This window comes from Diadema antillarum, unplaced genomic scaffold, assembly GCF_040938485.1.
Source record: "Diadema antillarum isolate AM-2024a unplaced genomic scaffold, OU_Dant_1.0 seq00000081_RagTag, whole genome shotgun sequence".
Lineage (NCBI taxonomy): Eukaryota > Metazoa > Echinodermata > Echinoidea > Diadematoida > Diadematidae > Diadema > Diadema antillarum.
In genome coordinates, this window is record NW_027271174.1 from 2,150,543 (window position 1) to 2,294,585 (window position 144,043).

Below are 144,043 nucleotides of genomic sequence, written 5' to 3' on the forward strand. Positions count from 1 at the left end.
AATTGCAGAAAATTATCTGTTAACAAACAAAAAATAAATAAATATGCACATAGCAATCTGCTTTTTGGCCATCCTTATCCATTTTGCCTCAAGTTGGACTTATAGGCCAGAAATATTATTCTTTTCAAATACTTTAGCATGAACCATTGCAGTATTAGAAAGTCAGATATGAAAGAGATGTTTATTTCACTACATTTCCATTTATATTCCTTGAATAGGGTGAACATTTTTATTATGTTTCTGGTTTAAAAAATGGAGACAATCCGAATAACACCACCAGCAAAATGCATTTAGATGCAAACTTTTGGTTACTAATCAAATTAAAAGTCACAATATCACAGGAATGGTATAAGTAGAATACTGCATTTCAAAGACTAGATTTTGTGTGTTGCTTTTGTTTCTGTTGTCTGTGAGAACATCATTTGAAGGATGAGTAATGTCCATCTTATCTGGTAGTGATAAATATACCCGTGTCTTAAATTCTTACCTATGCCTTCAATGTGCATTATTTCTCAAAGCTGTCCTCGGGGAATAATGTCATATACACTAAGGCACAGCTAAGATATTTATCATGAAGGAGACAACACTTTTATTAACACCACTTTACCTTATTCTATCTTTGTGCGTTCCCACAATGCATTGCAAGCACATGACTACATCCTGTGAGCACATGTACCTCTCACATGCAAATGCACTGAATACACTGCACAGTCTCTTTCACACACTCAATCTACAACATGTAGTTATACACACAGAGGCAACTGCACAGATATGTAAGCTTCACAATGCAGGAAATTTCATTTTCCTCGCACAACTTTTATTTTACAAAACACTTGGTACATTCCCAAAGTCCATGATTCAGACTTGAAATCTACACGTATTTACATATTTACAAACCAATGATTCCAAAATGAATTATACAATACCACCCCAAAATCTTGTTTAAAAAAAAAAAAAGGTAGAATAATACACGTCCAGAATTCATTGGGAGAGACATAAAATAAAGAACTGATATGATCCTGTCATATACTGTATTCTGTATTAATTTACCTGAGCAGGGGAGATATACATGCCCATTCTAAAGCCCCCTAAACTGTGGTTGATTGACAAAGTTGATTTAAATACTGGGTCAAAATGAAGTTAAGATCTTCTTTGATTTCTTCCACTGTAACCAGTAACCAGTGACATGAATGAGAAAGATTTCTAAATTGGTCCCTCAATTACCTATTATATTCTGGGAACTTGGTACACTTTGGAATAAACAATTTTCAATAATCTTACAAAGAAGCCAGTGTGTATGTGTGTGTGAGTGAGGGGGGGGGGGACTGTCTCATTCTTGCTTCCAATTTCATGTTCTAACAATACATATTCAATGCATCTTGGGTATGCTCATATTATCCTTAGAATCAACAAGGATTTTCTCTCTAGAGGTCTAAAAAAAATCCACTTATCTTTAACAACAACATGAGACTAGTGGGTGAGGAATGAAAAAAAGATTATATGCTGATACTCTCTAATATTCAAGGTTCTTTTCCCTGAAAACCCAATATTAGAATCAGTTCTCTGTACATTGAAAAAACAGTGAACTCTAGCAGAATGTAATGCACTTGTTTGATTTTCAATAGCTTAAAGCCTGTTTTTCCTCATACAAGCATTCAAAGTACATAACTTCATATCAATGAATGCCACATAAATACCACTCATATTTATACAACTCAAAGTAAAACATTCTTTATTTAAAGAGCTGTGTTTGTTGCCAGACATGTTAAATGCAGCATGTGTTGGCAAAAACGCAGACATGTACCAAGAGACTTCAAGTATGTACTGCCCATATTGGCGAAGACTGTTTTAAGTAAATACAGTTGCATGTTTCTATAACACAAGAATCCTGGAGGTGAATTCAAAATGTTGAGACAACATAGTAAAAATAGCTCTACATTCAACAAAACCCTGCTAATTCTGTCTTTGGAAGGGAATGAAACACTTTCAGGTTGACTAAGTTGTCAAGAGAAGTCTGCAAATTCATCAAATTGAAAATAGATTGAAACCGTAAATGATCTTTCACACTTTTCAGCAATATTACTCAATGCAAGCTGACTGTGTATTTTTCTCTTTTTATCCCGTTTGAGGACGAGTCCCGAGTATACTTGGGCAAGTATCTATGGAAAATGCATGTTGTAGCAAACTCTGCCTATCCACAACGGGTTACGCATCACATATTAGTTTCTGGTGAAATATTGTTTACAAATATCACTTTAAAAAGTTTGGTGAAAATCATGGGGTTTTAAAGAAGAAGCTGAAAATGTAAAACATTTACACATGCACAATGATCGATGTACTTGGACGCCGGATGACGAGTTAAAAAGGGAAAACAATGAAATGAGGCCATTTCCCCAGTAGCAGAGTTTTAAAGGTGGTGTTTAAGGTGGCTCATGAACTGATTTAAACTCATGAACACAATTGAGGTGTAACCAAAAAAAAAAATCTTTTTTCTTGTTGAGTGGTAGGGATCAAAACATTGGAGTAGATCTGCAGACCGAAGTCTACCACATCCAAAAGATCATCCATACATTTAGAACTTATTTGTTATAGTCATCTTCTGGGCTTATACCATGGTTCCTCTTCAAACCATCATCAACACCACAACTCTAGTGTCCTACCAGGGCAGAGGCATCAAAATCAATGTCAACCATAGTTTACCATGATCACATCAGCATGAGACCCAAAGTCAGATGGGTTTTGGTCCAGGAATCCCTCCTTTCATAACTGATGGACTTGCTTAGGGATTCTCCTCATATGTCTTTTGGTATTGTGTCTGACACAGAAATGACAAGTAATATATAGTTTGTATTTGTGATAAAGATTCACTGCATCTACAAGCAATTTAGAAGGTCCGTCTATCTTTATCAAATGTTGCAAAAATATGTTTTTGAACATATTTCTTTCACTACTATATCCTGCCCTTCTGTCGATCCATCTGTAGTCAGACTCTCGGTTGTTTCTTCTTTCTCTATTCCTTCTTCTCATTCTCTCACTCACACTCTCTCTCCATCTCTCTCTGCCGAGTCACTGCAAGAAGGTCCTTAGAAGGCCAGTTTCTTGATGAGGAGGTACACTTGTTGGTTGAGCTCCACCCCGTGGAGGTTGTTGGCGTCGCCCTGCAACCGCATCAGCAGGCCTCCGTAGGAGATGTAGGCCGACCTGGAGACGGGTAGAGAGAGAGAGAAGAAAGGGAGAGGGTCAGTTAGCTGTGGGTTTGCATAATTATTTCTTTTATGCATCTCAGAACAGAAGCTAATACTGTAAAACTGTAAAACCAGAAATTTTCAGCTGCATGAAACTTCTGTGAATTTCACAAGGAGCCAAGTTCCGCGAAAGTAAAATGCACATAAAAGTGTTTGTCTACAAAATGCACTGAATTGCAGTTGCAATTCGCCGAAGTTTCATGCCAGAAATGTTTCTGGTTTTACAGTAACTCTACTAAAGACAAGTATCTAGGATGAGAGACAAAGTATGATAATTGGTAATCTGCTTGTAGAAAACATAAAATGATAGATTACAAATGAACTGTAAACCACCTCATATGTACATATTGCGTTCTACTTGCTATGCTTTCTATGTTTTTTGTTGTTGTTTTTACTCTGTTGTAAAAGAACAAAAGGATATGAATGAGTGAACAGAGTCAACGTATCCAAGCTCTACTCCCTTTGATAGGAACAGAACCAGAACTGAGGAGAAGATTTGATTTCAGGGGTCACTAGCAAGGTCCAACAAATTCCCAGAAATTCCCTGCCACCTTTCAACCCTGGCTCTTCTCAGAACTATGAAAAAGTTTCTTGTTTTCCCCAAACCCACCCTCTCACTTTTCCCCCTTGCGACACCCCTGGGACCACAGAGGGCACTTGACTTTGGGGCCTTGGCGGGCTGGGAGAAACCAGGTTACCCAGGGCAACTGGCATAACATTACCGGTACATTAACCCTTTGTGTGGGAGTCCCATACAATAATGACAGGATGTGTAAACCTTGACCTTCATAGGTATAACACTGTCTCAAGCATTGAAAACAAGGAGGGAAAACAGAAGCTTAGTTAGTGATTGTTCTGATATGACAGGTTGCTCCAATCCCCATGGCAACAAAACACATATGAATATCACATGGAAACAAAGGCTGCCATGACTTCAAAGTTTTCCACGAACAAACATAAAAGAGGCAATAACCATGACAATGAAATCCTCAGCAATTGATGGCCAGTTAAAGAATGCAGCAGGCAACTCCCAGTCAAGTGCATGATGTACAGAGACACACACCACCTGCCATTCCAACCACAAGCACAGTGGCACCATTACTGCAGTAATAACACCATGAAGATGTCCCATTGCCTTCCCAACTATCATCACAATATCCCTTAACCCATTGAGCACGGGCTGATTTTGCTAGTACAACATGCACTTCCCGTAGACAATTACCGAAGTATACTCGGGGACTCGTCTCCAACGGGTTAAGGTCATGTATGATAGACATCTTATAATTATGCCTCTCAAAAACAACCACATTATATACCACGTTTACTGCAATTTTGATAAAAAGGGATGTCTACAACCATACATAACTGTTTTTAAACTCGGCCAAACTCGATCTAACCAAAAAATGTTAGTTGTAAATCCTATTGTCAAATACAAAAATGGGATGCACTGCATACAAAAAAAGTCACATATTATAACATGCATAGCATTATTCATAAAGAAGAATGAATCATTGGACATCAACGTCTTTGTAGCCCTCCATACATGGTTATAATCTTTGCGTCATTCACTCCAGAATGAACTAGTCTATAGAATTGCATACAAAATGTTCATCAGAATGATGAACATTGAATCATGAATTTATTCCTCTTTGATGATTCTGCCTTTCAGAGACGCCCAAAATTCTGTATGTACAATATGTCGCAAACAAAATTTCAGCCGCACTATAATGAAAGTGAATAATATATAAGGTGGCACGATTTAATAACCTGGGAAGCGGGGAAGAAGAAGAAGAGGGAGGAAAAAAAAGGATAGCGTCTATTCCTTCTTAGCTGATGACTAATATGTGGGATCACCTCCGCCACGTTATTTCTGTTTGTAATCTCGTGACCCCCTTCTGGCTGCCCTCATAATGGCCATACGGGCGCGAGTCGGCATTCATCACCAGTTCAGGTCATGTGACTTCAGAAATGAGCAAGCTCTCTTACACTCCCCCCCCCCCCCCTTCTCTCTCTTACTCGAATGATCCCCAATGGCATCGGGAGGCTAGGGGGAAGACTCCGCGAGCCAAATGGTCAGCAAAAGCACCAAGTTCAGTCGCTAGTATGATCTTTGCTGGCTGCAAGACTCTATCATACACTACAGGCAATGCTTTTACTTTTTGGAACAAAACATCATTTCCAAAGGTGCCCTCATGTTTGGAACTTTATTTCAGCATTCTCTTTTTGTCATTGCCTTCACCCAGAGACAACCTTTACCATACACATTCAACAGCCGTGATATAGAAAATCAAACCTATTGAGCCAAGAGGTGTTTTATATGAACTGTAATCCCCAAATGACCCGAATTTGGCAAAGAGGGATTTAATGACATCTTCATTTTTCAGGTAAAATTGTCGGTAAGTGCAATATGTCCATCTCTGCTGTTCTTATAACTAAAGAGCTAAGACCACATTGCACACCTTATCTTCATTAGTCAGTTAGTAACCATCGATAATAGAGAAATACATGTGACCGTAGTAAACTTTACACAAAAAGAAGAAAAAAAAGATAAGAAAATGAAGGAGAAGTCAAACAATGAGAGAAAAAAAGAGAAGGTTAATAATAAGGATAAAAGAGAGCCAGGGTCACAAGCATTTGTAATGTGCATGCTAAATTTAGGGGCATCATGTTTATTAGCATCTTAATTTGTTTAAATGTTAAAAATGCAGCTGCATTTATGAATGCCACTCCCCAGTACTTCCACTGCTGTTAATTTTAGTCACGCAGAACAATTTCTGTGCATGGTGCATATCGTTAATATCATGCGATTATTCATTGCTGCTCTTGACTATTGTTCTGTGGCTAACTGGCCCGCCCCTCTGGAGCAAAATCATCCTTTATCTGTTTGATGTACAAAAAAATTCTTTTTATATGTTGATAAATGTTGCAACTTACATAATTATACATAACTCACTGTCTTGTCACGTACAATGAAAGATAGAGGCGTGAAATTAATCGGAAATGATGACTAAGAAATGTTCTTGCTCCCTCGATCCTCGCAGACTTTCGATTCAGCGAGTCAACATACATTATAGGCGTTACTCATCGAAAGCACACAGAAAGCCTCTCCCACCGATGAACGACTTATTTTGCCGTAAATAAAATACGCTCTCTTCTTTCTCCGTCTCTGTCCTTTTAAGGCCCCTTCCTTTACTCTCACTCATGTCTGCGATAAAATTATTCCCTTGTCCACTCCTCTCTCTTTCCCTGAATCCACCCATCCATCCATCCGTTCCTTTCTTCTGGATTATGGTCAGTGTCCACCTCAACAAAAAACTAATTTCCTATTGATTCTTCCATATGCTTTCATCATCACTCTTTCTTTCTATCTGTCCTTCTCCTTCCTCTTCCTGCTCCTCCATCTTTTCTTCCTCATTCACCATCCTTCCTTCACATAATTTTCTTCACGCCTTTTTCCCTCATGCCTGTCAAGGCTTTGCATATATATATATTTTTCGTTCTGTCTATCTTTTCCCATGTTCTTCCACTTAATTCTCTCTCCTAATCCCTTCTTCTATCCTTCCTCTTCCTCTGTCTCTCTATCTGTCTCTCCATTAAGCTGTTCCTGACCCTTTGCATTCTTGTCTGACCCCAACTTAGTGTCTCCCTTTTCTTTTCCTACATAATCTTCTGTCACATACATTTAGCCCGCAATTTTAACATTGCTTCTCATTATAAATTACAATTGAGGTCACACATGGAATGGCCAGTGCTGATACCAAAATCACGAGTTCTGTGTGTGTGTGTGTGTGTGTGTGTGTGTGTGTGTGTGTGTGAGTATTATGTGCTACAAGAATTTACCCTCTCCATTCACTTGGAGTCTTGTGGTAATTTTTGTAAGCCATCATGAAAGAGGCACAATCCGAGGTCTTATCTCCTCCAATAAGTTGTCCTCACACACACACTGTCATTGTATTTCTGGTAATAGTCCACTTTTTTTCCCCCACAATGTACGTGCAGAAGGCATATGTAAGATTTCATAATTCAAAGAAAATAGGTTCCAGCAAACTACCGATGTGTTGGACTATGAACAAAGTCTTTATTCATTTCTTTGAACTTTTTATCTCATCTGCGAGTATTATGTGCAAACGAGTTACAATATGCTAAACAAATAACACAATGATAATGTAAAAATTTTGCCATTTGCTCCTTTTCATGAAATGGTTGCCATTTTAAATCACTGTGCTGTTAAATCTCAGTTTGAGATCCCCCATGACAGTTTGCATACGAATATTGCAGCTTTTAACAAACCCGTCATCCAAATCACTATCACTAGACCTTTCTCCCATCCCACCGTGCACCATCCCATCCCCACGACATCTCGTCTCCCCGACTCCCTCCCCGCAGACCCAGTGATTCATCTCCAGTCAATCTCCTTGGAGCGGCTCATCACCCCTCATCCCATTCTCCATGGTTGCCTAGCGCCCCGGATGATGTCATTCCTCAGTCATACCGCCAAATATATCGATGATGTCACGACTGGTCATCCGACCATTCATTACTCAAACGCCTCTCTAATGCGGCCTCGATTCTTCTCAGGCCAGCATTACTCTCATCGCTCCTTTAATAGGCCTATAGATGCCTATTTTTCACTAATTTCCTATCCTTTTTGTCTCAAATTATCAACTATACGTGAATGTTTATGCGTGTATTATTAATCAATCTACTCGCTAATCTCTGTAGAGGTCATTGCCTCCTGTCAATTTGTGTGTGTGTGTGTGTGTGTGTTCATCTACAGATGCCTGTGAATTTCTTGGTCAGTTTGATTCATAGTGCTTTTTTTCTATCCTAACCTTTTTTCTCCCTTACTCTCACATACACACACACACACACACACACACACACACTCACTCTCTCTCTCTCTCTTTCTAAGTACATTGTATTACGTACACACACATACACATATACATACACATATTTATGTACATGAAATATTCTTTATCTACATACATTTCCCCCCTTAACTATCTACCTACCTGCTTACCTAACCATGCATCTTTCTTCCTATCTATCTATCTACCTCAATATCTATCTGTCTATCTATCTATCTTTCTATCTGTCTGTCTGTCTATCTATCTATCTATCGTTCTATCGTTCTACCTCTACATGTGTCTATCACCATGATACCCTCTCCAATAGAAGAGATACAGGGATGAATCAGGCGCCAGTGGTAGAGACTATCTGGCAATCCCAGCTATCTAGATCACACTATTAACCCTGCGAGAAGAGAGTGACAGTAATTAGCCATGAAACCAAGAACATGGTGATATTTTCCCCACTTCATTTACCAACTAATCAGTATCATCTGGGTGATAATTTCATTTCAAAATTTGCACTATTTTAACGAGGGGTTGGAGAGAAAATAGACAACTGGTTGGATGTCAATGCACCTCAGTGATACATCATAGTGGTGAACTTGTTTCATGAATGTTATCATCCTGAACGCATTTCTCTCTGTGACAGACAATTGTGTTATGTTCTGGGTTTTTTTGTTTTTTTTCAATATTCAAAAAGACAGGGTGCTGGACATGAGACTAGTATACATACTAATTTCATGACTAAGCTATGTCCACTACAAGAGAAATCAATGTGTTTCAGAAGTCTCCTATTTCTCTTTGAGTGCCCACTCTTTTCTATATTTGAACTGTCTTAAAACATATTTATGTAAAACTAAGTGCCAAAGAATATGTGGACGTGCTGAATACTTATGAAATGTATCATCATGGAGAGGAATTTATTAGTTTTTGTTCAAACCCTTTAATATTTCATACAATTAGGGATACTGAAGAACAAGGAAAATGTGCCCCAATACCTGGGCTAATCATTACATACTGATGCCTTTATCAGACAAAACATTGGTAGAGAGGGCTAACAGATTTGATCAGGGGGCAATCAAACTTTGGATGCCTTTGCGGGATGCAGACTGCTACCATGTATGTACCCATGGTTACCAAGAAGACAATACACAGCCTGTCTCAGACATTGCTCTGACCACAAATCAAGGAAAATTCTAGAAGGAGAGGAGGAGGAGGAGGAGGGGAGGACTTTTCTGATATTTAAAGAAGATGATGAGGGTGATGATGCAGGGGCCCCTGATGTCTTCATCATACCAAACAGATACCGCACAGCATCACCGAATCCGGCCTTCCTCATCATCTTTGCGGTTATGGTGTCCTAAATCGCTCACTGCTGACTCACTGGCCACACAGAGCACCGGGCAGAGGGGGGCAGACCCGGCCAGTACCAAGCTATTGACGGGGCATGTAGAAGGGGGCTAAGATTGTACCATGAAGCAATAGGGGAGGGAGATGAAACTTGTGAACTGCCCTTTATAAAAAAGGAAAGAATGTTCCTTCACTGGAGGTCGCAACATACATTGTACACATACACACATGCACAATTCTTTCCATAGTATACTCCAGAACACAATAAACTTTATCCAATATGACAAAATTACTGCATCTAGGCTAAACTAATTTTCTTTTCAATGAAGTCACTTAAAGTGAGGTCTATTCATAATTTGTTTTTTTGAATATACATTGTATTTCTGAAGGACTATTCTACAGTGAGATGAAAGCCAACCATATACTGTCCAAGAAATGTGGTTTATGATATGAAATACAGGAATGGCTACACATGGCTTGCTTCCTCTTTGTAATCATATATAGCATATCATGTAATAATCTAAGCAAATATTCCATTACCAAGACATTGCAATATTTGCAGCCTTACTTCCCTCATTACATCTCGCACATGCAAACCTACTCAAACTCATTTTTTTCCCCCCAGAACAAGTCTGAGCATGCCTTATCAATCATAACTTGGCACCTCATTCTTTCAAGGGTGCTATTAATTCAACACTTTATTGTATCACCTCTAAAGTTCAAACAAGACAAAAACTTTGCGGATCTGAAGACCCAAACAAGATAGTGATGTAGAAGATGTTAATGAGGACCCTATGACAATGCCCTGATATACAGTCGGTTCCTTTAAAGGCCTCAATAAAAACACAGAAAGAGACTGGAAAAAAATATACTCAAGCACAAAAAGACCAAAGACTGGACAGAATGTCGAAAAATACAGCAAAGGAGAGACAAAGATGTAATGGGGATGATGGTCATAGATCCACCATATATTCAGATATTGACTGATACGTGACTATTGACTGATACATGAATATTGACTGACAGGCGACAAGAAGGCATGTGTCTGGTATGCAGGCCTATCCCACATGATTAGATAATCTAGTATCATGGCAGAATGGCTTATGAACTGTTCTCCAGCCGCAAACAATATCATCCTTGGGACTCCTCCGTCTCAAGACTACCGGTCTCGTTGTCTTTGTGGGTCCTCCAGTGGTGATTTAAAACTTCTTCCTGGGGCCCTGCAGCAAGCTGGTTGGTGATTGGTCAGTGGAACAACCAGCTAACTACACTGCCGAAGGAAGACAGCCAATCAGCAATCAGCTTACAGACTGAAGACATGCCACAGGCAGGTTGGGAAGAGTCGTCATTTCTTTTAGCTCAAACTCCACGAGAGGACATCAACTAGGCCTATATGGTGAGATTCAGACATGACAATGTACTGGCCACTTCCCCCTAGCTGCACAAAAACTGGTAGAGGTTATTCCCTGAAAAGCGTCACTGTCAAATGTGACATGCTGTTATCACCTGTACAAATCCTAACTGCGCTTCTTCCAACAAAAAAAGAAACAGAAAAAAAAACCCAAAAACAAAATGAAGAGTCACAAACATGACAATTCCTTTATTTTTAAGATGATGTGAAAAATGTTTGGTCTAAAACCATCACAAAAATTTTGGGTTTGCTAGAACATCCATTGCAGAACAATTCTAGTCACAAGTTCCCATTCTAACATTCTCCCTACTTTCTTAAAGCCCTCCCCCCCCCCCCCACCATCAAAATCTACCCGAGCTTTGTACACAGCAATCACAGTGATCATCCGGCGCTTCTCAGCCAGACCGTAGAATGCAGCCGAAAGCCGGAGAGCTGAGGGTTTTTATAGCTGCAGGACACGTGGCCGATTACTCATTCCTTATATACTGAGGAGGAGCAGGGATTTGCCCAGACTCGCCGCAGCGAGCTGGCCTGCGTGTGTGTACATGCCCCTCTCGGTCACATACCCTTGTGTTACTCCTGAATGCAGAACAAAGTCCACAAAGGGCTTCTAAATCATTTCCATCTCCCTCCCCCCCCCCTTCTAAAAGATATCTTTTGGCCTGGGTAAATCCTTTATTTGCTTCGCATAAAAGTGCATTCATTCCCTCATTCAATACATCTCCACTTGCCAAGCTATTCTTCATTCACGAAAAGTGTGCTCTAATCAGAGAGGCATCCGATCAGAACAATGCCCTCACTGTTTTGTTTTTTGGACCCGAGCCACACGTACAGTATCACTGGTGCAGGAAGCCACAATGTTGCATGTCACGAATGTATCAAGAATGTTGCATGCCATGAATATATAAAGAATGTTGCATGGCAGGGCAAACAATTGATCTCTCTGCCTGCCCCACCATCAAATGAGAGGAGATGATTGACACATGATTGATCAGTACATTCCACTCATTTCCCAGTTTAACCAACTCACTGCAGTGAACATTGTTTCTTAGGACTGTTTACATTGATATTGGAAGGATCTTTATAAAGTATACTAGCTAATAAAATTGCAAACTACAAGTGATGATATATGGAAAGTGTGAGCAAAATAGAAATAAGTGATGAAAAAACAATGAATTAATTTTCATAAATGTCTATAGCATAATTGCCCACATCCAAAGATACAGTGGCATACTTTAAAGAATTTTAGACTATCTTGTTCCAGTTTATCCTCATCTTTTGATTTAGTTGCCCTCCCCCCCTCCCTGTAATCCTAATACACTACTATGGAAGGCATCACCCTCAAAGACAAAGAGGACAAAAACAATAAAAAACAAACAAACAAGGAAACAAAGGAACAACAGATACCAACCATGGCGTGAATGAATGAAAAGCAAGGGATGGAAGGAAGACTATCAACCTCATAAAGAAGGGCATGCTGGTTTATGTTATTTATTTCTGTTAGCACAATGGTATAAGAAGGGGAAGTCAGATTGTAGGTATTACATTAAGGTGATGACAAAGACAAAATTTACATGCAGCTTGAGTACTCTACAGCACTTCTTCCGCTATCCCAATTTACACTGCAATTTGCTAGTATGCATCACTTTTTTTTCCTGCTGAGAGCTTATCTTAATGCCACAGAAAAATCTTGATAAAAATCTTTGATACAACTTAATAACTTATGTGAAATTATTCTATTTCCTGCACCGAAATGAACGGTCATCTTATTCTTTCTCAAAAACAAATTTGATAACAATGCATACTGTCTAATTCAATTTACTCATCACCATATGAAAATACATATCTTGCCAAAATTCAACCTGATTATTTCTTGCAATTTTTTGAAGAGACCAGCCCAAACTGTCCTCCTTTTTTTATAGCATTTGCTGTGGAACATCCAACCAAAGAGCCCCCTATTGTTTTAAATTAGACTATTCTCTCTCCGGTTGCCATTGTCTAAGACTATAAATCACCATGTGTAATAGCCCCTTTGTACACTGACGCTGCAGCATGAAAATATATTATTGATGAAAGCTGTGAGAGAAAAAAGGCAGAGTGGACTTACCCCGCCCTCACCAAAGGACAAAGGGTCATTATTTATTGGCACAGTCGGAATATATATTGCTGATATCATTCAGGCTAATGGGAAAGAGTGTTATCAGCTATTCACAGCCAGCATGGGTGAGTTGGGGGCCCTTATCAATATTACAGAGGGCGGGGTGATATCATGCTATGTCATGGGGGGGGGGGGGGGGAGAGAGATGAAGACTATATTTCTCTCTCTCTCTCTCACTGCAAACAATGTATGGCTTGAAAAGAAGCCAAAGTTCTGAGCAATTTTAGAGTCTTTTGTAAAACAGTCTTCATGAGCATACTTAAAAGTTTGTGTGTCCCATTTACAGCCCTGAAAATGAAAAGATTCCTTTCATAAGCTGGTATATTATACAGGTAGGTAATTTAGACCTTTCCACTGAACAACAAAACTGAAAATGTGTTTAAATGTGATGTGAGAGGGAATAAATACCATGGATTTCCAGTGAATTTATTTAGACCCTGAAAAAATTCCAACCATTCTTTTCTGTATATAAGGGGACACATTCTAAATTGACATGATTTTATTAATTTGTTTGATTGTGTCCCCCCCCCCCCCAACTCTGGGGTGTATTACCATAATCATACTTTCTCTCTACATCTCTCTCTTTCTCTTCAACTTGTTACAAACATTCAGGTGAGCAAAAATCAAAGATGAATATTTTCCAGATAATATGAAAAGAATCACCATGATATTCTAACCGCTTGTAAGTACACACAGAAGGTGAGGTTAAAGAGGGGTTATAGGGATGAGGTAGTTAAGAGTTAGAGAGCAACACACTTGTAAGCAAACCAATCAGGAAGACCCCAACAGACAATGCTAAGCAGGGCTTTTACATTTAAAGAAAAAAATTTCACTGTATCTGCTACAAGTTTTAAAGCATGAGCCTGGAACACAGACTACTAAATTGAGAAAAACGGAACAGGAAATGAAGAAGTATGCCACTAATTATGTAGCAAAGGCAGACTGATACAGGAAGTTTGATCCCTTATGTCCAGAAATCAACCTTGTGCTAGAGATAAATCAATTCAGGGGGTCTTTATAATACAGATGTTTGTGAATCCAAAGGTGTGCTAGGCTTGGTTCAAGGCTGCTATCTTTTCATGCATACAAAAATATGTGCCAATCCCATCCTTTTTCACAGAGCAAATAATTCAATTCTTCTTCTATACTGTTTTATCAGACAACCATAGTTAAGTTTTCTGGATGCTTGGAATACCTTTCAAAAACCAATGTTTATGACGATCGAATGCACTATAAAATGGTTCACTAACAGATAATGAGAAAAAAAAATAACGACAATGTACATTTGTAGTCGATTTACAGAGAAGTCGGCTTAAATGCATCAATGGCTTCAAAACAATTGGAAATTTGTTTTTTATCAGTGTGTCATTTTGCAAATAAAAAGAGATTACTTTAAACCTTCATCATCTCACTCTCTGTGACAAAGTGAAAAAAATGCATTATTGCCATGGACGATCTATGGATGATCTAGGTTGCAACGGACAACCTTACATGTACTTAATGGTAAGAAAATGCTTTAAGGCCCACTTGTAACAAGACAAACACACAGAACGGGGTGAGCAAAATTTCATTTGAACCGGACGACGATGACACAGGCGAGACCTGTTGTAATGTCGTTCTTGACGGCAGCTCTGAAATCACCGATAAAAACCAGCAGATGTATTCACAGTCTCTGACGGCTCACGTGAGAATAGCACATGCTGGTCTTTTCGGTGAACAGAAAACTGGGCAGAGATAGGACGAAAGATGGCGGGAGCTGGCGACACAAAAGCAGGAATTCTTTCTAGAATTAGTCATGGACTTGTCTTCGTCAGTGAAAATGCTGACAACAGACACACACAAAAAAGAATGTTTTGACTGTAAAAAAAAGAGAAAATATAAACAAATACACTGACAGCAACAATAGAGCTATCACACATACTATCTCTTGCAAAGAAGCAGCTGGATAGGATGCTATTATTCACACACCCACACACACAGAGTAGCATAGAGTTGACAGTGTTAATGCCCTAGTGCAGGCCTGTGAGCTTGAAAGAGAAAATACTGACGCACGTACATGTATGTTGCAGGCATACTACCATTTTCACCTCTGTGAATATAAAAGATGGGCTATTCAAGATAAAATGAGCACCATGGATAGTTCCTTTCCATTGGGTTCTGAACAGATGTATGAATTAGACAGAAATATTTGTGCAATGCGGAACAAAGAGGTTGATTCTGTCCACACCGACAAACGAAGATGAAAAATGACAAAGAGGACTTGTACCAAGGCTATTCAGCCAATACGAAGCTCTCTGAAAATGTGAGCCTTTGACTAAAGACAATCCTCCCCGTGGGAATGCACTTTGAACACACCAAGAAAAGGTCTGAGGTGGCTGATAACAAAGCTAGTCAGGTGCAAATGGTCTGGGGGAACCCCCTGATTTTCAAGGGGCGTGGCTTGATGATGTCATACATTGGAATGCTGGCGCTGCCTGAGTAGCAGAAGGTGATGGCCCTAGTCTCATCTCTGCAGACCCCTTATACTGTTTCTAAGCATGACACCCAGAATGATCAAAAAATGGCTCCAGATGATACAAGGCAGATGAATTTTGTTTGAATTCACTACGTGAACTTTGATTGCCGGTTTGCAACTTGCAGATGTGTCACAGAAATTATAAATATCACTATGGAAAGCTAAGAACTGGGTCTGCGAATAATGCCTCCGAGCAAGGGTGTGTTCAGAATAACAGCCATAGGGTCATAGTGTTACCCATTCAGAAGCAGAGTAAGAGAAAGAGAAAGAGAGACAAAGAATAAGGAAGAAGAATGAGGATGGGAAGTAAGAGAAAAAGGCATATTATATGTACCCTTGCACTCTATTTTCATGGAAATCTGTGAGGCACTGTGAGAAATTGAAGCAAAAATGCTGAAGTAAAAACAGACAAAAACACCCAACAAAATATAAAAGGGTTATCATATTCACCTAACAGACTATACTACAATGTACTTCTCTACAACAAAATAATACTGCTTGGATCCTATCATGCAATATCATGAGGTAGGGTTTACGAGATACATGTTGTATATTGTGGATGAAAACAAATACCTGGTACCATTTTCACCCTGCGGTACCAAAAGCAAACTACCCTTCACACTTATAGAGCTTTTTGACAATAAGAACACACAGAACCCACTACATCTCAAGAAACTAAGGCCTGGTGATGCAAGATCAACATTTCGATTTCTGGACTTGGAAAGCCAGCTACCATTTCCTCTTTTGTCAAACTGTTTTAGGACTTATCAAATGCATTCTGAAGTCTTGAAAGAGACTACATATCAAGTGGGATGGCGAGACTTTGTACGCAATTTGGAAGAATCCAAAGTCCACACCAGCTTCTGTAAGTCAATGACAAGATCACTAAGATATGACATGGCAATCTTGAAGAATTTAAAGTCCAGTTTCCAGCATAATGGAAGTTGAGGCACTGACTTACACATAAAAAGCGAAAAAAAAAAAGAAAAGAAAAGAAAAGAAAGTTGTCTCCAGGTCACTCTGAGCATATAATCATTCTGATTCCCATATTTTCTAGGTTGTTTAGATCACCTAATTAAAACAAAACTTTTTGCTATTATTTTCATACAGAAAAACAGCATATTACTTTAGACAGTCATTGTTACAAGTTCTCAAGTCTGATACAGACTGTATTATTTCCCCATTGAACTGTGTCTAGGTTTTTATCAGACATGTATATTTGGGATGAGATATGGCAATAACAGCATTGCAGCTTTAGGCTACTAGTACCCTCAAAATTTCTTAGCACTGTCTTTTAACATCAGATGCGTCTGCACGGGTAGACTAACACTAGATCTTTAGATGTCGCAATTTTCAACGTTCACAGGGAACAACCCCCTGCTTGGGAGCTCTGCCTGGAATCACTGAGCAAAAAAAGGTGGGCGTAAGGTGATAAAGAGGAAACCGTCTAGCCGACCAAAAGACCAGATGCTCTCGCTAACTACTACAGGCATGAGGAAGACAATTGTGAGAAAGTGGAGGGCAGGCTGACAACATTACCTCACATTTCACTTATTCCGATTTCGGAAAAAAAAAAAAAGGGTCTAATTTGAAGGAATCATCCCAACTTCCTTTACCACGCAGGAGTCCATGTCAAACTCCGGATCAAAAACAGAGTACAAGAGGCTGAGGATCAAGTTCAGCAACCTGCCCGGACATGATAAGTCTGTTATCATTTTTATGCCAACAAAGAAATGGACAAGAGGACAGTTAGATAGGAGGTGTTGGTTGGGCGGGGAGAGAGCCCTTGAAACAGGGAGGATACACATGGCTAGAAACAGTAGACAAAGTCATACCGTCCAACCTCTCTTATGCGGACAATTCGAACCGGCACTCATCCAGATTATAAGGGATGAGGCCGGATATGGGAGACTCACATGGTAGCTACATGTAACCTATTGCAGGTAGCGTACACTGCGGTGCTTTAGGGGTAGTGAATGTCTGAATGCATGTATTTAGACAAAAGTTTGATGTGAATGTATGTCAGTTATGTTGGGAATAATATGTAGGCCTATTTCATGTGAGTTTGTGCAGGAATTTATCTGAGTTTGAAATATCCTTTTTTCCCATAATTGTTAGATTAAAAAGAAAATATATAAAATTGCAGTGAGATCGCATCAAGATAAAAGAGAGATCCGAATAAAGGGAGGCCGGATAAGAGAGGTCTGACTGTATAGCATGAGAATGATCACATCTAATAGAGTAAAAAGCATATGATGTTTTCTTTTTTTCTTTTTGGTAGTGAAGGGAGAAGAAAAGAGGAACAGGCCAGCTGTAGGTTGGCCACACTCCGCAGATACAGCCAGGTTTACACTCGCAAGGCTAACCATACTCGTGAATGGATAAAAACATTGTTTACATGGACAGAGGTGAACGAACAAAGCAAGATGGAGTGCAAGAAAGACCACAAATGAACAACAACTGTTCAACAATGCACACGAAAACCCATCCAGTTTCACACACCTCTTCCGAGAAGGAGAAGCATCCCGCTGATGACTTCCTCTTACATACACGACTATTTTGTGCTTTCCGACTGGCGGAGATGTGCTGTATGTTTGCATCATGACTGGATGGGCAGGTGCTCAAACACATGGCTGAAACCAAACAGGTGCCATCGCCACGACAACACAGATGTGTACAAGGGGGTACAAGTGTCCTACCAATACCAATATCATTCAAAAAAAGGGGGGGGGGGGTTGGGATGGATCTTGGTTTCAATATTTCATCGAGAGGGTAACTCCATACCCAACCACTAAATTTCAGCTGTTCCCTTTTTGTTTGATCAGGCGATAGCATCAGGGAAGTCTCAAGCTCATGATGCAACTTCGGAGTTGCCTTACTCAGCTCCACAGCACGCATTCCATTTGCTCGAAATTACTGGCATAAGGTTCTTTGTCTATACGTACAGCCGAAATGACTTCAAAACCAAAGTTAGGATCAAGACTGAAACAGAGACTTACATGTTCCTCCATACAGTTTCACAGAAATGTATGACAAAATGCACGCCACAAAATGTTGATTTGCACACCATATCTATAAATTCCTTTTCGCAGCTGCACAAACCCATCTGTTGATACTGAAACCATCTTATCCTGTGTTTCAGTTTCTTTTCCCCCTGTTTCATCTTTCCTTTGGACCTCTGTGGGTCTATAGAAGTCTTGTTTTGTCTCACTTCATTAATTTTCTCTTTATCAAATTCAGAGATAAACCCAAATCTTTGCAGTATTACATGTACATATTCAAAAGACTTAACCAGCAACCTGTACTTGCATGTAATCTATTAGTATACATGACATCTTGAATGTCATTCAAGGAAACCCCGTTATAACGAGCTCCCTTACAATGAGGTGCCACTTTCAACAAGGTGAACTTGGTGATCTCAATTTCTCATAACTGCTGTTTGCTTCTTCAGAATATTTACAAGGTACCTGTTTCAGACAAGGTAAAATCGGCAGTCATGGCGATCAGTAGCAATTCCAGTTTCCAAAACTATGTTTAGCTGACCTCTCTCTCTTTCTTTTTAAGTACATTTAAAATAAGGTACTTGTTATAACGAGGTAACATTAGCAGACCTGGCAACCTCATTACAGTGAGGTTTCCCTGTACTAGTGTGTATGGAGTATCATCAACCAGACCTCCTAACCTTTCTTTTCAACTGAAAATAGGGATGATTTGGCTCAAATAGGAAAGAAAGAGCAGTTCCCATAAGGAGTGAGTAGTGAAATTATCAGGAAAAATAAAGAAACTCCTATTGAAACAAGAGCTGGGAATGGTCACAAATTCAGATTCTTTCCTCCAAATTCAGAATGGTTGGGAGGTCTGATCATCTCACTTGATACTGCCCATGTCTTACGGAGAGAAGTGAGGGGCGATAGAAGGCAGGGATAGAGGAGTATGGAGAGACTGAGGGAGTGAACTGGAAGATAGACATCGTCATGACCTGGAGTGACTTGAAAGATGAATCACTCAATCAAGGTGTATTCTGAGAGCAGTGGAAGGCTTGCCGTCATACCGGCACTTCAAAATCAGAGACGTCACAGCCGTGAAGTTAACGTCCTTTGCCATCCTTCATAAATACTGCAGAAATATGTGCGTAGACCCTTGAGAGCCTCATACCATATATCCTTAACCCGAGCCCTGCCAGATTCGATATTCACCATAAGCTTTGCATATGATCCATCAAGTTCTAGGAAGCACTAAGTTAATGAAAGACTGTTGCTCAGAATATGGTAGGAAACTTGGTGCCTTTATTATATTAAGATTCAGAGAGCTCTACCATAGGAGTAAACTCTTTTATGTTGCAACTCAAGTGAGAATGAACAAATCTTACAATTTAGTGGCTGCTTCCGTGAGGCTTTCATCTCCCTCGATGCGGTAGACCTTGCCATACATCACATACTCGAAGCTGTCGGCCCGGCTCGGCTGGCCATCGTCCAGGGCCACAAAGTCGGTTTCGTCTGGGAAGCCATCCTCGCGCAGCGTGGTGGCGAGTACGAGGCGGAATTTGTCACCTAGACGGATGCATGAACAGGGGAAGGAAACAACGATTTGATTTAGAGTCATTTCATTGGTGAGGTACTGACATTTGTAGTTGATCCATGAAAATCACCACAGGTTGTAGTGAAATATCAAGTCTGTAGAGCTTTTACCAGAATAAAGATAACAAAGACATGCTCAAAAGAATTACAAATCATAAGTGAGCCCTCTTACATTGTTGATAATCGCTTCCATGTACCCAAACTCTTTACTTGGCTACCTTGTGGATTAATAATTGATCTTGTCTCTCATACTCATTGTTCTGAAGAATTCTGTATAAGCCAAGTTATTTCCATTTTCTATTCTGTTAACTGGCTCCTGCTTTACTGCTTTGGAAATCCTTATTTAGTCCCACGCCTTACTTCTGAAGTTAGAGAGAGCACATGAAAAGTATGTGATTTTTTTTTTTTTTTAAATCACACAATTACATGAGTAACATCTACTTATCAGTATGTGATCCCTGTCAGTACCACAAACTTTGTACCTGGCATAGTAGATTTCAAAAGTATTTTAATGTAGTAAATGGGCACACATACTAAATTCAATATGGAATCATTCACACATGGACAACACACACTCACACATAAAGACATTTTACACACAATTACAATTTTTACAAAGTTCATTCACATTGCACCAACAATCTCAGTGAGCGAGGTTGATATGTTACCTTGCTAAAGGGGGGGGGGGGGGTTAAGAGGAGATGGTAATTGACAGAAATGCTATGATACACATGGATGATTCTTTGAAACCTGACATAATAGACCTGTCATTACACACATTGCTGGCATTCCATGGAATGTGCCCACCTTTTGTTACAACTGGGTGTACACCTACCCCAGGAAGAAAACCTCAAAAGATAAAAAGAAATATTGATTTCTTTTTTATCATTTCTCATTTTTTGTAATGGGTGGGAATAGCTAGACTTGTTATACTACAGTTTATCAATATCTTTTTTTTTAAATCTTATGCATTGCTGCAAATATTCTAACATCAAAATCATGAAGATCTAACAAAGCAATCAGAAAGATGCCATACTCGTGTATCACATTGTACATGTGTGTACAATGCAATTCAAGCGACTAGAATAATACCCGAACAAGGGAGGATTTTATTTTCTTTTGTCAAGACACGGTGCCGGTGGGAAATTTCAGTTTTTAGGGAGCCTGCTGAAGATTCAGGGAAATATAGCGGCTCTGATTTTGTATGGAGCATCTTTTCCATTAAATCTGTCTCTGCCGATAGAAACCTTGTCCACGGCTTGCCTGGCAAAGCAATGGTCAAAGCATGTATTCCTGGATCCCCTACATGGAAGTCACGTTTGAATACCTTGTTGGTAGTTGTAATACAGACTCTAACCACAAATAAAAAGCACATTCACAACATTTGGCAAAAAAGTCTTTGCCTGAAGACAACAACTATACCAAAGAAATGCAATTGAGACAAACAAGTTTAATGAGGGTGAGAGGATATTCACTTCCTTTTAATATTTCTTTTTTTTTTTAAATCATAAACTCCACCATACTGTTCAACACAGCACACCCACATTTGTTTATATGCACTGGCAGTCACAGAAAATATCTGAGACTGAAAATATTCTTTCTACTGGATCAATGTCTGAAAGAACAGCATTTTCTGACATCATTCTTTTTCCCATCAGACACTAGCTATTTCAAAGCAGGTCTGCAGCTCTCATAGGTCTGGACTTTGGTTAGCTGGCTGCAAAGAAGACTGAACCTTAATTACTTTTCATTTTGTTTCATGACTTCCTTTCCATCCCAGATTCAGCATCTAACCAGCAATATTACTCAGCATGATCGGGACACTAAGGGTGCGGACATGGAGGTGGGTCCCCGAAAGTCTGTCCGAATCAGATAAAAAGCTGGTATGATGGTACCATGTTAATAATGTTCACACCCCCCCCCCCCACAAAAAAACAAACAAAAGAAAACAAAAGAAAACAAAATCTAACTAAAAATGTTACACCAGCCGAACTTAACTGTCGGCTTTGTTGAAGATTGTGACATAGTAGGAACCAAACTTGGTGTTCACAAAACAGGCAGTAATAATACCAACAGCCAGCATGGCGAAATTTGACTGGTAGCGTACAAACTCTTGTTGCCAATAAGACAAAGAGAGTTATATGGCGAGAGGCCCATTCACGGGTAAAGGAACATAAACTGCGAGGATTATCAAGCGTTCTGCTGGTACCCTCTGTATCACTGCATGGGGTCTCCATGAAATGAACCATCTTTTATTTCTTTATGCCTGTGTTAAAGCCATTATACATTCTGCACTTTAATTGCTGGCAGGAAATTTGTACAGCCTAGTAAAAGAGAAGGCTTTCATGAATAATTCTTAAAAACATCTCATATATATTCACGAGAAATGTTTGATTAAAAAAAGAAAGAAAAAAATGTGAGTTTCACGGAATAAAACAACAGTAGTTGGGTGGGGGGGGGGGTGGGAGGGAATTCTTCCATCAAAATTAAAGTGGGAAAAGTATAATCTAATACAACCCTTATGTGAAAATATTATAGCTTCTAAACCAGTCTTGTTTGCGGTAGTACTGAGCAATACAATTTGCCATCAAAGAGAACAGACTCAAGCCAACAGCCTAAATTAAAAGAAAAAGAACTGAATTAAAAAAGAAAAAAAAATATCTTCTCCTGTAGAATGAGCATAAAATACAAACTCCACTCTGGTTATTACCTGTGCATAATACAATAAGTATTTATTACTGCTCTGCACATGAAGGAATTCACAAGCCTTTCTGGTAAACCATAAACCAAGGAGCAAGAACTTTAAACCACATACCCAAATTCACAAGTGTCCTATAAATTTAACATTCATTTGTATTACTTGCCCAATAGTGAGTTTCAGTTGCCGTGGGTGAGCCAGGCATATTAAAGTGATGTGTTCCTCATTGAAAGTTGTACAGAAATGCTCACATTATTGCCAATATTATTATTTTTTTTCAAGCTGAATGTACCAGTAGTCAAAATTACATACTGGAAATAGATCAATGTGTGCACAGAAGAACTGGATACGTAATCTGCAGGCCCATTCACACACAAGATTATCTTTTTTTCAAATTGCGTTGCAAAAATCAAGTTTTTATCAAACTGTTTCATATTGGGTGTGAGTGAACAAGCCTGATGGCAAACTGGGCAATGGAGTGCTCATTTTGCCCTGGGATGCTATCAATATGACTGTATTACTGTATGATAAATTATACATTATGATTAGGATGTTCAGGAAAAAAGCGGGAAACACAATGGAGCAAGTTACCAAGATTCTATTCTTGCTAACCACACATTTAGGCCCTACATCAAATATGGGGGAGCATGCAGAGTATCTTTACAGAGAAGATTCAAAATTAGCTCAATTTTGATGGTTGAACACCCCTACAAACAAACAAACTACACTCATATTTGGCAATGGTATCCATCATATCAAACTGGTATAAAGGAGATAAGGTTTGGTAAGAGAACAAACGTCATTAGCAACGGCCAGCGAGTTCAAAGTTCAAAAGTTTCGATATCTCTGAAAAGCAGCAAAGCTCAGTGTGAAGCATGAAAATGATTTCTTGTCGTAGGTGACTCACTGATTTTCCTTTTTTTTTAAATCCCCAAATTAATTCTTTCCCAAGTCCAAAACACAATTCAATATCAGTCCTTCGGGCTGTGAACTACTGCATAATAAAAACTAACCATTTTCATGACTATATTATCATGATATACTGAATTAGGACTATCAGCTAATTGGATATAAAGTGACAACTTTGATTCTAACCTAGGGCACTGTTGCGTCAATCTGTTTTACATGGTCTCATGTTATCTTGAAAAGAGGTAAGGCAGCACGAAACAAGGAGACATTACTCTCACAGACAAACATAGAGTATACATACGAAGACATATAGGCCTGGTATTTTAAGCTGGCATGTTGCCACCAATCTAACACTTTTTTTCTGTATAGACAGCAGTGTAGTGTTCATGTAGTCTCACCCTACCCTCATTTAATATGCCTGCCTGTAAACGACAGAAGGGCACATAAAGCTTGCTGACTCATTGTCGGCATGATTAAAATGCAGCATTCTTCAGTGACAAAAGGTCACAGTTTCTTTCAAATCCCACTCAAACTGAATATCCCAATTTTCTAGTGAACCTTGGAGTGACAAGTAATGGTGGAATGATTTTGGAAGATGCAAGGTGAGAAACAAAAAGGCGTACTCCCACTCGTGCTCGCCTACTTAAAACATCCAGAGGATTACAGTGGGCAAGTTCTCATAACTCAAGAACCACACTCGCACTTACATTTGTATTACCGATTAAATTTGTTGGCAATTACATGTAATGGTGACAAATTTTCTACCCTCACTATTAGGCATAGGTGCACGTGTGTGCACTTTTACATCAATGTCACCTACAAGAGCACTAAATGCACCTAAGATTGTTAGGTTGCATTTCTGTAGATTCGACATTAACGCCAAAGATTTTTCAGTTTGACTTCAGCGTTTAAATTGTTGCAGCTGACCAATTCTAAGAGAACACTGTTCTGGAGCTTACCACTGTGTAAAGAAGAAGAAAAAATATTGAATGTATCACCTTCAGCATGTACAATAAAAGCATGGTGCTAACACAAAAGAACTGGTCACCATTGTCATCTATGGCAAAAAATGATCACCCCTACCAACAAGGAGTTTCAAAAATCTGGCAAATCCCTTCACGGACTAAAGACACAAGCTAAAGAAAAGAGGGATGACAAATCCACACCCCTGGTGTGGTTAGGGGGAGCAGGGCAGTATGGTGGCAGAAAGGGGTCGAGGAGGGATTAGATGAGGTAGCTAAGCCTGGGTCTAGGAGGGGGACTCTTGAGGCTTCAAGGGGTAGAAAACATCAGTTTGGAGATGGGACAGAATTTTACAACATTCAAATTTCAAGAGCTAATCATGGAGGGGTGGTAAGGTCTTGAATCTGGCTGAAACTGCAAGAGACCTGCTACAGCCCTACATACATTGTCCCATGGCATGGCCACAGGTCGGTTCTTTTATAATACAGCTATCAATATGGCAGGCAGGCAACGGCAGGCAACGGCAGGCAGGGGAGAGAGAAGGAAAGAGAGAGAGAGAAAGGGTAAGAGAGTATTGAGCAAATATTGCGCAACTTTACCTCACACTCGATGGTTCCAGCGTGGCACAGAAGAGAAGACTGTGCCATTTTGACTGGGCATCACCTCAGAAGACACTGAAATATTCAGGTACCTACACCAGACGCTTAGGGCCCTCAGTTCAAGTCCCAGGAAGGGCAGGCATTATCTCTGTTTGTGCCCACAGACCACCTCCCATCTCAGTATGGTTGAATGCATGCCCATTAATTAAGATAACGAATCCAGTCTGATGAAAATTCCTGTGATATGCTTCAGTTACACCTGCCATGGCCGATGGGTTTGAACAATTCTTCTCCAAACAACCTCCCGAGGTTTCCACAATTTTGATGACTGCTACTAATGGCAAGATTCTCTCGTTTACGCACAAGTCCAAATGCACACAATAGCCACAGCACAACACGTCCGGACAGGCTGACTCACCCCAGTGCACTAGATGGAATAAACACAGTGTACCAATCACTGTGTTTAAATAGCATCTGATTTCACATGGCCACTTCTGACTCACGGAACGCCTATCACATGACCTGTGACTCACCAATCAAGCAGCAGCCAGTAACTTTTGGGGCATGAATATGCATGCAAGACTCTCGCTGGCAAAGGTGGCATAGCAGACACACTGTTCAATATTCATGAGTTTGCCCCGAGAGGGGCGGGGCTAATCCGCCTGGTACTGACTCAGCAAACCAATGGGAGCTCTGTGAGCATGAGGAAGTGGTTTGCCTGGAAACTCAGTCCCACCAATCTGTGCTGGTGCTGCCAAATGCAGCAGTCATGTATATTCATTGCAGACACTACCAAACCACTAACCCCTGGGGGTGGGGGTGGGGTTGAGGAGGAGGGGGGGGGGGAGGGAAAACATTTTCCTGGTTTTCGAGAGATCGAAGAAGGAAGAACCGGGGCACTACTTCCTGAAGAGGATACAAACTTGCTTCCACTAGGCCAGGCTATGGTGAAAATGACAGACAGGCAGCAAACGACACATCTAATCACGGGCTAACACCTTGCCTTCCTTCTAACACATCTGTTGTCATTTAACAAGGTCACTGCTAATTCTGACAATGATTATGAACTGTTGCTGCACACATTATAAGCTTCAAGGCTCCCTAAACACACACCCTCTAAGACTTCCCTAAGCAAGTTCAATTGCATGAAGTCAGGTTCCAATCGATTTTTTTTCCCCTTGTGTGGTAGAGGAGTAGGCCTATTTCCTTTTAAAAGTACTAATTACCACTGGGAGCAGTGATTTATAAAATGTTTGAGTCATCACATTTGATGCATATGTATAGGTCAGTTATATCACAAAGCATCCTATCATATCTATAAAAAAAAATAAAACCACAATAAAGCATAAAACATAAAGGAGATATCACTATATTTCTCAATAAACCATAACTGTAGATGGTTTGTTCTAGAAACAATTTTATTACAACTACTGTTCACATTTTGTATAAATCCCGCTTCACTTATTCATCACAAAGGGAAGCATGTTTAACCTGGTGAAGTATTTCTGCCTAACAATAACGGGACATCCAACTGGACCCATGGAAGACCAGCTATTGCAGCTGAATATGGGCCATAAGGCACTGTAATCTAGCACTCATTACAGTTTGTAGGTCTTTAATCCACTCAGTGGTTGAGTTCTACAGCATGTAGATTGTAATTTTACATCAGGTCAATAATCATGCCAAGAAATTAATATTATTCCATGACCAAGACCAAGTACAACTAGCACAAAGCAGTGTAATTGCCCCTGAAATCTAATGCAAATGTACCACCTACAGATTGGCTTCAGAAAATTGTGCTTTAGTTTTGAAAACCATGAATTGAAAAACACAACAAAAATAAAACAAAAATTGATGCCTTTACAATTTTAAGTTCTATAAGCAAACAAGACGTGTAAGCTAACACAATCTAAATAAGAAACTGGCCACAGCCCGAGAATTTGCAGACACATTTTTGTATCAAATGAATATCAATCAATGAGGGTCCCATAAACCAATATCTGTATAAGTATTTTTCTTTCAGCATAAAACATGATTTTCATGACTTTTTTTGCTACTCCATTCAGTATTGCATATAATGCAAGAATCAAGAATTAAAGAAATTGTGCATTCAGCATTTTAGCATATATACACTTACATCTTTCCCTCTGTCTGTCTGTGTATGCAAGTCTGTCTGTCTGTCTGTCTATCTCCTTCTCTCTCACTCACTTAGTATGTGATCACATATCACAAAACCTACAAAAGTTGCATGAGTTGCTACAGCCAAGTATGCCTGAAAGTAGCATTTTTAGTCAACTAAGCTGAATTGGGATTTTTCATGTGTTTGGGCAGATCTACACTACTTCTATCTTAATTTGCAGACTGAAGGTATTAAGTTCAGTGTTTTCAATATTCTTTTTAAAGACCGCATTGCCATCAACACATTCCTTCAACTTGTTACTTACTATCTAATATGTTAGGGGTAGTATCATTCATATGCCTCTTGAAAGAGGTTAGTCAGACACTCTTTCACTATGCTATTATGCGTTGAATGCCTTTATATATATTTCCTTATATTACTGTACTACTGTGACAGCACAGATTATTCTAGATGGCAGTAATGGAACTTTGCAAATTCATAATGGTTAAACAGATTGTCCCATTTTCCTCACATTTTAACTGATGTACTCTACTAATATTTCTGCATTCACTGCATGCATGCGTACAACTGAGGTAAATTCATTTAGAACTAAAAATCTTGTCGAGCAATTGTTCAATGCTTTGAACCTGCCAATCCATAACACAGCATCACTGCTGAAAATTAGTCTCTTTCTCACTTTTGAATTGTCAAATTTTGATATCTCTCTTGCATCAAAATTTCATGGTTGAGCCCCACCTTTGCACAATCGGCAATCATGCAACATGTGCATATCTGCAGAGTCATTGAGGCATGGAATATGTGGCTGAACAATGCTAACATTATGGTTCACTTGTAGCAAAGGGCAATCATTTCCATCTTTAGCTACACCTTACCCTGTTGAGGACGAGCCCCGAGTATACTCGGGCAAGGGTCTATGGGTGATCTAGCAAAATCAGCCTGTCCTCAACGGGTGAATAAATGCTTTTCTCAGTAATGACGGTACAGTAAGATCAGCTGGGGAAACTGTGGGTGCATTCATTTAAAAAATTTTCTGAGGCAGGATCGCAAATCTGAATGCTTTAGAGGCATTTTTAGGCAATAGATAAATGCAGCAGTGTTTTCAAACGTATTTATAAATGCCAATTTGAAATACCATTCCAAGGGCATTCAGAAATTTGTTTGAGACCATGATTGCCTTTCTGCCAGTAGATACACGCAATGCCATTTTGAAACACGTTTAGATCTCCGAGCTGCCATGGTCAACAGTGCCAGTATACTCAGTACGTACATGCCATCAGTCGTACAACAAAAGCATGTGCACTAGTTGACCTCTACTTCCCGGGTCAAACGGCAGAAAGCACCTCCACAGTGACGACGCTTAGATCGCGCAGAGATGTTAAAAGAAGGCAGCACCCAGAGAATTGCCATTCAAAATGCATTTTGAAACATGATTATCTCTCTGGAGCTAGATATATATGCAGCCTATGCCTTATTTCATCGCATCCTTAATGATAAAAACATACAATGGAAGTAAAACCCCAAATTCCTACTGAACAGGAAATCAGGGCGTCAGTCAATGATTGTTTTTGTTGTTTCTTTCTTTCCTCACTTCACTTCCACATCTCTCTCAACCAGGAAAGACTTTATTCCAAGAAGCATCAGAGGGAAATAATTGCCACCAACAAAGCACAGCTATCTTTTTTTTTTTGAAGATAAAAGAAACAATTGTAAGGCAGATACAGAAACAAATATACTATGACAGAAACAACAACAAACACTCACTCTTTACCAAATCTGATGCAATTCCAAGAAGAGGCAATGAAAAAAAAAGAAAAATCTCAGACAAAAATGCAACATTTGCCACCAACAGAGCATAGCTATTTTTTCCCCTTTTTTGAAAAGTTAAAATAAGAAAATATAAAGACAAAAACAGAAACAAATATACGACAGAAACAACAACAAAACATTCACTCTTTACCAAATCTAATGCAATTCAAAGAAAAGGCAATGAGGAAAACCCCAGACAAAAATACATTTGGCATTAAATGATACACTCAACAAATGATCGAAATATCTGAAATATGTACAACTTTGTACAGTGTAGTAATGGAATCTGATGTGTTGTACTTGTACAACTGCAAACTTGTTGGAAGCTAAATTCAACCCACATGTTTGGAATGAGGACTCTGCTGGCCCAAAAACTGTATTTTCCTCAAAATATACTTTTACTGTACACTCATACCACATTATTGAAGATCTGATACATAATGTTATAAACCAAACTTGTGTACTCTGTAGACTTTGAACTTTCAGAACTTGATCTCAATCTTTGACCTTTGACACTTTCAAATCGCAGTACCCTAACATCACACTCCTCTAATGTCACAATATGCATACTTTTGCAGCACTTGCACATTCAGTCCGTTACAAACAAAACTCATTATTTTAGTATCACTGATCATTTCTATCAATCACTTTGTGGTATAACTATACCATTTTTCCTGAAAAATGGCATGTACATTGGATAATACTCATGAATGTCTAGATGGTGTTGCATAAAATATGCCATAACACAAATAGCGATGATCATTTTCGAGCAACGGAACGTGATTTTGCATTCAGCGAAAGATGAGAATGCTCTATTTTCGCCATATTGAAAAGAGTATCTCATCTTTCACTGTCTGTGAAATCTTGTTCCATCACACTCAAAACTCAGTTTTACGACTTGTGAGCAAGTCAATGGGAAACTCTTATTTTTTTTAGGTGAAACCATCTTTTCCTTTTATAACTTACATCCGTATGAAACAGTGAGTAGTATCACTATTTAAAGAAAGCACAGGTGCTCTGAAAATTTAAAAAGCTTTCTCATATTTCTGCCTAAGTTTTAATTTTTCCACTAAGTTGTTTGTATCAAATTTCCTGTTCTGTCTAATTCTACTCTATCTATTGAAGTCAACTTCAACTTTTTTGACTTAGTTGTTCATATCAAATTTCCTGTTCTGTTTAAATAAATTACTGCTCTTTTTACTGAAGTCAACTTCAACTTTTAATTTTTCCACTCAGTTGTTCATATCACAATTTCTGTTCTGTTTAATTACTGCTCTTTTTATTGAAGCCAACTTCAACTTGGGGTTTGGAGCTTTTCCTTAATTAAAAGAGAAAAGTCCTTTCTCATCAAGATTGCAGGTGTCTATTCCTTTAGTCTGGGCACCGGGGAAACTTGTACCAAGGCTGCACACTAGCACTGGTGCGAGGGTCCAGGACAAGTACAAAACACTGTCAGACCAGCAACTTTTTCAGGAATGGACCAGTAAAAAATGGAAAAACTGGGTACCTACTGGTCCAACAGACAGGTCGGACCAGTAGAAAAATGGGTTAGTGTGCAGCCCTGTTTGTACAATACATTGCAAAACCAGAAAAAATTGCAGCACGAAGCTTTTGCAACTTGGAACTGACCACCTATTAGTATTTAGCAGCATGTGAACTTTCGCATATCGCCATTGACATTCAATGCATTGCGTAGACAGAAACTTTTGCATGCATCCCTTTTATCTTTGTGTGTGTGTGTGTGAATCGTGGCTCAATGAGAAATTCGCATAAGTTTCATGCTGACAAACATTTTTGGTTCTACGAAAGTTGCCAGTCACACTTTGTGACTGGTGATTGGTGACTACTGTATTAAACTACTCAGATTCAGTGTTGACAGAGCCAGAGTAATGACAGAGAGAGACAAGAAGGGAAGAAGAAAGAAGGACAGATAGATAGATTGACAGACATTGACAACAAGAAAGATAGATAGATAGATAGATAGATAGATAGATAGATAGATAGATAGATAGGTAGATAAAGATAGATAGACAGATAGATAGACGGATGGATAGATAGAGATAGATAGATAGAGATAGATAGCTATAGAGATAGATAGCTATAGAGATAGATAGACAGATAGATACAGATAGATAGATAGAGATAGATAGACAGGTAGATACTATGTAGATAGAGGTAGATAGAGATAAATAGATAGACAAATTAGAGACAGAGAGAAGGAAAGACAGAAAGAGAAAAACAGAGAGAGAGAGAGAGAAAAGAGGAAGAGGGGGAGGGAAAGATGATACATGGAAGAGAATAATGGAACAGATGAAATCAAAGGTGAACTCTAGACAAGCGGAGACAAAGTACAACAAAAGCAGTCCTGGCTGAGCTACACATGTATCAGTATACCTCAAAGCTTCTTGCTATCAACATTTGCAAATGAAAAAAAAAAGAACAGCTTTAGTGCTTCAACATAGTTCCAATGTGTGAGACAAAGATAAAACTAATGAACATGAAAGTTTTAATCAGTACAAGCAATGTTGTCAAATATGCAAAATGTGAATAATGGTTTTATTAAAAGCCATTTATAGAATAAACCATCACCATGACAGTATATTGAGAAAATTGTCATACATGTATCTCCACATATTTGTGGCTTTATTTCAAAATTCTTGAACGGAGGGTGTTTTGTGACACAACTAAACATATACAATGTATCAAATGTGATAATTTGAACATTCTTTTTTTTTCAATCACTGCTCTTAATTTTCAATAGTGTCTTTAAAAGGTCCCACAGAATTGTATAATGTGTAAAAGGAGAGCATAGAGCAGTTACTGAGAGTACAAGGAGAGAGAGAGGGAGAGGAGAAAGAGAGAACTGAACCATGTCAGGTATTAATGATGCGATAAATCACTTGAAAGTAGGCTGACACTAATTAAACTCATCATCTATGAGGGCTACACTTCTATCATACTCTTCAGAGCAATTTTTATTCATCCCTGCCAAACTTTTACTTTCACAACCCCCACTCAATGAATGCTGAATAATGGAGCAGAATGGTACACTGATATCACCGCAGACACAACTTGACAACGGTAGACAATGGCAGCACGCAACGATTTAATAGCGAAAATTTGATCACCTCGCTGCTCAAGGCTTGGATGTCGCAACACAGTTCCCATTCCCAGCCAAGCGATAAGAGGTTGACAAGGACCGATCACCTCTTTTCCCAGAAATCTTGTCACCCCATCACCATTAGTTGCATTCACACAGACAAAATAGCGGGATAATGATCACGATCCAAATACTGAGATTTTTTTGCACCCATTCAAGAGGACAGAAATATATCCCACCAGTTGCCAATTGAGATAGTTTGACGACCAAACAGCACATGCCCCAAATCAACCGAAATGGTGTACTCCCCCCCCCCCCCAAAAAAAGAAACTTTGTGGAATTCTCTTTATATTTTGTTATATCATTAATACATGACACATACAGCAGTTGAACTTATAATTCTGGCTCTTTTGTTTGAGTTTGAGAAGAAGAACTTATACACTTTGCAATGTAGGCAGAAATCCCAGCATCCTACATAATCCAAATCCAACTAGAAGTACAAAAAAAAATTGTATCACTGAAGGTGATTAATACCCCCGCTCCTGTAGCCCAGATTCCGATGAAAAAGAATTGAACCTGGGTTTGATAAAAGGTTATGTGTGTGTGTGTGTGTGTTTGTCTGTCTGTCTGTCTGTCTGTCTGCCTGTCTGTCTGTCTGGTGAGTTTGACTGCTTCACAATTGTGGAAGTAGTTCACTCCACAAGATTTTCAAGAAAATATGTCGTTACCATCACAACGACTTGTTGGGTACAAGCACAAAGTGTGTCTTGCATTTATAACTACACGTATAGATCATTATACATACCAAATTTGAAATAAATTGCTCAAATACTACATGGAAGTAGTTCACTCTACAAGGTTTTGGGAAAATTGTGGTTACCATGGCAATGCTTTCTGCGACAAACACACACACAAAAAAAAACATGTCTTGCACATCTATATACACCTCAATGTCATCATGTAACCAAGTTTTATCAAAATTGCTTCAAAACTGTAGAAGGAGTTTGCGATGCAATATATTTGCAATGGACCACCCTACCACCCGACCGACCACACGCTGATTCCTATTGATATTAAAATTTGAAGATTTCCTGTGAACAGAGTATTAACAACATCTTTGGTAGAATATCCCATTAGAAGTAGAATCCAAGAACAACAAAAGAAGTGATATTTTGAGCCATGACAAACTCAAACAGTGTTTTGGAAGCGCATTAAGTCATTCATTCCACCTCACTCAGGTGCTGACATAGTTGAAGGGCACCATATAGCCCAATAATCATAACAGTAACTTAGAATTTAACAATCAGTGAAGATAGCCAGTGGTATGCAGTTTCTGTACACATCCAGGTATGATTATAAATGCAACAATAATTGATTAGCTACGGCAAAAGTCACATTGTAATTATACCATGGTATTAAAAGCTGAAGCAGGTAAGCCTAAAAATTCCCTTTTTAACATAAATAAATAGATAAACATACAAACTAATAAATAAACCAATAAAATAAATAAACAATAAATAGATAAATGAATGAATAAATAAGTGAATACATACATACATACATACATACATACATACATTAATAAATAAATAAACAAATAAACAAATAAATGAATAAATAGATAAATAAATAACTAAATACATCCTGCACATACACATTTTATTTTGTGGTTAACAATTGGGCATGGGTTCTACATCCCAAAACTGCTATAAGTTAGTGAATATAAAGATATTAGTGAATATACAACTAACATACTAATGTACTGCTTTCTCATGTATTGCATAAGTCCACATGACAGACTGCAACATATCACAGCTCACAGCTGCAGCATGGTCTAAACATATGAATGCATGCTGTTATAGGAAACAATATATTTGTCTCTTCTTGGAGTGTACATGTAACAGACAGACATCAAGATATTTTCTAAAATGAGTAGCAATTTGGGAAAACAAGCTGATCAGATCTCAAATTTGTTTCAGACAATATTCACCTCACAGATTTCACTGTAGAGAGAGTGTAATATTTGAAAATTTACTCACATTTTCAGCTTCCAGGCCACTAAGTTTGGCAGAAATACAAACGTTGGTTCATCGTTTCCAGTGGTATGCGCACACACTCTTGGAAAATCAGCTGGGGACTTGGAGTCTACCACTTCTTCACTGCTCAGGAGGGGCCACAAAAATTCCCGCTAATCACTACACAAAATCCTGGCAATATCTGCCTCAAACCTATCGCTGAATATGTTAAAACATACCCACCTTTTCAATTTAGAACGATAGTTTACATCAAAAAATCAATTGCACCATCAAAATAAGTAAGCTTAGCTTTAATTATTCCACCTCTTGTGTTTCTCTCGCCCCTTGATGAATTTTGCACCCCCACTGACATAATGGTGCTTGCCCTAATGCCGCTGCCATGTGGTTGGTGGCAAGTCCAGACAAGTTTGTGGTAGAGGCAAGACTTTGCACCCTTCTGTCAAACAAAAGGCACAGAATAGTCTACAAAAGCAGACCCTGTTCAGAACCTGATTCATCACCACAATGCTTGATCTTGTTGATCTCGGCACCGTTTTGTGCAAGAATGAAAAAATATCAGAAATATAATGGAAACTCGCCATACTTTCTGCACTGCAGATTGTCATGTGGTAGTTCAAAATATTCTCTGGATGCTTTGCACTTGTTACCTCCTGAATAATGTCTACAGATTATCACTTTCTTTTTATTGGGGTGGGGGTAGAAACTGATAGATATTCAGCTTACATCCACAAAACTATGCTTTGAATTAATCAATGTCTTCATAATAGCCATAATGAAAAAAAAGTCATGGGCGTACACGCAATGCTGCAAACATACATGTATGTGTAATCAAACTAATGGCCTCCTGATCATAGGACAGGCATCTTTTCATTAATTTGAATAAATATGCAGTACTCAGTGGCTGTTGGGCAGAGGCTTGGTGGTCTAGTGGATCTATAAGACGCCTGTCCGGTGATCAGGAGGTTGTTGGTTCAAATCCAGCCTGAGTATAATATATGCCCATGATTTTCTTATTATCATGACTACTACTAAAACACTTGACTAATTCAGTATTTATATATGTCCCGAAATTTTCAGTCTCACTTTTGATGTACCAAGAATGATTTGAAGTTTCAGATGATCACAAGTCATGCAATAAAACTGTTTGTATTGTATATGCTTGTAGCTAGAGAAACAAGAGTTTTGTATTCAAGAATAAACCCTAACAACTTCGCAAAACTCAACTTTCAGCAATGTCCAGACATTTTTGTATGTTTTGGAATGTGACAAGCAACAGTACAATTTTTGAGTTGTTTTCTCTCCTTTCTTTTTTTTTTCTTTTTTTTTTTGGGGGGGGGGGCATGTTAGATGCACATACAACTATATACTGATTTGATTGCACAAGAGTTACTTGTAAACTATGACATCTATGCAATATAACTTCTACACTGAAAAGAAACAAAAAGGACTGAAACCACTCTTTGAACAATACAATCTAGGCCTATACCTTGAAGGACAAATCTGACACAGGGGGATTAAATGAAATCATCTGCAATAGGTAATAAAGAAATCTTTGGAGAAATTCTATCTGAGGGCCAAAGTCTTTGATTTGCAACAGAGCAGCTCAATTTAATACCACAATAATGTCAGCCTGAGTGGATTCTGGAAGTCACAATAGTGGTTACAAAAATGAAGAAAGAACAGAAAAAAGAAGGGAAAGAAAAGAATAAAATGAATAGCAATCATATGAGAAAAGTATTAGAAGAGGATGAAAAGAAAAAAAAAGAAGGTAAGTGAGAAAGAAGAAGGTAAGATGGAAAACAAAAAATGATTAGAGGTAAGAAGAAAATATTGAAAAGGAAGAATGATGAAATATAATGGATAAGAAATAAAGAAAGATATGATAAAAGTGATAAAGGAAAATAAAATCACACAAAAGAAGGAAAAGATGATGGAACAAAGAGAAACAGAAGACAGAGAAAGAAGGAATGAGCGGAGCGGAAGGAAAGTTTCTAACTTTTACTGTCTGATTGACAAGACTACTCCAGTGGTATGCACATTGTACCTTCTGGCTTTAGAGACCTTTTCACAAGATAGAAAGGCTCTCCTTCAGAAATCGGACTTGCACAAAAAGCCTGGCACCAAAATGGGAAAGTTGGCATGAATGATGCAAACAAATAGATCCAAGTGAAGTGGGACTTGAGCACTTCCTGTCGATATAAAGAACAGTGATATCAAGGAAAATCTGAACTTGTTGGGGCTTGCAAGATAGTCTGCATAGATGTAGTGAAAATTAGTCTTTAGGTTTGTCCCCCCCCCCCCCCATTCATTATACAGTATTTCTGCATATTATATTTCAAAATACTATTAGAGATGGCATAAACAGCCCAAACTTAAAAAAAAAATCAAACAAAACAGAAAAAACATGTATAACACTGTATCATGTTTTTAAAAAAATATCATTTTCAGATATGTCCGCTAAATACTATGTTTGCTCAAATCAAATCATTTCTACTTACATGTAACTGTATATGAGGGACTGAGCATAATGTAGTAGGCCTTACATGGACAGCTTACGACAAACGTAAAACTGCAAACTAATCTATCTTAGTGTAAGAGTATAGATCTACAGAATTGCCACTAACAGGTTTATGTAAACCCCACATCTATAAGAAATAACATAGACTATTTTCACTGGCAAAATATGATATTAAAGACAATGCCAAATAAATAAACACTCTGTGTTTTCACTCTCCATTTACACTAGTAAAAAGACCAGAAAACTTTCCACCTACAAGTATAAACAAGATATCTGCATGCCCTGCTCTTTCTGCTGGAGTTTTCAACAAAGGTACAGGATGCAAACAACGACAACAAGATGCACTTTGTACTTGATATGATAAGTTACATAACTGAACAATGGGATTCTCACCTGTGAAAATGAACAAGCATTTACACTGGCATAAATTGAGAAAACAACCCCCCCCCCTAAAAATAATACAACAACAACAACAAAACAAAACAAAACAAAACAGGGGAAGTCTCATAGAATATTCAATAAAAAAAAAGAATATGACTGCACTCCATGAGGATTGTAAGTTGAGGGCTTTTCCACCCAGTTTTCAGGGTATAGTTGCCTAGCAACTGCTGATATCTGGATTTTGAGGAAAACTTGGTTTTGACCGGTTGATGTAAAAATGCTTTTATAGCCCTAATCATACACATCTGGGGGGCATTTCATGAAGCATTTTGGTCGGATATTTTTCTGACAAACTGTTACAAGCTATTGAAATCCTTGCATCTGATTGACTGAGAGCAATTTTGTGCGACAACTTCGTTGGACAAAATGCTTCATGAAATGCCCCCCTGAACAAAACAAAAGAAAGCTGTTAAAACCTCAATTTTTGAAATGTAATGTCAAAATTAATAAATCTCAAGTGTGGACACACACACACACACACACACACACACACACACACACACACACACACACACACAAATTACTACAAGTATCTGGATCGGCATCATGACCATACCATATCTTCTTTTATTTATTTTATTTATTTATTTATTTTTTTTTTTTTTTTTTTGGGGGGGGGTAACAATTTGCAGCAGTCGATCTGTTGAGCCAACTGGGCCTGGTGCATTCAACGTCGGCACAAACTCTTGAGTTCTCGTTGCAGTGTGAATTATGGAAAAGGTTAGACATCATAGGTTTTTTAATGTCATATTTCCAAAGGAGCATGGAAGGTTCTAATGTAAGAAATGAAGCTCACCCCGGTGATTATTTGATGACTCACACAGCAAGGTTTGCTTACACGACAATTTGTGATAACACACAGGCAACGGCTTCCTGACAAGACCTTCATTGACTTATTTACGGACTGAACTTAATTTGGTTGAAAACATTTTGACTCATTCTCATCCTGTCACCACAATGATAACAACAACAACAAAAAAGCTCCCATGCCAAAGGCCAGCGTACCATTTTCTTTCATATGACTCAACATAACCTTTAATACGAAAGTCTCACAAAGCTGGATGGATATGTATTAGACATGGGTTTATCATGGTCCAACCCTAGTCTTCTTTCAAGGCACTCATGCCGTTATTTGCACCGAGAACTGCAAGTGAAGCAAATGTGAATATTATTATTCATGGGCTGGGAAGACTGCATTTTAACCCGTTAAGGACAGGTTGATTTTGCTACAAAAAGCATTTCCCATAGATGCCTGCCCAAATATTTTTGGGACTCGTCTTCAACGGGTTAATTAAAGGTGCATGGTCCCGGTGTTTTAGTCAAATGCGTACACGGGCGCACGGCACAAGTATCCTATAGAGACCTATGCTATCGACTCCTCTTTGGCGCTTATGCTGTGGCCCACTTCCCCGAGTCCGAAGAAGACCGATTCACTGTAGTCAGTGGTCCGTTCACAGTTCGGCTCATGATTCGGCTGAGGGGGATGACAACTCTAGCAAACTTCTTTTGTGATGCCATAATAAGAAGCACATATGCTCGCACCCTGGCATTACTGTTGACTGCGCGATGCGCAGAGAAGACAACTAAGGCAACGTTACTTAGCAACACCTACGCACTTTACTCTTGATGACAGCTCAACTTCGGTAATGTTCGTATCAATGCTTACGGTGATCGGCAGTATCATCAACAGCACCCTCTACACTACTGGGATTACGCACCTTTAAGACCCGGTAGCATGGGAGATTAATGGATGGCCCGATTCATTCGCTGCTTCCTGACATACATTGGAAAAACATGAATAGCACCGGTCAGCGAATATGTGCATCGAAGTATCTTACCAATTACGGTCACCTCCGGTCAAGGTTCTTTGGATGTTTGCATACAAATGTACTTAAATGCAGATGTCAGTGATAAAGCTGTACACAATTTGTTATGGGATTCTTGAATACTAGCAGCACCCGTGGAAATCCACGGGTCTGAGGGGTTTTATTTTTTTTTTCTCATAATACGATTTTTGCACATTTTTATTGAAGAAATAAAAAGAAAAGTCTTCTCATTCTTTCGTTAATTGTGCTGTCTTCTAAATGACCACTCTTCCCAGAAATTTTATAATACATTTTTGTAGTATATGCCAGGCGATCCGGTCCATTGGTAGGGATCATTCCCGCCACTACTTGCTTTTATTATAGAACTTGAGTTTCGAGGGGTTATTTGCACCCGTTGAAGTCCAACAGTTGTCTTGTTGCCCCTCACCCCTCCCCCCCCCCTCACGCACACACACATTTCCACCTCCGCAGGGCAAAAAACAAAAACATTCAGGGAAAAAATTACCAAAAACGCAAATGAGATTCCCCGAAAGTTCTGCCCACAGGTTGTTCCCGTTGAAACGGGAAGATATTACACTGACTTTGATTACCCTCTGCTCTTGCATCCACGCGGGCACCCGCGGGAATCCACGGCTGGTCTCAAGGCCTCGGTTTGTTTTGTTTTTTTGTTTTTTTCATGTTTCTTTTCCCCACGTTATGAGAGAAAAATAAGATATTTTCGTCTTCATAATTTTGCTCCCTCCTTGTTGTTTTTAATCACCAAAACTTGGCTTGATATGTCATATCAATATAGAACTACATCTGCTTCAGATTGTACATTATCATAATTAATATTAGGCCTACAATTATTGCTCCTATTATTGTTATTATTATATCATTATTATCATTATCCTTATCATTATTATTATTATTATTATTATTATTATTATTATTATCATCATTGTTATTATTTGGGGAGGGGGAGATCATAGTCATCAGGTTTAATAGGCACCCGTGGGAGTAGGTTCTCACGACCTCGTATTTTTTTTTCTTTAATATTTTTCCCATGTTATGGAAGAAAGAAGAATATATACATCACTGCATTCGTCTTCATTTGCTCCCTCTTTTTTTGTCACCAAAACTTGGTTTGATAGACCATAGAACCACACATTCTATTTCCACTTGCAATTTTAAAAATAGGCGGTCGGCAAAGCGAGGTTTTCCTCTACGTCCGCTCATCTTATGAATATGTATGATTACAGCAGCTCTGCAGTAAACGAATGGACACAGCTGCGCGTGTAATCTGATATGTAAGGGTACGATCGGCAAATATATTTAGCCGCATCCTAAACAGTCTGCGTACAATGACACCGGACTTGAGAGCAAACGGCGAGCAAACTAAATGACGTACCTGAGCTGCATATAGTATTCTGCAGTTGTGCAAAATACAATTACATAACCAACGTTCGTTGTTTTCATTTGGGGACGCCAATAATGGCGAACTGTACGTAAATGCCCTTGTAGTCCATGTCACGCACACACAGATTCGTGAAACCATCGTCAATACATTCAGTACACGTAACAGGCGGAGGCAAAGGTACATCACAGAACTATATACACACAGTGTAGAGTGTGTATAGAGTTCTGCGAGGTACATTGTGTGTGTGCGTGTGCGTCCGCCGGAAGATGTCAGAGATTTCGCTGCACCATCATCTTTAGTATCCCCCAGTGTCTCTGCAAGCTAAAAGATGGAAGATCGAGAAAGCAGGAGGCCAGCGCAGGTTCCGTGAATATTGAAACGCTCGGCTCTTTCGTCACGCACAAAAATGCATTATGCATGTAGCTAATTAATTTTTCTTTTTCGTCCTCGACGTCGACACGGAGGCGGAGAGGGGACGAAACCCACGCCATTCGATGTAGGATACTCTCCTGCGGCCGACGGCACCGGTCGCAACTGCCCGGAGCCGACGGCTCGGGAGGAGATAGAGAAACCAGCAACGCCGAAATAAAACAGGAAATACATAAGGCCGCGACAACAACAACAACTTCGAGTATTATAGTATAGGATATCCAAGCCTGGCCAGCCTTCCCAGTCTATAGTGTCCCCACATTACCAGGTCTTTAACCTGCGCAATACTGACTGATACATCGCAGGCAATTTTACCTGAGATTTCTCAAATTCTGGTGTCTTTAATGTTATGTCTTTGAACACACAGGTGAATATCACTTTCAGACCTAGTCAGGAGTTGAAGCATTAATATTATTGAGGTACTAGCAAGTTCTGAAGAGATCCCCACAGCGCTTTATGAATTGGAGCTTTCATATCCTTTACAATGCTTTGGCCAGAATGACGCTAATCAAAACATAAATCCCTCATAAGATTTGGCTTTTACTGAATGTTATCAGTTAAGCTGTGCCTAGAAATGTCGATACAAATTTACATATTAATGATGTCAATTGGTATCATTGCCACAGTCGTCATTGTTAGTGTGGGGATCGGGGGCCCCGGTGTCTCTGATTAATAGGACTCGTCAATGGCCCGCATCCCTCATCGCCATGGTGATGGGCTGCCGGAGAAATGGCTCTTGATTATCATCCCCTCCTGTCAATGCGCTTTTGCGGCGCTCTCCGTCTATGATGACACTTGTGTGAATCATCCTTAGTCACGTTGCTGCCATCTTCAGCTCTACTCCTGGACTGTGTGTTTGATGGCTGACAATGGAGGCAGGACAAATACAAATTTTGTTGACAATCCAATGCGCCACATGACGGCAACGCTGCCGACAAGCGACACAAATCTTTTCCTCATCTTTGCAACAATGACAAGAAAGATATACGAAAAGATAGACAGTCATAGATGCTATCTGCACACTGAGAATGCTCTCTCAAAAGAGGGGGGGGGGGGGTGGTTACAGACTTATCAGGGAATTTATGATTATCATGTGGGAAAGGGCATGGATGGAGATGCATCACAATTACTTAGATGAAACAAGAAAGCTGAGGTGACAAGGGAATACATAATATGATTTGAGACCGAATGAGAGACAAGCATGCAATATTTGCTAGACAAGTCAAACCAAGAGGGGGGGGGGATTCAGATGGACATCAATTCAGATGAAATAAGAATGAATCATTGTTTAAAAAACAAAAAACATAAAAACAAACAAAAAACGTCAGTGAGGACTTGGGTTTTTCTAGACAGATGATAATGATTCTTATCATTACTATCATTATCATTATCATTATCATCACAATTGTCATCACCATCATCATAACTGTTTAAGTCTGAATTACAATGTAGTTATCTTATTATTCCTGTTATGGATTGAAAGCAGATCTATTATAAAATCAAAATGGTAGAAAATTGTAGCAAATAATAACTATGATATGAAATGGATGTGTGTGCTACTGACACAACTACATTCATCATCCTTGGCACACTGTCATCATCCATGGGCGTGCGTTGCCATGATAACCCACTGTGTCAGTTGTTAAGAAATCCTGATTAATCAAAATATGTTAATACCGGCAACAAGCTGATTCTGATCATCATCCTTGTTGATACTATTATCTTCTGTCTCCCTCTTCCTCCTCCTCATTATCATCATCATCAAGGCCATTATTATCATTAGCAGTCTTTTTTTTTCCAAACCAGCCATTACTGAAATGTGTACCATACACTGGTTATTGCCCCCATCATCATCATCATCCTTCTCTTCATCATCATCAACATCATCATTTTCACCATCTTCATCTCAATCTTGTGAACATCATGATGTGCACAACTGCCATCTAAACAATCACACCAGTGAGGTAAGACTTTCAACCATTAACTATCATCGTCATTGTCATCATCACCATCATCATCATCACATCATCATCATCCACATCATCATCATCCACATCATCATCATCCACATCATCATCATCCACATTATCATTATCGTCATCATCATCATCATCATCACATCATCATCATCCACATCATCCACATCATCATCATCGTCATCATCATCATCATCATCGTCGTCGTCACCATCATTATCATCGTCATCTTCATCATCGTCACCATCATAATCACCATCATCATCATCTTTACCATTTTCATCCATTGCTAAGGTAGCACAACCGGCTTATAACGGGAGTCTCCTTCATCAAACAGGCATGCATAAAGTGCAAGGGAGAGCAAATGGATGACACATTGCGTGGGAGGTACACAGACTCTGGAGGAGGAGGAGGAGGGGGAGGATGACGATCCAGCAAACAGCTTTGGAATATACACACAGCATCATCTGCACTCGAAACCATGACTTCCAGGTAAAAATTTAACACTGGAGTAAAAGAGGGACGGGTTGACCCAAGGAGATGTAGTTCGTCCTCCCACTTCAATGCCATCGAGCAAATAAGGAGAATACATAGAGGAAAATAAGGAGAGACAGAGAGAGATGGATAGAGAGAGAGGTAGAGACGGAGAGTGAGGAAAGAAGAATATGTATGCTAAAGATGAAAAATGGAGAAAAATGAGGAGTGAGAGGGGTGACAATAAGGCCAAGATGGGAGCCACAAGGGGGATAAACGGATGGCGATGATGAAAGTAGGGCTCCATTGCTTGGTAGAAACTGGAGCATGAGAAATTGGGGAAATGGGGTGCAACAGAAACGGGCACACGCCAGAGATGTGGGAGGGAAGAGATGAAGAGGGAGGGGGAGAGATGGAGGGAGATGGAGGGAGATGGAGACGGGGTTGGAAGAAGAGGGGGAGAGAGGGGGATGAGGAAGGGAGAGGACCGTCTATGACACCAAAGAGGATGGGGTCAATATTCAAGGAAAGATGGTGGGAAAGTCAATATATATGTTTTTTGCACAACGTCTGGTCAACATACATTCCGGAGAGAGAGAGAGAGGCAATTATAAGGATCATTGATTGTGAGGAGGCAAAAGAATTATCTTTATCATGCTTTTCTAAGAGTGGCTTTTGGAAGGAATACAGAGTCTATAAGCTGCTTTATTTGAAGACAGCATTACACAAACATTTGATATGCTGTAGCAACATTGATAAAGTACTCATGCCAAGTTTTGCTTGGTGACCTGAAACGGAGGAAACATGTGTTTGGTTTTGTTTGTTTTTTTCAGTCAGGATTGTACATGGTTAATGACAGCCTCATATGGGTGATATCCTACAAATCATCTACTCAGGACGGGAGCAGGAAGGATGGAGGAAACTAGAGAAGTGGTACCAATAGGGGAGAAATACATATGGGATGGAGATGGAGAAGGGATGGGATGGGATGAGATTGGGATAGGGAATGGGTGGGATGGAGGTTAGATGGGGTAGGGATGAGATCGGGATGTATAAGGTGGGGATGGGATAGGGGCAGGGAGGTTTAGGTATGATATGGGGTGGGGAAGGGATAGAATGGGAAAAGGGTAGGGATGTGATGAGGAAAGGGATGGCATAGAACAGGGATGGGGTGGGGATGTGATGGGGTGGGGTGTAGAACGGGTGGACGGAGTGGAATGGGAGTGGGGTAGGGATTGAGGTGGGGTAGGCTAGGGAAGGGATAAGATCGGGATAGGGTGGGGATGGGATACATGTAGGGTAGGGATTGGGAGATATGGTGAAGGGATGGAATGGGAGTAGAATAGGGATGGGTAGAGATGGGAGTGGGGTGGAGATAGATTAGGGATGGGGTAGGTTGGGGATGTGCTTGGGATGGGTGGGGAGGGGATATAATGGGATAGATTGGGGATAGGGTAGGGATAGGAGGGAAAGGGTGGGGATGGGTTTGGAAAGGGAGTGGCAATGATGTACTTCTTTGGAAGGATAGGACAGGGACGAGGTAAGGGCAAGGTTAAGGTGGAGCAGGGATAGGATGGCAATGGGATAGGATGAGGATGGGGCAGGGCTATGGAAGGGATAGGCTGGGGCAGGATAGGGGCTGATGGGGATGTGGTACTAATATGACAGTAGAGACAGGATAGAGGAAAGATAGGAATGGGATTAGGATAGGGTATTTGGAGAAGGATGGGGTATGGATGGGGTAGGGATAGATTAAGAATGAGGGGTAGTTAAGATATGTCGGGGAGAATACTGGAATTGATTTTGGAGCAAGCTGGTGATACGGCTAGGATGATGGTCAAATGTGGGAGACAGGAAGTGGGTGGAGGTGCTGTTCAATTTCCCATGAAGCCCAGAGCGTGAGAACTCGAGGCACTCCAGAAGCACTAGAAATTTGGTATAAGGCCAGTGACTCATATCATACCAAAAACAACAACAAAAATCAAGATACAGAAAAGGAGGAGATGTTCTGCTACTTGAGTTCAAAGAGACACAGAGATATCAAGTAATGAAGAATAGAAGTGACCATCTCAGGAAATTATTTGTAAGTACATGAAAGGGATAAGGAATGAGAGTGAACGTGACAGACATACACACTATGTTATTAAATACATACATGCATTGTACATGTTGTACATGCAGACATACAGAAGTATAAAAAGGTAACGGGGCATACAGACAGACAGACACACACACACACACACACACACACACACACACACACGCACACACACAAATCTAAGTACTGTGACACAGAACAAGAATGTGATGCCAACCAGAAAGTTAAAGTGATGAGGTAACCAATATGGATAGAACACTCGCTCAGATCTTTTTCATTTGTTTTATCCTTCCAGTCAATATAATTCAGTATAACATCCCCCCCCCCAACACACACACTAGCAGTTTGACATGGTGACAATACACTACAAGTCTCAAAACACACAAATCAAAATTGAAGAAATGTCATTTAGTTGACTTACCCAAATCCACTGGATAAATCTGTGTGTTGACGTCTAGAATGAGGTCCATCTTGAAACTTTCACTTTCACAATGCAGCCTCGACACTAGGTAGGAAAAGAAAATTGCACTCTGGTCATTCCATGAGTACCTTGTACCTTTTACACAATTATTTCTCGATAGAGAGACCAAACATAAATTCTCATTTTTGTTTGTGTTTTCTTGCTTTCCATTCAAAGAAAGCACGCATTTTCCCAATACCAGATTCACTTTTTAAAACATAACATACAATTGTGTATATCTAACGGAAACAGTACCTTGAGAGATAGGCTTTTTCACCCTTGTTGCCATGGTTAAGTTTTTCAACTGGATTTTTAAACAAGGATAGTTTAATGTGTTCATTCTATGAACAGTCTGTGAACATAATAAAACTCAAACAAAGATATCAATGACACCATGCAAACACATCATGCACACAACCAGTAACAGAGACCTTAACCCATTGAGGGTGAGCTGCTTTTGCTTTAACACACGTTTCCCATTGACACCTGCCCGAGTATACTCACGACTAGTCTTCAGTGGGTTAAACATCACTGAAATGCTGTTCAAAGGAGGAGTTATCCAAAGAACAGATCATGAAGAAGGACAGTGAAGATACATCAAAAGTGGATTAGTCAACATGAGAGTAAAATCAGGCCTAACCCCAACCCTAACCCTAACCCTAACCCTAATGCTAACCCACAGCACATCATACAGGCAGTGGGTTTTCTGTGGTATAGTGGATAATTAGGCCACGGATTTTAAGCAGAATGTCCTGGATACAAGACCTCGGCCCCGTTGCAAGAAAGTTGCAATCAATTGCAAATAATTGCTAATTTTGAAACAACCATTCTGATTGGCTCAGGGTCTGCCCTATTAAGAAGACATGCATGCAACAATGATTTTGATTGGCCAGTGACAATCAGTTGCAAGTTGCGTTTAAACGCAAAGTTTCTAGCAACGGGGCCCTGTACTATTTGTTCATCATTGGGCAGGATGTTTTAGCAACAATAGGTGTGTTCCGATGACAGGAGTGAGATATGGATCACTATTTTGTCCTTGCCTTACCACTAACACATTTTCCACCAGGGTCAAGAGGGACAGGTATGGCTATAACATCATAATGTCTACAAAATATACAACACAGGACTTACATGAAACCAAAGCCCAAATAAAAATATGGACTGAGTGAAAGCAGCAATATTAGTAGAATACATCAGTGGAAGTTTGAGGAAAATCGGACAATCAATTCAAAAGTTATGCAATGCTTGGAGTCTTGGTGCTGTCATTGCTGGCTTAGGAGACTTCTACACTTCATGACATCATTATGGACAAGAGCATTTATAAAGAAAATATACAGAAATATTCAACATATTTTCTCTTTCTACCATAATGAATGAGCACTTAACTCTATACCTCTCTCAGAAAGCATCAATGGGGAATATTACCTTTAACATGTATATTCCAGTAAGAAGTTGATGGAATGTGTACTTTTCATAAAAAATCAAATTTTGTGGAATTGTCTTTATAAATATTTCCTCTATATTGTTGTCCATAATGTTGTCATGAAGTGTAGTAGTCTCCTTATCCAGAAATGACAGCATATCATTGCTTGTCTATAATTTCCTAAAACTTTCACTGATGTGTTTTGCTAATACTGCTGCTTTCACTCAATCCATTAGGTCTTGGATTCCTTTGAACTTAGAATCTCCCATTTGAGAGTCAAGAAATAATACCATAATGTTTCTCTCTAAATAACATAAATAGAAGACATCTATGTATTCTGAACATTTTGTATTCTGCATGTGTGAAGAGTATTTGAACATTTTGAACCATGTGAGGGCGCCCTACATGGTGAGGACATCTGTGTCAAAATGCCTAGATAGACTGCCCTATTCTGTGACCAACTTGAGGTCTGTTATTACCATCGCACAGTCATAGCTGTTGAAATGATGATAATCATCAATATCAAAGCACACAAAGGAAGAAGACTTTAACCAAGAGATTTATATTAAAGGAAATCCAAACCCAGAGAGAAATGTGGATTGAGTGAAAGCAGCAACATTAGTAGAACTCATTAGTGAAAGTTTGAGGAAAATCGGACAATCCATCTAAAAGTTATGAATTTTTAAAGTTTTGATGTTGGAACCGCTGGATGAGGAGATTACTTAAGTTTATGACATAATGTGTGGACAACAATTATAAAGAAAATATAAAGAAAATTCAACATGCTTTCACTTTCCTAGCATAATGAAAGAGCACTTGACTATTAAACTGCTTTCAGAAAGCAGGGGGAATAACTACTACCCTTAACATACATGTATGTCAGTATCAAATTGATGGAATATATAATTTTCAGGAAAAATGAAATTTTGCGGAATTCCCTATTTTCTTTATATTGTTGTCCACAATGACGTCATAACCTCTAGTAGTCTCCTCATCCTGCGGTTCCTCCACACAAACTTTAAAAATTCATAACTTTTGCATTTACTGTCCAATTTTCCTCAAACTTTCATTAATGTGTTCTACTAATGTTGCTGCTTTCACTCAATCCACATTTCTCTTTGGGTTTGGGTTCCCTTTAAATAAACAGACTGGGAGGATGCTCACTCATCTGACTTGAGATGAGGATGCTATTAATTAAAGTAATCATTCAGTTTACTGTAAAAGTGGTTTCTTTCGCGTACAGATACTTTCGCGGTTTCCATCGGTGCCGACTTTTTCGCATGTGTTTAAATTCGCGGTCGGCAAAATCTGTGAATTCATACAGTCGGCAAAAACTGTTTTATTTTGCACATGAAAACCCCAACTATAATCCAATTATTCTTTTATCTATTAAATAGAAATTGAAATTAAATGCAGGCTTACCTGAAATCCTGTCTCGCGAGTAGCATGCTTGTACCTACATTGCGCGGTATGGCTGTGTGTGTGTTGACCATCAATACACTCAATGCGCAGAATCTTTGTGTGTGTATGTGCGCAATGGCGATTTTGTAACAAGCGGCGAGTTCAAAACATTTCCTTGCGTGGTTAATTTCGCGCGACTTTTCAAAACATTTTCGCGTGATGTTAATTCGTGGTTCAATCTCAAAGCGCGAAAAGCGCGAAAATAAAACCACTGCGAAAGAAACCACTTTTACAGTAACCCGTTGAGGACAGACTCATTTTGCTATGACAAGCTTTTCCCATAGACACTTGCCCGACTATACTGGGGACTCGTCCTCAACAGGTTAAACATCACTTTCACCAAACACACGGCCCTACGATTTTTGTGCAGGGCAATGGGATATTTGTGAAGTGATGAAATGTAATTACCAAGAAAACCATCAAAAACATATATGCACAGTAAAATTCTTAAACTCTCTTATTTTACACACAACTTCATTGAAACATCATACCATTCTTTTTGCCTGCTTAATGATTTATTCAACTTCAAAGTCAACTTCATTTTGGAGTGGAATTTTCCACTTTACCCTATTAACGTAATATCAGCATTAAAGATTTTAAAGTTTCAAGAGGCTCGTGTAGGCTTTGTAAATCTATCTATGAAAATACTTGAAAAAAAATAACTCTTCCTGCACACATTTTCCTCATGAATTATATTTTGAAAAAGCAATCATTTGGAATCTAATTCCTCAAAGACAAACACTTTAAAGTGATATCAATCTTCACATTAAAAAAAAAAAAAAACTTTGTGCAACTCAATCTCATAATTATGTCTTCATGTCCTAACAACTTGGATAGTTTTCGCGCTATGATTTTCAAGGAAATGTTTTGATACACCATCTCAGTTACACTCACTAAGCAAGACCAAGTACTTTCGGTCTATAAGCAGACAAAGCATTTTAGACCAGAACAAAATCTAGTGGAAATTCCCCTTTAGCATTTTTACTTTCACTAGCATAAAGGGTGGCCTGAAGTGCTAATGGGTGATTTGACATGCAAATTTCCTTTTTATCTGCATTAGTGGAGATATTTTCATCTTAAAGCTGTAGCCAAGTGTCGGCAACACCAACAACAGCAACAGCAAAATAAAAAAAAAGAATATTTCAGAAAACTGGCCGATATTTGATTTTAAAGGAGAATATACCAAATCCCACATCAATTATGCTTCATAATAATGTGTGCTACATAAATTTGAAGATGATGATAGGCCCAAGAATTATTTGCATGGGTATGAATGATTGTGGCTGAAATCACTATACTGTAAAACACGATATTTTCGTGGCATGAAATTTTAACAAATTGTATCTGATGGCCTTTTTTGCGGCATGAAATTTTGCGAGTTGCCTCTAGCTTTCAATGCGTATATAGTGTAGACAAGAACTTTCACATGCATTTGAATTTCGCGAATCTTGGCTCTCGTGAAATTCGCAAAATTAGAATGCACGCGAACATTCCTCACTTTACAGTATCTGATGGCTTAAATCCTGGTTTTCAAGCATTCTTCTTGTCTAACTTTTATACATGTATGCATACAATGTTATAGTCACAGTTTGCATGATGGTGGCCCAAAGTTTACAACGTAAGGTTTTTGTTTCTTATGGTCTCCTAAAAAATGTACAACAGCTTCCAAGGTGCCACTTCCAATGGGCACAATCTTTTTTGAGTATGAAAACCTGACCATTCTTTCTTAATTTGTAATAAGCACATCAGAGCTCCAAGGCCATTGCTACAAGGTAACTTCAACTATTTGATATGAGGGATGTAATGATTTTAATTTCTTTCATTTCAATTCTTTGCATAATAGAAAAACTGCTAAAGATCTAAAAGCAAGGTAGAGAGAGACTTTAAAGATATCATTACCATCTCATCTCAACTCTTGTGTGTGCTTTGAGTGGTGATTGGCACTGAAAACCCCATAGCATTGTACACACTGTACAAAAGGGCTTTTTACACTTGTAAATTTTTGCTTAGCCCCGGACCAACGGTGGGGTTAAAGGGGGGGGGGGGGGGGGGGGCCTTGGCCCCACCGTTGGTACGGGACTATCCTTAGCCCACTTTCTGTTTACACTCGTTTTTGCCAAAGTGGGCTAGCCCCACCGATAGTACAGTACTATCTGGCCCTGCAAAATAGCAGGGGTTAGCACCGCAATTGCGGTGCCAAGCAAGTGAGTGTAAACAGAACGAAAAAATAATCCTGGGCTAAGCGACGGAGACGAAGTCCGACCCTCACTGACCAATCAGAAACGAGGTAATCAAGTGCTGCCGGTGCGTGCGTGTACGTGTACATGCACAGCGTAATTATGAATATTCATGTGGTTTGGAAAGTCCGGGGCTAAAAAATACGAGTGTAAAAATGTAAGTTTTCTCCTTAGCCCCGGACAAGAGATAGTACGGGACTAATTGGCGAGTGTAAAAAGCTGAAAAAATTGGTACGGGACTAACGACAGTCCTGGGTCAGAGAAAGTCCGGGGTTAAGAAACACAAGTGTAAAAAGCCCTAAAGTCCCTGGCACAGAAATGGTTCAGCTTGCATTCATGAGATTGCCTTGTGTCTTGTTCTCTGCTTTTCTTCTTCTTCTTTTTCTCTAGGACAATGTGCCTCATCCAATCATGAAGATTGTTGCGGACATCACCCGGTTTTTGTGTGTTTGATCACTTTAACCACTCAACTACGACAGTCCCCTTTTTGCTGTTTTGTCACAAAAAATGAAACTTTTGTGTGCCACTTAATTCACAATTTTATGGAGCTGCTTATTCAGTTTTACCAAGGAGGTTTGAGAAATGGAGTTCCAACTGAATGTAAACATTCAAACTGCTGTCAGTTTTCTTTTGACGTACAAAAGAATTCCACAGGTGCATTTGTGACTTTGATGATTGGGGTTCGATGCCGCCGTCTTTCCGAGCAAAGAGATGATTCATATGGAACGCGAACATAATGTTGCCTATATTTTATTTGTTTTTGTATTAAAGGAAATTAAATTTCAGCTAATGATAAGGCATATGAAAAAGAAAGTAACTCCTGTCCAGGAATATGTCAAAAAGTGTAAATCTGAGCCGTACGTTGTGAAAATATTTGAACCGCACCCTTACTGAAAAGTCAATTTTATCATCTTTCTGATCACTTCCGACAAATGAAACTGATATGGTACAATCTTCAAGTGTATAGTTCTCTATTCATTTATATGTTAGATTAGTGTAAAAACATGTTTAGTTGGGTAATTTTTATTTTTATTTCATCAATTTTTGTGGAATTTTTATTCCCACATCCCTGTGTCCGTACCTTTATGTACCGCTCATGTTTCATAAGAAGGGACAGCGAAAAGTAATTACCATCAAAAAGACATATCTTCCAATGAAAGCGACGAGTCATGATGCAATGCCACATGAATCAATTGTCTTCCTATCTGTGGGTAGCTTGAGTTTAGCACATACTTCAATTATTTCTTAGTGGCGGCATCAAACATGGGATCAAAGGGAATAACATTATTGTTACTCCATGCATCTCATGAACCTCCTTGGTTTTACCCTATCCAAGTAAACTTAACTGGAATAGACCGGATTTCATCTTTCATAACTAAAAATGGTATCCTAAGGCTGTAACTGTGTCACCGCTTGTCGATTGATCTTCTTCAGTTTTGAGTATGAAATATCACCAACTCCACATTTTCTAAAGATGGACATTTTCTGCACGGCTTTCTTAAAACACATCTCCATGGAAAAGGAAGTTATTTCTGGGTCAGTTCCAGACAAATTTGATAATATTGTGTGCAAGATGAGAGAACAGCATGATACAAGCCGTGCCAATGAGATGGTTCAAGAAAGCTTGGACTGCATAACCCTAAAGTCAGCCAAAACACTGACTTTCACACTGGCTATAACGTTTCTATCATTCCTCCTAATTTACTGAAACTTTCACGAGTGACCTTGTGGAGAAATGTTGACATTCAAAACATCCTTTTCTTTGAGGAAAAATCTCTTTAAAAATCATTCCAGCAAAAACAATTCACTGCATTCCTCTAATCCAAAAGGAAACAAGCCATTTGCTTTGCAAAGATGCAGGGTACTACAGTATCTTCAAATGGTAGATTCATGTTTTGATCTGATCATTTAACATTTTTTTTGGGGGGGGGGGGGGAGTGGGGCATGAACCTTGAAAGACATGTGTATTACACATCTTTCTATGTGTAGATTTAAGAATTAAAACATCGTTACGATACAGTGACTGTAGAAATAATTTTCCAAGTTTCAGCAACCAGGAGGGAACTGGAGGAAACCATGCGAGAATCTCATACTTGTGTTTCCGAAACACCCTCCCAAACTCATTCACAGCTGCGTTGTCCATTTCCTACCCCAGCAGAATGCAGACGAGTGTGGCTCACGGCTTATAGTGGTTTTAAAAGTGTTCATGGGCATGTTGGCTGCCATGAACATGATATGGATCCGTGGCTTGTAATGATGGTGCTCTGCAATAGAGGGCCAACATATCTCTGCTGGCATTGTTACAAATGTGAGACTTAGCAGGTTAAATGCTAGTGCAGAGCTTTACCTGTGTACGCGAGAAAGACAGGCAAAGGGGAATTAATAACGAGTATCAACTTTTAAAATTTGGTCACCCTTGTATATGTCTGCTTATTTGAGTATGAAGGTAACTACTTCTCATCAGCATGGAACAAGAAGGGTGTAATAATGCTGTGTGGAATCCATGAAGTTTTATGACTTTCTGCTTCTTGTGTAATTTTCTGTTCGGTTGAATACTGCACTAAAGCCCTGCTCACCAAAGATTCAAGTAAAGCATTGGATGGACTGGGAACCCTGATATTTCTAATTCAGTGTGGTCCATTAGAGGTTAAAGCATGTTGCTGCAACATCCTCAAATTCTTGTGCACCATCCTCCAAAGCCAGCAACATGTATGCTACACAACATGCTCAAGAACTTGCAACCTGCTCAAAATAAAATGTGGCATGTTAAAAACAGGCGCACAACTTGTGAAACATCAAATTAACTACTTGGTAATTAGAAAATTTGTGCGCAAAACATGAGATCAAACATCAAACATACGAAGCACAAGAGAAATAAGCCGCGAAATATTGTGCACACATTGTGCTCGTGACGCCTGCTCCACGCACATACAATTTCCGCAATATTTTCACATTCAGAGCTTGCAACATGCTCAAATTTCAAGTTGTGGACCACCCTGTAACTGATCATGAAATTACACCGCAAAAGGGCGATATCCAAGTGAGAGAGAGACAGAGAGAGGGAACAGATGCAGAAGTAGTATGGCAGTTTATCGAAAGACCAGCCAGGCTTTGAAATGCTCATTTTACAGATCATCCTAGCACCTAGAAAACACCAGAAATATGAACATGACACAAATCATGGCTTCTTTGTGTCGCCACGGATATGATTTCAGTCATCTCTTAATAGACACGTACTCGAGCACGCCTGCCCCTTTAAACTCCTTTACGGCTCGAGAGGAAACCGACGCTACAATGTCCTCGCCGCATGTGACCCTACTCTTGGTTCTAAACCCATTCACCACTTCCTGGTTTCATTTTTGCAGATAAATGACTCCACGTACGCCTTGAAGCGTCGCTGGCTTAGATTTTGCAGGTGCTGTACGCAGGCCACATGGTTTTGACATACTTTTTTTTTTGCAAACATTGCATATTACATGAAGAAAATATCAATCTAACAGAAATAGATGTGTTTGTAATACTACATACAGTGTAGTTATTTTTCATTACGGTCTCTCTAATGATAGAATAGCGGCATTACTAGTTGATGACATTACAACCAGATCAGAGCACACGATGGTACACTCACGATACAATAAATCAAAACCAAGTTGTTGAATGATAGGACAATGAAAATCTGAATTTATCGCTTTCATATATTTTCACTGCTAGAAGCAGTACAGCTGTACCACTTGTTTATTGCGGACAATGCATGCAAAATACAGAAATGGCTGGCTTGTTCAGGTTTAAATCTTTATGAACTACTGCATGTATGTTCACATTGGGGCAAAGTTTCAGATCTGCAGCATCAAGGAAAACACGGAACACACATCATCTATCACATTTAACTAATGTAGTGCTCAGAGAAGCTTGTAGTACATAACATAACATTGATTGATGGATGCATATTGGATCATGTTCAACTGTTCATGTGCTATTGTGTAAACTCTATATGCCAATTCATTCTGAGACAGCAATGTAGTCATGCTTTGGGAAAACGTTCTCTTTTTCAAATCTATGCAAGTTTTATAGATTTTTGATACCTGGACATGATGTAATGAGCAAAGATGTAGAGAACAAAAAAATACCACGCTTTGCTTTGATATGAATTGTATGACAAGTACTTGTACTTGTACTTCAGATACAGCATCTATGGCAATCATGGCCTGTCACATTTGCCCATCCCATCCCCCCACGTTGTCTCACACGCATCCCATTTTGTCCACGATGGCCTGCAATGTGATTGCTGCGGCCGGCGGGAAACACGGTGTAAACGTAGCCGAAATGAAGCACTCGAGAACCTCCTGGGCACGAGGTGAATCCTGTTCTAACAATGGGGAGCTAATTGTACAGGAAATCATTAATTTCTGTGTCAAGACAATTAATGCTGATGTCAGTCCTTGGGAGGTAATTAATTTACAGAGACTGCCAAATGCCAGCAAAACTTGTCAACTTTCTTTTTTCTTTTCTGGGGCACGGGTATTGTGAGGGAAGATGAGGGATGGGCTCGGGAAAAATTTGTTTGATACTTTCCTTAAAGAGGAAATCCACCTCCAAATCATGACATGAAATCATGACATGAAATCATTAACTTGCTCATTTGAATATTCACAAGAACTGGTCAAGAAATATTTTCTGAAATAATTTGAAATTTCAAAATGTCATATCTTCCTTATTTCTTTTTCACTTTCTGTAATTTCCATATCATTTCGTAGAGAATATTTTTCTCTTTCTTTTGAAGTTCATTTATTTTTTGGGTGGACTTCTTCTTTAAGACAGCAGGGAGTTTTCTCCTTTAAAGGACAAGTTCACCTTCATATACTGTACATGTGGATCGCATGAATGCAGCAATTTTAGTAGAACACATCAGTGAAAGTTTGGGGAAAATCCCACAATCTGTTCAACCATCTTAACCATTTGTTCTCATCCAGCCATGACTGAGCAGAAACTTCAAAAATTCATAAGTTTTGAACGGATTGTCTGATTTTCCTCAAACTCTCATTGAATTGTTCTACTGATATTACTGCATCCACTCAATCCACATGTCTATGAAGGTGAACTTGTCCTTTAAAGACCTAGCCAGCATAGGAATACCATGCAGCGGGAAGGTTGAATGCCCGACAAAAATATTTTCCAGAATTCCTGTCAAAAATTGTGCAGAGCTTTTAATCACTCTTCTCTATACTAGGTACACACAAAGCCGCAGAATCTTGACTAGAGTCGAATGTTACCAACGAGCTTACACTTCGATGCACACATTCGGCGAATCTACCCATGCAGGCCTGCACTAGTCGTAGTTTTCTATTGTACTGTACCTTGGTGGGTATAGCGAAAGAAGATGAATTTAATCACGGGCCAACCTCAGCTCCCTGTGTACGCTACTGGGTCTTTAACAAAAACTATTAGCAGTGTAATTTGCTTCTCCTACTGACCGAACTTCATTGATTTACTAGCCACTACCAGTCTATTTCATTCACCTCCTTTAAAAACTTTCAAAACTAGTTGGTTGTTGATGTCTTACTTTACTTGAATTCATCCAGCATCGTATTGCTCAGGCACTACTGTAGTGTAGAATTACTGGCATAATTTATGAACATGAGCTGTACCATTGGCGAGACAAGATATTCTCACGTACACAGTAAAAATATGCTAATACCATGCCCCATATCTTGTATGAAATTATACACAGTTATAGCACAACCACACAAGCAAGTCATGTTCATTTTTTTTTTAAGTGTTAACACTGAGTAGTCTTCAAAACTATACCTCATTTCCGATTGTGATTGCAGAGTTATTATCACGAGATCTGCGAGAGTTCACAAATCACTTTGTTTCCGTATGAATTCTTTGTTTTTCTTCTTCTTCCTTTCTTTACAGATCCTTTATTGTATTTATTATCTTAAAAAGTTTGATATCTTATCTCTTGAAACTTACATTGATCATTTATGGCTCTTATGAGCTTAGAATGCTAACATTTTTTTCTCTCTCTCTTTGTGATCTCTTGACTGTCTCTCTGTCCATTTCTGAACATCATTTTGCTATGAAACTTTGGAGATACTGTACACAGTACATGTATTTAATGTAATGATCTACAAATGTGCGCAATATAAAAAAATTGCCCTGGTGCGTATATTGCGGGCTTCAAAATTTCACAATGCTCCAAATGAACTAGAAATAATTCTGTATATATTGTTTCACACCATTTTGTGCACTTCACAATTTTGTGCACGCACACGTCTGCATTTGGGTCATTTGCACCCATACAAATTGTATGCATGTCTGTTGGACAAAGATGACAGTTTTGCATGGAATTATTTCCAAATATCACTGACACTATGTTAACTGAATTTCAAAGTCTATTCCACTTGATATGACATCATTCAGGCTCATCAACGCTAAAGTTCTGTGCGTGCATCAATGGCGATACATAGTGCACATCTCAAATCCATAATACTTTATAGCTCGTCCGGATGGACAATGACTCCCATATTTTGTTACATAATCTGAAAGCTGATGAGTTGTGGATATCATTTCACGGGTCCTTGAGGCTGGAAAAATAATATAAAGTTCTGTACAAAATGACAACAATGCAATTTTTAAAAGATACCATCATCAAATTTCAATTCATTGGAACATATCTCTGGTATTCTTTGCCATTTTTTACCCAGATCATAGTGTGTTGCACTTTATGAAATTTTCTTTTTGAATTGAATTTGTTTTATGGTGTTTCAATTTGAATACATCATTATCAAGGAAAACATCGATTGAAATCAACCATGCAAAATTTGACCATTTTATGTGTTATGTCTATGGCAATCATTTCTTTTAAAGACCTAATAAAATGCTTGCAAAATGTTTTAATATGCAAAAGAAATGTAAAATATATGTCATGATTATCAATGTAAATATGTTGTCAGTGTCGTTCCGGTTTTTATCGCTTCTAGAAACTCCCCCAAATATCACATTTTTGGAGGACCCCGTTGCAGCTTTTGCGAAAAAGATAGTCACGTGACCAACACCCCTGAACCGATTGATGACGTATAAGCACGGAGTTGTGCTCAGTTAGCAGACGCCGCTCAGCACAAGCACTCAGATTACTAGCTTGGTACACGCGCGTACACGATAGCTAGCCCGGCCAGGCCCGGGCCCCGCGGGATGTGCGCTCCCGGTCGACCCACTGACTGTCGACATGTACGCATTACCACGTACATTATCACTAAGTTAGCTTGCACAGATACCTGGTACCTCGAGCATAATGTCTCCCCCTATATGGGTAAACTTCGACATTGATGATGATGATGAAGACTGCAGCTCTGACGATAGCGGAGAAGAAGAGGAAGCACATGAAGTTGAAGGGGAAGATGGGGAGGGAGAGGCAGCCGATGAACCAGAACGTTATCGTGGGGCTGCACCTTACCGATATGAACCAGCTGCATCTCCCCCGCTGCCAGTGCAAGAGCGAATGAACATGGCACCAAGCCCGAGAATAGACCTCACGGAAACGATCGCCTGGGAAATACAGAGTGGTATGTCTGGTATGCCCCCATATAGTTTAACGTTAGAAAGGATATACTGTATTCTACATGATTGACATTGTAAGTTGTAACTGTTTGTCTATTAAGTAGATTAGAAGAACAGGCCCAGCTCGCTCACAAAGTGAGCGGCTATTCCGGCCGCAGCAAGCAAGCGGGAGCGTCCCGGCCGTGGCCTGGCCCGTGGGCCGGCGCTTACAAGTTAAACTACCAGTAGTAGTCTAGTAGTAGATCTAGTAGCAGTCTACTAGTAGTTATAGTAGTCTACTAGTAGTAGTAGTCTACTAGTAGTAGTAGTCTACTAGTACTACTACTAGTAGTAGTACTATTACCACTACGGCACTAGGTCTAGTAGACTAGTAAGTAGTAATAGCAGAATCTTTGGTAGTAGTACAGAGGCTACACTCTAACGCCTAACGGTTAGGGGGATATGTTGTTGCAGGGTGGGTCGTGGCTCAAAAAAAAAAAAAAAAAAAAAAACCTAACCAGTTTCCCATAGTCAGTTTCTGCAACATTTGTTATCAGTAATTTAGATGCGCCATTTTCTAAGAAAAACGATACCAAGAATTATCGTCAATTTTGGTCGAGTAGTTTCTGTTTTATGCTAAAAATCATACTGTGGAAGGAAGCCCAAACGCCGTGCTTATCTACCGATGAATGCCACGGTGGGGCTGGATTCACGAGTAGGTCTAGGCCTATAAAGCAGGCGAGTCGCCGTAGTACTAGTATTAGTACAGACACGCAGTGGTGGTGGGGCTATCGTGAAATAGGCCCCACCGCAGTGCGCGTGCACCGTACCCGTGCGTTTATAGCAAGCAAGGGTAGGTCCTCCTAGGGTTTAGGGTTAGGTAGGGTTGTATTTATGGTTAAATTGGCCGTTAAATTAGTCGAGGGCCATATTATGAAGTCATTTTCGCCGCATTCACGAGTATTCACTGTGGAAGGCAGCCCCACCGCCGTGCTTACCTACCGAGATGAACGCCACACGGTGGGGCTGAAACAGGCGAGTCGCCGTAGTATTACTATTAGTACAGACACGCAGTGGTGAGGCCTATTTCACGAGTTTGCCGAAAATAATGGATATCCAAGCGTACCACAGTTGTAATCTGTATTATTGGCAGTATTAAATCCGATACAGTTCATTAAATATTCTTTTGTCTAAAGGCTTAGCCAATGGCAATAGTGCAGCGCAGCACCTGCTATGCGCTCGCTAGCTCGCTCCCCCGCCAGCGCTAGCCAGTGCAGCCTTGCCAGCTCGCTGGCTACGGCTAGACTGGTCGTGAACGACTCCGTTCTTAGACGTCATCACAATTTAGAAGTGATAGTGCGCCGCATGCGGCGAAAGTATAGCAAGTTTTCCAAAACCGAGGAAATTGCATCCATTATGTTAACAAATATAGAACAAAATTCAGAACAGTAAAAAAACCCGCACAACCATAGAATTACTTAGAATTTAACATTTAATATTATTACATCATTGAGAAAAAAATGCCTAAACCATTTTATTAGGTCTTAAATCAAAATGCTAATGAGTAAGACTGTGTTAATTGAGCAGTAGCTCACTTATCCTTGAATGACATTCTCTGAGATTTGAATATGCTATGCTCTAGCACCTACACTTGTATGGCTATCATATGTACACCCTGTTGTTCTGAATACTAATTTGGTTGAAATCAACACTTATGGTTTGATTCAGGGAGATTTTGTGCAATACGCATTTGTGTATTAGAGCAGAGTACCAGTAGCTTGACGTACGCAAAGTAGCATCTTTGCATCTTGGTGCGATTATTTTTTTTCTTCCAAATGTGTTCTATGATGAACATCTCAAAAAATACATCGACAATCTCCCCAAATAACTAATTGAATGGATCACCTAATTTATCAGTCTTGGAAATTTTCTAAGTCCAGATTTTCTTTTCTTGCATGAACAACGGTGAACAAAATAGAATTTGCAACGCGATCCCAAAACTGAATAATTCTTGCGTGTGAATAAGCCTAACGAATTCACACCACTCGTATTGTTGTCGTCACGGTAACTGCTGGCACACTGCCAACTGAGCTCACTGGCTAGATCATCCTCACATTACAATGCAACACATGACACAATAACCTAAACCACGTGCAAATTAAGTCTTCAATTACAGTCTGCAACACATTAAGTGCAAGTAGTCATTACTCTTCTAGAGACTATAAACATATATCTTTTTTTTTTGTTCGTTGATTCATCTATTTGTCTTCTCAAATCCACACTAGCTTCTACTGCCAAGTTTCGTATGCTCACAGTGTGCAGTTTGAAGACTTAGATTTATGTAAAATACAAATATGAACAAAAATCAAAGCATGTTTAATATAGAGTACACAATTTATGCCTTTTTATCCATAAATATGTTTTATTAAATTTAAAAAAAAGTCAACATGTATAAACCACAAAGTTTCTTATATTCCATGCCTGTAATGCTCATAGTGTATATTTTGAAGTATGGTTTTATGTAAAGTATGAATATGAACAATATGTGTAGCATGTTTGATATGTATACAATTTACATGTATGCCTTGCATTTTTGTCTTATATGATACTGAGTCTGTGAATCAAGTATACTTCAACATTTGGCTACAAGACACGAGAATTTAATCTAATGAAAGGCTAATACCACTTCCTGCATTGCATCTTAAAACTCTCTCGACAGGAACAAAGAGTTAAGTGAGTCTGACTATCAAGACTAAGCCACTCCGCCCTATCTCCAGCAAACATCTGCTGGTAGGTTGAAGACTGGAATGGTTTAGACTGGGGTCATAAAAGCTGACCACACATCCTGGTCTTCACTCCAGCCAGCTACCAGGCCAGTCGTGGTTCCTCTTCCTACTGACCTTGCAGTGCCCTCCGCGGTCTCTATCGCCTCTCTTCTCTGTTGTCGTTGGTTTCTGTGCTCAAACTATGCTGCAATGTTTCATATTAAATTACACAAAACTTTTGCCACTAATGTCCCATCCACACACAATGATTATTATAGGTTTTCTGGATCACCATGCAAATATTGGCTTTATTCAGTGCAATTCACACATAATGGCAACACAACTCCCTTGGCTGGATTTAACTAATTAACATTTAAACTCAATATAAAAGTAAGTCTAGGGAACGTGAAATTTTCATCCTGGAAAATTATGTGGGGTACCGTACTTGTTAACCATCTTCATATAGTTCTAAGATGTCAAGAATTATTGTACAGTTATCACCTGAGAAGGGTAGTACATGAATTTTTTAAAGAAAACACACTGTCCAATTTTCACCAAACTTTTATTGTGTGTTTGAACATCTTTCTGCACTTACTCTTTCCATATCCTTGTACGGGTAAACTTCCACTTTTAGTAAAGCTATCACAACAAGAGACCCGCGGGTCTAGCGCTCACCTGAGTATCGCAAGTTCACCTTTCACGCAGTCACTAATCTAAATTATTCACAGCTCTACCAAAATTTGACAAGGCATTCTCAAGTGGAAGATGAAAATGTACAATAAGGGCCCAATTTTTTCAAGATTCCTTAATTTGGGGGAATTGGGGCCCCCTGGGGCCCTCTGGGTGGGGCATGGTGCCCAGTTTGATAAATTGAGATCCTGACCACCTAGGGATGCTACCTGCCAAGTTTGACAAAAATCCATCATGAGGTTTTCAGGAAGAAGATGAAAATGTACAACAATTCAGGCCTCCATTTGGACCCTTCCAACCACCCCCCCCCCCCCCCAACCCCCAAGAGGGGCACCCCTGGATCTCCTATGAACAAACTTGAAACTACAGTCATTACTGTACTCACTCATAGTATTATCTCAGCTCTATAACTTCTGAGTCTAGAGAAGATTTTTAAAGATTCCTTCATTTGGGGGGTTTGGGCCCCCTGGGGGCCCCCTGGGCGGGGCATGGTGCCCATTTTAACAAATTGAGATACTAAACCCCCTAGGGATGCTACCTGCCAAGTTTGGTGAAAATGGGTCATGGGGTTCTCAAGAAGAAGATAAAAATGTACAATTTAGGCCCCATTAGGACCCCTCCTCACCCCCATCCCCCCCCCCCCCCTGGGTCCAAAGGGGGGCACCCCTGATTCTGCCATGAACAAACTTGAAACTACAGTCATCAATGTGCTAACTCATAGTATTAACCTAGCTCTATCACTTCTGGTTCTAGAGAAGAAGATTTTTGCAGATTCCTTAATTTTGGGGGGTTTGGGCCCCCTGGGGGCCCCCTGGGTGGGTCATGGTGCCCATTTTAACAAATGGAGTTCCTAACCCCCTAGGGATGCTACCTGCCAAGTTTGGTGAAAATGGGTCATGGAGTTCTCAAGAAGAAGATGAAAATGTACAATTTAGGCCCCATTAGAACCCTTCCCCACCCCCCTCCCCTGGGTCCCAAGGGGGGCACCCCTGATTCTACCATGAACAAACTTGAAACTACAGTCATCAATGTACTAACTCATATTATTAACTTAGCTCTATCACTTCTGGTTCTAGAGAAGAAGATTTTTACAGATTCCTTAATTTTGGGGGGTTTGGGCCCCCCCTGGGGGCCCCCTGGGTGGGGCATGGTGCCCATTTTAACAAATTGAGTTCCTAACCCCCTAGGGATGCTACCTGCCAAGTTTGATGAAAATCGGTCTTGGGGTTTTCAAGAAGAAGATGAAAATGTAAAAAGTTTACGCACGACGCACGACGCACGACGCACGACGGACGACGGACGACGGACGACGCACGACGGACGCCGGACGAAGGGCGATCGCAATAGCTCACTTGAGCCTTTGGCTCAGGTGAGCTAAAAACTACATGGATCTAGTTATTTGATTCCCAATGAGATGTATCATGTCTTTGCATAGAATGCCTCGCTATGATCTAGGGATTAAATGCTTTGATATATGTTCAAGCAAAGCAAACGTGGTACCATTGTTCTTAAAAAACAAACACACAAACAAAAACCTAATACAATGTTTGCCAAGTGGTGGGGCTAACTTGACTTTATCTTTTCACGCTAGAACATCAGAATCCTTTTCTCTCTCCCTTTCTCTCGACAAATTTAAACAAAAAAGAATATGGAGGTAAGTGTCCTACGAATAATATGCTGTGTATGTATAAGGTTGTGTTCGTAAAAACAAACCATAAATTTCCCCACGCAGGAAGGACAAAAGCTATTTGTGAAGAGAAAAATAAGGCAGAGAGAGGCACGAGGGAGGCCCAGCACCCAAAGTGCTCTTCCAACTCCAACCTACGCACCACAGCCGGATCACTCTCACCCTGGTTACGGAAGCCGCTTGCCGTTATCTCATCGTGCAGTGCTGGTCCTCGGTTACACCGAAGACCAAGACCCCATTTCCCCTCAAAAAAACCTGCCAGAGCTCTGGCAGCTTACTTAAAGCTGCAATTGTGCTTTCAAACTTTGTTATTACCTCCGCCAAGGGAGGAGGTTATGTTTTCATCAGCGTTAGTTTGTTTGTTGGTTCGTTTGTTTGTCTGTGTGCAAAATGACTCAAAAAGTTGTGAACGGATTTGGATGAAACTTACACAAAAGGTTGAGAATGACACAAGGAACAGATGATTAAATTTTGGTAGTGATCCGGGAATTTGTATGGATTTTATGAAGGATTTTCAATATTTTGGCAGGTAGGATCGATGAACTGAGGAGTTCACATTGTGCATTTTTCGAGGGTTTACATGTATATTTATGTCGATGTAGGGCAATTTGTCAATCTGTTGCAATAAAAACACCTCGACAGAAGAATTTCATGAATCTTAATAATTACGCAGTACTCGCTGTATGCTATAAGGATCAGAACCAACACTTGCTGTCGGGCGAAAACTCAGTGGTCTAGTGGAGATGACGCCTGTCCGGAGATCAGGAGGTCGTAGGTTCGAATCCTGCTCGAGTACGTACGCCCATGATATTTTTATCATGACTACTACTAAAACACTGATCAATTCAGTGCTTATTTACGTCGATGTAAGGCAATTGTCAATCAGTTGCAGCAACAGGCTGTGTTTATATCTTTCTCACTTGTGAAACACAATTCTATACCCACTATCAAAACGCATTTGCAAGGGCGGAGGCCTTTTGGATCACATTTCCCTAGTTGTCGCGCTTATCAACTCTATCGTCAGTCAAATGGGAGACCTTGTCACTGTGCAGCTCTATCGTGCAGTTTGAACCAAAGAAAACCTTCTCCGGGTAGGCTTCCATGAAGGGGGTGTGTCCACTGACTACCCCGCTCGCTAAACTAGTGCCGCCTATTTTTCTAGATTGTGCACATCTAGGTATAGGAAATCGTGTTTAAAAGTAAACAAGCCATGGCTACAATCACTGATGTCCACTACATAGAGATGAGTGGTTACAACCCATGCACATAATCAGCACAGGCCCAAATTCACGAAGGTGGTTTAAACTTATACCCCTTTCTCGCTGAAGAAAATCTTCCCCGGGGGCACCTGGGGGCACCCGGGGAACCCCGCAGTGTGAAAGGTCACTCGGTTGAAACCCAGGGGAAGCCTAGGTGAAACACCGATGAAATTTTGGGCAATTTTTACCCGAGAAGCGTCCTGGGTAAACTCCGATAGTTCAACGGGAAATCACCCGGTGGTTCACCGAGAGCGCCCAGCGTGAAAGGTTGTCTCGGTGAAACACCGGGGAAAATATGCATATTATGTCAAAGGTCATGTTTTGTTTCTGGTCATGCACACGTTTTCAGCGAGCTAGCGCGCACTCGACCTCCCAAATCCACACGTACAGGGTACTAGTAATTCGTGTTTGTAAACATACACTCGACACTACATACTGTATGTCGTTTCGTGTGCAATGTGGCGTTCACAGTGCGACGGCATTGTTTTGCATCGTGCTGTGCATTGTATTGTTTAATTAGCACGCCGTGTATACATACACAAAGCTGATATAGGTTTACAGTGTACTTGATCGATTTGATGCGTCCTCCCTCTTCGTCTTCCTCTAGTGTCTAGCTCTTAACTCTTCCAGTAAAGTCTGATACAGTCCGCCTCTTGCTTGATTTTTTCGTATTTTGTGCTTTTCTCGTCAAGTGCTGGGTTTACAGTGTGCAGGAGAAATCCGTTGACGTTTTGTGCTGTTGAAATTTGAGGGAATTTTGCAAATGGCTGGAGTGTGGACCAAAGACGAAGAGAGAGTACGTATAGCGAGGCAGCAGTGAACGAAGAACTGAGCGGGACGTCGGCTGACGCTGCCGCGTACGAGTCCCTCCTCCGAAAACTTGCTGAACATGGGATCGAAAAAACCAAATCGCAGATGCACAACAAACTCAAGTACATAAGATCACCCACGTTGCGAGCAGAAAACCCGTCTAGGGGAAAGTTTCACCGAGAGCAGTGTGAAACGACGGCACTGAAACTTTCACCGAGAGGTTCCCCGGTGAATTCACCGGGGAACCTCTCGGTGGTTCACCGAGACGGGCAGCGGGAAAGGGGTATTAGACCTTGGTCTAAAATAAGCATGAAATAGATGTACCTTTGACATGCGCGTATCAATGCACGTTTGCTATTGGACGTCTAGCTGTTGGTTATACAATCTGTCAATTGTATTTACGCAGAAGAAATTTGCATAAACCATGGTTTAAACCACAGTTTCAACCATGGTTTCAATTGTACCACCTTCGTGAATTTGAGCCGTACCGGTAGTGTGTCAATCATTCTCTGTCTGCAATGCTGTGCATGCGTGTTGAGTGTATCAAAGGAATGTTACCGTGGATGCATTCTAATAGAAGGGTTGTCGTGGTAACGTCGCAGTAACTACCCTTGCTGGCTAGAGTAGAATTCAGCAAAAGTTACCACGACAACATCCAAACAACATTTTGCAGGGACAGTTTTAACAGGCAGTGTAGAAAGAGAATACAGGGACGCTACCCACACATTGTTGCGGTAACTCTAATTTGAAAGGCTCCAGATGTTAAAACAGGGCTTGAGAGTTGCTTGGGGTTTGAGCATAGTTTCACTCTAATATCATCTAATCATTTCCAATCATTAAACCTGAAGGGATATTAAACAACTCAACAGGCACCCAAGTTCTCAATAATTGTCAATCACTCAGATTCTTACAACCACAATTGCACACCTATTAAAACTTGTACCAACGGGTAAATATATCATCTAAAGATAATACATGATAGAAACATAATTGTTGCACATCAAACCATTAAAAACATACTAAATGGAGTTTTCTAGGGTATCAATAGATGTCATTCCAATTCTTGAAGTACACATTGAAACCAGTCACGTACAGTCATAAAACACTGCTTTCTGTGAAGTTCACTAGCGCATCAAACGTACAGGACAGAGAATATTGTCGAAAAGGAGCTTAAAGGGGAAGGCTAGTAACTGATCAGTGGGAATCAGTGGAAATGCTGGGAGATGATTGTTCCAATTCTTATGGGATTCATTCTAGAGTTCATTGTATATCTATTGTTGTGTGAAAATGATTTGCTTCAGAATGGTCTCATATTCAAGTAATGTGCCGTTTAATGCTTCCAGGTTAGCGTCCCTGGTCAGTGACGGAGCATTAATCTGCACATTACTTGAATATGAGACCGTTCTGAAGCAAATCACTTTCACACAACAATAGATATACAATGAACTCTTGAATGAATCCCATAAGGATTGGAACAATCATCTCCCAGCATTTCCACTGATTCCCACTGATCAGTTACTAGCCTTCCCCTTTAAACAATTGGTTTTATTAAATGCAGTGTATACTTAATCAAAACCTTCCTACATGAAATATTAAAGGACAAGTTCACCTTCATAGACATGTGGATTGAGTGAATGCAGCAATATTAATAGAACACATTAGCAAGAGTTTGAGGAAAATCGGACAATCTGTTTAAAAGTTATGAATTTTTGAGTTACTATGTACACAATAATTATTGTACTTAGTCACTGCTGGATGAGAAGACTACTACAGCTTGTGATTTCACAGGCATAGAACGATGTAAAGAAAACATACAGAAAATTCAAGATATTTCCACTTTTCTTATATAATAAAAGAACAGTTGACTTCCCTCTTTCAGAAAGCAAGGGGAAATATTACCCTATACGTCAGTGATGAGTCAAAGAAATGTGCACTTTTTTCAAAAAGTAAAATTTTGTGAAATTTTCTTTATATTTTCCTTGTATTGTTGTGCACATGTGACATCATACACTGTAGTAGTCTTCTCATCAAGAAGTGACTGTGCAGATACTTTCAAAATTCATAAGTTTTGAACAGAGAGTCCGATTTTCCCCAAACTTTCACTGATGTGGTCTACTATTTATTGCTGCATTCACTCAATCCTTATAAATGTATATGAAGGTGGACTTGTCCTTTGAAGGAGATATGAAGGTTTCTCATGAGGGGAGCTACAATGTTGCACAAAAAATGTGACTGTTGGCTTGGGCAACCAAAAACTGACCCTGAGGCAAATAAACTACTGCACTTATTGCCCCTTTTATAGTGACCATGCATCACAATGTTTTATATTTCCATAAATTTCTATATATGCATAAAATAATGCTTGTTTGTTTTCATTTTGCATTGTTTTAGGAAAAAAAAAAATGTTGGATACTTGAATTAATCATTTATCTGGGATTGTAGAATTTACCCATCACAGAATTTTAGTTCATTGTTGACAAGCCAGAACACCGCAAAAATCAGAATCAGTGTAACACCATTCACCATTTTTTCTACCTTCCATCTACCAGCACAAATGCTGCATACATTTCAGAGAAGGATAGGAGTTCAGGTACAAGATACATGTACAATGGTGGCATTAAACACCCAGAAAACAGATGTTCTGGCATCAGACATTACACAGATGACCCGCCCAGCTCAAAACCAACAAAGGGTCGCAGATTTGAGATTATCTGCAATGGACTTATTTATGTCATTTGGGTTGACCTGACAGACTCAAATTTTTTTTTCAAGTTTGTCTTACCTGGGAGAGTAATCTTTTCTATACCTCCTATCAAAATTTGGCAGTTTAAAACAAAATCTAAAATGAGACATGCACAGTATTTTCTGGGCCATATATTTTTTTTCCAACATGTGCTGCTTTCGCTCGGAAACAGAACATATACTTTTATTGATACTTCTGCACAGCACACCTGAGTTAGTCTAATCTTTTTTTTTTCACCCCTTTCTATGAAACCGCACCTCCTACCTCTCCCTCATATTGATCACTTAATTTTTAATGGGTTAGGATGGTCCAACTCGAACTAGTAATAATTTGAATGTACCGGGTATCATTTCAAAGTTTTAAGAACTTACACTTTTATACTATAGTAGAAAAGAGAAAATTCATTTTGGCCTACTTTTTTTGTGAGCTTTTTGGCTGGGCAGTCACATATATATTTTCGGAAACTCCGCCATTAATTCTATGACCAAGTAGGTAATAAAATTCAAATACTTCCTCATAACGTACATTAACCATATCATCAAAGCATACATTGTACGTCCATACAAAACAGAAGCTCACGTGAGACACTGTCTGCCCCCCAAAAAGTCTCTACACAACAGGTATAAATAATCATCAGTAGGGCACAGGACCCTTAAATGAAAAATACATCAGAAAAGCAATCCACACTATCTTAAGGCCTGGTCACACAGCCCAAAGTCGCATAAATGCATGAAATTTGGTTGTGCGTGCTTGTCCGGCGAGAATTTTTGCTGATTTACGCGATGAAAATCACCGATGAATTGCGCAAGAACTACAGAAAGATCACGCAAAAATCACTAACAAACCATGCACTTTCAGCGCACAGGCACGCAAAGGCCCCAAACAGGGCAAATAAGTGGTTGTGCGTGACAAAAGGTCCATGGAAAACCACACATACAGCTGTAGTCTGCGCATTATCACTAATGAACTGTGTATGAATCGCGCATGATTCGCGCATGAACGCTATAGCGGCAGCATTTTTGCGAATGATCACTGATATTCCACGCATATTTCACGCATTGTCCACGTAAGAACTACGCAAACTACGCAAAAAAAAAATATGTAAAACAGCGCAGTACTGCGTAAACTCTTACGCGAAGCCGAATTTTGGGCTGCTCAAAACCTGGAATCGCGTAAGCACTGATCCAGCGAACATCAGCAGACAACTACAAAGGTTCCACGACAGACAAACTGATGAAATGCACAAATTGCGCATGTATCGCATAAGGCTCGAATTTCATGCCTGATTCATGCGTTTACGCGACTTTTGGGCTGGGTGACCAGGCCTTTAGAAAAAACTTTCTCTCTGAAATTTGTCCTCACATGTCCCGCGATGTTCCTTACCATGTGATCCTGGTATGCAAGTTGTATTAAATTTTTGTTGAATGTCTGTGTGTGTGTGTGTGTGTGTGTGTGTGTGTGTGTGTGTGTGTGTGTGTGTGTGTATGTGTGCTGAAATCTCTAAGTGGAACACTTCAGTTAATTGTCCATCTTCAGTAAAATCTCTTACCAAAGAAATTTTATAAGCATGGATGACAAAACAACTGTGCGTGTCAGTTTTCAAAGACAAACTTCCTTCTAGCCCCAGAAGTGAAATGAACTTTCCTTCCTTGATAGAATTGGGTGTTATGTGAAAGAACGTGCTGAACTCCCAAGGCCAAACTCATTAGTTACGTTCAGACGGGAGCCCTTAACCTCGAAGTTAGGAAACTTCGAGGTTAGAGCTTGTAGTTAGGGACCGTGAAGACGCACTCGTAGTTAGCAAACCTCGAGGTTTGCTCGATGTTTCGAGCCACGAGAAATCTTATGGTTAGCGCTCTAACCACGAGCCGCGGGGGGTCCCCACTCGTAGTTAAGCACCGTGTGGACACAAAAAACAACGAACTCGAAGTTAAGAGTGACCTCGCCGTAAACTCCAGCCCCCACAATTTCCCTCTGCTTCCGGGTCAACCTCCCAAACGTACACCACAAATGCACTACACGTGAAAAACCTATGACGCACGACACAACAACATCATCTTTTCTTCCCATGCACTTGATCTCTGAAACTGAACACGTCGAACTCGCTACTGTATTCTATATTCTTCTCCGACGCTAAAAAAAAATTTTCGACGAATATCTTCATAAAGGCATAAAGTCATCAGTGCAGTGCTATCTCTGCATACCATGACAGAGAAAAAGAGTACCTGTAAGCGAGTCCGACAGGGTTGGACTAAAGAATAAATAGACGCCTTGTTAGCAGTGTGGGTGGAGGTCAACGGGCTGGCAAGGCATCTTCCGGTTTTGTGGTTTTAACATCGAGGGGGACCCACTCGTAGTTACGGGGGGGGGGGGGGGGGGGGGGGGGGGGGGGGCAGAAGCTTAACCTTGAGGTTTCGTAACCTCGAGGTTAAGATTCGTCGTGTGGACACACGTCGTAGTTAGGGGGCAAGAGCTAAACCTCGAGGTTTCCTAACCTCGAGGTTAGGGCCTGCGGTCTGAACGTAACTATTGTGATGCACAGGATAATTACACAAACTTTGAATTACATGTACCCATTCTAAGATGAATTTTATCAATGCTAGTCAATTGTGTCCAGGGGGCTTATCAAGAGAAGCTCAAGTACCACAGACCACAATCATTCATTCACGCAAATTGCTTCTAAGAACAACTTACTTACAACATAGAAACGAGTAGGCACTCACTTTTTACCATGGCCAATACTTCTATGAATACAAGTGAATGTGTTGTGGATTCTCCACTGTACAGACAATGAAGAGAACAAGGCATGTTGCACATTAACAAAGACACTTGCTCTGTATAGTTAGTTCAATTTTATATTGTACTGACTTCAGCGCATTTGCTTTAACAGCAACTTGCGCTAAAATTTTTTATTTATCATGCACATATTTTTGTAAACATTTTTTCATACATTGTCATTTTTCACTGGCAGTGAAAAATGCAGTAAATGAGATGGCATAAGCACCATTCTGAGTCTCATGACACATATTTCAACTAAGGAAATTGTTGTTACCATGACAATATAACTTCAAAAGGTAACAGCTTATTGGTTCTTGCCTGGCCCTTGTTGTAGTAATGTGAACAACTTGCACTTCATAGAATAAGGTGTTGAATAAGCTCTGTGGTACTAAAGCAAACACTACAAAATTTCAGTCACTGGTACGTGTACATTACTGTAAAACATAATAAATTCGCGGCACGAAATTTTCGCGAATTGGAGCCGACGGCCTTTTTCGTTGCATGAAATTTTCGCGAATTGCCACTGGCGTTCAATGCATATAGTGTAGACAAGAAATTTCACATGCATTTCAATGTTGCGAGCGCCAAGATTCGCGAAATTAAAATGCATGCGAACATTCCTCATTTTACAGCATGCCAAATCTTTTCAATAGGTAAATTCGCATTTATAGGGTAAAAGACCATGGTATATCGTGAAGCAATTCAAAGTGTGAATTCATGCAATACACCACAATATACAATGTGTACATCACAAAATGCCAGCACTTGGTAAAATTCAGGGTCGTAATTCGAACTGGAACAAAACATGCATGCGAGATTTGAGTGTAAATTACCATCAATCATACAGTGGTGTATTTGTCACATGACCTTAAACACATCCCATTTCCTCTTTGTGGCTGATAAGGGCATGCGAAGTGCTTGCCAGAAATGTATCTAACCCTGCATCACAAAACCAATAAAAAAGGTCACATGCACTGACTTTGTGTTACAACTGAAGAAAGGTTCGAAATGGGCCAACCCAGCTAAATTTGGTTTTCATATTTTCTGAAAGAACAAGTCTTCTTCCACATTATACTTAAGTTTGGGATCATAAGACGAACAGGAAATTGTGTTATAGCAGGTTTTCTTTACACATTTTTCATAGAGTAGTGCGATCTAGGTGTTTCTCATAGAGTCCTATTTTCATTTCTTAAAAACCCTGTCCATACTCTTCACTTTCAACTCCAATAACTTTGGAAAGAATGATGCTACTGCTTTGAAAGTTGGTTAATTGGCATTGATCATCTAGATAGAATGTGTTAATAAAGCATGCCCAATATCAGCTTAATCTGACAATCCCTTCATTGTTGTTGCTCCACTTGTTAACATCCTGTTCTTTTGTTCTATTCATCGCTCAGCTCTCACAGCTCAATGGTAAAGATTAAGCACTTGAATAGACACTGTACTTCAGAGCCTCTTTTCTCAGTTCACACTTTCCACAGTTTGTGCTTTCTGTCAAATACACGTATTAGGATAGGTTAGGAGAGTCCATTTGAAGTGAGTAATACATCATTTTAAAGCTTAAAGTCTGCTCTTTAAGACTCTGCTCTTAACTAAAAATCCATATCTGGCAACTATTTGTTGGTTTTGTGATGCAGGGTCACATATGATTTCATGAGTGAAAACAGTTACCAAAAGAAATACCACAGTATAATCTATAACAATGATATTTTGACATATCAGATTGGTGCCAAACAAATACCATTCAATATCATAATTCAAATGGGAATGCAACTAGTTATTGAGAATGAAGAGGAAAAACTTGACGAAAAATGACACAGGTGGTATGACTTTATGATGCATTTCGAACCACAAGCAGCAATTTGACTTTAAGCAAACACAAGATGTACCACTGGTAGCAGAGAAACAGGAAATTTACGGGGAAAAAACGAACTGCTGTATCATGCTATTACAGATTGGCCTAGCTCTATCCCATTCTTGTTTTTACAGCTGTACAGGGAAACACACTTCCCACACTGGTTACCTGCGGGTCATGTGATATCATACAATACCCCTGGCTACATAATAATCAGGGCTATTACACACCATACAACATGTCATCGTTTTGTAGCTCTTTGCATTTTTAACAGGGTGAGGTCATCCTAAATTACTAATAATGCATGAAAAATACGGCAAGTGATAGTTGCTTTCATCTAAATTGATTTTCAGTGTGGCTCAAGCCCATTCTCTCCTGCCACTCACGGCCACCACTGTAAGCGAGAAAAGTAACTTTGAGTTATGAATATTGATCTGCAATGTACACATTTGTACAGCCCCTTTTAACTTGACACTGATACATCATCAGTTTTGAGATTACAATTTCTTTTAGAAGTACAGTAAAGGCTTTAAATTAATTTGCAAATTCCAGAATAGAATAAAATCCATATTGTGCAAATGTTTAGACACATATCACTGAAAATATGTCATAAATCTATTGATAATTCTGGACATTTTTGGTTTTAATTTTTGGTATCATATAACAAGAATTATGCACTAAATGGCCTTACAAATCCCATACCACTCTGCTTCTTAAATTCAACATTTTAAGATTTAATAAGTGAACTGCCACAGATAGGCTTTGTGTTAGCTATTGTAGTCTAACAATCCAGAACACTGCATCAAACTGGATGAGGTATTTTGCAGTGGAAATTTTGCACAAAATACAAGATATTTACATTGTTATTGAAATCACACTGTGGCTGTCGCAACAGGAGCCCTTGTTAGCTAGGTCTGGGTTACAGGGCTCTGTGTGAGAACTGTTATTTTGTTGCTGAAAATGACATTCACATCTTATAAACCAAACCTTCTTGGTCACAGGGGACTGAAATAAGCCCAGGGTTCAAAATGAAAATAAAAGGATGTTCAGGGACTACAGTCAGCCGTCACTGTTGAACTGTACTAAACACCCACTACAGGGGTCGCACTTAACTTTTTTTTTAACTAGCCAGGCGGAGTACTTAGAATCAATTTTTACACTGAAGCAATATTTTGGCTAGCCAGACTAGTAACTTCAGAATTTTATGATTTTTAGCTAGTCCGACGTGATTTCGGGTGGCCAATGGCCAGCGGACCATCGTTAATTTCGAACCCTGCACTAGTATGGGAATTCAAACATGGCCCACTTCATTCGCTGCTCACCCAAGTGCATTTGAAAACCACATACACCACTGGTCAGCGAAAACATGCATCGAAGCGTACGCTCATCAGTAAGACTATAGAGTCTACTGACTACAGTCGAGATTTTTCAGTTGTGTGTGGACTTACAGAGAGAGCAGTGATAGAGTTGTATACAATTTGTTACGGGGATTCTTAAACTGAACCAGACCAGCCTTCCAGCTCCATGAATCACCACAGTACCACAGAGACTCCAACTCTCCCGTTTTCGACGGGAGATCTCCCGCCGAAAACCCATTTTTGCAAACTCTCCCGTTCTCCCGCTTGAGATTTAATTTCTCCTGCCCTGGCTCTTTGTCTTCCGTTGGAAAGGATTTCTTACTTATTTCTATTGACCGATTCTGTGACGCGCTATGTGTATTTTTGGCATGGGCACAGCCATAGTGGGTGTATCAGCCGACCCCCCCTCCGCACTCCCCCACCCCTCTCCCTACATTAGCACGCGCGCAGAATGAAAAACTGCTTTAGCCAATAGGCGTATCGTACTGAGTGCGCGAATGCTTGCTTAGTGCGCGAACCTTTGTTACAAGTGCGTGATAAACATGTTGCACGGGGTGGGGGAGAGCAGGGGGGGTCGGCTGATACACCCACTATGGCTGCGCCCTGTGCCGTAAAATGTCTGCTGCCCTCAACGAACCCGAATCGGTCAATAGTATGTTGAAAAATAAGCCTTACATAGCACCAGAGAGTGTCTAAAACCCTAGGAACTTGGCGCTTCGCACACATCAACTTTGAGTCTCCCGTTTGCTAGGGGTTTCCGGCGGGAGAATCTCCAGATCAGAAGGTGCTTTGGGTTGGAGTCTCTGGTACCAGGTCTTTCAAAGATGAGTAGTGTCACCATGTGCCAATTCATTACAAATGACATCTCCAGGGCCCTATTTCATAAAAAAAAGTTGATATGATAGCAACTCTTGGTGAAATGGCAATTGCCATATGGTAATGACAAGAATCCACCTTCCTGATTGGCTGTTGCTATGAGAAGTTGCCATTCCAGCAAGAGTTGCCATCCTAACATCTTTTATGAAATGGGGCCGAGATAAACTTGGAAGAAAGTGTGGAGGATGGGCCGCAACAAAAGACACCTGTCTTTAAGGAATGTTTCCACGGTGACAAGAGATAAAAAGTGGCTTTCAGAAATCTTCATTTCCATATTTCTCTTTGACATTCTGTATCAGCCTTCAGTGAGATAGCGGGTTTGAAAATGCTTCAGCATAATATGGGAATCCTCCTTTGGTATTAAAGCGAAATTATCATAACAAGTACTGGTATAAATATCTTCAAAATACCAATCCACATACTCATATCAAGCTCAGACTTAAACTTCGCTGATGTGTTCTACTAATATTGCTGCACTCAATCTGCATGTATAATTGGGTTCAACTGTCCTTTAAGCCACAGTGAAAATTGGTGTGGTATTGTACCAATTGGTTTGAAGTGGTAAAAAGGATATGAGCAAAATGGGGGTCACTGTATATATGCAGGAGGTGTGTTCATAAGTGACAGAGTAATCCAACCTTTTAACTAAATTGCCTCATTTCTCATTTGTCTGCAGAATTAGGAACTCATTGAACCAATATTGTACGTCCTATCTTCTTATTTTTAAAACGAAAGCGATGGCCAAGATAGGACCATTGCCTTCCAAAGCCAACAGTGACTCAACCATCTTTTCCAGTGACTAACTTCCGCATTGCCCTAGACGCACAATCAATCGACCAGTCTCTAAACTTGGGCTATCACTTTTTCTTTTCTATTCTTTCATCTCTTACAACACCATTACTCTCTCTTTCTGTTGACCATTGTTCAATCACGATAAACCTATCATATTTCAAAGATATGAAAGAGTCGAACAGAAACATTCTCCCGCCTTCCAGGCATTAATATACGATCTAATTTCACTTTCTATTCATTCCCTGTCACTTTTATTTCTATCCTAAACTCTCTCAACTCCTTTTCTCTTGTCTACACAGCCATGGACGCTGACAAGAAAAAAAAATAGATGAATTCGTAATGCTGGTACTGATTCCGCATGTACATATTAAGTGGGCGCTGGTCCTACACGCAAACAGTGGGAAGTACCCGGTCTGTTTATCTCGGTTTCATTTTTCAGGCAAAAGCAGAGAGCGCTCCGCTTCCTGGTTTTGAGAGGGTTGACCGAGAGGAGACCAAAGTGCTGGCAAGGCTTGACTGGCTGAGAGCTTTTCCCGCCCTTTTCTAGTCCAGCTCGTCACGGTTACACAAGCTCAGCGATTGTATGCTAAACTACTAAAACTACTACGCCTGTAAAATGTGAGTGAAATGTGCAATATCGTTCACCAAAATCATCATGAACATGATTCAAGTTCAGCAGTTACACAGAATTTATGATTACCCCTCAACATTTTTTTCCTTTCTTTCAATGGCCAAATGGTTTTTTAATTAAGATTTCTTCCATATAATCTGTCATTGTCATTTCCAATTTTTCCAAGAGAGCAAGCAATTTTCAAGCTAACAAGCAATGTGAGACTCATTCAAATTCAATTCAATTTGCCTGTTATCACACACCCTCAAATCTTCAGGTTGATTCCACGAAAACTTTACTCAGATTTATGCTCCTTCTTTCTGTCAGTAGTAATAAATATTGCAAAGCAGCACATTTTCTCTATGCTCATTTTGCATCTTTCATCTTTAATACTGTTTTACTCACACTTACACACTCATGTAAATGAATCACATTTCACAGTGTAGGTTTAACATCCACCCTTAATGTGAATGCCTCACTTCGGGAACAATGAATTTCCGACTGGTATCTCAAAAATTTCAAAGACCAATTTTATGGTTCCTACTGTACATGCTATTAGTGGGACTATTCACCTTGCAGTAGTGTTTTCTGCCTGTGCTTGGAACCAGAAATTAAGTCTAGAAAGACTGCCTGTACATTTTAATGTAACCAATAATATAATTACCAGAAGTCAGACACATTTTTTATCAAAAAAAGATTTTAAAGAACACCTGTAATCTACATTTAGCCTTCAGTCATGTTACAAGACTGTTGCAGAGCACGTTACAAATGCATTACCAAGAAAACTCGGTACAGCTATGATGAGCAAAGGCCACATGATACCATATTAGGACATCAATCTGCATAAAGTTACATTCATCTGGGACGGTTGAATAAAGGTCACATGTATTGTACGGTGGAGCTGGAGGCATGTGCGACTTCAAAATCATGCAAATAGTGTGCGCATGTGGTGGTGGACGGCAGCGAATCGAGCTTCGATAAAACCACCATGAGCGCAGTGATAAAGAGGCATCATATCAGAGCACACTCTTTCCTGTTCTCTCTTGGTCTTCCTGTGCAAGAAACCACCCCACTTCCTTCTCCTATTTTTTTTTCTCTCTCTTTTAGATCCAGGAAGCAAGCGAACACCAGTCAGGAAGACTACTCCCCTAGATTTTCCTCCCACCAACCACCAGAGGGCAGCAAACACATCCTCACTGTATTGGAGGCACTCATTTTTTTTTCCCACTCATCTCCCCCACCTTCTCGGATGATGTGCTTCAGATTTTCTTTCTCAAAAATCCAGCAAACTACATGAAATGCTGGTGCATATCATGCTCACAGTACACTGTACTTGTTTATATACATCATTACTAAATTTTGTCCATACTTTAAAAGTTTTCATATCAATTTAATCAGGCCGCTGCTCAGAAGTCCCAGTAGAAAAGAATTTGTCAGTCATTGTAGTTTTTTATTTGTAGTTTTTTTTTTAAATCAAACCACCATTAAATACCCACTAGAAAGATACCCAGGGTTCATGATCACACTGTGTACAAATCTGATTCTTAGTGGCCTCTGACATCATACAATGACGCATTATTGCAAAAATTCTAGCCAGAATCCATGCAATCACTTTATATGTAAAGTTGAAACACGAGCTCAATGTACCGGTAAAAAAGCTAATCTCCAGAGCTACATTGTACTACAGGTTTGTACCCTGGCCACACCTTGATACCTCATTCTGGCAGCCATAGTTCTAATCTTGATTTACCATAGTATAAGCTGTTATTTTCACATAATACAGATATTTTTGCAAATGAGGAGGTGGCAGACATTTTCATGAGATATTGTTTTTGTGAATTATTGTAAATTATGTGCTATTACCCTAGTGGGTGGCGACATTTTCGGGTGTTGTTGAATTCATGTTGCAACTGTTATTCGCTAAATTTGCGAAAAGCTGCTTTCCAATTCATTATCAACTGCTCAATCAGCAAACCATACCCTGAACAGGTTCTTTGAAACTTTTGCTCTTATTCATCAATCAAAGGCCAACTGTATGAATGATAACCATTGCATAAATTATATTTCGGCATCTTGGGTTGACAGTATCTCACACATAATTTACAGGCCGGGTTCAAAGCAAACACAAGGAAAAGTAGTAGAGGAGGCATTAGCGTTGTCACGCACAAACAAAATGGCACCATGATACAATATACGTCATATGATTGACTCTATGCTGTACAACAAATGCTGAGAATCACAGCTCAGGTGTAGTAGGCCCAACCCACTGTGCACACACATGTACAGTACAGTCTGAACTTTGGACCAGGGATCCGGTAAAGTGAAAGTAATAGTATACGGCCTTATCCATCGGTCTATGGTGGCAGCTTTTACTTTATAATATATGACAAGCTGAGACAATGTAATCCAGAAGACAGATTTCAGTTTTGAATGCCCTTATAACCCTCTCAGCATCCCTATCCTGCAATCCCACTGATATTGGACATTAAACTTGCTGCCAAAAAGACTGAAGGATTAAGATACAACCATGGCATGTATCCAGCATACGGCATCCTGACTATAATAATTCATATGAGAACTAATGTTTTACCCCGTTGAAGACGAGTCCCGAGTATACTCGGGGAGGTGTCTATATATGGGAAATGCGTGTTGTAGCAAAATTAGCCTGTCCTCAATAGGTTAAGACTGCTTCATGTTTTGAAACAACTTGAAATAAATTGCACAGCTGGGTGAAGAAGGAAAGTATGATATCAATTTTAATCGATCTTTAAGGATACAATATACATGTCCCACATGGATCAAGTTTCAGCATTATTTCTAGCATACATTCCACATCACTAAAATATATTCATCTCTGTATACAGAGTAAAAGAGCAAATATATGTGTTGGTGCTATTATCAAGTGTATTTCCTTTTTCATACCCCTCTCACATTAAAAAAAAAATTTCAACCAAGATCTCTGCAGTTCATCCAGGCAATCTCGTAGAATGAAAGGTCTTGCAGGTGAAATCTCAGTATTAAAAATGCTACCCAGGTGACTTTTCAGAAAGTTTACCCTCAAACTTTCCCTGGTAAACTCCACAGCACCCCGTGAACTCCCTTTTGGGGGGCACAAGATTTCCTGCGTGCCGTTTTAACTGACCTGCTGATGTTGTGTCATTGCTCTCTCCGCACAGGAACCCCCTGTTTTATGTTTTTGTAAATCTATGGTGATTTATATGTTTAGGAGACATGGGCTATTAATCATACTAACAATGAACAAGAAATGAGAGCAAGAGATTATTAAGCAGAAGGGGAAAGGTTAAGGTGTGAGTTTTCTTCAAGTTGTCTCCCTCTACAAATGAAATTTATAAGATCGCAACTGCTGATCTATGACTTTAGCAAACATGTCGGCAAAGAAGAACCATGGGATTCAAACCTGTAATCTACTGCTTTCTGGGCAGCGACACTACCACCAGGCTATCTCTGTTTGTCGGGAGTTACACGATGAACATGGAACAAGTACCCAAGCTCCGACATTGTTACGTTAAACAGTCCAAGGCAGACAAGGCATTAATGAAAGCAAGATATTATCAAGCAGAGGGGGCCATGTTTATTTTGCCTACTCTGTTGTCTCAGCATTATTAGAACATATCCTGTACCAAGCTGTTTTTGTTTGTCTCTACTGAGCAAAATAAATACTTGTCCATCTATTGTAAAGCTTTCTGTACAAGCACATACAGGAAAAGATATTTGACTCTGTGGCTGCAATTTTCCACATTATAAACAAGCTGCAGCCTTAAAAATTGGTCACTTACTATCCTGGTTTTACAGAGTAAGAAATAACATCTGGCTACTTTGAATGATGTCTAGTCCTTGCCTTTAACATTCTCAGTAAAACAACTGTTCATTTTTCCCTTCTTCACATGTTTGCATACATAATGACAGCCATTAAATAGTGTACACATGCTGAATGTCACTAGTACATGCTGTATGCCAGACAGAAGACAGACAAGAAGTCCATCCCATACCAACACACTGTCCACCCCTAAATTTGCCATGGAACAGCCCACCCAGTGGGGCACCTTGGCATGTCTTAAAATAGCATCTTGTGCATATTCATGAGCACTTCCAGCATGACTCATTGTGAATCAGGTAAGGGCACTGAGGATGATGCAGTGATGAGTGTACAAAGTGATTTGCTCCTGGGGGCTCCTCTGCGTTCTAGAGAGGCAGCGGACCGGGGAATCATGTGACTGGAGGAATCGCTATGGAAACCGGCATCAGAGAGAAAGTGCACATACTCATTTGCTGGCAATTCATCCCAATTTCTACACTGTACAAAGGCTTCAAATTGGTAGATGGCAGACAAGAAAAGGCACAAGTCGACTTGTACTACATGTAGTATCAGCTCCAATGACCTACATGTACATATGCATTAGTATCTAGTGACATATGAAACCACAAACTGGATTTCGTGCACTTCCTCGTTCCTTCTAGCCACTCAGAGCAATTTAAAAAAAAAAATGAAACTCATCATAAGAGCTTTATCACAAATATGATATCATTATTTCAAAAGCAGCTATGGTCTCATTTACCCAGCCAGGGTAGCCTATTCAGCATTTTGCTCAGTTCCTTCAAGTGAAACTCTTGCTCCAGGACATGAAAAACAGATAATTTGCCCACTTGCCCTAATTAGTTCTTTCAGCAACAGTGCCAGACTTTAAAGAAGCAAGTGCCTATTTACTTTACTTGCCCGACTGTGAGATTTAGATGCCCAGGGCAAGGAGGCACACATGCTTACTAGTAACCTGCCTTATCACTGATGCCAGTGACCTTTTTTTTTTTTTTTTTTATTCCTGCCTGTGTGATAAGAGACATTTGACCCACTCACACATTTACACACAAACACACCTGAAACACTGGTTTTAAAATGATCAGTTTTTGAAATTCAATGCTATTCATAACAGATAATTCTTGTGTGTGAATACACACACACACACACACACATAAAAGAAATAATTACCATGACTTGCATCATAACACAGAAATCAGTCCATCTTGTTTGTTTGTTTGTTTTGTTTTGTTTTGTTTTGTTTTGTTTTGTTTTGTTTTGACATCATCACAACAGTTTGCCCCATGCAGTTGGGTTTGTGTGAGTGAACGGTAAGCCACGAAGAGCGTGTTTCTACTGAGAGCACCTCACATCCCTGGCATCGCCACAAATTTTGTCCAACGCAGCACCTCGTATTTTATGACCACTCGAGCTGTTTCTACTGAGCGATAAAATACGAGGTGATGCAAAGGTGACGTGCAAATGCGGCGATTCCGGAAGTCAGGTATTTTTAAGTCACAGATTGGGTCACGCGCGCACTGCCTGTTAATACGATCCGAACCCTGCCTGCTTTGCTACAACTGCGTCGGCTATTTTTTGATTCTTCCCATCCAATATACCCCGAACTAACATACTGGTATCCTGCCACTGACTGATGAGAAATCTTTGGAGATCGAGGGTCCAGTTAAGATTTTCTCAAGGCTGCGACATACTAACGTGGTACTCTCGCGATTCGAGACAATATAAAATGAAATAACGCTGTGTAAAATCAAGTAAGTGATGAGGGCTTAGTAATGCAATAAGTTAGGCTGTTAATCACGCGAACAATAGGCGATGAATGCCACAATTCACATGTAACGTAACGTACATGATGTATAGGGCCTATAAAGCGAGTTGGTACCAACAAAGCATGATGCGAACACGGTCGCTGTGTGTACACACGTATTTTGTACACATGTGTGCGATGAACCGATTGAAAAGCGCGGGGGGAAATTCTAGACGTCCGATACACAACGAATTTCGCTACCCGGTGTGTTTCTACTGAGAATCGTCCTTCGCGTCACCACGCATCGACCACCTCAATAGATGGACGACGGAGCACCTCGCATCAGCCGGCATCGGCCACTACCAGATCTGTTTCTACTGAGGAAAAATTCGAGGTGTCACCACGCATCGGCCGGTATCGGCCGGCATCGGCCGGTATCACCACACATCGGCTGGCATCACCTCGAATTTTCGTCGCTCAGTAGAAACACGCTCAAAGACAGTTGACATATAATCCCATGGTACAACTCATCCCTCTATTAAAGCTTGGGGTATTAGGGTGCATGGGGGTCATGCTGTGGTCACTGATTAATAGTTTAAGAGACTTTAAAGGGCTACACTTGCAGAAGACAGGTTTTTTTTTTCATATGTATCAACCTGTTAAGGACGAGCTGATTTTGCCAGAAAACACACTTCCCATAAACACTTGCCTGAGTATACTTGGACTCATCCTCAATGGGTTACCAGATGTGAGTGAAATTCATTTTTGTATTATGATAATTCTTGCATGTGAATGGTCCTATTCAGGGCAAAACATCTTATCCTAGGATGTCAGCGCCAAGCAGGGGGTTTGATCCTCCGACCTTCCGTGTGAAAGTCCGGATACTAGTCCACTGAACCTCACTATTCCCACAAAATGTCCAAAGTTCTCATGAGTGCCATAGAGTGACATTGAATTATGGAATCCCCACCTCCCTGGGTATAAGACATAGTAGCAACATTGGTGCTGTACAGATGTTTGCATATTACATTGTATTACACCAGAACCTGTATGGCACTAGAGTGAAATTCTCTTCAGCTTTGAGTTGTCTTCTAAAATCTGGTAGCGTGGGGATACACAAGTTACATTCAAACGACGAGCCTTAACCTCGAGGTTAGGAAACCTCAAGGTTAAGCTTGTAGTTAGGGACCATGTAGACGCATACAATGTAGCTCGTAGTTAGCTAACCTCGAGGTTAGTTCGATGTTAAGAGCCACAAGATATCTTATGGTTAGCACTCTAACCACAAGCCGCGGGGGGGGGGGGGGGGGGGGGGGGGTCCCACTTGTAGTTAAGCACAGTGTGGACGCAATAATCAACGTACTCAAAGGGGCAGGAGCTGAACCTCGAGGTTAAGATTCGTCGTTGGTGTGGATGCACGTCATAGTTCGTAGTTCGGGGGGGGGGGGAAGAGCTTAACCTCGAGGTTAGAGCCTGTCGTCTGAATCGTCTAAATCTCAACCTAATTGGTATCGAGACAAAACATTAACAATAGCATTAAGATCCTAGAAAGTCTTGATAATCTCAGCACCAATCACATTTCATATCAAGATTTGACTACAAGTAAAGAATGTATCCAATTTCAGGTCATATACTACCAGCAAATTTGCCAGTGGGACATGAGTGAATTCTGTGAATTTCCTTCCCCTTATTTTCTGAGAGCAATTAAAGGAATTAGTCTCAATGGAATCTCCAGAAGGTGCACGCTCTGCCTTACAAGTTGTGAATGCGTGTATAGAGACATCTATGCATCCATACTATGGCACACACAATCTACTCGTTGTAAAGGGGAAAAAAATTATCATGGTACAATTGTACATACACTGGTAAATTGCATATTTCACACCACTTTTGGCTCGCATGAATTCTAAAACAGGCAAAAATATCTTCACAATTTTCTCTGCTTGTTTTGAATGAGCTGACAATTGCAAAGCGCAAATTCAAGAACTTGCAAGTATGTTTCTGATGTGCTCAATGCGAAAATTTAATCGCACAAAAATATCGATGTTTACAGTACTTATTTCAATGTACCACAGCATTATTTCATAGCTAGACATGAAATATGTGTTTGTGAAAAAAAAAGCTTGATCCAAGTGGCAATGGATAGTAGATGATACATGTAAAGTTGCCAATTCTTCAATGGGACTACTTGGAATTGAGACCTTTGTCCCACTTTCGAGACTGAAAGAGGTCACAAATTGAGGCATCACTTCTGAAATTCAATACATAATGGACCTTCACTGCATATAATGTAGACAAGAACTTTGGCAGTGCATTTTAATTTTGCCAATCTTGGCTCTCACAAAATTCCTAAAACTAAAATGCACATGAACATTTCAGGTTTTACAGCATCTGGGACATGACCAGTTGAATCAAAAAGCTCTTTTGAAAATGGAATGGTTTGATGTATGTACAATGTAATCACAAATCCAACAATGGAAATGGAGCTAAGTTCGGTCACTTTCTAATCTCTGCCCATGCAACACACCAAAGTCTAAAGATATCACAGAGCACGCCTGCACAAGAAAACTCTCAACATCTTCACCAAATGCAGAGCCCGACGGATTCACCACAAAAACAGACAACTTCCCTAGATTGCATCAACAAGGCGGTATACCAACCAATCAGGGAAACCCACATGAAATTGACCCGAGGGCCCTTCAGCCAATCAGAAGCGCACAAGTAGTCCTTCCTTGGACTCTGCACACAAGGTCAACTGCGTGATAGGCTGACATCCTGAGCACTTAATCAATGTACAGCACATGGAGGCCTACACAGCTTTGTATGATGGGCCCACATACAATGTACACTCAGAATGTACACAATCTACTTCCTCAAAGAAACCTACATTAATTTTACAAGTCTCAATCTGCACATAATGTAAATGTCAGATTTTCCATCTCTCACCACATCTACAGTCAAAGTTGTTTCAGCTACGAGTCTTCTTTGCCACAAATTTCAAACATTTTAATGTCCCGTTTCAGAGCAGACTTTATTTTTTTAATATAAATGTTACTTTTTATTCCCAGTTAATTTTCTTTACACTGTAAAATACTTTCACTCAAGTTTAAGCACTCATTTGGTATCATGTTATATTGTACATAGTCTTCCCGTGCCTGACCTTGTACAGTGTAGGTTTGCATGGTAGAGAAAGGATCGATAAAACACAGCAACTGGGCACATCATGTGAAGAGGCCTGAAGATATTTCTTGGAAAGTTTTCATGTAATGGTTTCTTGGAAAATCTTCATGTAATAGTTTTTTGGAAGGTGTTCATGTAATGATTCATTGGGAAAGTCTTAACAGTTTTTTGGTAAGTTTTCATGTAATAGTTTCTGGGAATGTTTCATGTAATGGTTTCTTGGAAAGTATTCATGTAGTACATTGTAGTTTCTTGGATACTCTTCATGTAACAGTTTCTTGAAAAGTATTAATGTAATAGCTTTTTGGAAAGTTTTTATGGTACAGTACTTGGAAACTCTTCAGGTATTAGTTTTTTATGCTTCTTTTGAGAGGTAAAACTACTGTAATACAAATGTAGGGTCCTACATGTTCAAGTTGAAATTAATGAAAAAATGTGATTTTTAAAAGCACATGGAAAAATAAAGAATGTTTCATTAAATTGGTCAAAAAATATGCAAGACATTCAAAGTAACATGGAAAAGGTGAAAATGTCATTGAAATTGGTTGAAATTTCATGAGAAATCACTTGAATTTCATACTTTTTCTATTCAAATGAATAAGAAACTGGATCATGTGATATACAGTGTACAACCGTATCATTCGTTCAGTCTCCCACACGATTCAATAATGAAAACATTCCATTATTATTCATAAAGCTACTTCATGTAAAGGCACACAAAACACAGCTCTTAAAACCGTATGAATTTCTTTAAATGTCTAATTCTTTCTCTTTTTTTTGACATAGAAAATTTCTGAAGCTTTGTTTGTATCCTTGAACATTTATTGCTGTAATGAGAACTATCAAGATATGGTATCAAATGGGAAATTTTTAATAAGCACATGAGAAAGTCCAATGACTGAACAGGGATGGGCAAATATAAAACACAAATCTAACATTTACTCTTGACAGAAGTTGACATGGCTGTACTAAAATTTTAAAACAACATTTTGTGAATAACAGTACACTTTATGGTGGGATGCAGGCAAGATATAGAACAAAATGAAACACTATTCAAGGATAGGATACATACATGTATGTATCCTATCCTTGAATATATATATGTAAAAGTACAAACACACAGCCTTTGTTAAAAAGGCTTTTGCACACATACACACATGATATGTATGCACACACTCACAAGGCCGGTAAAAAGTCTTTTTGCAAGACTACACAAGTCCCTCCTTCAAACTCACAGCCTGCACTCTTCCACAATAGACAGTCCCAGATTTCACAAGATGGCGCAATACACTCTCTGCCTAGTGCATAGATTGCAGACCCTATTCACTACACTGCACAGAATGTCTGCCAGCATTTAAAAGTGTTTAATATTAAATGGGTTGTCAAATACCGGTCAGTTATTGGCTAAACACAATCACGTGATGGAGGCACATTGGTTATGCTCGCCCATGGGCAGAACATTTCTGTAATGTTCTCCCATGGGAAAACATTTTCATGTAACAAATGATTGAATGATCATATTTTTCACGCAATCGATAGGATAAATTCACCTATTCCATACAATGTGAAAAAGCAGATGACCGATTATTGATGGTATTTGATGAACCCATATAATATAACAGATAATGACTTTTGATGTCGGGAACATGTGCCAAACGTTCCACTCTCAGGGTTTGAATTGCTATTTCGGGAGGCTATGAGTCCCTCGACTTCATCTTTGGACTTATAACCTCCCTCAATATCACTTCAAACCCTTCGGGTGGAACATTCGGTATGTTCCCTCCCCCGCCAGTCATCATCTATACAATGTTTGATTGTCCCTTTGGCTTTAGACAAACTTGATAACATTCTGTTCTTGCATTAATTCACTGCTTGCCTTTTACATAATGGGCAAATTCTTTTTTTTTCTCCTCAAACTAATATGAGCAGAAGTTGATGTTCCAACAACTGCAATCCTTTTTAATGTAACAATCCTTTATATACTATCCTTGCAAGGCCACTGACATTACGTATTAAAGGGATTTATAGACGTTCAGATGCACAATGGACACGATGGAATGCTGATTTGTTATCGAGTTCTACATTGAGTAGTTCAAAACGATGCTCTGACCGTTGTTTTGCAAATACGTCGCTTCCTTAGTTAGGGCTCGGACGTATAAATTTATTGTATAGCTTTACCTTTTGGTACAGCTACCTATTTTTTTTTTTTCTTTTTTTTTTTTTTTTTACGTCGGAACACCCTTGTTTACGAAAACAACTTGTGAATGCAATCTGAAAGGCCCTCGCAAAACCGTTTTGATAGTGGGTACCGGGTATTAATATGTGTTTCAAACATGGCATGATGATAAATGCAGCCAGTGCCAATTTACACCATAATGAAACTGACTTCAATGAATCAAAATACGATGAACAGAATAAAAGGAGCTTCATCTGAAGAGGATGCATCTTATAAACCCATTGAGGATGGTTTCATTTTGCTACAACACACATTTCCCATAGACAACTGCCCGAGTATACTCGGGACTCGTCCTCAACGGGTTACGGGGATGGCATAGTTTTGATTGAGAAGAAAATTCAGATTTTAACTTTTGAGAGGTAATTAGGAACCATTCTGGACTCCCGAATTTACCTACACAAGGATTACTGAATCCAGCACAACAGTAGGGTCTCAATAATTGCATGGAGCTACATGTAGTCTATTCTTTGTTTTTCTCTCGAGCTAGTCATTGCTTGTACAGGCACATGTATAGTGATTAGTGTGTCGCTCTGTGTGTGTGTGTGACATGCTGGTTACATACATGTACACGAGTGTATGGTTTAAATTATGTGTCTACTTGTGCCAGTGATAAAGCACCTCACAGTTTCTTCAAAATTCATACTGTTCAATTTAGGCTTTTGGCAGAAAACTATGGAAGTAGATCAGGATAACATGGAAAATTTCTATCCATTTATCAGGAATGTCTACAGTATCTGATTAACCAGGAAAGCTAACAAGTGTCAGAAATTGTATTTCATTTTTTAAGTCGATTTTAGTAAGCAAAGTAACCAATATTAAATCAGAGAGTAGTGCATTTGTGCGTGTTGTGTAGGTTACAGTAAGAAATTCACTACTAGTACCACAACGACTTCCTAGTCCTGTGTAAGTCTAACTGTACCGCCGACCCAGACGCGTTCATGTCGAGGTCGCAGGGCAACCCTATCCCTTTTGATGTACATTGCATCTCCTGATATGGTGCAGCACTAGCGGGACCAGAGACAAAAACATAGGGTTTTGTACAAAAATTAGTACTTTAGTCGATATTTTAGATATTAAGATACAATATTAATATTTACAAAGGAACTGATCTCCAATAAACTCTGACATAAAGAGTGCAGCAAAATATTTCATTTGAGCTTATACTAACTGCGCACTATGTATCGTCGTACAGCTTACATGCAGATCACTTCAACAAACTGCATGCATGTTGTAAGGGCTCTATTACTGGTTACCGCGCCCTGCGGTTACTGTGAGTCCAGCTCCTAATTCAAGGTTTCACAAAAGTTCAAAGGAAATGTTCTGAATACGGCAAGAGTACGACATTGAAAAGCATATTTATCGACCGGTAATCTTGCACGAGGTAAACACTGAAGACCACTCAGTCACTTCATCAGACTTCTTTAAAAAAGAAATGATATCTTACAAATGATAATTTTGATTGGGTCTATCATGAACACTACTATGTAAGTGGCATGTTTGTTTTTGCAACCCCCCAGACAGAGCCATCATGCTGTTGGAAAAAAAAAAAAGCATGTTGGAGGCAGTGACGACTGGCCAGCAATGGATTGGATGGATGCATTGATATCTAAAATTTTGAATACAACAAAGAAATTCAGGTCTAAATATTATCATAAGATATCATAAGACTATGATAAATGTAAGTATAGTAGAGGTGTGAATTTTCTTCAAATTGTCTCCCTCTACAAATGAAATTTGTAAGATCGTAACTGCTGATCTGTCAGGAAAGCAGTAGGCCTAGATGAAAGGTTCCAGTCCTGAGGATCCTTTTTGTGACATATTTGTTAAATTAAAGATCAGCAGCTGTGATCTTAATACCATTTCATTTCTCGAGGGAGACAAAATGAAGAAAATTAAAACCTCAACCTCCACCCTTCTGCTAATAGACCCCAGAGTAGGGGCACCAGTTTGCTGCAGGGGTCCAGTTTGTGGCACCCCTAGGAATATGTAACCATGATCTTCAAAAGTAGACGGGGTTTTTTTTTTCTAAATTCTTTTATTTGAAGAGCAACTGAAGAGCTTTCTTTTGATACCAGAATCATATTATAACTCGGATGATGGCCTTCATAATTCTAATCTAAACCATCTGTGGCACGCTGTTTTTAAAAAAAGTATGACTTTCTTAAAGGGGCATAGTCCCGGTAGTGTAGAGGGCGCTGTTGATGATACTACCGATCACCGTTAGCATTGATACGAAGATTACCGAAGTTGAGCTGTCATCAAGAGTAAGGTGTGTAGGTGTTGCTAAGTAACGTTGCCTTCGTTGTCTTCTCTGCGCATCGCGCAGTCTGTAGTAATGCCAGGGTGCGTGCATATGTGCTTGTTATTATGACATCACAAAAGAAGTTTGCTAAACCTGTCACTACCCTCAGCCGAATCATGAGCCGAACTGTGATCGGACCACTGACTACAGTAGATCGGACTTCTTCGGACTTGGGGAAGTGGGCCAAAGCGTAAGCGCTAAAGAGGAGTCGATAGCGTAGGTCTCTATAGGAAACTTGCGCCGTGCGCCCGCGTACGCATTTGACTAAAACACCGGGACCATGCACCTTTAACAAAATGTTAAGATTTTGTTCGGTTGCTAGGCAACCACCATCATCCCTTGTTTGTATCTTTATACAAAGTCTTACTATGAATAGAGGCCTGGCAAGGATTCCTCGTGTAACTGTGTTAAATATTCTAAAATTAATTTCCTTTGTCAGTTTTGACCAAAATGTCGGGGATAGGTCCGGTTTGCAGCACCCCTATGGGATTTACACACATAGCGCTATTTTACATGTCAAAATGGGTGGAAATTGATGAAATACATGCGATCTTGAAAAACTATGATATCGTGAAGGATCGAGATACCTGTAATGAATCCAAATAAAGTGTTCTAACAAGCTGAAAACTAGTTGGACCATCAAAAAATATTTGGTTTTTGCAAAATTTTAATGTTTGAAGAAATCAGGGGACATTTTTGTGTGGGGTGCTGCAAACTGGACCCCCTGCCGCAAACCGGGTCCTCTTGGTGGTTGCAAATTTTCTGCATAAAATTGATTGACTAGGGTAATTGTCCACCATACAAAATTGTGATGTAGTGTCAAGACTGGGTCCGCTACTCTAAATAGATTTATTCTTTTGCTTTCATTAGTTTAGAAATTACTTCATGTGGAAATATAGAACTAATTTAGACTTCTAGACTAAAATCTAGATCATGATGTCAGAGGTGCCTGATGTTAGTTCTAGTTTTAGCCAAGAGTAACGACACCGTTTCTTTTGACTTTGACTTTGTTGTGTCCTGACTCCTAGAGTAAAATATCCCGTTTGCGGCAGTTTAAGCATTGTTAAGGGTTTTTCCAACTTGTAAACAAATCAGGCAAATTATTTTCAACCATTTCATATATCATAGACAAGATTATTCATTAACGCAATTGTTTTCATAAAAGAAATTTACCATTGACCAACGCAGTTTTCATGATTTACCAGGGTAAAACCCGGCACAATTTTCGCCGATAAGGGCGATATGCGACGTAGTATTTCTGCTTGCGGCACGATGTACAATCTCTATGCAATACGCGCATGCTCCGTGATCTTTAGCTGAACGCCTTCACATGTCTCGCGAACATTGCGTAAGCGCCAATTCCTATTGCGAAAGCACATGAAAATAGCGGGCACACATGCATTGGCCGCAAACAAGATTGCAATTCTGGCGGTGTTGTTGATGTCTTTCTCGTGTTTTTCTGAATTTTTTCGACGGTAACATCCACTTTCCGAACAAAAATGGCGACCCACATCGGCTCGCGAAAGTTCTATTTTAAGTGAGGATATGTTTTCAAAATCCATGAGCATCGGGAAAACGACAAAAAATCAAGTTTCTTGGACCATTATTTCTTAATTGTTATGTTAAGAAGTACCGAAAATTCTATTTTGGATGCGATATGTTGTCATTTAGGTGAGAAAATTTCACTTTCGTCAGAGATCGTGCCCATTTTGTCAGTTGATTTTTGTTGATTGCTAGTGTGTTAGTATATGTGTAGTGTGCATGTAACAGTGCAATGCAGTGTTTAGCGGTATATTACCGTGTATGTTGTACCTGCCGCGAACGGCTGCACGGCCTCTTAAGGTACTGACGCAGTTACTCTAACTTTGTTAGTCCTATTGTAAATGTGATATGTGAGGAACAACCCTATTCCATTGCTAATGTAATAATATTAATTATTATTGGCGAATTACCTACCAAATTGCACGCAAACACAGTCTGGAGATATGTGTTTCAAGTGCAAAATATGAGACAATTCTTGCTTTACATGATTTCTTCATAACGATGGTGAAGAACGAGGGAAGTGAAGGTCGAACACAGTGCATCGCTACCATCGGACAGCTGTGACATTGTGAACGGCCACCGGCCCGTACGTTCGGGACTGTCGCTCCGCAACGTCACTGTATCTCTGCTGCATTTATGTGCATATTCGTACATACGGTAATTTTTTGCGAAACAAGATGGCAGCGCCCATGTCCACACACGCTGTACGTTTTTTGCACGGTAGTATTACACTACCCAAGAGGCCTGATTACTTACTCCTAACACTAAAATTACATATAACTACCATCTCACCTCGATCGAACTTCTTCCCTTCTGGATCGATGTCTTTCACGTCAAAAATGTCTTCAAATAACACTCCTGCCATTGTGCCTTGTCACTCAGATTTCGTCTTTCGAGCGATCATTGCATGTGCGTTACATCTATATTGTGCGAGTGACAGTAGATGGCGCCATTTAGTAAAGAGTTACTGTATAACTATTTAGAATTATAAAGAAATTTTGAGTAAAATAAAAAGATTGTTGGGATGGTGGAAGCAAAGGGATTTGACCCTCTTTGGGAAAATTCAACTGGTTAAAGTATTTGCTATATCTAAATTATCATACGTTTCTTCAATAATGTCAGTACCTCGATGGGTTTTCAGAGAGGTGGAAACGATTTGTTTTAATTTTATTTGGAATGGTCGTGACAAAATAAAGAGAAATTTATTGTGTACTGAATTATGATAATGGGGGAATGAAAATGATGAATTTTAGGTATATGGTGTATGCCCAGCGCGTAATGTGGATTAAGAGACTTTTTAGAAGTGATAAGAATTTGAAGTGGAAACAGTTTTTTGAATATGTATTTAAGAAAGAGGGAGGGAGATAAATTTTTCATTGTAATTATGATCCCCGTTAATATTAAAGCGCCGAATTTGTATTTAGAATTTTTAGATATTTGGAATTATTTGAAAGGAAAGAATGTTATTGTTAAAGAAAGGCATAATGAAAATCAAATAATTTTCAATAATATTTTTATTCCAGGTAGGAATTTCTCCTTTAATGAAAAATGATATTTAACGCTAATGTTTTTCAAGTTAAACACGTTATTGACGCTGGTGGAAAAATTAGATCAGGGGCGCATTTTATCAGAAAGGGTTTAAATGTAGACGATTTGATTTTTCTTTATGAATTGTATAATAAATTTCCAGCAGAATGGAAGGTGGCGAGAATAGGTAATGCGAGGGATCATATTTTGAATGATAACCCTGCTGATGTTTTTGAAATTAGTCTTAACATTAATAAAAAAAAGTGTACCCCTTATTGTCAGTGACTTCAAAAATTATTTACAATATTTTTATTGGTACAATTGAAGATTCTTTCCTTTCCAAACACCCAGAAGTATTAGCTTTAAACATGGATAGATCTGCGACTGCAGTTTGTTTCTCTATTCCTAGAATTTCAACACTAGACTTGAAGTTGTCCCACACGAATGATTTATTTTTGAAAAATAAGATACTGAAAATATCAGATCTGTTCAGTTACAACGTCGGCATATTTATGTACAAATTTTCTGCCAACGAGTTACCGGGTGTTTTTACTAGCATGTTCAGAAAAAACTATTTGTTTCATAATTATCCTACCCGCCAAAGTGACGCATTTCACCTTCCACGTACTCGAACAATTTTCGCTAAAAAAAACGATAATGTATACGGGCCCTAGATACTGGAATGACCTCTCCCCCGAAATAACAAGCTGCTCGTCCTTATATTCCTTTAAACGTAAATTAAAAGAGTTTTTATTGAGTGCATATTTTGCAGACACTGAACAGTCGTAATGTCTTATGTAATACTGTGGTATGTTATTGTCCAATCAAACATTTTGTCAACACGTTGCAGATTCCATTTAGGGTCTTGCCATCGGGCTCTCTGAATTCATCATTAGCAATTACATTCTACTTCGTTTCCCTCTCTTCCTCTTTCCCTCTACCCCTCTCTAACCTTCTATGCAGAGCTTGACGGCAGGCACCAAATGGCTTAATAGTTGTACATGTTACTTTTTGTGTCTTACTGATCATATCCTGGTGAAAGTTTTAATGCAACAATAGTTTATAGTATATATACCAAAGTAGGCTGTATAATAATGATGGCTCGGTCACAGTAAGTTCATATTAATGTATAGTTTGTTTGTTTTTCTTCTTCTTCTTTTTCTTCTTCTTTTTTATTACATAAAATTTGGCAACCTTACATCATCATTCTGGTCATATCTTCTATCCGTTCTCCGTTTCTTTTTCACAAACACTGATTACTCGGGGCTTACATTACTGTGTTATCACCATGTATATTGTTTGTTTTCTGCACATTGTTCACAAGGTAAAAGAACTTGTCTGGTTTCTGTTGTAATGTTCATAAATGAGAAGTATGAAAATAAATGAATTGAATTGAATTGAAGTTGAGAGATTTCCAGTATAAGCTCCTGCACAATGTTATTTTTTGTAATGATAAACTTTATCAGTTTGGAATAACACATTCAAATCTGTGCTCCTTTTGTAGGGAAGAGGTTGAAAGATATCATCATATATTTATGACTGTCCTTTAGTTTATCGAATATGGAACGAGGTAGGAAATAAACTAAAATTTCCTCAGTTTATCAATATGAATTGGCTGGATGTTTTACTTGGATTCAGGGAAAATATCAAACTCAATGCCTTGTTGAATCATGTGTTAATTTTGATTTTAAGCATATGATTTATACTAATCGTAAAATTGGAAGAGTTCCAACCTGTGAAGAAAAATGTAGGGCAATCGCCACCTCAAAATAGTCTGAATATGAAAAAGCAACATTAAAGGATAAATTGACATTACACTACGCGAAATGGGAAAATTATACTTTATGAAATACCGGGTTTAACTATTGCATTTTGTTAAGATATATCTTTAGTATTTACCTCACTTAATTTATTTAGAATGAATTGAATATCCTGTGTTTTCAACTTTGCCCGCTCCACTTGTTTATTTTCTCTGATTCTCATATCGTTAAAACTTAATTAAATATTATCTGGTTATGAATCTCCACTTGCATATAAGATCCAGAGAGATATCAGTCATTATGACGTTCATAATTGGTGAATAGAATATATTTTAAAGATTTTGTAAGTCCATCACCTCTCACGTTTTTTTTTTATTTGTTTTAGATAAAATCTTTATTCAGACTGGTGACTGAATTATGTCAAATGTGTACAATTTATGTATGTTTTATCTATATTCTACACACAACCTTTTGTTGTCCGTTAAATAGTGTATTATAGTTATATTTTGTGTCATTACAATGTAACAATTTCATTTGATTGGTCTGAATAAAGGCTATAAAAAGCGTCACAAAAAAAATATAAATCTTTATTCAGACTGGTGACTGAATCATGTCAAATGTGTACAATTTATATATGTTTTATCTATATTTTGCACACAACCTTTTGTTGTCCGTTAAACAGTGTATTATAGTTATATTCTGTGTCATTACAATGTAACAATTCATTTGATTGGTCTGAATAAAGGCTATAAAAAGCGTCAAAAAAAATAAATGCCGAAGAGATTTTTCTCCTCTCCACCACTTCTTCTATTCTTCTTCTTGTTAGTACTCAGCCTCCTTCAATAAGCTGAAGATTCGTGCAGATTGTGTTATTATGATACAATTTATCCACCGCTTACTGGGGAAGCGCTCTTTGAATATGCCGTATTTTATTGTTTTTCAAGAGTTAACACTGCTGGTGATGGAGTACCCACATTAAGGGTAAAAATAAAAATGAAATCAAATAAATCAAATAAAGAATGAATAAAATTAATGTACAAAACTTACATGATCAAATGTGCGCATCATCTACTATAATTATCAAGTTTTAAAGAAGGTCTAGTATCATTTTATTTCGATTTGTGCACTACGAGAACACACATGACTTTATACTTTAATTTTTTTCCTAAACTGTTCTAGCAAGCAAATTCGGGGGTGGCCCAATTCACCCCGTTAAGATTTTTTTTTTCTTTAATCAATAATAACACAAAATAATATGAGACTTGTAGGAATATGAAGTAACAATCCGTCAATCCATCAGGTGGCAGTAGTCTTTGGGTCCGAAACATAAGTGCCCCATTCTGAATATCAGAAAAGTTATAGGAGAAAAGTCATCAAATCACATTTTTTTTTCTCCCACTTCACCCACTTTCCCCTAAACTAATCGATACTACTCCGTCTTCCTAGTCAAGCACACTGCTTAGATGACAGTGCCCTCCATTATTAGAGTTTGATTGCATAACGAATTAAGTCCATTTTTGTCAAAGTTTGAGATTATTATTTGATATTAAAGCTGCTAAGAAGCAACGGGAATTATAAGAAATAAGTTGTTGGAAAATTGCAGTCATAACTTCAAGATTACTCCTTGTTATGTCACAAGCGAGGAATCAGTGCAACGGTTCCATTTTGTATTTTTATGATGGCCTTATATCAAACAATATAATACTCCTTATTATTGTTGCAATCACACCATGGCGCTCATCTCGTTTTGCCGTCAAAATATTCTCTAGGTGATTCTCGATTATGTTAGTCGAGCTTTAGATCTGCCGCGACGCAACTATCGACGACACCTTCTCGCCGGTTGGAGGACTTAAGGATTTAAGGACTTTAACTTGACTTTGACCCATTCATAAGTTTATGCATTGAGTAATTTTCAAGGTATGGAGAAAAAGTACAATTTCTGTATTGAAAAGTACATTGTTACCATTTTCATCTGGCCTTTGACCCTAAAATTCACAGGATTATCACTGTCAGGCAGAACATGCATGAATATGTAGTAAGTTTCAAGATAACTTGAGCCACTTCGTGGCGGAGGCATAAAAAAATGCTATAAAACTGATTGTTTATTTTGATAGGAAGCTAGTGACAAATTGGCGAAATTCAATTAATCAATTGAAGACCTGAAACAGAACGACCCAAGTCCAATATTTGGCCAAATTCAGTTTGACATGGGAAATTGTAGCTTATGCATGGACTTATCTTGTGTATAAATGATAAATCCTAATTACCCCCCGGAAGTGCCTGAAATGAATGAGTTAAATCTTATATTAATGTAAGAATCAAGGACTTGGGTCATTCTTACATTCATATTATAGCGCCTTCTGTCATCCTTCTTTCATCTCTATAGCAAAATATCATGCATATGAATCAAAGAACAACCCAAGTCCATATGATTCAAAGAACGACCCAAGTCCATCACACAAAATGGTCTCTCCACAATTAATGGAAATGTTAATTGTCATAATGATATATGTTCTACTTTGTATATACAATGGTGCCTTCCCATCATAGTTGAATAAAATATTATTGGACAAATAAAAAAGATATGAAGTTTTTTTTACGTTTACTCGAAATGGTCTTCCATGGACTTGGGTCGTTCTTATATTCAGATGCTCAATTATTGTTCAAGTTGGCTTCTATGCATATGTGTGAGCAAAAGATGAATAATGTGATGGGTGATGATTAATATTGTGCTGATTCATTAGAAGTGACACTCTGCTCTCACGCTCCCTTTGACAATAAGTTCGTAGACCATTCTGTTTATTTATCAGTCTTACTTCTGCATTAATAATGATAAAGAATAAGAAGTGTGATAATGTGTCATTATCTTCCAGGATAGCCTCTCCACTGCTCTAGAGTACCCCAGCGTTGCCAAGCAGCCGTTTTACCTGGATCGAGTGCCGTCGTTGGTAAAAACATTTTGTCCAAGGAGGTAAACACTTGGCAATTCTCAAACTGGAGAGAAGGTTGGCTCCGTACCGATACGACGTCTCGAATCATTCACTTTATGCAACAGCGCCCCCGTGTGGTAGGTAGTGTGATGTTTTGATAGTAGGTCCTTAAAAGAAACCAAAAACCCATTGAGAAATGTGGATTGAGTGAAAGCAGCAAGATTATAGTACAACACATCAGTGAAAGATTGAGGAAAATCGAACAATTGATGCGAAAGTTATGTATTTTGAACGTTTTGGTGTCGGAACTGGAGGGAGACAAAAGGAGACTACTATAGAGTTTATGACATCATTGTGTGGACAACAAGAAAAAAGGAAAATACAAAGAAAATTTAGCATGCTTGCACAACAATCTTGCGTAATGAAAGGATATTTGACCAACCGCTTTCAGAAAGCAGGGGGAATTACTGCTTAGTACCCTTAAAAGCATAATTTACCATTTGCAGAGGAAACAAAATCCGAGCATTTAAGTGCTGTAAAATAGTTCTAGCATGCGAGGTAGGGATAGATTAAAACAACTGACTATAAAAGTTTGAATCAGCAAAATCAATGTTAAGTATTGTTAGATAATGATACAAAATGTGAACAATACTCTCTAAAAAAAAAATCGAGTGAAAATTTTCACTCTAAAAAGAGTGAATACAAAAAAGAGTGAATTTCGAGTGAAATTGGAGTGAATTTTGAGTGAAAATGCTCATTTTCACTCATTTTGGAGTGACGTCAGGGATCACTCCAAAATCTTCGAGTGATCCCTGACGTCACTCCAAAATGAGTGAAAATGAGCATTTTCACTCAAAATTCACTCCAATTTCACTCGAAATTCACTCTTTTTTGTATTCACTCTTTTTAGAGTGAAAATTTTCACTCGATTTTTTTTTAGAGAGTAGTTATAATATAAAATGTTTCACGACTAGACCGTCTACAGTTACGGTTTATCAACAGAAATACTGATAGGTTATTATCTCCTTATATTTTAGGCTATTGTACAAATTTTATATGGTAGGTATGGTAGGATGTTCTGAGGTACAACTGACAGACCTACACACTTGACATGCATGAAATGTGATATCTTGAACATTTTTTAAATCATGCTCCCAAAGGTAAATAGGACATTTTTTATGTTAGTATCAAGTTGATGGAATATGTAATGTTCATGAAAAATGAATGTTTGTGGAATTCTCTTTTTATTTTCTTTATATTGCTGTCCACACATGACATCATAGACTCTAGTAGTCTCCTTATCCAGTGATTACAACGCCCAAACTTTAAAAATGAATAGCTTTTGCATCGATTGTCCGATTTTCCTCAAACTTTCACCGATGTGTTCTACCAATGTTGCTGCTTTCACTCAATCCATATTGTTCTTTGGATTTAGGTTTCCTTTACGCTACAGTCACACACGATCGGATTTTGAACCGGGTCCATAAGGAATTAAAACCGTATCAACCCTGTTCGAGCCGTAGAGACCCGCATTGACCTGCATCGTAACCCGTGTCAATTCCCGATGGATTCGGGAGCTACGATACGATATCAAAAAAAAAATTTGGTCATGTTCAAAATTTTCTCACGGATTTCAATTCCTTATTGGTATCCGAACTGACCCGGTTCGAACCGCATTGACTCGCATCGACCCGCTGCAATCCGCAGCGTAAAACCGTATGGACCTTTGCCGTGTACCGCATTGCCTTCATGTAACGGATGATGACAAGGTTTACATCCGGGTCGGTACGGGTCGAAGCGGATTGACACGGGTCGATATCTATGTCGAAAAGGGTTCATTAACATAAGGATTTAAAGATGATTTTTTTTTCGGTTCGATACGGGTCAATACGGGTCTCTACGGCTTGAACTGGGTCGTTACGATTTTAATTCCTCATGGACCCGGTTCGAAATCCGGCCGTGTGTGACTGTAGCATAAACTACCCTCCATTCCGGGACTAATCCGGCTCATCTTCACCCGGATCTATTCCGTTTTGTTGTGTGACTGTAGCATTAAAGTGACAGTGACTGAAATGCAAATGATGAAGGGAGAAGACGAAGCAGAGCAGGTTGGAGGAGGGCAGAAAACAATCGAAAACATTGACACAGCACCAGCATAGGCCTAATCACTCTTGAGGATGAAGGGCGTGGGAGAGAATGATGCGAGACTGACCAAAGTCTGTCGACTCAAGTTGATGATAATAGAAACAAACTGGTAGTTTGTTTCTTCATTTCTTTAGTCGTGAAGCCAATACGTGAAATCTCAACTTGTTATTATATATGATATATATATATATATATATATATATGATATATATGATATATATATATATATATATATATATATGTGTGTGTGTGTGTGTGTGTGTGTGTGTGTGCGTGTGTGTATGTGCGTATGTGTGTTCCATTTGATGTCAATACAGACTTCAAGATGTGACAAATACAGTGAGTGTGGCAGTTCTCCAGACAGTGATACGTGGAAATGATGATCACTTTAATACAAGGAAATATTGGATCATACGCTTTTACCTATTACAGAAACAACGAAATTATAATTTTTCCTGAACTAATTTCCCAATTGGGCACTCATACGTTCTATATCAAAGATGTCATATAAAGTCTCAAAAAAGACAGAAAGAAAAAACCTCATTTAGTCATGCATGTCGAATATGCATGGCCTTTTATAGCTCAAAAGGAAAACGCTACACCTGTAAGATGATTGACATGGAAACCGTCCAAACGGTAATATGTCAACTACGTGGCTGTAGAGTAAACGGTCACTCGATGTCCATCGTGAGTAAATTTAGATGGCTCTGCTGGCAGTAATATAATATACTCAGTCTGTCATTCATTTGCTGGTCCTTGTTTTCGTCGCTAGTCATCAGTGTCAATGACAAACTGGAGTTTGCTTCATTTTTTTACTTTGCTCGAAAATGTCCTACTAATTCGGATATTGAGGAGGATTAATATAGCACAGTGTAAATAAGGCATCGCAATAAACCAGTATGAACTGGAGACAATTATCGACCTTCTTGCATCGAAGAGAGAGAGAGAAAAAAAGTTATTTGCTCTGAAATGTGACCTTTTCGAAAACGAAGATTATTCAGACAGACTGTCCCCAGACTTCGTCAATGCTAATGACAAAGATGAGGATGATCATGTATTCGAGACCCTTATCTAAGGCTCTCATTATTCATTATGTACATAATGACGTGTAAGTATCCCACCGAAGTATCATATTTTGCTCTTCCATAATGACATCGTTGGAACAAATAATGGAAGGAGAGTAATGCAGACACAAAAAAACAAACTTAATAACAAAATATGATTACGAAAAATCGAAGAGGCTGATTTTGATGAGTGTTTCCAAAGAAAGAACGAAGAGCAAAACAGAATGAAGTACGGAAGCTCGACAAACACCGCACAAGCGTGATGCAGAAAGCTAATTACCTGATGTTTGACGTAAGCCATGGCTAGAATGGATCCAGTATTTCGGGTCACAGAAACGACTGATCCATCATTTATATTGTTCATAATAACATTGAATACTGACTTGTCACTTTAACTCAATCTAAACACCAAGGACACGTGAGGGCGAATTAATAACTGGTCGAAGATTCAGAAGTATTTCATTGGATGGCTAAAGCAGAATGATGTGCCCCCATGATTGGTCCGACTTGATTGGACAATCATTGTGTGACGGGTGATTACAATGAATATCAATAAATGGTGTTTTGAGTCATCCATCCTCTCTGCGAGCATTCCTCGTATAACTGCAGTCCTCGAATCCAGTGATAAGACATGTAAGAGGACATCTTTCTATTTCGCCCAGCCTCTCATTTTCCCTTCAACCTTTAACGCCGCAAACGTCCCTGAAGTAATCGCGACATCGCTTTGGGTTAGGTGATCGTTTCTTGGACACTTTTTTAGATTACAAACCTTTCGTGGTACTAGGCTTTTAACGTCAATGTTCACTTGCTTTTCTGTAACAAAGGATGATTTATGGATTGTGTACAACGTTACAATTCGTGGCTGTTTTATGGTCCTCCCCAGCGTGCTAAAGAGCTGGATTCGTCTACAGATGTGTCTCAAACTTTATTGAGGTTGATACTAAAAACTTTCATCGGCTGGGGATGATGAATAATTAAATGACTGAGCTTCAACCAACCTTGAATTGTAGAGGGCAAGCTTTCGTCCTCTCCTGAGGACTTTCTCAAGCCTTATGCAGTGGAGTGTTGTCTTGCTGCCGTTGCCTGTCTTTATTAATCACTGGACCATAGATTGGTGAAAGGGTATATCCCGAGTCTCTGTTGAGAGCTGGATTGACCCTTCTGATCCAAAGTGCTTCCTTTATTTTTCTTTTCAACCAGTTGCTTTCAAAGTCAATGATACGCGCCTCATCCCATTCAATGTTGTGTCCTGTGTTGTAAGAGTGCTCAGCTATCGCCGAGTGTGATGGATTGTTTAGTCTCAGTGCCCTTTTGTGTTCCTTGAGTCTCTCGTTCAAGGTTCTGCTGGTTTCCCCAATGTAACAATCATGGCAATCAGCACAGGTGATCTTATATACAATGCCTGACCTTATTTGCCTTGGGACTTTGTCTTTAGCATGGACTAGTCTACTTCTCAGGGTATTAGAGCTCTTGAATGCAATGTCAACGTCCTTGTTGTGGAATGCTCTTTTCAGACGGGAGGATATGGTGTTTACGAAGGGGAGGACTACCCTAATGCTAGCCTCCTTTCTTTCCTTTGTGGGTGACTTAGTTCTTGTTTTGTCCTTGGCTTTTTGTCTCATCCAAGCTGGGTATCCACATGCTGCAAGGGCCTTGTCAATATGGTGGAATTCACTCCGTAGTGCATCATTGTCAGAGGTTACATTTCGAGCTCTCAAATACAAAGATCTAGCAACTCCCTCCTTTGTGTTGAGTGGATGATCCGAGTCGAAGTTCAAATAGGAGTCAGTGTGGGTTGGTTTCCTGTACACAGTGATAGAAACTGAAAGGTCGTGGTTGACAGAGACCTTTGTGTCTAGGAAATTCAATGACCTTTGAACTTCTTGCTCAACAGTGAATTCAATATGTTGGTCTATACTATTGATGTACTTAGTGAATTCGTCAATATGGTCTCTGTCAATGATAACAAAAGTGTCATCCACGTATCTCCACCAGATTCTAGGGGGGTGGGGGGCATTCGAAAAGATCTCTTCTTCCAGATGTTCTAGATACAAGTTACAAACGACCGGTGAGATAGGTGATCCCATAGGTGTTCCATGAGTTTGTTGATATAACTTGCCATTGGCAAATGCCAATGGCAAGTTATATCAACAAACTCATGGAACACCTATGGGATCACCTATCTCACCGGTCGTTTGTAACTTGTATCTAGAACATCTGGAAGAAGAGATCTTTTCGAATGCCCCCCACCCCCCTAGAATCTGGTGGAGATACGTGGATGACACTTTTGTTATCATTGACAGAGACCATATTGACGAATTCACTAAGTACATCAATAGTATAGACCAACATATTGAATTCACTGTTGAGCAAGAAGTTCAAAGGTCATTGAATTTCCTAGACACAAAGGTCTCTGTCAACCACGACCTTTCAGTTTCTATCACTGTGTACAGGAAACCAACCCACACTGACTCCTATTTGAACTTCGACTCGGATCATCCACTCAACACAAAGGAGGGAGTTGCTAGATCTTTGTATTTGAGAGCTCGAAATGTAACCTCTGACAATGATGCACTACGGAGTGAATTCCACCATATTGACAAGGCCCTTGCAGCATGTGGATACCCAGCTTGGATGAGACAAAAAAGCCAAGGACAAAACAAGAACTAAGTCACCCACAAAGGAAAGAAAGGAGGCTAGCATTAGGGTAGTCCTCCCCTTCGTAAACACCATATTCTCCCGTCTGAAAAGAGCATTCCACAACAAGGACGTTGACATTGCATTCAAGAGCTCTAATACCCTGAGAAGTAGACTAGTCCATGCTAAAGACAAAGTCCCAAGGCAAATAAGGTCAGGCATTGTATATAAGATCACCTGTGCTGATTGCCATGATTGTTACATTGGGGAAACCAGCAGAACCTTGAACGAGAGACTCAAGGAACACAAAAGGGCACTGAGACTAAACAATCCATCACACTCGGCGATAGCTGAGCACTCTTACAACACAGGACACAACATTGAATGGGATGAGGCGCGTATCATTGACTTTGAAAGCAACTGGTTGAAAAGAAAAATAAAGGAAGCACTTTGGATCAGAAGGGTCAATCCAGCTCTCAACAGAGACTCGGGATATACCCTTTCACCAATCTATGGTCCAGTGATTAATAAAGACAGGCAACGGCAGCAAGACAACACTCCACTGCATAAGGCTTGAGAAAGTCCTCAGGAGAGGACGAAAGCTTGCCCTCTACAATTCAAGGTTGGTTGAAGCTCAGTCATTTAATTATTTATTGAGGTTATTGGAAAGTGAGATCAGATAATTCCTATGAGATCGAGAACAATACATTAGGAAGAATTAGAGTAGAAAAAAAGTGAGTGTTGGCCCGTTGTCTTCATCACTGCGTGGGTAACGGGATTCTACGCCTTTTTGAAAACGGACACAATATATATATATTTTTTAAAATCAAACTATTAAAATTCTGATCATAATCAGACTTCGAAGACTTGGGAGAATCAGGCCTCAAACTGCTATACATACTTCGAGGAAACGTTTCGCGATATAGATATCGCATTGTAAAATTATTCTGTGAGAGTGCGTGCGTTCTACTTGAAATGGTCAAAATAGACCTACATCATCGTGGATCATAAGACAGCAATCAACACGCTTAATTATGATTTTCCAGTCGCATTCATTTTGTAAAGTCGCGATTAAACGGCATGTTATATTCAAGCGTTCAGATTCGGAGACAACACAATCGATTTGAGGGGGATTGAGTATTGCCCCTTGGCCCATCCGAACCTCCCAAACACATATATTCACACTTTGAAAAAAAAAATGAAGTTACTAAGCGAGACCTCTTGTGCATTTCATTTCAGGCACCGAGTGGAGAGGCTGTACCGGATTATCGGAGGGGTGACCTCTTCTTTGTGACGACAGCAAAGGACGTTAATTTTCGATTGTGTGGACGTTCTCGTTTTCTGTAGCGGTGTCAACTTGATGTCGTCCACTCGTCTTTTCTGTCTGGTTCCTCGTTTCAGGTCACTACCATATGGTTTCGCGCGCATTGGAAGAGTAGCATAGATTGTTATACTTGATATTATGATGTCATTGATTCTAGCATGGAGAAGACACGCGAAATCCTACACGGTCGTGTTTTAGACTCTGTGACGGAAGGGCAGCACTAACAGAACAAGGAACATTCCCATTTTTTTTTCTTCAAATGACTTTGCTGACGTTGTAATCCAGTACTGCGAGGACGACATGAGCTAATAGAGAAGCTCAGTTCCTTGGGTTGAGACTACGTTCGTAGGGATATCACATGATCATCGAGGATATATTTCCCTAATTGGTGAAAAAATAAGAAATGCTGTGTGAGCACACGTAATCGAGTATCTCATTCTGCTGACTGTAAGATAAGCGATATCACAATGACAATATCCTGCATTACCTGCAGTCCCCGTGTCCTCGGGGAAATTTCGGCAGACTCGGAGGACCAGTGCATACCGTCTGCCATCTTTTCGTTTTTGTTCGCCATCTGTGGTCTCATTACCATCTTCTCCAACGTCGTCAACCTGGTCGCTCTGCGAATCGCCAAGCAGTGTTTTAGCGAAAACACGCGCATCAGCTTCCAGTTAATCGCCGTAGTCGACTTGCTGGTCGGTCTCTTCTGCTGCACTTTCCACACGATCAGGTGCATGGTGGTACCGATTACCAAACTGAGATCGTTTTCCATTGTCGGTGTCCTCGGTTGTTCGACCATTTCCAATCAGTCGGTCATGATACTGACTTGCGTTAGTATCGATCGTTATATCGCTGTCACGAGACCGCTGCGATATCACAGCATCCTCACGAAACGTCGAATGGCGCTGCTCCTGGTTGTGGCGATGCTCATTGGAACCGTTAACTCTCTGAGCAGCCTGATTCACAAATCCGAAACTGGGGTGGACGACGTAAAATTCGCGTCTACCATAATCGCCAAACGGTCTATCCACATTCTCTACTTCATTCCAATTCTTGTTTCTGTGAGCATCACGATAGTCTGTAACATTGCTATAGTGCGCATAGCGCGCAGGCACCGCCGCGCCATCAGAGATGCGCATATTTCCGTTGCGCGGGTACCCAACGACAAAAGTCCGGACGACCAGCTGAATGCTACAATGCGCAAAAGCAGAGATATACGCACCGTGCTAGCCGTCACTGGTGTGTTCTACTTGACTTGGGGCGCGGACATATTCGCTAATATCGTCAGCGCTTCCACGGGAATCATGCTACCGTGTGCCGTCTCCGATATACTGATGGTTCTGGTGATCAGCAACAGCTTTTTGAATGTTCTGTTGTACCTTCTTATCAAACCATCGTTTAGACAAGCTGTAATGCAACTGTTTATTCGACGTTAGGGTGACAGTTTCTAGACCAGGCATGGCCCAAATCATCAAGCAGACGACTCGCAAGTCAACTTTCTTGGCGAGAGGCAATGAGGCTCAGCGAGTGATGCCGCTCGCAGAACTCTTCCGCCACAATATGAGCCAAGAAGCAAATTATAGCCAATGAACTGTTTTTGAAACCACATCTTCGGAATGAAATATAATGATCAGACTTAAAAGATGAGACCTTCTATGTTGCCTAAATCATTTGGTTTGGTGAGAGAGTCCATGATCCATCATCATGAAAAAAGTTTTGAACATGTGAAGTTCAAGAAAATGAAGTATTCGGCGGTCTCTTGTACACAACCAAAAGCGGACAATCATGCAGACCCATGCACCCTCCATATTTTCCAAAGTGTATCATTGCAGAGAAAAAGTCATATACAAAAGACGGACTACGATTGCAAAATTGTTTGACAAACATGCAAGAAAACACCAAGAGGGTTCCATCTTCCGCAATCAGAACAGGGTGACCAGTTGACAGTTACAGGATTGCCCTCTGGAAATCGGTTACAGTTCCGAATTCCGAAGGTGCATTGGTCCGAAAATGAAGTATGGTTCGTTGGTCCGAACATTATTTCACTAGCAGACCTTCGGAATAACAAACCCTATTTCATTTTCACATTAATGAACTTTCGGAATAATGTATATTTGGGAAAACGCCACGTTAATGTTTGGATGAACGAACTCTATTTCATTTTCAACTCATGATCATATTGCCCCAACCCTTGAGGTTATCCTAACCTTAACCTTACACACCAAACAAGGACTTTAGATATTGCAAACGTGACCCCAAACCTACACCCAACGGGGAATTTAATGCGGACCTAACCAACAAGGTTTTAACGCTATAGCTAAACTACTGATCTGAAGTTTAGTGCTGATTGTGTAACTTTGATGACTCTACGCAAAATCGGGTGTTTTTTTTTTATTCCAAACTTACGAGTCTGTCATTGGATTAATTAGTGTCAAAGCGGCAAGACCAGTCGTAGGTGATCAATGCATTTTCCTGCCAAGGTCTAGAATAAATGATTGAATTGCATGAGAAACATTTCCACTGATTATCACGTCCTTAACTGATTGATTCATAATAAAAGTGAATATCTTGTCACAACTTTATGAGGACAAGTACACGCATGTGCATGGATGCCCGTCTCGTGTACATGTACGCGTTCATGCTGTAGGCCTACGTGTGTATACCAGTATAAACGCCAAAAGGGAAACTATCAGAGAAGAAACATCAAAGAAAAGAAAACAAAGAAAGTTTTCTTTGACTCCATCGTAATTTACTCATCTAAAGCAGACAGTGTAGGAGAGGTTCAAAAAGGAAAATCTTGGGATCGCATCATCAACCCTTACCCCCGAACTGCTTTCGGAAAATTGACGGTGTATGGAAATGATATGGTATGGAATAACGAACCTTCGGAATATCGAACAGCACCCGGTTTCTTTACATTTTAAATTTCTTTAAACTTTAAATTTACAAATTTGCCTCAATAAGATTAACTGTGGTTATATATCTGAGTACGGGTAGGGTCAGCCTTCCCACACAATGGTTTCTTTGACAAGAAAACCCCGGATAGCAGAAACCGATTTTTAAACTTTCAATTTACAACTTTGCTTCAATAAAATTAACTGTGGTTATATATCCTAGTACGAGTAGGGTCAACCTTCATACTCCATGGTTTCTGTGACCAGAAAACCCCAGAAATCCCCGGATAGAAGAAACCGATTTTCAAACTTTCAATTTACAACTTTGCTTCAATAAAATTAACTGTGGTTATATATCCGAGTACGAGTAGGGTCAGCCTTCCCACTCCATGGTTTCTTTGACCAGAAAACCCAAGAGAGCCCCGGATAGCAGAAACCGATTTTTAAACTTTCAATTTACAAATTTGCCTCAATAGAATTAATCGTGGTTATATATCCGAGTACGAGTAGGGTCAGCCTTCCCACACAATGGTTTCTTTGACCAGAAAACCCCGGAAATCAGAAATCGATTTTTAAACTTTAAATTTACAAATTTGCCTCAATAAAATTAACTGTGGTTATATATCTGAGTACGAGTAGGGTCAACCTTTCCATTCCATGGTTTCTTTGACCAGAAAACCCAAGAAAGCCCCGGATAGCAAAAACCGATTTTTAAACTTTAAATTTACAAATTTGCCTCAATAAAATTAACTGTGGTTATATATCCGAGTACGAGTAGGGTCAGCCTTCATACTCCATTATTTCTTTGACCAGAAAGCCCCGGATATCAGAAACCGATTTTTAAACTTTCAATTTAGAAATTTGCCTCAATAGAATTGATCGTGGTTATATATCCGAGTACGAGTAGGGTCAGCCTTCCCACTCAATGGTTTCTTTGACCAGAAAACCCCAGAAAGCCCCGGATATCAGAAACCGATTTTTAAACTTTAAATTTACAAATTTGCCTCAATAAAATTAATTGTGGTTATATATCCGAGTACGAGTAGGGTCAACCTTCCCACTCCATGGTTTCTTTGACCAGAAAACCCAAGAAAGCTCCGGATATCAGAAACCGATTTTTAAACTTTAAATTTACAACTTTGCCTCAATAAAATTAGTTGTGGTTATGTTGAAAGTCCATCTAAGTCAAAAAAGAAGTACAGTGTGACATTACCATATCAAAATGGACATGCTTTGGAGGTTCACATCACACACATACACACACACACACATACACACAAACACACATACATTATTCATATATATATACATATATATGTAATATATATATATATATATATATACATATATATGTATATACACATACACAGTGCGAGAAGATAAGAGCATTCGCGGACGTAGCTATAGTGATCAATGCACTGAATAGATAATAAAGGAGCTAACACTGGTTCTGTACACGGTCGGGACCCCTACTCGCACCCCTGCCCTCTCTCTCTCTCTCTCTCTCTCTCTATATATATATATATATATATATATATATATAAATTTATACAACACCTCAGAATGATGTCGAATTGTGATTGGCCAAGAACATGTCACATGACATTCAATAGAAAATACCTATCAAACTCATTGAGAGTGACAGCCATACAATAGGCCCCTGGCATGGGCCTATAGCACGGCTCGAAGGTACTATAGCACGGCTTCGCGGGGGGCTACTAATGCATGGCCGCTTACTCATAGAGTTCTGTGGCTCACACTAGCAAAGCGCCAGCAAACTACTGTACGCGCTGGCCGGCTGCGCTGCGCTGCCGGTAAGTCTCACAGAGACCAGGGGCGGCGCGGCGGAGTACTGCAACGTTTAACGTATACGCGCAGCTACTTTACCTAGCTAGTTGCATGTATTGCAGCCTTTGTACCTACTGCTGTGTTTTTACTTTTGACTCTGATCTGCTACGTGGAACACAGTGATCCCAAAATCAAGTTGAGAAACCGTAATTTGATTATTTTTCTGTGTTTTTATACAAAATCATTTTCGGAAATAGACAAAGTCTAGACCTACTACTAGATCTACCGACATCTCAGATCGGCCTAATTAACAGTCAGGCCTAACTCGATCTAACGTACTTGTAGCGCTAGCATAGAATGTGTATAGACCCTGCGGAGTTTGTGATTCCTGTGACTGTGTGGTCGAATCATGACGAGTGTTTGAAAGCAGTACACAAGGTGGTTTACAATTCTCGGCCTAATTGTTATATTTATTTTTGGGCCTTCCTGAGTTGGCGGTCACTAATTTAGTACTGTGATTGTGGACAAGGTGTTGTATAAAACGAATAATTTATGATTTTGTTCGTGCATTTGGGCACGTAATACCGCACTCGGCGCGAGATTCGCCACTGGTCTATTCAACGCGGCGCTACGCGCCTTGTTGAATAGACCAGTGGCTTATCTCGCGCCTCGTGCGATATTCGTGCCCTATGCACTCACAACTCATAAATTATTCGTATACCATTTCTTTAAAGCACGACCAAGCAAACCTATCTAGTACGCATTATCCTCAAGGGAGTCCATAACGAAGCAAGCAGCACTGTGGTACGTTTCTACATAGACAGAAACTAGATTAGATTACAGCGTAATTGCTATGCGACCTTTGGAAGATGCGCCACGTCATACTGCCGCTTTGCAAACACTATGTAGCTCATAAATTATATTCGACCGCTTTTTGGTGTGTATTTTTTCCCGAAAGCTTTCGTCATATATCTCGTCAAGCAAGTTTTAATGAAGAAGTAATAATCGTGCAAGCACTTTGTATTCATTCAGCTGAGTTCGTCTTCAAAATATCGTCATACATCTTCCAAGGTAGCGTTGACTTTCCCTTTGTATTGCAGTCATGAAAACATATCTATCGGTAGTGAATGCGTTGGTGCAGTATACAGCGTATAATTCTTGATGTAAATATGTGAATTAGAAAACATTGCTTCGACAATACGTGGGTGCCACGGCGTCCATGTAGGACATCGTAAAGGATAATCAGGGTATTGGTTCCTCATTGGTATAGTATAAAATGTATTTCATGTATACCATTCATTATTCTGAAGAGTTGTTAATTATATAATATTGGATGCACTTGAGTGGTATATCAGATATATTGCATTCATCAACATGAATATTGCACGAGTCGAAGACGAGTGCAATATTCATGTTGATGAATGCAATATATCTGATATACCACGAAAGAAATCCAATATCATTATTATTATACATACAAACCACTTTTTGTGGAGGCCGCCATTGTTGTTTACAAAAAATCTAACCTTTTAACTTGTAAACGGACGTGTGTCTACGCACAGTACAGTACAGTACAGAGCATAGTATCAGCGAGCGACTGCCGCAGACAGCACAGACGATTTACGTGTACTCCTATGGCGTTTGTCAACCTCATCGCGCAAAGCCACCGCACTTTGCTTTCTTTGCAAGCAATACTGCGCATGCGTATAAAGAAACAGAGTGCGTTATTGACAGCAGAGTACAATATTGGCAACAATATTGTACTCTTTTTCTCCATTGATACCGGTAATGTAAAAATGCATAGGACAGGTATTATGCTAAAAATATTGCATGTCACTAAGTAAACCCCTTTGCGGAATATTGATACATGGTTTTATTGTCTCGAAAAAGTGGCTTGTATGTATAATAATTTGCATTAAAGTGCGCACCTTCTTTTCATTTTCGGATTGACGTACCCGTAATTTCATTCTAAGAATAACGGACCTTCTGAATAACTCCAGAAACCAACGTTCGGATTAACGAACATCTCTCTGTACAGATTTCGTGCGTTTCAGAATAGCCAACCTAACTTTTGAGTGTGTGTATGTATGTATGTGTGTGTGTGTGTACGTGTGTGTGTGTGCTGTGTGTGTGTAGGTGTGTGTGTGTGTGTGTGTGTGTGTGTGTGTTTGTGTGAGTTGACGTGTGTGGGCTTGTGAGGGGGGGGGGGGGTTAAGGGTCAATGGTACCATTCCCACTTCCTTCCACTGTATACATTTTCTTCTAAATCTATATTTTTACACAATCTTTTCATATCACTAACAACTCTGATTCATACTGCCACGAATGTCTTGACGTAACAACATGGCCGTTATATGAGCTTTCCCTCAGTCTTGAGCAACAATGTATGCAGCCATGCTGACTTGGAAAATCGAAGGCAAACTTCTGCAAGATGTCTTATTACCGTCAAAGTTGCATTTCATTATCAAATCTAATGTAAGGTAAGATTAACATTAATCGCTTTGTTGTTTGATTTACAAGACCTACAATTCACTTTGGGGAAAAACCACTCAATCTTCACTGTTTATGCAGCAGGCCCTATGTGAGCTGAATGTAGACTTTCCCCGAAGAATTCAATGCCTACTGAGTATAGTATGTAATAATCACTTTCAGGTTTGAGTTTCTTCAGTTTGTCTCCCTCTACAAATGACAATTTTGTTAAGATCGCAACTGCTGTTCTTAACAGGTTCGAGTCCCACTGGTTCCTTTTTTCCGACATGTTTGTTAACTTACAGATCAGCAGTTGCGATCTTAACAAATTTTCATTTGTAGAGGGAGAAAAACTAAAGAAACTCAAACTTGAACCTTCACCCCTCTGAATAATATCTTTCTTTTAATAATCACTTTCTTTTGTGTCATTGTACCAGAACCTTCAGCTGCAAGCTCAGCAAGCTGGTGATGAGGACTGAGTGTGAAGAGCCCGCTCCGCAATTTTTTTAACCAGTCGCAACTAATACATAATATGAGACGTTGATCCAAGAAAATCTACAACAGGTGGTCTGGATACGTCCCTCATTTTCTGGTAGTTGGTGTCCAGTCCTCAGTGTGGAGTTTGACATTTTCACCTTGTTAACATTGCAGGTCCATGGAAAAAGATATTATCTGCGGCATTCAAAACAGTATTGGATTTTATGAAGTTGAATTTATGAACAATGGCGGCCAAGCTGAAAGAGTCGATCTGTGAAGTCTTGGAATGTGGGATATGTCTGGGCCAACTAGAAGACGCCACACACCTACCTTGTATGCATACTTTCTGTCGAAAATGTATCACCGAACTTGAAAGTGGCTGTACTTCTTCATCTGCTCGTCACATAAGATGCCCAGTATGTCGAGCAAGGTGTGCGAGGCAAAACATTGACAGCTTGCCACCAAATCTGCTTGTAAACAAGATAATGGGAATTGTTGCGGAAATTAAGGTGGAAACAAGCAAGGCCGCTGGAGATGTTTGTGAAGCACACCCAAATCTTGAACGAAGTCATTTCTGCGAGAAGTGCGAGCTGGTTGTCTGTGCGGAATGTGCACTTTCGGATCACAGACATTCTGAGCACATGTCTCACCTTAAAAGCGTGGAGGAGGTTGCGAGTCACAAGACTGATGAAATAATTGCACTCCTACGGGACGCTACAGAATGGACAGACACTCACAAGGAATACGCAAGGGACATTGACAGAGAAAAGGAAAATGGAAACAGCTACTTGGACCACTTGGTAACAGAGATTAACACAGCTTGTGATAACCAGTTGGAACTGATTCGAAATAAGCTCGCCACGACAGTAGGGAATCTCGTAGCGGAAATTGAAACACAGAGAAGTTCATTTAATGCTTTGATGGACGATCTTCTTTCGACTGAAGCGGAAGCAATGTCCGGAGTCACCAAAGCATCTGAAAGGGTAGAAGAGCTGCTGGACGTGGAACCGCGAGAACTCGTTTCCAGGTGTACTGACCATCCAGATATCTTCTCGTCTCTCAAAACACGTATGGATCAGAGGCCAGTACCATCCAGGACGGAGGAGATTCGCGTTTTGGAAACCATCAAGGCTATTCGATTCGAAGTCCTCCCTGTCCCCGCTTACTGCATCCTACCGCTCGGAAGGATTAACAATCTTGTGGAGAAATCGATAGGGGCTGAAGGTATTGAATTGTTTTGCTTTTGTTGAAAAATAGCATACCGGGCCTATTCTTTCTACACGCAGGTATAATCATGTGTTTTCTTTCCACATTTAATTGCTATCTCTCTGATGTAAGATGACAGCTGATATATTTGAAATTCATTCTATATCTTACGCTAACCTTAAAACCTTGAAATTATGTAAATACAACTGGGAAACTTAGAATGAACATTTTGTAAGTCATTATCATAATTCGTTGTATATACGCTGTAACCAGAAGTTGCCAGAAAATTTTTATGATTTCCTTTGATTCCTTGTTTGTTTCAGCTCACGGGACCAAGTTCTCTGTGACAAACAAATATGCGACTTCTGGTCAAGTGAAGTTTATGGCAGCCCATCCAAGTGGTTCCCTCATCATCGGTTACCGTGACGACAGGATGGAGCTTCTTCATCCAAATGGTGACCATTACAAAGTTCCATCAAGAATCCCAGCGAGAGATGTTGCAGTTTTGGCGGACGGTCGCGTCGCTGCATTGACTAGGAAAAACACGGTACGAGTATATGAGGCAGAATACAAAACATTGGATCATGAAGTCGTCCTTGATCTCCAAGAGGAAGATTTCATCAGCGCCATCGCAGCGGACTCCAACGAAAACATTCTTCTCATAGTCCCGAGACAAAAGTTCATCTTGTTCTACAATGTATCGAAGCGTTCCACACATCAGAAGGTCATTCAGGGCTGTACCATCCCCAGGGACATTTTGGAAATGTCCGTTTCGTCAGACGGCAAGATAACAATCGTGGCTGACAATGTCATGTACAGGTTAACTGTGGAAAGCGAGGAGTATGAGTGCACTGCACTTGTCCCCGGAGAGGACAATTCTTTTGATCTCGCCGGAAATCGCTTTGTCCTGTCCAAGGAGCGCGTTGAATCAGATGCATTGCGACTGTTGTTGAAGAAATATGACACCAAGACCGGCTTTTGCCTCGCCAGCACTTTCTACCAGACTGAGCAGTGTGGAAGTGGATTCGAGCCTTGGGGTATCTGCACGTCAGAAACCACTTTTGCTGCTTTGATTTCATGGAAAAAGATCGCGTTCTTCTACCTCACCTAATTTCGTCTTTCGTGAAGTCTATGAACAAAATGAACTGGGAACATCAAACATAGGGACATTAACGTATTCAGTCATGACGGTTAAAACTGTATATGGCGATGCAAGGCATTTGACGATAAAGGCTATATACAGCATCGCTCAGACTCGAAATCCTCTGTGTACGAAGAAGCTCATAAATAACATAATCTATATGATTATCTGGTAGAGAAAGAATGAGAGATGGCTTCCTTCATGTGCTCGTATATGGACAGCTGGTAGAAAAATATACTTTCTGAAAATAGATTGATGGATACAAAGAGGCGAGATTCAAAATACGGTATTATGCATTTCGTATTACTCTCTTTAAAAAATCGAGTGACAATATTCACTCTTGAAGGAGTGAATACAAAAGAGTGAATTTAGTGTGGAATTTGAGTGAATTTTGAATGAAAATTAACATTTTCACTTAAAATTCACTCCAATTTTACTCTAAATTCGCTCTTTTTTTGTTTTCACTCCTTTAAGAGTGAATATTTTCACTCGATTTTTTTAGAGAGTACGTCATTTCGTCATTTGCTACTTCTTTCATCTTACGACACCCTTTGTCATTTTCATGCAAGCTCTCAAGTCAACATTTTTTTTTCTCTCCCTCTCACTTCAGTGTCGCTCTGATTACAAACATTAAACACCGTTTCCTCAATATTTCATCCCCACTCTCTTTTTTTCTTCTACGGTCCCATTTACACAAGATCAGGTAAGTTTTGACTTCCATTAACCCCTTCAATGCCAAAACAGCTGTATCAATAATTATGACAGTAACTTCATTGTTATTCCTTATGACGTCATCACTGCAATGACGGATATTTTGTTGTATAACCTAAATATTATGTATTTCTAAATTCAATCTGAACTTCTAACGTCTAATGCATTTGTTTGTTCCCTATTATGTTAAAGATGAACAAAAAAGATAATGTATGATTAAAAGTTTAATAGCCATAAATGATTGTATATAGTGTAGTGAGGAAAATCTCTTTGATCTGACATCACATATTGGGCGTCTTCACATGTACCGAGAGTGCGTAATTTGAAACACAATGCATCAGGAGAATCATGATTCAAATGAAGCATTTAGGCAGTGTATATGCAAAATGGTCCGCATGTGTGTGTGTGTTTTTTTTTTCCAGTGACGATTCAAATGACAGTCTGCTTTATTCTGAGATTTTGCAGCATATCCAGATCAGAGGATATTCGCCGGAAATACAACATAAACATATCCTATATGCTAAATTTCAAAGAGCCGTACCTGTAGCAGAGCATTGTGAATCCATGATCGGCTTCATTTGCCATTTATTTGCATTCCGCGATACGGGTGGAGAGTGCGATCTTCTCTCCTAAACGATGTATACAGTTTTCGTTTCCTTCTCTGTTCTATGTTTTCCACAGCTCTCTATGCCGCACAGTATTATCCACACAGGTTTGTCACATACACCTCTGAAGTCTGGACGTAGTTAAAAACATACCGTGACTTCTTTGGATCTCACACGTTGTCGGAGGGGAATAGTCTCCACCACATACAGTTCGTTATTCCAAAAGCTTGGTATTCCGTAGGTTCCTCTAAATCCGTAAATAAAGTAAGGTTCGGTGTTCCGAAGGTTAGTTAATCCGATAATGGAAATAGGTTCGTTATTCCAAAGGTTGCTTATTGTGAAAACCAAATAATGTTCCTAATAATGAAGGTTTATTGATACGCACCTTCTCATCATCGGAATGACAAATCCTTCGGAATAACGAAACTTATTACTTTCCCAGATTATCCTATCTAACGAAACTTTTCATTTCTGGACTAGCGAACCTTCGGCACAGCGACCCTTACTCATTTTCGGAATAACGAACCGTCGGGATAACGTCATAAATGTTCGCGTTGACAAACTCTATGTCATTTTCGAATTAACGAACGTAAGGGTGTGTAGGGAATTTGTGTGCTTCGGAATAATGAACCTTTGGAATAAGAAAACATCTTTAGTTTTTAGATTAACTGACCATCGGAATAACGAAACTTTGGATAAACGGTACATTTATTGTTCGGATTAACGTACCAAATTTAATTTTTGGATTAACGAACCTCTAGCTATACGGAATCTGCATGATCTGTGTGTTTCGGGAAAAAAAAGAAGATCTTTCAGAATAACGAACCTTACTTCGTTTTCGAATTAACGAACCTTCGGAATGACGAACATCTCCGGTCGACACCATGGGGTAGCCAGGTGGAAGAATTAAAGACGTCGAGGTGAAGAAGTGTATTTGACGCAAGAAATCATTAGTCATCCCGAAAAGTTTTGGATACATACGCTAGGTTAGATGGTTTTTCCTTTTTAATGTTACTGCCTTAACCGAATGCTGATCTACTGTGCGATACAGGCCTATGTTGGCTGCTGACCCAAGCATTATAAGCTCATTGAAATCCCAACATCATAATTATGAGTTTAATGACTCTAGACGAGTACAATTACATGTATCCCAAAGGGTGTCACCGTCGAATTGCATAATACTGCTACTGATCTCCTACGTCATATCCCCAACGTTTAGTGTTTCATGTTTTCCCGTTCACGTGTGGATTGAAAAGAGGTTGCTGCGCTTTCTCGGAAATGACCAAAAAAAATAATCTTTGCCGCATTCCAGTTATAGAAACACTTGTTACTTACTTCATTCGCAACAGAAATCATAAACTATTCAATTTATGTTGTTGCCATGCCTTTTTGCACGCTTTGACAAGAATGTGCAATAACGGCGTCTTTAGCAAATACATGCTGAAATCATATTTCTCAAAAAGACTTATATATTATATGAATATATATATATATATATATATATATATATATATATATATATATCTGTTTATTTACCCACAGAGCAAATTGAAATCTGTTCCCTCAATCGTAGAGTATTTCCGTTGCAAATAAATCGTACAAGTAATCATTCTATAAATGTGTTATCATTTCATGAGTACATATTTCAGAAATGTATATTAGGCCACTTCAAGACGATAACATCGCATGTTTCATGTAAATGTTTTATTCATCTCCTTATTCTTTCCTACAACAAATCTCTCTCTCTCTCTCTCTGTTTGTCTGTAGGCATTGTCGTAAATGTTTCATCTGTCTCTTGTTCGTATCTTCGTAATGACCTAATTGTCACTGTTTATCTCACTTGTTATGATAATTGTCCTATTGTATATCACGTCCTAAATATGTCTTCTTGAACTGTGGACTCCATCTGTAATGGAGTTCATTTATCATCCATTTATTACAAATTTTAAAGGACCACACATATTCGCGTAGTGCTTTTTAGTGGGTCTCTCTATTTTTTGCTGAATGTATTGTAAACGTACATTCTATTCTTACACCATGAAAAAATGATAATTGCCAATTGATTCCACTGTATCGTCGTTCATTCGTATACTTTGATCATTTGTGTTCCGCTGTAAAATGAAATAAATTTGAAATTAAATTGAATTACATTGTAAGCAAAATGTATACTTTACTAAACGTTGACCTTTGTATTGATTTCATAAAAAAAACGAAATTCTTTAAAACCATTCCAAGCTGAAGCAAAGTATGATAACAAAAAAATAGACCAACATGGTAATATATTGCCCGTCATTTTCCTACTTTTTTGAGGAATATAGATTCCCTAAAGAAAATCGAAACCCGAAGAGAGAAGTGGATTGAGTGAAAGCAGCAACATTAGTGGAACACATCAGAGAAAGTTTGAGGAATATCGGACAATCGATGCCAAAGTTATAAATTTTTATAGTTTTGGTTTTAGAACTATACTGTGTGAGGAGACTACTTGAGTTTATGACAATCATGTGTGAACAACAAGAAAGTACAAAGAAAATTGAACATGCTTTCATTTTTCTAACATAATGACAGAGCACTTGACTAACCGCTTTCAAACAGCAGGGGGAATAATTACTATACCCCCTTAACATAATTATGTCAGTATCAAATTAATAGAATGTGTAATTTTCATGCATGAAATTTTTTGGGGGAATTTACTTTATATTTTCTTTATATTGTTATCAACACAAGACGTAATAAACTTCAGCAGTCTCCTCATCCATCGGTTCCGACACCAAAACTTTAAAACTTCATAACTTTTGCAACGATTGTCAGATTTTCCTCAAAACTTTCAATGATGTGTTCTACTATTTAAATGTTGCTGCTTCACTCAATGCAAATTTCTCTTTGGGTATTGGTGAAAGCATCCTTTCTACATCATTAGCTGTAACTTTACGAAATTAAATACTGTGGAGTAAGAATCCCAAAAGTGCATATACAATTCACGCACGCACGCACACACACACACACACACACACACACATACATATATACACGGTGAAGTGGGCTTGGCCTTGTACGTGATGGGTGCTGCATTATTTTTATGTATAGGTGTGACGGAGGAATGACTGCTGGCAGACGTAGCAGTATGTTCACTCCCAGGGATCCGTTTCATGAAGCTATCACATAAAGCTATCACATAAATCTTAGAATGGCCAAAGTCGCTCATAGCTAAGGAGAGACTTTCACGGAGAAGTAAAAACCATTTCACGAAGTCTCTCCTAAGTGTGACTTAGGAGAGAGAAAGTCTCTTGCCTTTCGACCGAGTTATTGGTCTCTTTGGGGGTTTACCTGCTGTGTGTGTTGTTTCGGTGGAGTGACTTACTCCGTCACACCCATATATATATATATATATGCGTGTGTGTTTGTGTGTGTGTGTGTGTGTGTGTGTGTGTGTGTGTGTGTGTGCTATATGAAGTGCAAAATTTGTGGCAGGGAATATCAATCTTAAATATATTTGTACATATATTTTGTTTGATGTTTGATAGATACTTTATTTTCTGCAAATCAATATACATAAGTTACATAATCATGAAAATGCAGGAAATATACAAAGTAAATTCAACGCAAAGTCGTTTGACTTGCATAAACCACGATACATATTAAGTACATAATCATGAACATGTAGGACATATGTAAAGTAAATTTAACACAGTCTTTTGACTTGCATAAACAACGATATGAAAGAAATTTAATATACAGTATGCATGTCTATATGCAGCAGTGATAAGAATAACATTTATAGTTAAGAAACGATTATGCAGAGGGCCGCCATTATAAGCATCGCTTGAAAAGATGGCCGGCCCGAGGAAAAGATAAGGACGTACTAAATTCGTAACAATATATATTCGTAACAATATGATAGGGAATGGCGAAACAAATCAATCGAGGTTTGTACTACTTGAAGAGCATTGATGAGCACACAAAAATGAAACATTCTCTCATTGATTACAGTAAAAACAGAGTGTAGAGTGGGCCCTACAAGACAAAACTTGCGAGAATGATACCCCATATACGAACAGTGGAATTTCCACCACAATACTCACATAAACAAACAAGTAAATAAGTGGTATTAAAGACCCATAATCATAAGTTGATGTTGGCATGGTTGATGTTTCACTTAATTTGAGTTTTCATTACATTTTCAAAAACTTTTCTTCCATGCTTTGAATGCCACATTATATTCTTGTATTTCCTTACACTATTACACTATTATTATTTTTCCCTTGTCATAAGTAATCATCCTCATTGATTTTGTATAACTATGTGTGTGCATATTTTGTGCTGTTATTACGAATTGTTGGAAATTCAATGAATGAAATGAAACGAAAATATGATAACGCTCATTGTTGTACACTCTTGCAGGCCGACTGGGGAATGTTGCATTTCTGTTTGCACTGAAATGTACTTATAATTGAAAACAAAAGTATTGAATCAAAGAAATATGACTAAGTTTGATGTTAAGGGCTGTAATTAAGCACAGGGCAACACACACACACACAAAAAAAAAATATCAGATAAGAGTGATCTTTTTCATTTGGCACATGAGCGGACAACAGGAAGTATACCTGCAGAGATAGTAAAAGTCAAAAGAAAACAAAAAACTATCCACTATCCACGATTCACTCTTATCAATAACAGCAGAAGGCGTTCAAGCAATAAGACATAAATGTGAATACATGTATCAGTTGATTTGATGCATGAAGGTTAACAGATATTAAAGATACGAATGATTTGTTTCGGTATAAGTCTTTTGGCACACAAAGGCAAATTGTAGGCTAAGCATGCTAATTGAAACGCGGTCGAGACAGCACGCACTTTCAAACACATTGTCAAATTAACAAGAGCAAAATTATATTACTCTATAGTTTTTGGGGGTTTTTACGTCTTCTCAAAACAAATGAATTATCTTTCACAATGTGTAAATAAACTATATAATCTTAAGGATTTCTCTCATCACTTGGCTTGGTATATACGATAGCTGATATGCGGCTAATTTTGATCTTTTGCGACTTTGGGGCAGCCATGCCGCTCGTACATTCCATAGGGAGCTGTAGATTTTCGCGACGCGTACGTTCAGATGAAAAAAAAAAATAAAACTGTTTTGCACAAGCGCAAAGCAGTTTATATAATCAACCTCGCGTCGTAATAGTTTGCTCGAAAAGTTCCGGGCTCTTTTTGCGTCCGCTCATATTCACGCCGCAAAGAGCTTCTTGATGCAGTGATCCTATTGGGGCGCCACTTTACTTGGTATATAGGTTGCGTCGTCGCGCAATCTAAAGCTACTTCGAAACACGACGCAGGAAGAGAGGAGAACGGCAAACGCAATTGTCGTCTTAAACGTCCGCGTGCAAATCTAAAGCTCTTTATACGTCTTCATGAAGAACTTCAATTAACATGAAAGTGATGGCACTGTTCGCACAAGGTTGATTGCATGAAACCATCCTAGGAGTTGAAGAAAGAAGAAGAGGAAGGTATGAAACTGTGCATGCCAAGTCTTTACTCTATAAGCCTTCTCCTAAATGACAGAAGGTACAAACGTTTTTATACATCTTCTTGTTGTCCTCGTATGTCATTGCCCTCTATCATTAGGACATTTTGATGTACGTGAAGTATGTAAATTAAGTTGCTCTTCTTTGTGCCCCATACATTCACATTGTTGTTTTTGTCAATCTTTCATATTTTCTTTCTTTCTTTTTCATATACACAATATACAAATTAATTTGTGACAACATAACAAAAATTTCATTACAGCATAAATTCCATATTACGAATGAAAAAGAGAGAATTTGTGTGTCAAAAAAAGGAAAAGAGGACAATTATTTACTAGTGGAAAATTGAGCAAAGAAAATGGGATTCCATCGGGATTCGAACCCGAGACCTCCGGATGCTAGTCCGGTGCTCTACCGACTGAGCTATAGAAAGCCCTAGTGCAGTGTTCGTCCCAGAAACCCTTAATTCTCAATGCTCGGGTGGTCAGAAGCTATAGCAGTGTGTTTGTGTGTGACACACACGCACAACACTTGAACCTGGCATAAACCCGAAGGATAATTCAACTTGGGGATAAATGCGAGGGATCACCGAAGTGATGCAGCTTTTTGAGTTTGTAACAAATAAAGACAGAATAAACTGACCAGAAAGAATATAAATTATTAGTGGAAAATTGAGCAAAGAAAATGGGATTCCATCGGGATTCGAACCCGAGACCTCCGGATTGCTAGACCGGTGCTCTACCGACTGAGCTATAGAAAGCCCTAGTGCAGTGTTCATCCCAGAAACCCTAAATTCTCAATGCTCGAATCCCGTTTTTCTTTGCTCAATTTTCCAATAATAAATAATATTCATTTCTAGGCAGTTTTTCTGTTTGCGTTTGTAAAAAAGGAAAAGAGACAAAAACATCAATCAGAAGGGAACAACCCCTCACCAAACCAGATATCACATATATGCGCACACGTACACACACACACACACATACACACACACACACACACACACACACACACACACACACATACACTCAAAAACCAAACATGCATAATATAATATCTGTAATCATGTATACAATTAGGCAGACATATGAGAAAAGCATCACTGCACATTTTCATATTCTTTCGAACTCAGAAACCTATTTAAATCGGAAGATTGTTATGTATCTTGTTTATGTCCATTAAAGGTCTTCCTCTGGAATAAGTTGATATCATTTGGATACAGAAAATAACTGAAATGAAATGATAATGATATATCATCTGACAGGAGAAAAGAGTGAAAAGAACTGGAGGAGTGTTACTAGAAAGTAGGACTCCACCAAGCGACCATGGTTAAGATATCGCAACGTTTTGTAGGTATTTATAGCAACTTCTCCTGATCACATGTTGTAATTACAGCATATCCAACTAATAAATCACATGATGTCTCTTGCCTAAATCTCGATTACTCTTGACTTTCTCCCTGATAATAACCATGTCTCGTCTCCAAATAATCCCAATTCTCATTTCAGCTCTTTTTTCGTCAATTCTTATTTGTCAATTAGAAAGAATTGTATTATTTTAGTTAGTACAGGTTATAATAAGCTATGATTTGTTATACATATTATCATTCTCCCTATTTACCTTATATCCCTTTCTTTTGTTATTTTCATGTACCAATTGCAATATGCGTTTTCCCTCAATTAATGTATTACATACTTCCATGTTTTCATATTTCATTTCATACTTATATGTTTTAGTTTATTTATTTCATGTATCAATATTGTGTGTGTGTGTTTTTGGTTTTTGTTGTTGTTGTAATTTTGATGTTTTAGACCCCACGGAAGACCAGCAATGTCACGATGGTGTCCTTGAATGTCCAGTCGTACTCTTTTATACGGAAAATAAAATTCATCCATCCATCCATCCATCAATCAATCAATTAATCAATCGATTAATCGATCAATCAATCAATCAATCAATCAATCAATCAATCAATCAATCCTCTGTCTACCGCTTCCTATCATAAGTCTTGAGGAAAAACGAAATCCCCGAATTCAGCTGTTGTATCTCCAGCGTTTCACCAGAAAAAAAAATGAACGTTAAACAATGTCACTCTTCTTCAGTACTTTGGCAGTCAAGACCACAGACATTAGTCTTTTTCCTATCCTTGTGCCTGTGTGAAAAACTGCACGCTGTGTCCAAACAAGATGGATGTCAATCTTTCATCGTACAACCCTTTTTTCCCCTGATCATCTCACACTTGCTTTTCCATAGTCTCTGATGTTGTTTTACTGGCTTTGAAATTAAAGCAGACATACAATACGATGGAAAAGAAAGGTTATTAAGCGGATGAGTGTGACGCTAGCTCTTTAGGGGCATTTTTTCGGTGTTCTGAGGTCAACTTTAGACATGTAAAAAAAAAGATGACCCGCTGTGCAAGCAGACTATAGTTGAAAAGATGCAGAATATCGTCCTTGCCAAGACGTTTTCATCACAATGAATATAAGTAAGCTAATGGCTGCTGGCTGAGTTCTTTCTCGAATTTGATCGCATTATTACATCAAATGGACACACTAACCGTTTGTAGTCATAATTGTATTGTAAGACGAATTAAGATCGCTCTTGACCTTTTTCAATACGCTTGTAGTTACAAATCTATCTGCTTAGAGACCAATATCGACAAACGAACAAAAACAGTATCAGTTATAGAAAACCACGTAAAAGCGGATTACAGCAGGTCAACTTGATCTGACAAGACGACACGTTCAGATGTCGAAGAGCACGAGAAGAAAGAAATGCTGAAGTAAGATGGAATAAAAAGATGGAGCGAGGAAAAAAAGAGAAAAAAAACTGAATTGAATTGTCTTCGTGCTGAAGTGATGATAAAATCTCCTTTACTTTCATGAAAAAAAAGAAAAAGAGCAGTGTATTTTCTGCAATGACGATAATGCTTTTGTGATATATATATATATATACATACATATACATATCTATTTTTAGTCAACTCGATGTCGAAAAGCACTAGAGGAAAATAAAAGAAGACTAAAAATTTCTGAAATAAGGTGGAATGGAAAGCTGGAGTGAGAAAAAAGTGAGAGAAAACTAAATTAAAACTGTTATCGTGCTGAAGTGATGAAGAAATCTGCCTCACCTTCCTACAAATTAAAATGACAAGAAGAAGTAAGATGGATGCTATATAAGAACTTCCAAAGAAACTTTATTCATAAAATCTTTTATATAAAAAAACAGTTAATGCGCAAGCGCAGTGTTTTCTGCAATGATGACAGCACTATGGTGATACTCTTTCGTTCTTTTTAGTCGATGAGAGGTATAAATATGATGTCCCAAGCAAGTACGAACTTACATCGATGTGTCGGAGGGATTTGTCTACTTGATTTGCATCCATGACTCTCGGTGAGTATGCTATGCACCGCTTACTTTGAAATTTTGCTTTGAAAAGTACACAAGGAAATGAATGCTTACTTAAAAAAGGTAATAGAATGTCACTCTGCTACCCCAAATTAACTGCATAAACATTCTCTCTAAGCATAGGACTCAATCTTCCGGCATTCTAGACAATTTATGCAATTTCACATCGTGACTGTAGTACATAAATTGATTGTGCCATGTATAGATTTGTGAAATTTATCGCGGTCCTTGAGCAGAAAACTCTATTCGCTTATATAAAAAACATAGTACACTGATTCTAATGCCATTATGATAATGCTTGCTTCACGAATTCAACTGTGTACAGTTTATGCATGCTGTAATCCTTTGGGCTGCTCCCTTGATCACTCAATCATATATTCTTATGTGAAGCTGCTATGTCACCATCCTAATTCATTGAAACTTGTTATCAATTTTGGAAACATTTTTATTACTCAAACCAATCACTGTAAACTCGTATCCAGATCTTCATGTTCTTTGCATGAATTCTGTATTCTGTTACTTAATGACATATGATGGAAGTATAACAATTTTATAGATGTTACAATGCAAAAATCTTTAAAAATTCATCCCGAAGTCTCCTCTTAAATCCGTATTACACATAACGGAGACTGGAGCCCGACGGACCACAGTGCAAAGTGAATGGGGTTTCCAGAATCTCACTGTACGTCAGTTTAGAATTGCACTGTTTGTGGGATTAAATTCTGCAAAATTTTCAATCTCGAAATTCTTCATGAAATTAATGTTAATGATTATGTTCATAAAAGCGTTTTTTTTTTGACATTATACATCCTGAAATATGGCCATAGCATTTGCAAGCTACTCAAACATATCACACTAAATGCTATTTTAATCAGAACTGGGCTAAAAGACTGTTGTGTGTATATTTGCATGAATTCTGTACTTATGACATTATGTTAATCATGATGGAAAGACGTCATGTGTTTATTTAATCTGAACATTGGCAATTATTTCATTACCAAAACTACGATGGGATGTTTTCATTTTTTTCTCTCTTACTGTTGACGTTTGGCGCCAAGTAGTATTTTTTGTTTTAGTTTGCTATGTAATTATCTTCAAATGCCATTTCTAAATGATGCTATAATTATGTAAAGGGCGTACTCTGTTTTGTTACTAGATGAAATAGACTGATCACCGCTTTCTCTTATGATGTTTATACCATTACTGCAGCTGAAATCACACAAGCGTGCTTACATAGAATGGCCGGGAGCATCGTTTGTATTCTCATTACGTTTATGCTGCTAAGAGGACATTACCCAGCCACCGGTAAGGACACCGAAACACACCTCATGGTGGAAAGTGCATCGCTTGTTCCTCTGTCGTCTGCCGGTAGCACATCTGTGGATCGTCCGATCAAGATTTCCACCGTTTCGGTGGGGTCTTTTCATCCAAATCATCTTCATCTTTTAACGAATCGGGGAGCAACGTATCTCACAACTTTGCTGGAAGAACTTGTAACTCAAAGTTACGAAAGTAAAGACGTCTTAACGAACCCCACAGATGAGGTTAATCTTGATGAGCCTGAAGACATAGAAGGGGTGGAGCCAACATGGGCGTGGCGGCCATTGACCTGGACGTGGATCATGGTTGCTCAGACGACAACTGCCGTGCTTGGGATCATTGGCAACGGCCTAGTCATCTACGTCATCTTCCGAGGAAGATACAAACGTCGCTCAAGCGACACTTTGGTCGGAGCGTTGGCCGTCGCCGACTTTTTGACGTCCGTCTTCATGATTCCTCTCCCGTTTCAAGCGTCTAGAGTTCCTGCCTCGTGGCTGGGAAATCTGTACTGTAAGGTGGTATATACGTCACTTTTCACAGGGGTTTCTATCGCTGCGTCAATACTTACTCTAACTCTGATACCACTCGAGCTGTATCTTGCCATAGCGTTTCCACTTAAGTTTAAGATGATTGTAACGCCCAAGAGGGTTATGCGTTCCATCCTACTCATATGGTTCTGTGCAGGTGCGATGTGCTTGGACCTGATTATCTTATCAAGAGTAGAAAATGGCGAGTGTGTGCCGGGTTATCCGTCTGTAAATGTTCATCACGCTGTATCTCTCATGCAGTATGTGTTCTACATCATAATCCCGATTGTCACCATGATGACGATCCAAGTACTAACAGTTTGCGCGCTTAAACGTCAGTCTAACGTCAACCTTCACGAACATACTTGCAAGGAGAGGTCAAACCCCAGGTCTACGCATCTAATTGTCGCCAAGAAACGCATGCTCCAGATTTTCTTCATCGTATTTGTTGTGTATGTAATATGTTTGGGTCCGCTCTTCACGAGTTATCTGGTTCACATGTTTGATCCCCTCTCGGAATCGTACTTAAACTCGCCACTAGATCAAGCATTTGTTGTCCTAGCATTCTGCAACTCTTGCGCGAATCCATTCATATACGCATCCAGAAACCCCAACATTCGTAAAGCGATATATGTATGCATAAACCGTCATGTCTAAGAGGTGTGATTTCCACTTTTACGATAAAAACAAATTTGATCAGTTGATATAAATTTCTAGTTGTCAGTAATGAATATCTTAGATAAAGGAAGGTATCTGAAATCATTAACTATTTAGGCTTATATCAACTTTCCCAGTACACCAGCACTGCCTCTCTAACGGAGAACAGATACAAAATTTGCACTCAGATGAAGTGTTACAAGTAATTAAACTAATTGGATTACAAATTTGAAATTTCATTTTATAATTTCGACACTATCCTTTAACTCTATCTCATATAACAGTGATAACTTGTGAAAGTGATTTTTTGTTTTGTTTTATTTTTTTTGTTTGCTTGTTAATAGAACACCCTTTCTCACATGTCTCATGTAAGTGCACAAATCCGATTGCCGTCTTTTAAAGCGAGTTTTCCAAGATGAGCCCCAAGGATATTAGTGCCCCATATCCTCAACTGTCTGCTTCTCTCTCTGCACGTTAGACTTTCCCTCTTCCATTTGGGCGGTGACCTGTATATGATGGCAACTCGAATCTCGATGGTCACGGAGATGCCCACGCGACGTCTACTGGAGACTGTGATTATAGCTGGGTCTCCTGTAGTTGTCCGGGGAGTCGCGAGAGAATCGAAATATTCATTTTTTTTTCGGAGACATTTTCCAGTGTTTAGCTGGTCTCAGATATGTCTCCACGACGTCTCCTTTGTTGAAGCCAAGATGCGGAGACTTTTCAAGACGTCGTGACTTTGCTGGAGCTCATAGCGACAGACCGGCAACGATGATGGGACGTCGAGGAGATGTCTCCGCCGCTGGGCTAGAAATCGTCTCGAAGACGTCGCATGACGTCCCCGTGACAATCTGGCGCACACTTTTGTTGGAATGTCTGGAAATTTGTCAATAAGAAGAGAAGTCTAGCAAGTCTGTGGAAGGAGATTCTGTATAATTTTCTGATTGCAGTTAAACGTTTTGGTGTACACATTTTGTGGCATATTTGGAAAACTGTTTATGTTCAAAGTGTAGCCACAGTCTATGTATACTTGTATGCATGGAGGGGGGGGGGGGGAGCAGGGAGAAGGTGTGGGCGAGTGTTATCACCATCCTTCCCGTACAATTGAGCTTTTGCCTTTTTTTAAATTTGAAATTAAGATATCTCGTGTGCGCATATTTGATTTAATATTTGGGAAATTATTTTTTTTTTAAAAACTGACCTGGGGGAACTGAGGGAGGAAAGGGTCGATTAAAAGGGGATATCCCCCTCGTACATGAGGGAACTTTGAGTTTACGCAATACAAGTGATAAGTCTTGTGCACTCAGAATTATTTAGAATTCTTTGTAAATCTAAAAAGTGTACTAAGGCTAGGGAAAGAGGCACGTAGGGGGAGGGTTTGGGAGGGGGATACTCCCTCGCAAGCACGAATGATTTTGCTTTTTTTTTAAATTGAAATTCAACGATCTGGTGCACATTTTGAAAAAAAATATGACCTTATTTGATGAAAGGTTGAAAGGGAGACCCGCTTCATGTACATGCATACAGTATACACGCATTCCCCCCCCCCAAATCCTCGGTCCAAATCTTGGGGGGGGGGGGGGGTAACGCCCCATCGCCCCCCCCCCCACCCCCACTTGGCTACGCCAGTGGTCATTGTATATGTAAAGCTCTGGCTGTAGGGATCCCAAAATTCCGCATGCACTGTTGTCTTCTCTATAACATAAGTTGCCTGATCTTATGGAAATTATGGTATGCCTTCGGGTTTATCGTTTTCCCTTGAGATCTTTAGCCAGATTTCAAAATTTTACAAAAATTAACGAGTTTGATGAAACACGTTCACTGAGATTAATTCAAGGGCGAAAGTATAGTAGAACACCCCCATTTTTGTGTGAAAGGTGTTTAGATTTTAAGTAGATGTTGAAAGCAGTTAGAGCGATTGAAACCATACCAAAACCATGGCTACGAAGGCAAAGTAGGCCTACATATTTTCCTGTCGGTAATTTGGTGGCATGCATTATTTTTGCAAAGAATTTAGTATACTGAAAATGTTTGACAGGATCAGAATCTGGCTTCTTGTGGTTTTATGCGACATAACATTTTGTATTGGGGCCTCTTTAACTATTTGATTGTGTGGCGGCTCAATAGCCCACACACACGCACACAAAGAACTTCGCTGATTCCTTAAAAATAAAAGAAAGAAAATCGATGAAGAAAAATGTATGCTGACAAGGGTTTTGAAAATCATGCAGCTGCTATCAAAGTCTCTATGAACAAGATGAACAAAGCTTACCACACCGGAAAGTGTTCCTATAATTGTCTATATCTTAACACAGTTTTCAGTAAAATACATTACTGTAAATCCAATATAATGATCGAACTCACCCATGCATCTTGTATACTATTCTAGTAGGAGAGGTTGCAAAGATGACTTTGGCTTATTCACTAGCCTGATGCTAATGTTAAAAAGGACCTCCGGATGTTTCGTAAACTTTTGCATTTGAACAACAGTTTGGCTATACTGGGTAAAGAGTTTCAGAATTGATAGTACATGTAATTGGTATGAGGAATGAGAATGATTCCAAAATTCACGACAAATCACAATGAACGAGGATGATGACGTATAGCATCTTCACATAAGAATGCATGATTGTGGGTGCTCGAGGAAGTAGAACGAAAGAAGGAAGCAGGCATTAACTACACATATTGATAGAGTGAATTCGCAAAATAAGCAAGTTGTATTATAATGGAATGGCATTGCCACATTACTGGAATAATGTGAGCCTCCTATATGACATCATATTTTTTACAGTGCAATTCGTTTCGTAGTTTCCAGAGTATCGGTTAATCTGCTCACGGACCACAAATATTCCACAAATCTAAGCATGACATCAGTGATGTATGTACTACATCAAAAGCATCCTGATTGGCCCTTTAAGTCTAGATAGCCAGGTGGGGAATTACATGGTATATTCAACAAAGACATTGGGTACATAATAGATTATTTAGTGCCAGCGTACAGTGGAGCTGGGTGATGTACATGAATTGCAGTCAGTGTTTTGTGGCCAATTTTCTGGTATGAGGCAACACGCAAGCGTGAGTATAGGCCTACTGTCAACGTACTGCTTTCTTCTAGCTCTTCTAGTGGCCAAACAGCTACTTTTGTCACATCCTAACATGTCGCAGTGATGCCATACTGTGAGATCAGATTAGTCTTTATAATTCATATTATTGTAGGAAATGTTTTGGATGTAAAAAGAATAATGAAGTTGAAAAGCCAAGCCATCGCTATGTTTATGAGCAAGCCCTGTATGCTGGAAAGAACGGAGTGCCCCACAGTCATTGACAGTGTGTTCACAATGGCCCGAATTCACGAAGGTGGTACACTTGAAAACATGATATAAACCACGGACAATTTGTATGGAGCGCCAAATGTCGCATATGGCCTATTTTGTTACGAAATCAGTAATTTCGTCAGCGAAATGACCATTTTTGTTGACGAAATGTTCATTTTGCAAACGAAAATTATCATTTCGTCAACTTAATGATGTCATTTCGTTACGAAATAATCATTTCGTCGACGAAATATACCATGCGACGCTTGGCGCTCCGTACAAATTGTCCATGGTTTAAACCATGGTTTCAATAATTGTACCACTATTGTGAATTCGGGCCAATGCGTTGACCATGTTGACATAGTCGACTGTGTAAACAAATACGCTCGAATTTAACAGTGTTTAGAAGATTTCACACCGTGGTTTGGTTTTCCACAGAGAGTTCACGTACATATAGTTCTGTTTCACATTGTACGTTGATGATTCACAGTGGGTTCACAATGTTAAAACGCTTGAATTTAACAGTGTGAAGAGATTCGACACTGTGTTCACAAAGTGTTAACATTGTTTCACTTTGTGCTTTCTTCACCTTGCGTTTCACACTATGGGACACTAAGTTCTCTCCAGCAGGGAGATACATGCTTTTTCTGCATTGAAATGAATTCAGAGATATGCGCATTACGTGGAGGGTTTTTTTTTTCTTAGAAAATTAACATGCATATTTTCTGTATCAAAGTATGGTTCTGTATAAAAGCTAGTTTCTAGATAGATTTCTTCTCAAGATTAGCATTGATAATAGTGGATTTAACACGTTGAAGCACGGACTGTTAGATTTGGAAGCAGTACATTTTGCCGGTCAATGCATTATGTCATGTTCAGCGACCTGTAGTATTGAAGACAAACGCAGAATCAGTTTATTCAATGTACATTAAGACTCCATGGTGCACCCAACACAGCACATGTGATGTTTGATACATTAGAATGGGTAAGGTGTTGAACTGCGCCACTCGGTCTCGCGTTCAGCCGTTCTCTCGCAGTTAGTCTCTTTCACAGCCACGTGGCCACAATGCTACCAGTGTCATACGCATCTGTCTGTTTGTCTATAAATGAATAATTGTGACAGAGCGATTACACAATTATGAATTCACTTATTCGTTTACTAATGTGACGACCCAATGATAATGTACAGTAAGAAATTAATTCAGGTAATATCACTGTTGGGTTTTATTACTGTTGATCCGGATCAGGCTTACAATTAGGATAATCATCAGCATAACGGTGATTAATTTACCGATGGATGAATCACCATTAAAGCTCTTTTTAGTTCCCAATGGGTTTGCAATACTTCTTTGTAAATAAACATGTATGCACTCAAATTGTTATCTCATAAGTCGCAAAAATCCGGCAAAATTTGAAAATGACTGCATTTTCAGAAATGGGCGTAGAAAAAAAAAAGTACTCAACCAAATTTAATGATTTTGGTATCATTGTCTTCTGCGGAAGATGCTCTTTCTAATGATGTCAAAAATATATCACTTTTAGAACGAAAAGTACTGAAAATCCACCGTTCCGCTTTTTTAGGGACACCCGGTATATATATACGCACACACATATATTTTCTCTCTATTACACTTGCCCCTTCGTACTACACTATAGTATTCCGTAACTTCGTTAATAAACACGGCCGTATAATAATATATCACTGTGAAGTTTCGTCATTCACAGAAGTCCAGCATTCGATGACACCTGTTATCTTCTTTGTATTTCTTTGTTTTTCATTGTGTAATAACATCATTGAATATCATGGAATCTGATTCTTCTTTTGTGATGACCTTGTTTCATGTGTATATAGACTGTGTGTACCAAATTTTAGCTTCATTTGATGTTTGGCTGATAGCATTGTCGAGGAGTTAATGTGTGATTGCAGAATGTGTCAATGTTTGAAGTGAGTGCTGAACTTTGACTTTCATTTTCTCCATTTTTCGTTTTTGATAACATGCAACATATTAGAAAATCATAACTTCGTCAATTTTTCATGGATTTTCATGAAAGTGGTACCAAATGAAAGCTTGCATTCTAGGAAATCCAGCAGTACCAACAACTCAAATTTGAGTTTTGCCTAGAAGTTTAGGGTTTTGCCAGAGCCGGTCACATTTGCCTTTAAATCGAGTGACACACCACACTCTTTGATATAAATACACGGCGAGATTCATGCTACATGAAACAATACGTGAATCGAATTTCCTGTTGGCATTGTCTTCCGAGATGAATCTTTGTCATTAAACTCCCAACGTCTTCCTTTTTAATGCACTATTTTTTTCTAGTTTATTTTCCAAGTTGACACCTTATAGTGCCAGTGGGCGTACAACAAATTACAACAACAAATTGCTAAAATGGGATGGTTATTATTGCATACTCATCACTTAAAAGATCTCTCTCTCTCACTCTCTGCTCTCATTTTGTTCAGCTATTTGAAATATTTCAGTTGGGCCACTATATTTTGTCAGAGATTTTGACCATCGCTTGAAGGTGGGAAAAGAGACATGTGTATGACTACCAAATATTGTAACATGACATAATTAACTCAGAAGAGATGTAAAACACAGCATGGTAAACGTCTCTTGCGGGACAAATAGAACAAACCGAGTCGGGGAATTCCCACGACTGCGGGCCTCCCCTTCCACAAATTTGAAAACCTGGTCACACAATCCTGCACGCATAAAGTAGAGTATATCACGGGTTACACAGGAAGTCTACAATCATAATCCATTGTGCTGCGAAACGAGTGGGGTTTGTCCAAAGTGCGGAGTTTGACATTTTCACCTTTCTATTGCACCAGACCCGGGGGAGACAGTGTTATCCAAAACAGTATTGGCTACATAGAAAATTGAGTTTATGAATCATGGCGGCGAAGCTACTACAAGAATCAATCTCTGAAGTCTTGGTATGTGGGATATGTCTGGACCAACTGGAAGACGCCAGATACCTACCTTATTAATTGTATGCATACTTTCTGCCAAGTATGCCTTACGGAACTTGAAAGACAATCTCTTCTACTAGATTATCAAATAAGATGCCCGGTATGTCGCGCGAGACATACTACCGACAGCTCCCGACCAAGTCTGCTTGTAAACAAAATATTAGGAATTCTTGAGGAGAGCGAGGAAGCAACCAATGCTGAAGATGTTTGTGAAGAACACCCAAATCTTGAACGAAATCATTTCTGCGAGATGTGCGAGATGGTAGTCTGTGCGGAATGTGCCCTCTCAGATCACAGACATTCTGAGCACATGTCTCACCTTAAAAGCCTGGATGAGGTTGCGAGCCAAAAGACCAATGAAATAGTTGCACTGCTACGGGACTCTTCAGAATGGTTAGACACTCACAAGGAATACGCAAATAGCATTGATAGGAACAAAAAGGAGGGAAACGGGTACTTGAACAGCTTGGTAACAGAGATCAACACAGCCTATGAAAACCAGTTGGATCTGATTCGAAGTAAGCTCGTCACGACAGTAGGGAATCTCGTAGCGGAAATTGAAACACAGAGAAGTTCATTTAATGCTTTGATGGACAATCTCCTTTCGACAGAAGCAGAAGCAATGTCCGGAGTCACCGAATCATCTTGAAGGGTAGAAGAGCTGCTGGACATGGAACCGCGAGAACTCGTTTCCATGAGTAGAGATTACCATAAAGATACGCTCTTGACTCTCAGAACAAATATGGATCAGAGACCTGTACCATCCAGGGTGGAGGAGATTCGCCTTTTCGAAACCATCAAGGCTCTACGATTCGAAGTTCTCCCTCTCCCCGCTTACTGCATCTTCCCACTAGGAAGGCTTCATACTCAGTCGACACAGGCGAAAGGTATTGTATAAAGTGATTTGGTTCTCTTCGAATTAACGTATATAACCATGGGAAGACTTGTGGTTTCTATTGATCCACAACATGCAGCAGCGCTTATTGCTACCTATTTTGTGTGAGATGGCATGTGCAAATATTTGAATCTCATTCTATACCCCATTCTATACCCCAATCTTTAAGGCCTTGAAATAATAGCTACGTTCGAACGGTGATCCTTAACCTCGAGGACCCGTGAGCCAACTTCGAGGATAGGCAATCTCGAGGATAAGTCAATTTGTCGACGAAACGAAGCGAAATAGATCGTGCGACATTTGGCGCCCCATACAATTTATCCTCGAGGTTACCTCCACGAGGTTAAGGTTCACCGTCTGAATTTAAGTATATTGAAATTACATGCAAAACCTAGAATGAATTTTCTGTAGGTCAATAATACAGCTCACGATTCGTTGTTATGCCATATAAGAATATTTATCGTTATGCGTCGATTAGGCCTACTTTATGTGTTTCTCTGACTTTTTCAGCCCACGGGACAAACTTCACAGTGACAGACAAATATGCGACGTCCGGTCAAGTGAAGTTTATGGCAGCCCATCCCAGTGGTTGTCTCATCATCGGTTACCGTGACAATAGGATGGAGTTTCTCCATCCAAACGGTGACAGAAACAAAGTTCCCCAAAGAATCCCAGCAAGAGATGTTGCAGTCTTGGGGGACGGTCGCTTCGCTGCATTGACTGGCCAAAACACGGTACGTGTATATGGGAAAAGAGACACAACATTGGATCATGAAGTCGTGCTCGATCTCCAAGAGGAAGATTTCATCAGCGCCATCGCAGCGGACTCCCACGAAAACATTCTTCTCATAGTCCCGAAACAAAACATAATTTTGTATTACAATGTAACGAGCCGTTCCCTCTGTCGACAAAACGTACAAGACTGCACTATTCCCAGGGTCTTATGGAAATGTCCGTTTCGTCAGACGACAAGATAACAATCGTGACTGCAAATGTCTTGTTCCGGTTTGCGCCAGAAAGCGGTATGTGGGAGGGTACCGCACTTGTCCCTGGAGAAACCAACTCTTATGATGTGTCCGGAAATTGTTGGGTCCTATCTCAGGAGTGGGTGGCTTCGGATGCACTGCGATTGTTGTTGAAGAAATATGAAGCGAAGACCGGTTTTCCTCTCGCCAGCACTTTCTACCCAATTGCGCGGTGTGGAAGTGGATTCGAACCCCGGGGTGTCTGCACGTCAGAAACCACTTTTGCTGCTCTGCTTTCAAAGAAAGAGATCGCGTTCTTCTGCCTCACCTAATTCAGTTTTTCATGAAACTCTCTGACGAAATGAATAGGGAACATGAAACATAGGGACATTCACAGAGTCATTTCATTTCAGTTGCTGATGTATAATATGGAGGTCCAGCGCAGTTGACAAGCATGCTTACGTTAGGTCTTCCAATGACTTCATTAGGGCCTATCTCTAACACGTGGAATGTGCTTACTATGGATACATAATGTAAGCATAATATGATTTGGATTATGTCAACTTTTTCTTTTCTTTTCTTTGTGATGATGGAAATAGATAAACTATTGAATTGAAACTAAACTATTGAATTGATATAATATGATGTATAATGTGGATATATCATATATGATGTATGATATTATGACAATAAGAGACCGAAAATCAGAAGAAAATGTGTTCACACAGTTGTACGACGTTTATATTGGGAGGGTATAGATTACTGGGTAATTGGTACACAGCTGTACTGAGGAGAGAGAGAGACAAGTAATGTTCTTCTCTTTACACTTCGTATTTGTATTTTTAATGCTTTATTCAATTTCCTACATCTTGCATATCACCTTCAAGTTCATGAAATGTTGCGTATTTATTTCATTTCTGATTTAAAAAAAAAATCAAAGCATTGTAGTGTATTATAGTGTTCCACTTATATTTCGCCGACACTCTCTCCTTTCTTCTACAGCCAAGTTTGGACAGCTCCATGAAATTGTTTGTTTCTAATATTAATCCCTTAATGCCAAAACAACTATTTGGGTCAGTCCATGTATTTTGTAAGGAATAGTCTTTACCGATAAGGGGTTTACCACGTAACTTCCGTTACGAATTTTCTGCCAGCGAATTACCGTGATAGTGTAATCGTATTAATGGTATGCAATACCATTTACCTTACAAGATGTACCTATCACGGTGATTTCGCACGAAATCTTTACCTAGTCAGTAATAAAGCTATTCACCTATATCCGACCGAACAAGCCTGCTCTTAGGTAGAACTCGTCATAATTATTTCTTGTACTTTGAACGTAGCCCAACATTATATTGAATACAGACCTTTGTGTGTTATATTGAGGCAGACTGTTGTAGATTCAGGCAAATTTTCACCTTATCTATATCTTATCATTTTTGTATTGTATAATTGTAACTGTTTCTGTGCTATTTTCATGATAAATGGGAAGATGAATTGAACTTTAAATTTAGTTATTCACTAAAAATGTTTCATAAGGAACAGTTTACTTCTTGCCTATGATCCTAGTAGTCGATGTGGCCCATAAATTAGTAACGCATCTTTCCTCTTTTGCTTGTGTGTGTTTTAGTCAGATTGTCTTTTGATAAGAACTGATGAAAAGTTAAGTTGTCTAGAAATCCGTCTTCACAATATCCCTAGTCCATTGATTAAACTTCCAATAGCAGATTTTAGTGTGTCTTTAACACAACCATGCTATGAAATTCGTGAAATTCTTCCGTCGGGATGTTTTCATTGCAACTGATTGACTGACAAATCGCCCTACGTCAGGCCCTACATCGATGTAGCGCAATTTGTCAATCAGTTGGAAACATGTTATGTTCATGCAATGTACATATAACTCGTATGCTGGGTTAAGTGGGTCTGTCCTATACTTCCTTTCCATGCATGGCTTTCCGGTTCGGTTAGAGAATCTGCCACTACAATGTGCATCGGAAGGATGACTTATGCTACGCTATTTGTTTTTTTTTTTTTTTTGTGTCGAGCCTTAGTGAAGTTTATTTTCTGTCTGGGAGTAAAACAAAATGTTGTCAATTGTAGCTATTCCTGAAATAATCCTGTTTGAAAACAGTCCTTCCATGTGCTGATGACACTATATTCGAAACGATTATCAACTTCAAAAGACAATATTTTTTTCGTGTTCTTTCTCTCAGTTTAACCAAGAAACGCTGTGGCAGTGCCTCAGCCAGTACTGTACAGGTTCCCTCTAAGCAATAATAACTTAAGCTTTCGATTACAAAAATAAAAGTATATACCCAACCTCTGTCTTATGAATTATGACCTGGTAGCGTGATCGATGGCGCGAAAAGGGAAGGCTCGCCAGATTCAGATGTATTTGGGAATCCCTAGTTGGCTTAATCATGTACAGTTGTATCACTGATCTCTATGTTTTAAACTACACATGAAACCTATATAAGAATCTTGACTAGAGCCAGCCAGTTACCAACGAGCACATGCTTCGATGCACATATTCTAGCCGCTCGGCGATGGACTTTTTTCCCCCCGAATGTACCTTGGTGGGCAACGAATTAATCTTCTCTCCCCATATAATCAGTGCCAAGGTTCAATTAAGTTATCTGGCACCAACGCGTTTAGTACGACATAAGTTGCACGTCACGAGTTCGACACCCACATATCATACAGCCCATGAGTCATACAATCCATAAGTTCGACACCACACAAACAAGGTTCATGAGACCGACGCCCAGTGTTGTAATGTCGAAATCGTGGGCTGTTTTTACCTGGTGTCGAATTAATGGGCTTTATTTGCTTAGTGTTGAACACATGGACTGTATGACTTGTGGGCCACATAACAATGACTGATGACCTTATTTCTTTTTAATGTCGAACTCATGGGCTGTCTGACTCGTGAATGTCGTTCACGTGGGATGACCACATATTGTTTTCTTCTTTCTTTTGATGAATTAAATCCTAAACAAAGAAAACTGTGATAAGCTATGGTAAAAGTTGAAAACAAAACAAAACAAAAGTAAGACAAATGATGATAACATAGCGATTCAGATTTGGGGGAAAAACGATTTTGGTTACAACCATATGTATATTGATAAGGAGATGCTCACTTAGTTATGTCAACAGTGCAGTGATTTGATGCAAAAGTAAAAATGTACTTCTCCTTAATTTGTGAAAGTAAATTTACGGTGATTATGGGTCAGTGGGAATCTTGCAAGGCGATGGTATCATTGTATCGTGTAATATGCAGATGTTATCGTGTCCGATTGTAATTTCGTGGTGAAAAAATTGTGAGACACGAAATTTTCATCACTTTTCAATTCGTGTGTCAAAAATTTCATGAAACATCCTTTGTTCATCTGACTCTGTGTTACATTCATATATGAAAAAGAAATGTAGAAATAGAGTCAATTCATCAAATTGCAAATATAGGCTAAGCCTGTAGCATTATGCACAATGCAATATGAGTGAATTTTCGATGTATCAGCCTGACATGTCTATTTTGACGTTAAGTTGTATACATGAAAAATATTATGCAAATATGAATGAATGAGTTATGAATGAGTATATATTCGTGTTTGTATACTGTGTGCGTTTGTTTGTTTAAATTGTTTGTTGTTTTTGTGTTTTTGTGTGTGCTGTACTTACTTTTGTGTATTTAGACTGAAGTCTGTTGTATTAAATGGATGGGATAAGTAAGTTTTTTTTTTAATCCCACATTTAAGGAATGCAAGCAATTTGTGTGTGTCTGTGTGCTGTGTGTTTGTTGTGTTATAATGTGAGAGTATTCATAAGTCATGTGTGTCCTAGTAGTGATTTTTTCCTGTCTGTTAGAGTTTTAATTTGGAGAACATGACCTCGATGAGCATGCCTTGCAGCTTTGATGTCCCCGTCCACAATGTAACAACTGTTAAAGAAAAATCCATTTCAAAAATTTATTAATTTTTATAAGAAAGAGAAAACACATCTCTGCAGAACAGTTCAAAAATGATCGAAATCAGATGAGAAATAAGTAAGTTAGGACATTTTGAAATGTCAAAATTTTCCTGAAAACGCTTTTTGACCAGTTGTTATGAATATTCAAATCAGTAAGTTGATGGTGTCATGCCCCCTGATTTTTTTTATTCATGTCATGTAAAGAAACGACAAAAAAATAATGTCATATTTCAGCTGCATGAATATAAAACTTGCCTTACAACCACTCACTATAAAAAAAAGAACAAATGTAAACTCAAATATGTCATGTCGCTATTAGCAAATTACCTGAATTAGCTATCAAAAAATGACGATATTTCCTAATTTTATATATAACATACGCAAAAACTGTAAGAGCATGACATCACCAATTCATTCATTTGTATATATTCATAAGAACTGATCAAGAAATGTTTCCCGAAGAAATGTATAGTTGCAAAATGTCATGTCTTCCTTATTTCTTATCCGATTTTTTTTTTCATTTGGGAACGTTGTGTAAGGACTTTTTAAAATCTTTCTGATAAAACTTAAATCTAAATGGGTGGATTTTTCATACTATGCGCGACCCAGGGGATGTATTAGTTTGTCGGGAACAGTTCGTACAGCGGAGGATTACGAAAGCATTGCTTTTGGCACAATGTGCTTGGAAACTAGGGGTGTATCGTCACAGATTTCACATTCAACCATTTAACATGTTTAACGCGCAATATCCGCTGCAGCTGAATAAAGAATTACGCAGTCTCTGCAATGTACTGTATGTGAAAGGGCGCCCTCACTGTGCCGTGCTCACCCTGCAAGACAACAAAACAACAACAACAACAACAACAACAAATCTCTCCACTAAAAGGGAGGAACTATAGGCGAGCTATGTACCTCCTCAGTATTACGTCGATGCCCATACACAAATCGCCATGACCTGCCTTTCAGTATCACTTTATTATGAATTCCAATGGCTTTCCTTTCCCATATTACAATGCATTCACGCTCACTTCTTGAATGTGGGCATGACCAGTGTCACTGTTACGTAAGAAAACGTGGTTTCTAAAGTTTTCTGAATCAGATTAACCTTCTGTCATACAGATTGTGTGTGTGTTTGCGTGTTTGTGAGATGGTGTGTGTGTGTGTGCGTGTGTGTTTTTGTTAGTGTGTTGTATATGAGAGTATTCATAAGTTATATGTTTGTATCCTAGTGCTTTTCCTGCTTGTTAGAGTTGAAATTCGGGAGAATATAACCTCAATAATGACCCGAATTTACGAAGGTGCTATAAAAAGAAACCATGGTATAAACCATGGACAAAAACCATGGAGCGCCAATTGTCGCACAAAATATTTCGTTACGAAATTAGTCATTTCGTCGAAAAAATGACCGTTTCGTCAAAGAAATTATCATGTCATGGACGAAATGTTCATTAAGTTACAAAATGTTGTCATTTCATGACAAAATAGTGTTCATCGACGAAATGACTAATTTCGTAACGAAATAATCCATACTACACTTGGCGCTCCATTGTTTTTGTCCATGGTTTAAAACCATGGTTTCATTTGTCCCACGTTCGTGAATTCGGGCATATAACTTCTAAGCATGCCATGGTTTCTGTTGTCCCCGTCCACAATCTTTAAAGCTGTTAAAATACACAACGCAAAATATACACATTGCGCACCACACACAGGGGGTGTATTAGTTTGTCTGAAACAATTACTGTGGAGGATTGTGAAAGAGATATGATTTATTGGCACAGCCTGACTCCTTCACGACCGACACAGATTTCACATTCAACCATTATTTTAATGCACAATATCCGCTGCAGCTGAATAAAGAATTGCTCAATTTCTGCAATGTATGTGACAGGGCGCCCTCACTGTGCCGTGCTCGCACAGCAAGACAACAACAGCAAGAAAAAACATCTCTCCACTTTATTAGGGTCTAACTATCTCCTCAGTATTACATCGATCCCTATATATCGCCATGACCTGCCTATCGCTTTATTATGAATTCCAATGGCTTTCCTTTACCATTCCAATGTATTCACGCTCATTTTGGGGCATGACCAGTGCCACTGTTACGTAAGAAAACGTAATTTCTACAGTTTTCTGAATCAGATTAAAGTTCTGTTATACAGATTGTGTATGTGTTTGTGTGTTTGTGAGATTGTGTGTGTAATCACTTACCCATGGTGCAAAACGAGGACACAAATACAAACTTAACATTTATAATGAGGACACACAGAGAACCGAGGACATCCTCGGTTCGCAGACCTTTTATTTCCAAACGGTCTGCTTTTGGATACTTTTGCATTTAGGGGTACATAGGTCTTCGATTAGCATTATCGTAATTAGTCCTTGGTTGGATGGTAATATACGAACGAGTCCTCGGTTGACAAGAGTCCTACTGAAGCACAGGTCCTCGGTTATGTGGTAACATTCTAACGGGTTATAGGTCCTCGGTTTCCACCATAGACGCGTACTCTCTAAAAAAATCGAGTGAAAGTTTTCACTCTTGAAGGAGTGAATACAAAAAAGAGTGAATTTAGAGTGAAATTGGAGTGAATTTCGAGTGAAAATGTTCATTTTAACTCGTTTTAGAGTGACGTCAGAGATCACTCCAAAATCTTCGAGTGATCCCTGACGTCACTCCAAAATGAGTGAAAATTACCGTTTTCACTCGAAATTCACTCCAATTTCACTCTAAATTCACTTTTTTTGTATTCACTCCTTCAAGAGTGAATATTTTCACTCGATTTTTTTTAGAGAGTATGTGTATATATATATATATATGTGTGTGTGTGTGTGTGTGTGTGTGTGTGTGTGTTTGTGAGTGTGTTGTATATGAAAGTATTCATAAGTCATATGTTTGTATCCTAGTGCTTTTCCTGTGTGTTAGAGTTGAAATTCAGGAGAGTATAACCTTGATAACTTCTAAGCATGCCCTGTTTTCTGTTGTCCTCGTCCACAATGTTTAAAACTGTTAAATGGAACGCAAACCCCAAAAGCAATGAATAGAACACATTAGTGAAAGTTTTAGGAAAAGCGGACAATCAATGCAAAAGTTATGAATTCTTAAAGTCTTAGTGTTGGAACCACTGGATGAGGAGACTACTAGAGGTTATGACGTATGAGTGGACAACAATATAAAGAAAATATAAGAGGAATTGCACAAAATTCACTTTTCTAGCAAAATGAAAGAGTACTTGACTAACCGCTTTCAGAAAGCAGGAGGAATTAGTGCTACCCCTAACATATTATGTCAGTATCAAGTTGATGGAGTGTGTAAAATTTAAATTTTCATGATTAATGAATATTTATTGAATTCCCTTTCTTTATGATTATTGCAGTCATAACCTGTAGTAGTCTCCTTACCCAGCAGTTCCAACACCAAAACTTTACAAATCCATAACTTTGGCATCGATTGCCCGATTTTCCTCAAACTTTCACTGATAATTATCTTCTACCAGTGTTGCTGCTTTTACTCAATCCACATTGCTCTTTGGGTTTGCTTTCCTTTTAAAATACACAACGCAAAATATGCTCATTGCGCAACACACACAGGGGATGTATTAGTTTGTCTGAAACAGTTACAGTGGAGTATTGTGTGAATGAGATGTTTTATTGGCACAGACTCCTTCACGACCGACATGGGTTTGTGCTTGCAAACTAGAGGTGTATTGCCACAGATTTCACATTCAACCATTCACTGCGCAATATCGACTGCAGCTAGATGAAGAATTGCGCAACTTCCGCACTACTGGTATATCTGACAGGACGCCCTCACCGTATTATGTTTTTCTATCAAGAAACAAAATTTCGAGACTGTCAACTCTTTACACGAATTTCCGTGTGTCCTGTCTGTTGCTTAATGGTGAGTTCCCAATGACTTTTCCCTACTATTCCAAAATATTCACTCTCCTTTTGTGGACGTGACCGCTGCTACTGTTACGTAAGAATGTCTGAATATGATGATTTTTTTTTTGCAATTTAGGGTTTGTTTGTTTGTTTGTAAGTTGTTATAATTATCAGATTACATGACATAACCATGCAGTATCAATTCACTTGACAATTGACTTTTTCTCTC

At 39.3% G+C, this 144,043-nt stretch overlaps 3 protein-coding genes across 3 annotated transcripts; 2 read left to right on the forward strand and 1 right to left on the reverse strand.

Annotated features, from left to right (window-relative positions):
- Positions 1-2,498: 2,498 nt before the first annotated feature.
- LOC139726199 (DNA-directed RNA polymerases I, II, and III subunit RPABC3-like) lies at positions 2,499-92,597 on the reverse strand. Its single transcript, XM_071637269.1, has 4 exons — positions 92,496-92,597; positions 45,943-46,026; positions 19,902-20,082; positions 2,499-3,201 (listed from the first exon to the last, which is right to left on the reverse strand). Exons 1-4 carry the CDS (start codon positions 92,566-92,568, stop codon positions 3,084-3,086), a joined length of 456 nt encoding a protein of 151 aa, XP_071493370.1. The 5' UTR covers positions 92,569-92,597; the 3' UTR covers positions 2,499-3,083.
- Positions 92,598-105,557: 12,960 nt separating this feature from the next.
- LOC139726228 (probable G-protein coupled receptor 21) lies at positions 105,558-106,526 on the forward strand. The gene has a single exon (XM_071637294.1). It carries the CDS (start codon positions 105,558-105,560, stop codon positions 106,524-106,526), a length of 969 nt encoding a protein of 322 aa, XP_071493395.1.
- A 6,677-nt stretch (positions 106,527-113,203) lies between these two features.
- LOC139726229 (uncharacterized) lies at positions 113,204-115,035 on the forward strand. The gene is made up of 2 exons (XM_071637296.1): positions 113,204-113,942; positions 114,248-115,035. The coding sequence occupies exons 1-2, from the start codon at positions 113,204-113,206 to the stop codon at positions 115,033-115,035; spliced, it is 1,527 nt and encodes a 508-aa protein (XP_071493397.1).
- The last annotated feature ends 29,008 nt before the right edge of the window (positions 115,036-144,043 follow it).

What these genes read in the sequence shown, in the direction of transcription:
- LOC139726199 (XM_071637269.1), bottom strand. Translation starts at nt 92,568, where the DNA reads ATGGCAGGAGTGTTATTTGAAGACATTTTTGACGTGAAAGACATCGAT. An exon ending in AGGGAAGAAGTTCGATCGAG is followed by an intron (nt 46,027 to 92,495) that starts GTGAGATGGTAG and finishes TTTCCTACCTAG; the next exon opens with TGTCGAGGCTGCATTGTGAA. An exon ending in GATTTATCCAGTGGATTTGG is followed by an intron (nt 20,083 to 45,942) that starts GTAAGTCAACTA and finishes GCATCCGTCTAG; the next exon opens with GTGACAAATTCCGCCTCGTA.
- LOC139726229 (XM_071637296.1), top strand. Translation starts at nt 113,204, where the DNA reads ATGGGAATTGTTGCGGAAATTAAGGTGGAAACAAGCAAGGCCGCTGGA. An exon ending in GAAATCGATAGGGGCTGAAG is followed by an intron (nt 113,943 to 114,247) that starts GTATTGAATTGT and finishes TGTTTGTTTCAG; the next exon opens with CTCACGGGACCAAGTTCTCT.
- LOC139726228 (XM_071637294.1), top strand. Translation starts at nt 105,558, where the DNA reads ATGACAATATCCTGCATTACCTGCAGTCCCCGTGTCCTCGGGGAAATT.